This window comes from Strix uralensis, chromosome 3 (assembly GCF_047716275.1).
Source record: "Strix uralensis isolate ZFMK-TIS-50842 chromosome 3, bStrUra1, whole genome shotgun sequence".
NCBI lineage: Eukaryota > Metazoa > Chordata > Aves > Strigiformes > Strigidae > Strix > Strix uralensis.
In genome coordinates, this window is record NC_133974.1 from 111,524,652 (window position 1) to 111,668,830 (window position 144,179).

General features: G+C 41.9%; 2 protein-coding genes across 4 annotated transcripts; one reads left to right on the plus strand and one right to left on the minus strand.

The window, feature by feature from the left end:
* Window positions 1-3,575: 3,575 nt before the first annotated feature.
* Window positions 3,576-59,562, plus strand: MSH2 (mutS homolog 2). Of its 2 annotated transcripts, XM_074863934.1 has the most exons (16): window positions 3,576-3,831; window positions 6,496-6,650; window positions 7,061-7,339; window positions 7,673-7,819; window positions 8,937-9,086; window positions 11,479-11,612; window positions 31,352-31,551; window positions 36,635-36,744; window positions 42,346-42,469; window positions 43,511-43,661; window positions 46,615-46,712; window positions 48,568-48,813; window positions 50,309-50,513; window positions 50,904-51,151; window positions 55,168-55,340; window positions 59,155-59,562. In XM_074863934.1, exons 1-16 carry the CDS (start codon window positions 3,612-3,614, stop codon window positions 59,323-59,325), a joined length of 2,811 nt encoding a protein of 936 aa, XP_074720035.1. In that variant the 5' UTR covers window positions 3,576-3,611; the 3' UTR covers window positions 59,326-59,562. The 2 variants fall into 2 exon arrangements, with proteins under 2 accessions (XP_074720035.1, XP_074720036.1); XM_074863935.1 differs by lacking the exons at window positions 3,576-3,831; window positions 6,496-6,650; window positions 7,061-7,339; window positions 7,673-7,819 and adding an exon at window positions 7,889-8,092.
* Window positions 59,563-78,712: 19,150 nt separating this feature from the next.
* Window positions 78,713-108,912, minus strand: KCNK12 (potassium two pore domain channel subfamily K member 12). Of its 2 annotated transcripts, XM_074863936.1 has the most exons (3): window positions 108,561-108,912; window positions 89,300-90,191; window positions 78,713-85,722 (listed from the first exon to the last, which is right to left on the minus strand). In XM_074863936.1, the coding sequence occupies exons 1-3, from the start codon at window positions 108,910-108,912 to the stop codon at window positions 85,686-85,688; spliced, it is 1,281 nt and encodes a 426-aa protein (XP_074720037.1). In that variant the 3' UTR covers window positions 78,713-85,685. The 2 variants fall into 2 exon arrangements, with proteins under 2 accessions (XP_074720037.1, XP_074720038.1); XM_074863937.1 differs by having other exon boundaries at window positions 78,713-90,191.
* Between the last annotated feature and the right edge of the window lie 35,267 nt (window positions 108,913-144,179).

The window sequence follows — 144,179 nt, forward strand, 5'->3', positions numbered from 1 at the left end:
AAAGGTCCATTGCTGGGCATACAGGCAGTCAGGCACGCTATAGGGGTGGCTTGTATGTAAGGGATAGTCGGGCCCATCCATGCAGAATTTTATGAACTTTGCTAAAATCTTTTTCCTCCTTGTCTTAGCAGTGACATGCAATGGCAGACGTATGCAAGGGAGAGGGTGGTAGTTAAAAAGGAGGTGGTGTGTAATGTTAGAGGCAACACTTCCCCAGATCATAGCATGTAAAAACTTGATACAGGTAAGAAGTGTTTTTTCTCTAACAGCACAATCCTTGTGCATTCAGAAGTAAAGCATGGCTGTGCCAAATTGATCTGAGTGAAAAAAGTGCATACAAGAAAGTTAAAAGGTCCTTTACAAGCCAATAGCCACATTTTCTGATTTCAAACTTATATTAACTAAATATTCTTATCTTGTTAATATTATCTTAAGTCTCTGCTGCGTTATACACACAGACCAGTCTAATGCAAAATTTTCTGGGGGCATTCCCCAAAAGTGTTAGAGCTGCCACTGATCACACTTGAATGCTAAGTAAACTTTGGTGAAAAAGGATTTTTTCTTTTTTTTTTCCTGTAGAGTGGTTAAAGGACACCATTTTCTTAACTGAAAAGGCATTGCAACTTTTCTGTGTATGCTAGTTATCCATAAAAAGGCAACAAAATTAATTAAAGTCTAGATTAGCATCCACTTCCCGTCTGCCATGTGTGTAGCAATTACAGCCATCTTCTCATTCCAGACACTCCCGGTAGGCAAGGGAGACAGCCAGAAGTGCTCTTAGCAAGGGCATGGTGAAGCAACCAAGCCTGGCAACTGGGAGCTGGTCCCCACGCAGAGTTGGACCTGTGCGGATCAGCCGGGACACCGAGCTGCCCTGGAAGAACAGATGGGGGTGGGCAGAGAAAACGGCAGAAGCTCAGAGGAAAGGAGATCGATCCCGTGGTATTTTGTACAAGAGATGTCACAACATAAACGTTTTTTGTGGACTGTGGTTACCACGTTAAGAGTGGTGGTGGCTTTCTGTAAATGGGAGCCTGCAGCTCAGCAGAGCTGCCTTGAGCAAACTGCTGAGTGAAGAGGTGTAACCAGCCCGGAGGAGAGAGAAGGAAGCACTACAACATGCAGCAATTACAGCTTAGCAGGCCTTATTTTATTTCTTTTGAAGGTGGTAATGAGGTCCCTGGAGCCCACCTCTGCTGTAGCTGTTTGTACAGGACACTTTTTTCCTTTCCTATCCTTTGCCTTATCTGTAGTCATTGGTATGTACAAAGACAAGCACTCCCAGTTATTCATAATGTGTATTTTGGGCTCACCTGGTATTATCACCTCTTGGCAAGGTTGCCTGACATTATGAGTGCCTTCAGAAGGTTATGTATTTGCTAAAGGACAATTATTTAGGCTGGATTTTCCTACGTGAGTACTGCCACAAGCAAAGACTTTTGGTGGAGGGAAGTGTCAGACCAGATAGTTTAGCCACTTCCAAAAATAAAGTTAGGAAAAGTACACTTATTGATACTGAAAATAAGTCCAACTGCCCTGCTGATACAATTTTTACAACTGTTATGGAGGTAAGAGGAAGATTTGGGGTAGCTACAAAGCTGTCAAAGCTGTAATGACCTTATGCTTTGCTTCATCCTTACTAAGTCAAATGAAGGCAGGTTGGACTTTCTCTTCTCCGTGAGAACTGCCTGTGGTCCTTCAGCGAGCGTATTTGCAAAAGGGCTTTGAAGGCCTTTTCTGGAAAAGCTGTGTTACCTCAGGGGTACAGGACTGGGGTTTGGGTGGGGAAGGCTGAGGTGGGGACAGGCAGCCCAAGGTGACACTGGGCAGGAATAGGGCATAGGTGGGACACCAAAACATTCCCTGTGGAGGGACAGCCAGCACATGGCAAGGCCTTCAAACAGAGGTATCAGGGTGGCCCTAGTGGTAAAAGGATAGTTTAGTGTGAAAACCTGAAACAGTCCTTATGTGGGCCTCTGAGGGCCTTTTGGGAAGTACCTGCTGAGACCAAAAAATATTAAAGATGAACACATTGATTCACTGAGTGGAAAGAAGACAGAAGACAGGTGAGAAATCTAGGGAAGGAGATCCCAAAAGCTTTCCATAGCTGGAACTAGGGGTGGGCCAGGAGAAAGAAGGCAAGGGTGGGAGATGAGGTTGAAGAAGCTAAGAGAGAGAGCAATGGGATGCAGACAAGGGGATGTTCTGAAGCAGCAAGGTACACAAACCAGAAGAAGGGATAAGCATTTATGTAAGAAATGCTAAGGCATGTAAAATCTAAGATATGTTTTGTCTGTAGGTGATAGGGTGCAGGCAGCTGAACTGGGGTACAAGAATCATGATTTAGAACTGACTGGAAAAAAGAAAAATGGCATGAGACAAGAGAAGCTCCCAAGACGACTTGATTTAGCTGATGAAATCTGGGATTTCCCATTATACTTAAACAATAATCACTGAATGCAAGATTGTCAGCTATGCTGTTTCTATTCCTTTGCATCTTTACAGCAGAAGGAAAAACAAAAAAATGGAAAATGCTTAGGGCAGTGAAAGAAAAAATGACAAATCAAAAAACCGAAGCACTCTGAGCATGGGCAGCACCCTGTAACCAGGGCTCAGGATCCCTCTGAGCACTGCAGGGCAGTCAGTGTCCTTTCTGTCCCTGAGCTGGGTGACCCCAGTGTGTAAATGGGGATCAGCTCTTGATTTTTTTAGCCATTTGCCATGTGCTGCCTGGGAGGAGTGACCCCCCCCTTGTAAGGAGGATGAGAGCTGCTTTCTCTTTGCCCGAGGGAGCGCATGGGGTGTCTGGACACCATTCCCTCTGTAATCAGAGCAGGGCCCGTTACCCCACAGTCCTCTGCCTCCCGGCAGTCGGAGCACGGTGACAGGCCTGTACTCAGGCTGCGTTACAGCATTTGCCTTCTGGCAGCCTGTGAAGCTCCTCGGCACCCCGAGCCCGGCGGCCCTCCGTGCTCCTGGGCACACGCTGCGCCCTCTCCGCCTCATGGCGTTAAGTGCAGCGACCCCCTCAGCATGGCTGCCTGGGGCACCCTTCCCCTTCTGGGAAGCCCTTTGACGGCCGTGCTGTCTCTGTGAGCGGGCCCTGCGCGCCTCGGCTGCCCCGGGGGCTGTACACACACACACGCTATTACCATGGCCTGGAGCTCAGCGCTGAGGTTCGGGCAGCACCGAGCGCTGGCGCTGCGCCCCCGGGGAGCCCCTGCGGGCGGGGGGCAGCCCGGTGGGCCGCTCTGCGCGCAGGACTGTGCCTCCTGCCGGCCCCAGGCTCTGCCCGCCTCACCGGCGACCACCGGCTGCGAGCAGCGAGCGGCGCCGGGGCCCGCCGGCAGGCAGGAAGCAGCGGCGGCCCCCCCGCCCCGGCGTCGCCATGGCAGCGTACGGCGCGCGGAAAGGCCCAGCCCGCCCCGCTCCCGCAGCGCGGGAGGCCGCGCGCCGTGTAGGGGCGGGACGGGCGTGACGCGCCGCGCAGGCCCCGCGGCGATTGGGTGCCGCCTCTGGTGCGCGTGCGCCGTGGGCGGGCCGGTCGGTGCGCGCGCGCGCGCGCGCAGCTGTTGGCGGGAGGCGGCGGCAGCATCGTCCGCATCGTCAGCATGGCGGTGGAGCCGCCGCGGGAGGCCGTGTGGCCTGAGGGCGCGGGGGCCGAGGCGGGCTTCGTGCGCGCCGTGCTCTCGCTGCCCGAGAAGCCCGATACCACCGTGCGCTTCTTCGAGCGCGGCGACTACTACACGGCGCACGGGGCGGACGCGCGGCTGGCCGCCCGCGAGCTCTTCCGCACCCGCGCCGTCATCCGCCAGCTGGCGGGAGCACCGGGTGGGTGCGGCGGCGGCGGCGGTGGAGGCCGGGCCCGGCGGCCTGAGGGGCAGCGGGGGGGGCCCCGGCGGCGGGTTGGACTCGTGTCGTGTGTGTGTCTCCCCCGTCCCGGCCTGGGGCGGGCGGTGTCGGCCTGAGGGGGGAGCGGGGAAGGAGGGAGCGGGAGGGCCGCCCGCGGCGAGGCGGCGGCGGGTGCCGGCGGCAGCGGCTGCCCCTGGTCGCCGGTGCAGCAGCGAGGTGTGCTCAAGGGCGAAGTCGCCGAGGCGTGTTTTCGCGTCCAGTCGTGGTGTTTCGTGGCTGCCTTGGACTTAAGCTCTCCGTGGCGTCGTTTTTCAAAGAGCGGGACCTCGCCAGGGCGAGAGAGCGGGAGGGGCCGGTGCTTGCTGCCCGCGCTGGGTCAGGGCCTGGCTGCTGGCGGGCAGCGGGCTGCTGGAGCCTGCAGCACCCCGGGCGTTGCCGAGGGGGCAGCTCGTCTCGGTGCTGATGAATGTGGGAAGGGAGATACTAAGAGGTCTCTGGATTTTAATGCCCGCTCTGATTCATTGCGGCTTGGGAGCAAGCATAACTGAATGCAAATCTTTAGCCTCTCACAGCTTTGAAATGATAATTAGTAGCCGTTCTGAGTAGGATGTGTGTGACAGATGTAGGTGTACAAACGTAGGAAGGTATCTACAGCAGAAAGCACGGTTCTCAGTATATACTTCTCGTCACATAAGCTCATACTACAGGACTGTCGGATGTGGCTAGTTAATTGAACACAACACGTTGCATAGGCTAACAGCAGCTAATAACATTTTTCCAGTGCATTGGTAGATTTCCATTTGTGAAAATGACTGTATGATGTTTTCTGTGATAACTGAGGGTGGGAATCATACCGTTCTATAGTGCAGGTGATAGGTAAACAATGGTAACGTCATGCTTGATTAATGATGGCTGCAGAAGTAAATAACATATAATTATGTCTTGCATAAGATTTTCTCTTCCATCCACCCCATTGCTTTTTATTTATCTCTTGGTATAAGATGGTGGAGCTTGCAGACGTCAGATGCAAGAGCATTGAGATAAACTATCTTGTCAGAAGAGGCAAACCTTAGTATTATCCTTAATCTCGAGGAACATAAGGTTGCGAACTAATTGGCTCATACTTAGCAAAATAAACCTGTTTGTTATGAATTAATTTTTTGAGTGTGTGCAATGGCATTAAAAGAGAATGCCATTCTCATATACTTTTCACTTTCTATTGCAAGTGATGAGCTAATATGTAAAAAAACCCCCCAAAACCTCAACCCCTCCCTAAAACCACAAAAAACCCAACTCGTGGAAAAGTTCTAGAGCTTCATAGTTTCAAGTGTAGAATTTGATAGGTCTTCCAGACTAGAAACATGTGCATCAGTATTTTTGTGCCTATGACTGTCAGCTGTGGTTTTAATAAAGCCTTATCTAGCATATCCCACTAAAAGTAAGCATAAAACTACATTTTTTGCTTTCAGTGTGGTTTCAAAGCTCACATCAGCTTCAGCTGCTTCCCCCCCCCCCCCCCAGTGTATTATGTGTAGTCTCAGCTAAAAAAAGAAAAATTGTGTTTTGTTGAACTAGGAAAGAGAACCCAGTTATGTGGAATTAGGGTTTTTTACCTGCTTCCAAAAAAAGTCTTACTAGGGATTTGAGGAAAGAAGAGGCAAGAAAATGAGAAAATCATATTTAAAATAAACCCATAAGTTCTTATGGGTGTGGGAATTCGCTGTATAACATCTTTCATGTAATGGAAGAGCCTCAAATGTGACAAAGGCATACTACTGAAAAGACATCCCTATCTATTGCTTGTGCTTACTTTATATGTCATCTAGCTCTTATATATTTGAACCAGTCTGAGTTAATTCCACTTGCTGATCTGGCAGACGGCTTAATATACCCACCTGAAACCCCAATTTGTTTAGTAGTGGAATTTTCTTATTCTGTGAGTAGGCTGGTTCCAGAAGGTGGCATGGGAAGGGGGGAGGTAGAAGTGGTACTGCTCTTCTTGGCAGCTGTATGGATTTAAGTTTGTTCAACTGTGTCATTTGCCTTCACCGTTACAGGAACAGAAGCAAGAAGTTTGTCAGGCACTTTTAAAGTTAGGTTTTAATGTAAACTTTTAAAATTTTTTGAGAATATGTGTTTTTTACAGAATATATTGTGATAAAAGGGAAATGTCTTGGCATGTGTGTCTTGCCATCTTCTGAGTGTCAATAGGGTGACAGCCTGTTCTGTCAACAGAAGTGGCTTATCCAGGAAAGAAAAGATGTTATCCAGAAGGAAAAGCTGTCCCAGGCTTCCACCACCTATTAGTTTAAAATGTGTGAAACATTAATTAGAAAACCAAATCAAGACTATTGTTAAGGAGAGGGGAAAGGTGAGAGGAACAGATCTCTTTGTGTATATGTACGTATAGATTTAGTGAAATTTGGAAGTGAACATTGTTTTTATTTGGATATGGAGTATGCTTTTTTCATTCTTAATCAGTTGAATGTTGTGGTTTTGTGTTGTTTCATGGGTTTTAGATGTTTGCGTCTGATATTAGAATAATGTCTTTCCTGAAGGCTGTTTTTGGGGACTTTGATTCAGAAAATAAACTTTATGAAGAAATTCAGGTATCTCATAATTTTCTTTTTTCCTTTTTTGTAGGAACTCAAAAGCTTGAGAGTGTTGTGCTTAGTAAGATGAACTTCGAATCTTTTGTGAGAGATCTTCTTCTGGTTCGTCATTACAGAGTTGAAGTTTACAAGAACAAAGCAGGGAGTAAATCTACCAAAGAAAATGACTGGTATTTAGCATACAAGGTACAGTTTTCAACCTTTCTTTATAACTGTGAGATGAAAGAAAAAAAAACCCCATAACTCTTTCCTGAGCCCCTCAGCTTGATGTTTTGGGATTTGCAGGGACTAGCTTTGGTGGTATGATGGTATATTGTGCGGTCTGTTATGTATCCCTGTATTTTCTACTGCTCTGAGGCTGAAAGAGCTGCTTCTGTATCTTTTGGGTAGGTTGGGAAATAAAAAAAACCTGAAGTAGTTAACTTTGTGTAGATGATGTGTAAAAATTTAATGGTTAAAAAAAACAGAACAGCTGTATGTTTTATATTAATGGATTGTTTGGTACTTAGCTTTATCAGTTGTTGTCCTTTTTAAAAGAAATAAAAAGTATGTGTGTATATATGCACTCCTTAAAAGTATATTTCTTTTCTAAATAGGGTTCTCCAGGAAATCTTGCCCAGTTTGAGGAAGTGCTCTTTGCCAACAATGATATGTCAACAGCCATTGGGGTTGTGGGGGTTAAGCTGTCTACTACTGATGGACAAAGACTAGTAGGAGTGGGGTATGTCGACACTACACTGAGAAAACTGAGTGTCTGTGAGTTTCCAGATAATGATCAGTTCTCAAACCTTGAAGCTCTACTGGTTCAACTAGGACCAAAGGAGTGTGTGCTACCAGGAGGAGAGACTGCAGGAGAGATGGGAAAACTACGACAAGTAAGGGAACCATTGTGACTTAGTTACACAAAACTTTTCTCTAAAAAGCTGTATTCTGCCTTATTAGCTAGGTTCCATGATTTAAGGAAAAATGAAGGCGCAATATGTTAATTCGAAGAAGTTTTGATTTAGGCATCCAAAATATATTATTTGTCTGTTGACTAATTTACATTTTAATCCACAAAAGTTGTTCTAGGGGTAAAATCTTGTCTGTCATTCTCTCTGCAACCTAACAATAAACGAATATCTCTTCAGCGTTTGCTTCTGTGTGATGAACATCTGTCCCCTGAATACTGAAAGTAATTGATAACTGTGTGTGTTTATGGACAACAGGTCATTCAGAGGGGAGGAATCCTGATTACAGACAGGAAAAAGGCAGATTTCACAACAAAAGATATTGTTCAGGATCTCAATCGCTTGTTAAAATCAAAGAAAGAAGAACAAATGAATAGCGCAGCCTTGCCAGAGATGGAAAAGCAGGTGAGCACAGAGCGATGTTTAATATGCTTCTGTTTTTTAGAGGCAGAGTGGCGTGTGCAGCTGTTGTGAGCTGATGTCGTCTATCCTCACTGATCCTGTTTTATGCTGGATTCCCATACTTCTGGGAAAGTACATTGTACAACCCATGGTATATTAAGCTACATTCTTGCTGAAGTGTTTAGCAGTTCTGCTCAGCTTGAGTCTGTGTCACAGTTGGATTCCAGGGGTCCTGGAAAAAAAGAGAAAACCCTTCACTTAAAGTAGCAAACTCTGGTAAGCAAATAGACTGTGCACAAGAGGTCCTTCCTATTCATATTCTGTCTAGCCTAAGGACTGAAGTACAGTACTTTGATTATTTTGCATGACAGGAAAATTGATATTTGAAAACAAAGTAATGTTTATGATAATATTTTTGTGTTTTATATCATCTTATGGCTCAATCATATGATTTAGTGCCTGCATGTGAACTGGACATGTTTGTTCCTAGCTGCAAATGAGGTAATTTGTTGAAGATGAACACGTTTTAAAATGCCCTTCACTGCTGATGCTAACTGCAGGTGTAAGGTACAGAGTTATTCTCCTTTAATATGTGATTTCATAACAGGTCAAAATTGTTTGAAGTGTGTTGCAGCTGAACAAGTCAGTCGTGCTGCTGCCTCTTTTGTGCTGGTACTAGTGTTTGTAATGCCATACAGTGAGTCAGATCAGATCCTTGTTCTGGCTGAAAACTAACCCTGAAACCATGTCCTGAGATGATCCATGCTATCTCCTTTATCTGCAATAACTTGTTTGTGTTCCTGAGCCAGAAACATCCTGATAACAACTTTGGAAAGCTGGCGAGGCGTGCACTTCACATTTTGTTTATCAGATTATGCAAATGTTTAGTTCGTTGTTCTTACACCTACCTAGAAAGATGTGCAGTGCCATAGAATGTCCCTATGAAAATGAAGTCTTGTGAAAAAGTATGAGTCTCTCAGCCCTGCTGGAATTAACATGGCTCAAAGTCTTCCCTGATTGTGATTTTCTAGGGGCATTTATCAAATACTTCCTGATTCAGGAGTGTTTCTAACTAGAATGTGGTGGGTTTGTTTTTGGTTTTTTTTTTTTTAAACTTCAGGTTGCTGTTTCATCTTTGTCGGCCATTATCAAGTTTTTAGAGTTGTTGTCAGATGAGTCTAATTTTGGACAATTTGAGCTGACTACTTTTGATCTTAGTCAATATATGGTTCTAGATAATGCAGCTGTTGAAGCCCTCAACCTTTTTCAGGTAAGAAATGCACACTTGAATTGGTAAGTGTTTTGCAATATACTTATTCAGCTGCTTGATAAGTAGCCTGACTGCCCAGTCACAGCTCCCCAGATCCTGATTAATGGCAACTTCTACATTTTGGCTTTGTTTTCAGCTACTCCTGTACAGTCTATGTTTTAAACACTGTTAGCCACTGTTACCACCTTTTTTGCCTTTTTTTTTTTTTTGTTACCTTACTTTGAATGTAGAAGAGAAGATCATCAAGGAGGTAGGATACAGACACAAACAAGTGTCTATGTAGAATGCAGATATGGGAAGAGCCGTAGAAGTACCTCATGATTGTAGGTGCCGAGGAGTCTGGCTAAGCAGTGCGGGGAATGCTTTGTCTTTCCTTGGTTTTCATCAGAGAAGTTCACATGTCCAGTGGCAGGAGCAGAGTTGGAGTGTGAGAGGGGAGGAGAGTTTTGTAGTTTTGTGGTATGATAGGGAACTCCAAAGCACAGTTGCTTTATACAGTAGTGCCATTTTGGGGAAAGAGAATAGAAGCCTGAATTGGGTAGTATTAGGGGAACAGGAAGCATACGGCAGGAGCACTGCTGTTGGTGGTGAAAAGGGAGGGCTGCCTGCAGCAGGCAGGGTGGTAAACAGGACAGTACTTAAGAACATTCTGAAAGCACTGTGGCGTGCTACCTGGCCAGTGTTAATCTTACTTTTTACACCCATTTTCTACAAGCCGGTTACCAGTTTCCTCCATACATCCCACTGTGTCTGTTTTTCTGCTTTGCCCATTTTTATAGTTGTAGGAAAACATGGACTCAAAGTGGTGTGCTGTGTCAGCTTTTCTCTTTTGTTTTTGTGTTAGTAGACCCTGCTTAGTGATCTTTGCTTGGAGCTAATCCACTTAAGTTTCAGATTTATAGGAAGAAATCACAAATGTGGTCCCCTGTTTACCTTGGAGGGATTTCTGGAGGAAAAAAGAGCATATATTCAGCGTCTGAGCTGGGTAACCCTGGAGAGGGATGTTCTGGTGGTTTTTTCCCTTTATTTCCTGATTCTGTGCCATTGTCTAGGGAATGAAGCAAAAATTATATCTCCTCTTAGGCTTTATGGAGGTGTTCTAGGTAGTTCAACACTGTCTTACCTACATCCCTTTGTAAGTCCTTGCAGGTGTTAAGTGTTTTGTGATAGGAAATACACTGCCAAGTCTGCCTTTAGGGGCTATTGTAAGCTTTGGAACAAGGGGTTTGCCATGTAGCAGGGAGCTGTGTTGTTGCCTGTGTGGCGAGCTGTTGGTAGGGAGGTTTTTGGGCAGGCACTAAAGCAAAGGCAAAATATTTTGTAATTGGAGTTGCTCTGTGAGGTATGCAGGTAAAGTTCTTGTGGTGCAGCAGATGCAGTTGATTATATGAAATTGTAGCTTTCCAGTTTGGATGTGCTGAAACAGGTTGTTCATGTATAATACGTGTACTCTGTGACACTTTCTTGGATTCAGAAGTTTTTCATATGCAATACTGTCCAGAACACTGAAAATAGGCACATCCACTTTAGATATTAGATTTTTCAGGGGTTAAATGTGTCAGTCTGCCTTCTCACTGCATTCGTTTCTGGTTGTGGTGATGCTAGTTCTACATCCCAGTTGTTTACAGGCATCCAGACCCACTCCTGGTTGAATGCTTGCCTGCTGTTTTAATTGCAGGTGTTCTTGGATCGAGAGGGTTGAGATTTTCATTTCAAAGTTATGAGTTGAAACAAGCTTGTTTGCTGTTTTTCAATGTTAAACAGAATATTTGCTTCCTAGCTGTTTTTTGCAAAAAACAAACACAACTCCAAGAAAAATGTCCAAAAGGCTGTCTTGAGTCTAGTTAATATTAAACCTAAAGTATAGATAGTAAACTGTAATCTGAACAGAGTAAGTTTAGAGATGTTTATAGTGCTCCAAAGATGATCTGATGAAGCTTGAGAGAGTTTGGATAACTGTACTCTTTCCCATTGCCTCATTCTGTTGTGCACCCCTCAAAGATCAACCCAAAAACCCTTGAACCCAAGTCCTGGTTCTTGCTGCTTTTTTTTGATAGACAGGATCCCTATTTTTTGACCTTACAAAGGGCAAACTAGCCAATGTCTAGGTATATTTCCACTTCTATTCAAAGGACAAACTGCCCAGTGACTAGGTATGTTTCTAACTTTCCTGTTCAGTCAGGATTAGTTTCAAAATAGACGAACCTGTTCCTTGCTGCCATGTTCCAGGGACCAGACTGTAAGTGCTTTAATGCTGTGCTGTTTCATTTGTCTTTTTTGATGGGTGCCAAGTTGACTACAGAAAAAACACTGATCTGTTCCTAGATAGCAGAGTTGAGTGCCATTCAGTGGGTGTCAATAAACTTCACTAACTTTTTTTTTTTCCCCTCAGAGTTCTGTGGAAAATGCTAATACTGCACAGTCTCTAGCTGGTTTACTAAATAAATGCAGAACCCCTCAAGGACAAAGACTTGTTAATCAGTGGATCAAACAACCACTTATGGACAAGAATAGAATTGAAGAAAGGTAACAGTATGATGTGTTTGATAGACTTACACAAGTTAGTAACTATTTTACAGGAGGCTCTTTTTAAGCACAAAATACTACAGCCAATTAATAATGGTGGAGGTTTTTGCGTGCTATCCTGTAATACATTGTAGTTAAACAGAGCAGAAAATATTGTTTTCCTGAGATGCAAATTGGCAGGTTACGGTTAGATTAAATACTTTTTACCATTATGACATTTTAAAGAGGAGGTATGACATGTTTAAATGGTCAAATGATTCATGCTACAGGCTAAGGTAGTGTAGCAGCTGCTTCCTAACTACTATCCATACTGCAAATGCTCAGTTTGTATAATAATGTTTTGATGTCACTTCCAGTTTACCAGTTAAAAAAAAAAAATCTTCAACAGAATACCCAGACATATAAGCAGTAGTGACTTCTTCCCGTTTCCAGAAAAAAAACTACCTTTGGTTGCAGTGGGTCACTCTTAGCATATCTTGCCTAGATATTGTGCCCCAAATGTGAGTGGTCTTTTGCTTCCTTACTCTTTCATACTGCTGCCTGTCACCATGCATCTGCCCAACCAGTAGATAGCAGTATCAGTCGATACGAAGCCTTAGAGAATCTGGCAAGTCTCTGCTGAGAATGTACAGATAATTCTCAGTCCTTCAGAAGGGAAAACTGCAAAGGCCATGTTCCTACTGTGTGTATTTACCACTTGATTATGTTCACCATGCAAACAAAAGTTACACTTCTTTTAAACTCATGCTAAGTATAGCTATATTCTTATAATATAAAACTAAACTTCATGCAACTCAAGTTGAATGCATTGCAAAATGTATGTTAATGTGTATCTTGACAAGACAGAAGAGGCTAGAAAATGAAATTTAACTTTGTCTTCTCTCAGGCTCATATTTCACATATGGTGTTACAGGTATGTCTGTATATGCTGTTGGGCTTTAGCACAGATTACTACTACCAAAAAAGAAATTTTGGCTTGGGCATGCTGATATTTAAAGAAGTTATGCAAAGAATAGTTTTCTCTCGAGATTTCTGGAGACTGTTCTGGAGTTACTCTGCTTTTCTTCAACAAAATTTTTTACTTTTTCTAATCATTTGCAGAATGGTGCCTAGTAACTTGGTCAGAGTCCACTTAGAAATGTTATTAGTGTGACACTGAAATATTTGTCCCCAGGTTTATTGAATGCTGTATCCTACTCTTGTGTCTATTACAAGAGTTTTCATCATTAGTTTTTGATTATGTACTCAGGGTATTCTACTTCTGTCAGTTTTGATCCTAAGATCTGAGCCAAAGAAAGCTATTGCTCCCACTTGTAGTTTTCTTAAGGCATAGTAAACATTAGAAACTTCAACTTTTGTGTTAGACTTGCTTGCTAGTTACTGTGCATCAGAAGTCCTTCAAGTTTGGAAGAGAGATGGTCTTTTCTTTATAAAACCAGGGTTAAATTACAGGCAGAAAATTTAACTTGAATTGTTTTGTAGAGTTATGATCATCTCTGCATTTTGTGTTGCGATTCTGTATGGCTAATGTTGACTGTATTTGGGAAAAGCTGTATTTAAAGGAGCGAGTAATTAAATGGAGTTAAGCCGTTAGTGAAGCTGGTAAAGGTTGGTGTATCCAAGTGTTACAAAGTTGAAAGAGGTCCATTGATAACCTGTATGTTGCCCAGCCACAGAATCAATGGGGCTGCAATTTGTTAAAAGTAGTTTGTTTTGATGTGAACTTAGAGACACTGAAATACTCTAGTCATACTGTTTCAGTTTATTTTGCAGCATGGCTGAGCCTGTCGGAATGCAGCTTGCTTTCCAGTACTATGATAAATATAATTCTTTGGGATAAAAGCAATGTATTTTACTCATAAGCTGTTGGTGTGCCATCCTCCCAATCTTAATGCTTTTCAAAGTGTGTAGGACTGTTCTTTTTTTAATCTGAAGGAACAAGCATAATAAGAGAAGCTGTTAGCAGGACTGATGAGATGTATTGACAGATTCAAATATGTTTTGAAAGATACGCAGTCTCCCAGTTGTTTTCTATGTGCTTTACAGTATATTGTAGCTGTTTTAAGAATTACGAACTGTACTTTAGAACATATAGGTGGTTTGAGAAGGAAATACCTGGGCTGCTGTTCTTTTATGTTTCCTCTGTCGTCAACGGAAGTTACTGATTATTTCTTAGCTTGAAGTGTACCACATTAAAGGACCCCATTTAACACTAACCAGTGCAAAACTCTTATCAAACTAGGCTGAACTACCCAAGTTGAACTGATGTTAGGCGGCAGTGTTTTGAAGTAAGCCTGTTGTTTTGCTTATCCAGGAGGTATTTTGACTTTTATTCCAGTAGTGTAGAATTGGATGTCTGAAAGTTTATTTTAAAAAGTTAGACTCTTGTAACCCTCTGCTAAGACCTGTAGGTGGTGCAAGTCATCTTTTTGAGCTGAATGAATCAATTTCTTTCAGTAGTTTGTAAACTGCAACGTGTTGTTAACATTTATGGATAAATAGAACACAATGTTACATCACTAGTCCATATTAACCATGGATAGAAACACAAATGTACATAGGTAAAATAAAGTTTATCTACTGGAACAGCTCCTAATGAGGACTGAGAAAACATGGGTTCCTGATACTTGCCTGTCTTGAAAGACTTGGGGTTCTGCACGTCTGGCTGGTTTTCCATGATTAAAAAATAATTATCAGTCATAAGTATACAAGAGACAGCCCTACTTCTCCCATGTGGTGTGTTCAGAAGGCAAGTACATGAGGTTCTTGCTCCTTGCCTTATAGTCAGCATATTTCTAAAATTAAAATGTAGTTGCAGAGACAGGAAGTGCAAATACGTATATTAATTGTGTAACAGAATTGACTAATACAGTAAGCAACTTCAATATGTAATGTTTGTTCTTCAGATACTGGGAAGTCTGAGAAGTGTGGCACAGCGTAAAACAGTGCTTGTTCTGTTATGCCCTGAGAGGAGTGTTCATGCTGAATATATTTAATTTTTTTCTATTTTTTGGGGGAAACTCTATCTGACATTTAGATACAGCACAAGTACAAGATTCCAGCTCACCTTTTTAGTCTTCTATACATACTGTAGCTGAACCTCTTATATGTCTGTGTCCCATGATAGAAGAGATGTGGGAGTCTCAGAGGAGTTAAAGGCTGTACTCCAGCACTTGTTCTGATTCAAGCCTGTTTTGAACTTTTCTCCTCTGTTCCTAAATATCATGTTGCGTGGAGGCCACATTGTAGAAACGAGTCCTGTCTCTAGCATAGTCAGAATGTAATAGATTCAGGAAGCTTGAGGTGAATAAATGGCTAGCAGGGTAAAATTTCCAAGTTTGTAGAACATTCTCATGAATCAGTCTTGAATGACAATTAAAGTAGCAGCTTGTTTAAAAATGAAAAAAACCCAACTTGTTGCTAGCTAGTGTAGGCAGGCTTGCATGCCTTTACAGTGCTTTATTTAGCAGTAAGTTAACTAACATATGCTTTCTCTAGCAGATAAATGGAGGGACAGTGTGGGGTAATGCATATGGGATAGCTCAGAAGCCGTGTGACTGGGGGCTCATCTCAGGTGCACATGAATACACAACATGGATGAGAAACGGCCAGGTGAAATGAGAAGTCAGTGCATTGTAGGCCTGTGATCGCCCTTGGATTGCAGAAATGTGATCATGCAACTGGAGTTCTGTAGGGCCTGCTCTTTGAGAAGGCCAGGCAGGGAAGGTGGAGGGAGGGGTTGTGTTTCTGCAAAGGCATGGCTTGAATGTGCAGAGCTCTGCTGCGGAGGGGTCAGCGGGCCTACCATGAGCTTACAGGTCAGAATTAAGAGAAGGGACAGCAAAGCAGGGGGCATTACAGTGAGCATGTGCAGCACACCTGCCCCATCAACATGAGGAAGTGGACAAAGCCACCTTGAGACAACAAGAAGAGACATGATCATAGGCCCTGGCTCTCTTGGAGGACTTGAGCCACCCCAGCACCTGCTGGAGTGAAGCCTGATACTTGCATCTTTGCATATGCTGGCAGACGAGTCAGCTGAATGGGAGTCAGCAGTGTGCCCTTGCAGCAGCACGGGGTGATCATGTACTGGGCTCCGCTAGTAAGAGCATGTTCAGAAACATGATTGTTCAGATCCTCTTGGTAGCAGTGAGGCTGCATCTAGAGTACTGTATCTAGTGCGGGGCTTTGCAGTACAGATAGATGGACAAACAGGAGCCTGTCCAGCGGAAAGGCACTGAGCAGGATCGTGGGCTGCAGCACGATGTATGTGTATGAGGAGAGACTGAGGGAGCTGGGTTTGTAGCCTGGAGAATAGAAGACTTCAGGGGCAGAGCTAACTGCTGGTTTCAGCTGCCTAGTGGATGGGAGTTACAGAGAAGGTGAAGCCAGGTGCTTCTTGCAAGGGCACAGTGAAACACGAGATAAAACAGACACTGTCTTCACCAAAGGACCCTTCAGCTGGATATAAAGAAAAAAATCTTGCCATGAGAATGGTCAGCCTCTGGAATGTGTGTTCAGAGGGATGGAGGGATCTCTGTTCTTGTTCTGCATTCAGCTGAAATTAGCCCTGTTTTGAGCAAGATCTGGAACTAGAGGTCTTGAGTTCCTTTCCAACGTAAATTGTTCTGCATTAAGTTTTCACCATTTTTGTGTTCTTTTCCAACCTGCAGCTATCCCTGCAAAGCATTGCATATAGGCTTTGTTGCTTCTGTCATTGTGGTTAGCAGCTCTGGGAAGACCTTCAGTACTTTTCTGAGTACAGGTCAGTACTTCACAGCAACACACTGATTTCAGGCAGTTAAATTGGTAGGTGGTGGCCTGCGTCCTCAGTAAGGGAGGGGAAAATGGAACCAACTTGGAGGTTTGTCTAAATGGCTTAATTAAAATGCACTTTAAATGCTGGGAGTGCCCCTAATACCTGTAAAGAAGCTTCTGAAATACAGGTTGAATCTGAACTGGTTGGAAGACAGAAATGTGATTTGTTATTGTCATGTAGTTCATGATGCAATAAATATTTCGCATGAAAGAAGTTGTCATTCCAGTGACATGAAAATGGTGTTGGCTTCCCAATAAGCCTCTAGAAATGTTAGAGAAATGTCACCTTTGTCATTCCAAAAGTTATCATCTCTAGGTTCCCTAGAGAAATGTTTGGAGCTTGAAGCTCTCAATGCTTATTCTTTAACCCTCTCCCCTTCTTTCACCTGTGTTTACTGTTTTCAAAACTACTAGATCACCTGTATTTTCATTTGGGTTTGTAAAACTGAGGTTGACAGTGAGTGCTGTGTGGAAACAAACAAAAACTTTACTAGTCAACCACATATCAGACAGGCCATGTCTCTAGGAAGATATTTCCATCAAAATCCCAGGCGCTTGAAACCTATTAAAAAGCTTAGATTCTTGTGTTGCAGAAGACTTATTTTTAGTTTTCTTGTTTGAGGAGCGAACAGGAGGGTGTAAATAGGAGCTGAAAAGACTCCTTGACACCTTCAGGTGTGAGAAAGACAACGTTGCTGTTTGATCTGGAGAAGTGCCTAAAAGCTGTTTGTATTCTGCATGTTATCCAAATCATTTGTCTTCTAGGTCAAGGATCAGCAATCAGTGTTGCAAATCTGTAAATTATAGGTGGCATTCAGTGGTGCAGCACTGGAGCAGGTAGTCATAGTATCTCCTAGTTGATACTTCCAGCTCACCCACTTCATCCTGACAAGTCCTCACTTGGTGCAAAATAAATAGAATGATTAAGCTTTTAGTCAGTTTCTTTTGCGTCTGAATTTTGAGGCTCAAGGGAAATGAAAATTCAAGTAAAATTTGGTTGAAACGTCAAATTGGTTTCCAGATTTTTAAGAAATAATCAAATTGCTATTTATTTAGGGATATGTGAATCTGTAGCTGTCATACTGCTCTCAGCCTGCCAAAAGGACATGGATGGTAATTACTGTGGTAGTTAAATTTTACTTGGAATCTCTAATTATTCAGTTAATGAAGTTTCCAGTTAAAGAGTGTGACCGTATGAAAACTTTTACTATGTGTGTGTGCAAAGCTTTCTGGTTTGTCATAGTATCCTTGGTGGTCATTATTTTGAACACTGTATACAGGAATATGGTATATTCTCCATGAAAGAACAGTGAACATACTGTTTCTGCTCTGTTTAATTTATATCCAGAAACATTAGAAAGGTAACGTGTTAGGAAACTGCGGCAGAAGTTCTTGGCAAGAGAACTTGTAATTTGATTTCATTTATCATATATAGGGGTTGTGAAAGTCTTTATTTTGTTTATGTACAGTTTTGAGTTTCTTCTCTGTACAGAATGAATGCAAATTAAGAAATATTTGTTTTTTACAGCAAAGAAATAGAACCTGTTCAGTATGCTCTTAGTCTGCACAAGTTTAAGCAAATGCACAAGTTAGCAATTTAAAAGAGTATTAGTGTTGATGGAGTAGTGTAATAAACTTAACATCTTAATTTTAATAATGTATGGAAACTTGTAAGAAATAAAATGCTTACAAAAAAACCAATACTGGAAATACCTTTCCTCAGCTGTCTCTAGTCTTTGAAGACCATGCAGTAATATTATCACCGGATTCCAAAATGCAGTATTTAATTAAAAAGGAAGACTGGCACAAAACCTCCGCAGTGTAAGGCATTATGCTGGGAAGCAGCCTTAGCTGCTTTCCATCTTCAGTTTCTCTGGATGGTTTTGGGTGGGGCAGTTTCACTCTATGGAGTTTACAAACTTGCCTGTGACTATACAGTACTTGATGAGTTCTTGCTCTGTTGTCTTCATTGTTCTTTGTTATCATATAAGGAATGGAGGTTATTAGTAATTCTTAAAATATGGCCATTTGTTTTCCAGAAGCCTAAATACTATGTTGATGGAATGGCAATGTTCAAAAAAAGGTGAAACTGGTTGTTCTTGTCTTTATTTAAATTAGTATATTTTTGCCTTCATCTCCTTGACACTTGCTCACACCAGCTGTTCGGTATTTAGGATTTCCTTGGTCTTCAATGCTCAGAATTCAGTGTGAAGGTGTTTTGTTTGATTTTGACTCTTATGCATCATGCAGAAACCTGTGACACTGGGTTGTTCCATAGTTGGCTGACACTGTCTATAACCACTTTTAAATCAAAAGGTGTAGTCATGCTTTCCTGACCATGGATTTTCACCAGTTCCCTTGTTACTGGCACTAGTGTTCATGTAGCTGCTTGGTTCATCTTTTGATGGGGAATTTAGCATGCTAAAATAATCACGGGTGTAATGTCATATAGCATCTAATCCAGTAAAACTGGGCGGTTGCCAAAAGGAACAATCCCAGTTCCCCTTTCTGGCCTTCAGCTCCTGCTGCTCTGTTGGTTTTGGTCTCATAGCTGCAGAATTTGGTTTGGCTTGTTCACTTGATGAAAACTAACCCATGAAAAAGGGGAAAATTGCTATCTGAAATTAATCCTTTTGCTCCTTTGTAGCTGGTCCATGACCTGCTATCGTCATAAACATGGGAAGATTAACATCTTCTTAAATGCAGATCGAGCAATACTAAAAACCTGCGCTTCACATTTAATAATCTGACTTGTAAGTGTTTGCTTTCTGTTGGTATCTTCACTTTCTTAGAGTTTACGCTAATTAATTTATGTTGTGAGTTGGATTACCAACTTGTTCCAGGAGGATAAATGGAATATCTGCCTATCCTCGAACTGGGAAGTGTCTGAATCTGTGAAATGGAGCTATTCACTACCACTGCTCAAGAAACTGCTGCCTTTCTGACAAATTCACTGTGAAGATGCTACTTGAATATTTTTAGCTCCTATGGAAGACAGACTATGGAAATTTTACAAAAAATAATGTATGCATGGAAATAAATTAATAAATCAAGTCTTTAGTAACATTGGAAAGAGAGAAAACATGTCTCTGATTAAGTGTTTGGGAGATACTTAGAGAATCTTGTTTTATGAAATACCCTCTTATCACTTCTGTCTGTACAGTTCCTTGAAGATAAGAGACTGTTTAGTCCAGCAAGATTGTGCTGGGTTTTTGAGGTGAGAGAGGATTTGCTGTGTAAAACATCTTATATTCAAAATTCAGCCTTGCTGATGGATCTTCTATGTGTTTTTTCTTCTGTAAGCATGCATGTTTGAAAGTTGGGAACAGTGTTTATCGTTCCATAAAGTAGCAGGTTGCTCTAAGGTGAGAATTTTCCCTTTTTATCCCAGGTTCTCTTCTGTGGAGCTGTTTAATTCGTTAAGGGTAATAATTTTGTTATTTCTTAACTGAGAATGAGGAGGAGTGCAGAATCAAATCTAAATAGTGCTGTTACATAAAACTCTAGTCTGAATGCAGTTCTCAGTAATAATTAAAAATAAACTTTTATTTGAGAAACATAAGTAAAGGTTAATTTTTATTTTCTATAACTTGGATAGCTGACTGTTACTGTAAGTCATATACCCGGGCTGTGGAATGGGAAATAAAGACACTTGGTTTTGGTTTTAACTGTGACTGGGGTAATTGTGTATGTGTAGGTTGGATACACAGGTGTATGAAAGTTTCTTTAGACAGGAACAGTACTTTCTGATTTAAATGTTTTAATACTTTTAGGACCCAGGTCTTGTAGAGCAGGGCTGGTCTGCCATGGAGGTGTGGAGTAGTCCCAACTGCAAAGTAAACTATCAGCGGGAGATGCCTCTTTGGGCCCATGCTACGGGGCATAGGTGGCTTTCTGTCCTATCTGCAGAGAAACAGTGGGACCCTTAACAAGCTCTGGTCATCACCTGCTGGTAGAAACACACCTGAAGATCCCTCTCTTTATTGCTCTGAAACACAGCTTGCAGCCTGCAGCTCTTGGTCATGTGAAGAGATAGGTGTATGATGGTACCATCAGGAATGCTGCCAGACTTGCCATATAAATGAAGAAAAAATGTTTCCTTTCTGCTTCTCTTACTTTTTGTTGGGAATGTGTGTGCATGCCTCAGCCCTGCAGTTCTTCGCTTTTGACATGCTTTCTGGCTAGAGGAGGCGAAGCAGAGCTTTGCTTGTGTTCTGCTGCTTTATTTGCATATGCTTCAGAACGAATCCAGGCACTCCCTTCCCTCAGGGTCTAAAAATATTGCTGTTGCAGCAGTCTGCTTCAGGAGCAAGATCTTAATTGCATCAAGTGGTACCTTGCTGGCAAGGATAAGACCCAAGATTTTATTTTTCTGCTGAAGAATTGTTTTCTTCTTTACCTTGCCTGATCTGCTGGGGTTGGAAAATGTTAAACAGTTGTGCAAAAATAATGAATTATTGGTAACCTATTTCAGAATACTTAAGACTGCAATAAGTATCTTTGGGGGAAAAAAAACACATATTGGATTTAATAGTGCTTTTTCTGATAATAACATTTTGTTTTTTATTTGGAGCTCATTAGCTTGCAGCGTCACAGTCAATACATACAGCTTCCAAAGCTTTGCTTGGTTGGTTTAGAAAGTAGTTATTTTGTACCTAGTACCTCTGATACATTCGCAGGGCTTTAATTTACTATCTAGGCTTTGACATAATACTCAAATGGTATATGCAGGAATTCATGTAGAGTGGGAAAGAGTCTGTTGCTTCCCTGATATATATTAATTTTGTGTTAGATAAATGTAACTGATGTAGAGGAGTGAACTCTGATTATTTGGAAGAATGCATTTATTGAATTTAAAAATTTCTCTATAAGTGGACTGTTCTGAGGTTAGAAATATCCAGTATTGTTTTCATGGTAGGATGGTTTGGGGACTAATTAAGAAAATTAGAAAAGGCAGGAGTCTGATGTTTGGATATGGCTTTCTGTTAGGTTGCTTAATCTTTCAGGTTAAACAGCAGGGAGCCTGATGAGGAGCACTCTTGTCCCTCTGCTTAGTAGCACACTTTGTGTACCCAGTGCTCTGGAAGTGTGTGCCATGTGATTTCTGTGGCTCACCTGTTACCATAAATTTGGTCTCAAAAGAACCCTCTAAGACTTAGTTTGACGTTTTTAGAAGGCAGGCATTCTGTATTGCACTGCTGGATGCACGGGGGATCATTCCACCTAAGGTGCATGCTGAAAAACAAAAGCACACTTATTATATACAATAAAAGGAATGAATATTCATGTAATTTCTGAGAAGTACACACCTATTTCCAGAGGATCTAATGCATATATTAATATATTGCTGAAGTGTACTAAAATTTGGGGAAGGGTCTCTGAGGGGCTTCCATGGGGGTTTTCAGTGGTCTGTGGTGGACCCAAGTGGTTGTTGAAGAGTTGTCTCTTAGTGTCCTTTCCAAGAACTCTGTTCTTTGGTTTTTTTTTCATATAAGGACTCGTCTTGGCTCATTGCTTTGTCTGTAAAGTTTCTCAGCTTTCTTATCTTTGACTACCACAGGTGTCTGTTGGTTTCTCTACCCTCCCCGGGATGTACCCATCACAGTTGCAAAAATTATGTCCCTGGGTGCATTCTTGTCTGAGGCCCCTTACAGCAGTTAGCACCAGCTGCTTGCAGGCATCAGCTACAGGCATCACACCTAGGGTCTAAAGCTGCCCTTCAAACCTTGCACTCTGTATTGCAAGGGACCACTTCAACAGAGCTGCAAAAAATAGCCAGCATATTCATGGTTGCTTCAGGTTATACATTTGAGATTAAAATGCAGTAGTAGTGAGTTCAGTCCAAAGACCTGCCCTGTAATAGTGGAATGAAGGCCAATTTCTGGTACTAAATACATCCTGAGGGCATTGGATCACTTGATTTAGTTCACGTTTGACTTGAGGGAGAAAGTATGTCAGGGTGGAGGAGAGCTGCAGGTAGCAATACTACCTCACACTTTCTGTGGTGGCAGTGCTGGTTTCTGCTAGTTTAGAAGTGTTTGTGGGACTGTGGCTTGAGGGCATAATTTCCTAGCCAGTTTAAGCCAACATCAAGATACAACAGGGCTTGTCCACAGCTGGCAGGGCCACCCCAGAGCAAGAGAGTTCAGGGGAGCCTTACTGGTGGAAAGCTAATGCAGCCACAGGAAACGAAGATGTGTGTTTAAGGAGGGGGCTGCAACTGGGAGCATCACCTTCAGTGTCAGCCTGAGGTGCCTGCAGCTACCTTTACCAGACTACCAGTTTTTCTTCCTGATGCTGTGTGGAAGAGCCTGTGTAAAGAGCAGGACAGCTTTCAAGTAGTACTACTGAACCAGGTCATGTTTGGTCTCTGACTTCTTTGCTTCTGCAGAGGGGAAGTGTTGAAACTGTCTGTTGGGGTCTAGAACTGTGAATCATCACAAAGTCTTTTAAGCCTGGAAGATCATTAGAGTACAAGGATTGCTCTAATCTTACAGGGATGACAGCATTGCCTTTGTGAGAATACAGACATGACAGGTAAACTGTAAGATGCATCACCATGGGGCTGTTTGTTCCTGGTTTGCTGTTTCTGTTAATCTAATCTATTATACAGTATTTTTTAATTGCTAGAAGCCTGTAATTTCACATCCCCCGCATAAAACAGTAATGCACTTTAAATTCTGAATTGAGGATGTATGTATACTGTTGTACTCCTCACTGTCATCTTGAAAGTTTTGTTATGTAGGCAAGCTTTATCTTTTAGCTTTTTTTTTTTAGGTTGTAACAGTGGTTTTCAGAGGGAAGCTGTGAAGCCATTTGATATTACAGAAGCATTTATAGCATGTTCTTAACTGAAGAAACAAAACCAACTTTGTGCTAGCATGCTATGAAGAAATAATAACAGGTCACACAGTTTGGGCAAGAGCAGGTGGGAAGCAGAAGAACTTCTTGAGCTGTTTAGCATGGAGGGGAATACATGTGAAGGTGCAGGCTGCTTTTTTGGCAGACAGAGTAGGAAGAAGCCTTGCTTACCTGGCCACAAGCCTCTCACACAGGCCTGTTGGAATGGGCTGGGTTGTCTGCTATTGAACTACAGGCCATTGTGCATGCACATGTGTTTGGGAGAGCTGAAATAGAGCTTACTCAGATGAACAACCTGTGACACTCACTCAGACATAAGATTTTGGACCCCAATGATATTGTAGGGCCAAATTGTACCAATTTAATTAAAATAACAAAGATTTTTGACTCCTCGTTTGGGATATTCTCTCTCATATGTATGATGTGCTAGGGAGGTATGTGTACAACTCATCCAGAGAGCAATGTTCTGAGTTGTTGATGAAATGAAAACCTGGATTCAAATCTTGTGTCTTCAAAGTACTGGAAGAACTGGTGCTTATGGTGAGTCCCCTGCAAGGCTACTCCTGCTGCTCGGGTAAATATTGCCACCAGCTGGCTGGAGGCTTGCTGTCAGAAATCAGAGCAACTTCTGTCTCTGCATAGTCTCTGCTGTGAGCTGAGTGTGTAAGCCAAGTGGGGTATTAAGAAAATCAATTATACTAAGCCTATGGTGTATAAGCAAAATAAAATGGCTTTTGATGGTATTGGTGTCTCTAAAGCTGCTGGTTCCTTATTCCTCAGGTTTTGCGTTATTTTTCTTTCAAGTTGTTTACAAAGATTCCTCTAGTTGCATAACAAAATCTTTTGTGCATAACTAAGCACTTCAGAAGTACGTGTGGGTTGCCTAGACATTTTGCATTGTTACTTCTTTGTGCTTGTCTGAGAAATTTTGGATGTTATTTTTATAAATGCATGTAAGAACTTAAGTTGTATTGGCCAAAATGACCTGAGATGGTCAGTGTGATCTTCTTCTGCTCAGATGTGTGCTAGAGTAGTCTTTCTCAATATCAGGGTTCAGATATCAGATCTAGGCTCCTGTGAGCCCATCTTAGGTGTCTGAATACTTCAAAGGCTGTTAAGTATACTGGGGTTCTTTGTCACTAAAAGTGGTTTGCAAGTTTAAGGTGGTATTTACTGCTTACCTTAGGTGGTGACAACTGGACTCTGACTGAATTTTGTGAGAGAGAAGATGTTTGTCTAGGGAACGATTAGGTCACCAGGGAGAACTTTATATAAGGAGTTTAGGACAGTGCCTTGCTTACTTCTGGCTGGAAAACACAAATGCTGGTATTTAATCAACTACAGCAATTTGTTCTAGTGTGGACTTCCTCTAGGGTGTTAAAATCCCAAGTGCTTTGTGTGGAAAAGAAAACCCAATTAGAACAGGTAAGATAGTGGCTTGGCTTTGCCCTGCCCTCTTATTGAGGAGGCAGTGCCCGAGGCTGTAGTTAACTATGTTATTCTGGTAATTTCTGTAGGATTAGAAAAAATGACTTTATCGGTTTTACATGTCTGTGTTAAGTGAGTCCAGGGAGGGTTTACCTCAGCTACGTTGGATTAAGAAGAGATCTGAGTTTGAAAGAAACCCGAGGGAAACCAAAATAATGGTACATGAAGTGTTTTCCACTTCCTTTTGTATAAAGGAAATATGAAATTAAACTGGTATAACTGTGCATGTTCTGAAACTTTTGTGGTGAGACGAAAGTCTTAGCATATCTTAAAGCAGTCCTTAATATGCTGCTTTTGTAAGTGGCGATTCTCTGATAAAATTCTCTGTAATCAAGTTAAACAGTTGGACAGAAAAGTTGATCTTAATTCTGCAGTCATGGAATACCTTTAGCAGGCAGAGAATACAAATGTATGCTCTTCAGAAGGCTTGGCTGTTGTATAGCCAAGGGAGTTACTTTTAAGAAGATCTTAAAGGTTGTAAGTCAGCTTTTCCTGTAAAAGATTGCATCCTTAATTTGATTTCCTTGCCTCATGTGGAATTTTTAGTTAGTACAGTTTTTCCCCATGAAAATATCGACCAGAATTTGGGATTTCAAGTTACTACTTTGTAGTAGTAATTAAATATAATATATTGCTAACTATTAAATACATATATTACTGGTTATATATAGATCCAAGTTTCATAATATGATAAAAAAACCAGCCCTTTTTCTGAGCAGAGGTGCTCCGAGGAAGCATTCTCCTTCCTGCATGCATGGAGAGGTACAGAGCTGCCCAAGGTTTTGCAGGATGTTGGTGGAGGAGATTAAAACTGGAGTGCTTTAGAACTCAGCTGCTTGTACAGCTCACTGTTTGTTAGTGGGTTTTTTGTGCTGGCCAATCCTGGTCAGGCATTAAAAATATTCTAGTAATTCTAGCTCTGGTCTTTTATTTTAATCTGTTAATTATTATTTCTACAGACAGAATTATTTTCATATTTCTATGAAATCTGTATACAAATTAGGCTTGATCAATGTTTTCCCGTTAAATTAAACTCCTATATCTAGCTCTGTAAAAGCCCAGAAATATAATTAAACCCTCCTGACAACCTCTGTGCTGTGGCAGTATTGAGTGCAGCAACCTTAAAATTGTGATGAAAAATGCTGCATAGATGTAGCAAAGGAAGAAGCAATCTTCTCTGATGTCAAACGAGATTTAAATCTTGGTGGAATGGAAGTATTGTGGTGAGACTTGGGAAAGTGTGTGCCATTTACTAGATCAAAACCAGATTTTTGTGGTCTTTTTTTGGTGTGGAGGGTTAGTCTTTTGTCTGTTAACAGGAGGTCTGAGAGATGCCTCTTATCAAACAATAAAACACGGGAAAAGATGAAATGCTTTCAGTTGGGTTCCAGAATATCCAACAGACTTGGAGATAGGTGGTGTTTTTTATCCTCTCTCTCAAAGAGCACTCTAAGCCTGATGTTACTTGTTATTGCACAGAATTCAAAGCTGATAAATAGCCGTGATTTCGAATAGCAAGGGAAAAAATGGGGTTATAATTTCCAAGTTCAAGAAAAGTACTGTTGTTGGTTTTCAGTTATATTAGCTGAAATTTTGTTTGCTGCTTTTGTGGTTTAGTTTGCAAATTTAAATAACCCTCTTGAAACAGATTTCATTTATGTTCTAGTGTGGTTTCACTAGTTATTGTTTCTGTTATCTTGACTGTGCTGCCTTAGATCTGAGGTGGAAAGTTTTGTCTTATTTTCTTTCCCCTTTTGGCTGTGTGGCAGAAACAAGTTATCCAATCTTGTCAGCTGTTGTTTGATTACACTTTCTTAGATTTTTTGTTTTGTTTTGTATTTTCATTTTTTGTTTCCTCAGTCAAGCTTTGTACTAAAAACAACCTGTCACTTGATTTATTATTATTTGTGACCATTAGGCATGGCTTATAGTTGTATTATCTTAATGTAGCCCTTTCTATTCAGCAACTTTGTATGTATTGCTACCATACAGGAAATTGTTATGCAAAGTGTGGCATGAACACAAACCTGTCAGCCTTATATTCGTGGTTGGCAAATATAGGCAGGAGGGAAGGTAGAACAGTACTAGGAAGGTCATGAGATGTTAGTCTAATTAGCATGGTTTTGGCAGGGAAAAACTGTGTCATGTTGATCTGAGAAGTCTTTGAACTTGTCATTGTTGTGGACAAAGAAAAAAAAAAAGAATAAATTAGAGCTTTCAAAACACCTTTGACAAGTTCTTATCCAAGAGGCTGTTGAACAAGCTGAGGGAGTCGTGGGATGAAAGTGAAAGGTTGGTTTGTGTAAAAGGCACAAGCCAAAAAAAAAAAAAAGTTTTAATCTTGGCAAATGTAAGCTCAAGAATCCAGAAGCTGCGCTTGAGATATTCTCTAATGATCAAAATAGCAGCTGGCTAGTAAGGTACTGACACTTCTATAGGAGACACAAGTGAGGACCAAACTTTTAAGGAAAACCAAAACAGGCTGACTGATTAGAACAGGGATAGTTTGGATTTTAATGAGAGTAAATATAAAGCAATGTGTATAGAAAGAATTAATGTGATCTGCCTGTGCCTTACAGAGCTTTACGTGGAGTCAGAAAGGGTGTTGGGCATCTGTGTGTCAGGTTGAAGGCAAGTCTCTGTGCAGTTGGGTTTTAAAGATAAGGTACGGTGGCATTGTAGAAACTATTGCTGCTGGTCTTTTACAAGTGCAAAATTTAGTAAGTTTCAGGAAGTGATTCCATGTGTGTGTATATATACATATGCCAGTATTATTGATTGTGTAAGGACCTCTTGGAAGAGAAACTAAATGCTCTGGCTTTAAACACAAGCTATCAGAGGGCAAGGTGGGATCTAATATAGAGGACAAACTTGAATTTTGCACATTTTTGCATGTCTGAGATCGATCATCAGAATCAGAAAAAATAGTCTTATAATGGAAATTTTAATGTGGAAATCATGGAGTAGTCTGTAGCTTAAGCAGGTTGGATAAAACCACCAAAACCTGTTTTCCTACCCCAGGCAAGAGTAGTATTTTTCTAGATTAAAATTCACTTTTATAATTGGATAAAAACTCCAAATATGTCTTGCTTTCTTCCTAGTACTTCTTTTAAGTGAAGAAAGGGTATTTTAATCCAGAACTTCATGCAATATGGCAGGTAATAAAACTTGAAGGTATTTGCAACTACTGCCTCTTTATGGATTGATGTGTGGTGTTATTTTCATAATTGAGAAGTAATGAATAGGTTTACAAATCTTGCGTATCTCCTGGGAAGTGGGAGGACATAACATCAGAAGAGTACAACCTCATGTGTGTTTGACATGACCGTAACTGCTAAAGATCAAGGTAACAGTAAGAACACATGGGTAAGCTTTATGGACAAGTTTTCAGTGAATCCTGTCTTGTTTTAGCCAAAGGAATTGTTTCCAGATTACATGAATAAAAATGAAGTTACTTCGTTCCTCTGAAGAAGAACAAGTTGGCAGATACTGCCCCTAGTTTCAATAAGCTCTGGTAGAGGGAGAAGATACTTTGAGGGCAAGACCTGCAGATGGGACTTCTTCCTTCTGTAATCCCCTGGGGAAGGTAGGCAGACATCTGGTTAGTGGGCTTATATTTAGGATGTTAAGTAGTTGCATCAGGTATCTTTTTTGTTGTTGTTTTTTTACTATTAAAAAAATCTGGTCATTACAAAAATGTGTTTGGTCACCAGTTGCTGCTTGTGCTTTTGAGAAAACAGATTGTGATGTGAGTCATAAGTCAGGTCTGCTGGGTAGATTGTAGGGGTTTTTAATAAACATAGCAATGTATCTGTTGGGACAAGATAATGTAATTCTTGTTATTCCTCTGAACCATTTGACAGAAGCCTGAAAGCTAGAAACTGCACTCAGAAACACCATCAGGGATCAGAATTGGAAATTATTTGGCTATTATGACATTTATTACACAAATCTTGTTCTGTGTTCTTGCAGTGGGTATCTTTAAGTATATTCCTGTCTACTTCTCACAAGCTCTGTATGCATGCTAAAACTTTAATGTATCTTTTAGAGATTCTCCATGTTTCCTAACTTTCTTGGAAATAAAGCACCATTAGGCGTCAGTAATGTCAGTCTTTAAACTTATTTCAGGCAATAGTTGAATGGATAAATGTAGAGGTAGGATTATTCTCTTGTCTTTTTCATTGACTTTGTTAGGTATAATGCAGAAAGTTCACTGGAGTGGTGTGAACACTTTCTGCAACAGAAGGACATGCCTTCCAAATTTTTTATATACAGGGGTGTGTGTCTCTTGTGTTTCTTGAGTGACTGTCTTTACTAATTAGCTGAGGCAGTGTACCACGTTAACCTCTGCGTACCGTTTCCAGTGTCTAGCACTTTCTGCAGAACACTGTATGGTGTAATGTAAAAAATTTGTCATTTCTAATGCAGTTTGCAAATGCATATGTTCCTGTTATTGAACCTGATGCATTTTTCTGCCAGTAAGCAAAACAGTGGAAATAATGTGGTGAAAGCTGTCCTTTCTCTGCTTGCATGTCTCTAAATGAGATTAACTTCCCTGCTGAAGCCAGGCTATTGATAGATAGCACGTTAATGTGATTAACCAGAAATCAACACAGTATATCATGTGTGGAGGTTTCTGAAGGGGGCAGAGTTCTTCCTTCATATTTCTGAAGTGTGACCAAGGAACACTGACCTCTCTGGTGTTCCAAAATAAACAATACCTGACTTCTTTGTTAACTGTGAATGCAAAGTAATGCAAAATATGTAAAGATGGCGATGTTAACTGATGCAAAAAAGAAAGCAAGAAATGTATGAAAGTTTGCCTGCGTTCTAGTGGGGAAAATATGATTTAATGCTCTGTCACTTCTCATTGAGATTTATGCTTGCTTGCAGCACTTAAAAAAAAATATTTATTTCACTGTTAAAAAAACAAAACAAACCAAACAAATGTCAGGGAGGAGCAGCAACGACAGGCTGAAGGAAAGGCAAGCTGGGAGTCAGTGGTCATAACAAGGCAGGTAGAGACAGTTACCCTCATTGATAAGGGCATAGTCCCCCAGCACTTTGCCTGAGGCAAACAAGTTATATCTGGTGGCAGTAACCCGGTTTGGCCAACAGTCTGGGCCTCCAGGCAAGTCTATAGTGATGATCTGAGGTGAAGCAAGGAAGACAGTGGGCCACGGTCTGGATCAGTGGGGTGCATGGCCAGGCACAGGTATGGCTGTAGCATAGCTCAGGTGAGAAGCAAGGACAAATGCCTTAGTTTGAATGCAGCTCTTGAGTGAGGGTGAGGAGACCCCGACAAGACTTCTCACACCTCTTTTTTACACAACTCTTCACAATGGTCTTTACTGGTAAGATTTGCCTTCAGGAATCCCAAGCACCTGAAACCAGTGGCAAAGTCTGGAGCAAAGACACAACCTCATTAGAGGAGGACCAGATTAACAAACATTTAAACAAACTGAGCATTGTGGGATCAGTCTTGATTGTCTCAGAAAGGTCATGATGGTTGGAGGAGACTTCTGAAGGTAGGAGTGGCATTTGCTTTCTTGCAATCCTCAAGTAGGGCAAAAAGGACTATCCAGAGAATTACAGGATGGTCAGCCTCATCTTCATCCTTGGGAAGGTGATTGAGCAAATAGTACATTTAGCAATACTCTACAGGGCAGGATGGTGATTTGAAGTAGTTGGCATGGATTTACAAAGGGAAGATCATGCCTGACCAACCTGAAAGTCTTCTACAACAAATTGACTCAGTTGTTGGATAAGGGGAGAGCAGTGAATATTGTTTATCTTGACTTGAGCAAGCCTCTGTCACTGTCTTCCGTTACATCTGGTGAAGTATGGACTAGATAAGTAGACAGTGAGATGGGCTGAAAACTAGCTGAACTGCCATGCTCAAAGGATTGTGATCAGGGACATCAAATCCAGCTGGAGGCCAGCCACTAGTGATGTATCCCAGGGGTACTGAGGCCAGCCTTGGAGATACCCAAAATGTGACTGGACACAGTCCTGGACAGCTGGCTCTCGCTGATCCTACTTTGAGCAAAAGGGTTGGAGTAGTCAATGTCCAGAGGTGCCTTCCAACCTCAAGGATTCTGCTTCTGTGCTCCAGGGTTGCACAGCTGCACAGTGCCAGTATTGGCCTTGACCACAGGCAGCTGCCAAGAGTGGGTTTTTTCCTACAGTGTGAGTTTTAGTATCTGTTCTTTCATAGACTGCTGGATGACTTTTTGTATGGTGCAGGGAAAGGATTCATCTCAAAGTAGCTTCTGAGCTTCAGCATACCTACAGAGCAGATTTTAACATTTGTGTGAAAGTTTCAGTCCAATGCTGTTCACTGGATACTCCAACTGTTAAAAACTACCGAAGCATGGCATAGGCTAACTATCCTTGCTTTCTCAGCTCATGCATTGTCCTAGTTTAATTAGTTCTTTTATCAGAAAAGTTGACCAATGTATATAGCCATAGAGAAAGGGTAGATAGAACCTGTCAGATAAATATTTTCATTTTAAGTGACATAAAAGAATTATAGACCATGCCATGCTAATTATTGTTATGAACTTATTTAGGTTGAATTTGGTTGAAGCTTTTGTGGTGGATCCAGAACTACGTCAGTGCCTTCAGGAAGATCTCTTACGTCGCTTCCCCGATCTTAACCGGCTGGCAAAGAAATTTCAGAGACAAGCAGCAAACTTACAGGACTGTTACAGAATGTATCAGGCTATTAATCAACTGCCTAATGTTGTACAAGCACTAGAAAAACATGAAGGTAATGCTACCCCTGTCTGTTTTCAATGTTTTATAATACTCTGATGATACAAAGAAATAGTGTGTAGAATTCCTAAGATTACTTTTTTCCTCTATAGTTTTGTTGCAGGAATAAAGCTTAAAGACATTTGAATTTGAAATGAGCTGAAATGCTAATCAGATACTTAAACATAACCAAATCTTTACATGAAAAAGTGTTCCAATTAGTGTATAGTTGAAATACTTGAACTGTTGGGTGATGGTGTGGTAATCTTTGATGTTGACTTGTGTCTAAGAATTCTGGACCAATTGTGTGTGCATTAGGATCTTACAAACAAGACACCGTTCAGGACTGTTGTGTTCCTTTTGAAGACACTTTCCACTTTGGGTTGTAATTAAACACAAAAAAACCAGTTTAAGCATTATCAGTATAATTTGAATGGCTTGCTTTTTTTTTTAAATTGTAATGCTCCTGTATTTGATAAGAGTATCATGGCAGGGTCTCTTCTGATCTTCATTAGTAGGAAGCTTGATGCTATGACAGCCAAGTCTAGAAAATACAAAGGTTACTATTTCTTTTCCTTTTCTATGTGTTACTAAGAAAATGCAGAGTAAGATAGTGTCAGTGTAACAGGGGGGTGATTCAATACAGCAATAGCGGTCCTAGCCTGTCAGAAAACATATTTTTGTAGAAGCCCATTAATTTGTTTGAAAATCTCTTTGCATAATGCAAGTATGAAAGCCTTAAAGAGAAATATTTTCTTTCCTGTATTTGAGTAGACAGTAATATCACCCAGTATCTTATACTTCTCTGTACTGTAGTTTTAAGACTTTGAGTAATGAAACTTATCTTCTAAAATCTTAACACAGCCAGCAACCAAAAAATAATTTATTTTCAAAAGCAGTTAAACTCTAAAACTGGTAAGAAACTGGCAGATAAATTTTTTTAAGAGCTGTGCCATGCTTTAGCTAGCTCAGTCATGTCCTTTTGGCTTTTCCAAACAGACTCTGCTTGGTTTTGCCTTGTCATAGAGCTCTTGGATTTCCATCTTAAAATGAGGTATTAGTTCAGAATGCTTGCTTCCTGTCTTACTTCTTTTTCTATTAGTTGTCATTGGGATCAACAGAGTATCTCTGTCATAACATTGGGGTAGGAAAACAATTCCATTTTTAGAAGTTTTGAGGAGCAAGCTGTGTTAAGACGAACTGCTAAGCTCACCATATGGAAAAATTAATAGACTGCGAAAGGTTCTTGCTGTTTTCACATGAATTGGTTGGCCTTAGTAGGACATTCATCAGCAGTATATCTAAGATAATTTAAAACAGGTGAAATGTGTTATTTTTATTTTTCTTTGTACTTGTACACCCTTGTTTAAAGTACAGGAATGGTCTGGTAATTTTGAATGTATGTGACTGATTCAGACTGGATCTGATAATTTTCCTTTTTAAGACTGTACAAAATCTTTTAACTTGTCAAGAGATGGAAAGACAAAGTTTTTTGACAATTCTTACTATCTGCCAGTTTCAGAACTTTCTTTTCCCTGTGAATGGCTATGGGGAGATACAGCAACTACATTGCAAAATGATCAGCAGTGGTTGCCTTTCCCTTAGTATGAAGCATTGCTTTGAGATGCTTGTTTTTATGGATGATGAAAGCTGAAGAGGGGGGGTAATGAGTGAAGAAGACTTTTTATTTTTTTAAACATAAGAAATCTGCGTAAGATGGGAAAGGACTCTGAGTCATCAAATCATTTTGCTATAGTTGGCAAAAGGGAGCAGTTCATTACTCAAATTGCTGGGGCATAAAATCTAGGTACTTACAAGATGTCTGTCTTCAAGAAGCTGCTGAGGCATCTTCCTTCCCATCTCAGACTGACATTCTTTATTTTAAGCCTGTAAATATGCAGGATACAGGAATTGTGTGCTGGGTTCCAGGTGTATTTTTACCCTATTGTATACAGTGGCTTGAATAACACTCTTTACTGCTTTTGGAAATGCCTCTTATTGCATGTTCCAGTACTGGTCTTTCCATGACTGTTGCACTGGTGTGTTATAACCATGTTGTGATTGAATTTGTCGTTCTCCCATCCTTTGTCGTTTCCAGCTGATTATTCCCCTACTCATAGTGGAAATTTGTTTATCTATCAATGCATGATCTTACTCACTGTTAAATTTTACTTCATTTCAGTTAGTCCAGTTTTCAAGGTCAGTTAGTTGAGTTTCTGATTTATTTTGTTCCAATTTCATCTACTGATATCTTCCACATTGATTATATTAGTGAGTTTTATAAGCAGCCTTCTTTTGTACATCAATATTATTAATTCACCCATCTTAAAAAGATAAATGCTTGTATGAACCCTGGAGGAACTGTACTGCTGATGTCCTTACAGCTCATTCATCTTTTGCAAGTCAGTGATCTCCTCTTTATCAGTCTTCTGATCATTGTATCAATCATGAACATCTTACTATTGCATATGATACCATATTGAATGCTTTAGAAGAGCCCAGATCAGGCCTACAGATTTCCGTTTGCGTTAGACAGTCAGTTATCTCAGCAGATGTTGCGCTATACAGACATGATCTGCCTCTAGTAAACCTGTACTATATTTTATCCCAATTTCCATTTTGCTCCTTGTTCTTTCCTCATAATTTTTTCTAAGACACTTTATACCATCAAAGTCGCTGGTTTAAGTGCATTTAGTTGTCGAGTTGTGTCTGTTTTCCCTTGATAGAATAGTGTCAGTTTTCATACTTCTGGTTGCTGCCAAACTAACTATATAAATGTTTCAAGTTTGAAGATTAGTGCTTGATTTTTAATTTTTATACAACGGTTTAAACCATATTAATAGTAAAGTCTTTAATGCATATAATAAAGTGCTTATCTGCGCTTCAGGGTGGTTTAAATTAAAAATTAAATTAAAAACTGTACCTGGAAGCAGATAGGCTTTGTGATCAATATGCATCTCTGCTTTTGATGGTACATAGGTCTATTATTCTTTCTCTCAATGGTTAGCTTACATGCTGATAATGTTGAGTAGGTGCAGAATAGTTTTTTTACTATGCATCTTTTATGAGTTTGTGAATGCAGGTGCAAGACAAGTTGGAGTTTAATTTAGAATTTTTCAAGGGTGTTTCTTGATCATATTCTCTTTATGCCAAGTGTTACGCTTTCAAGAAAAGGATACACATGCAACTTTTATAAATCCTCAGTATTTACTGACTCCACTGTTTTACTTCCTTCAGGTGTTGGATACTGAATATGAAGTTGGATTGAAAGTGTAAATCAATTTTGTAATGTATCAATTTGAACCATATCATAAATATATGTAAATACATTAGTATTTTATTTACTTAACAAATTAATATTTTGTAATTCTTGAATGTGACATCTTCCTATGGTGTCTGAAGATGTACTGTTCAAAGTTAAACAATGAAATGGTGTCACGAAACTTTCCTACTCCTTTCAATAAAAAAAATTGTAATCACTACTTTAAGTTCAAGCACAATCATTTTTCATTAATTCAAGAATACTGAAGATCATTTCATTGTGTGCCATGCACTCTGTCAGCTGGTGCACTGGGAACTGCTAAGTTCACTCTGAAGAATGGATGTGAAACTTCTTTTCTGCTCTTCAGTCTCTTCCTTCTTTACTGTCTCCTTTTATTTTCTAGGTTAGTTTAGATGTGTCTTAAAGGAGGGGAAAAAAAAATGTGACAGAGCAAGCAAGAGATTTGGAATAAACTTATTTCAGATCTCTTAGTTTTGAAGATTTTTAGTTAGCCGAAGACTCCATTTTTACAAGTCCAATAATCTCTCAACAACACCTAATTTTTTTCTTTGTTAATAGATACTAATCAGTTAAGAGCTTTAACTTTAAAAGCTTGGGAGAGTGGGGAAGCAAAAAGGCACAGGAGGAAAAGGAAACAAACCAAACTTTTTCTTCTTGAGTTACAGGGCTGAGAAAAGAGATTCCCTTGGGTAATCATGTCCTCACTGTGTGACTTTGATAAATTTGTATGGAAGTTTTTTTTAAGAAAGATTCGGACTTTTTCCATAGTCTGGCAAGAAATTGGGAGGCTCTGGAATAGCCAGAGCTTAATTCTGTGTTTCTCTGTTAATGTGTAAAGTCTTGCCTGTAAACATTGGAGGCAAATATCATAATTCTGTACTTAATCCAACGATTTTATGCTCATAGCATGGGATTCTTTTTGAGGCATTTTGTGTAAATCAGTCAATAATGCTAATCTTTCTGAGATTAAATCATAACTTGAGGTGGCTGCAAATATGTAAACATTCATTTACTTGACAGCATTTTCACAGCTGGCTGCTGGGTAGGTGCTTTTTTGTAGGCCTGAAGAAAATACTTCTTTCACAAAATTGGCAATATCTGTGCATGCTAAGTTAACTGTGAACTGCGTTTTGTGTTTGATGCTTACAATGTTCTATGGACTTCCAAGCAATATGTGTGCTATGCAGTTATATTTGGTGCTACATAGTATCTGTGCTAACGAAATATGTTGGAAAAGACTAATTTAATTTTGATGACTTCTTGCTTAGTGGAAAGATCAATGACTATAAAGATCTGGTTAGAGTAGATGGTCTTTATTTTAAGGAAAACAAACCCAAAACCCATACACCTCAATTTCTATTTATGTCCATATTGTAGCCTACCAAACATTCCCAATTTTTTGTAATTTTGAATTAAGAAAAATTTAAAACTGAGTGTGGATGATGAGACTTCCACTTTGTATCTTTAAAATTGGTTGCTGTAGAATATCTGTTCTCGCACATAAAAGGTCGAAATGGCTTTAGTAAAAAGTGTAATGTTCAGACAGCAGGTTTGCTTTCTAACTGTTGGCTCTAGTTTTACTCATACTAGAAGGGAATTAATACCACCAAATATGAACAAAGATGACAGAATAGGTACAAGCTTAATCAGAATATAAATTGGATAATGCCATTTTTAGAAAAAGATATGCATGTGTCAGTAAGATAATCATAACCAATCTTAATAAAAATTAACCGGCTATATAGTCATACTGTTCATCTTGGAGAAGTAAAGTTGTGGGGTTTTGTGAATGATAATTCTTGTTTGTTCTTAACAGGAGCTCACCAGATGTTGTTGTTGGCAGTGTTTATAACACCTCTTAATGATATCTACTCTGATTTCTCAAAGTTTCTGGAGATGATAGAAACAACATTGGACATGGATAAGGTATGTGCTGGTGTGTGGGAGGGGGTTTACTTAGCAATTAAAGTTTCTTATTGAACTTTGCAATCTGCTCTACACTCACTAAATTTAATTGATCATCTATATTAAGTAGTTAGAGATAGTTTAGCTGTGGAATATATGAAGACTGTTATTAGTATAGCAGTTGAATATCAAGAGAATATTCACCCACTGTCTGAAATTGTCTAGCTAATGAAAAAATGCTTTGGGTACCTGGATGCTGTGGACCTGAAACTATTTTTTAAAAACCTCACCAGTATTAAAAGTGGGGAAGTTATTTTGTCACTCTTCTACTTCTTTGTATTTTCAAAATTATTGTGGTATATCTCAAATTTGGAATGTAGCTAGAATATGTTTATTACATATTTCTCTGCTTCTATCAAGTTCATTAGACTTGGTTCTATTTGGTGGGATTAAGTCTTCATAACTAGCAGTTTGCCTCTCTGAAAAATGATTGACTAAGGTATAAAGACTGACTTTACTTTCCAGTGTAAAGACACATTTCTCACTAGAGAGAAAGCTACTGCAATGATCTTAGCCTTTCGTCTACACTTGCTTATAAAATATTACTGGTGATAGAACTATGCTTGCAAGGGAAAACTGGCATTTTTTTTCAGAGGAAAAATTGGCCAAAGAAAGCTGGAAGAAACATTCATATTCCTTAAATCTGTAGTGGAAGTGAGAAGGGATGAGTATGAGTGAGTGATTTGTTGTTGTTTAACATTGGACACTTAGGATGCAGGCAAAAACGTGAACTGTTGCTTAACTGGTTGAGACGATGCCAAGGTTTTCAGTGAGTTTTTTCCTATTATATTTGTTAGAGAATTGGGGAGACTCATTTTGAAATGTACATGCTTGGTTAGAAGCATACTTAATGTTCCTTTCTCCATAAGATGTTTCAGTCATTTTGGAAAACTTGGGAGGCTTTTATGATTGTTGTGTCAGTCTATATGAGATCTACCTAACCACCTGCCAAGCATGGTAGTAAGGGCAAAAGGAACTTTTGAAACTGCGATGGCTTTAAAATTTTGAACGTGCATATTTTTCTGCAAAGGCAGAAGCACCGCATTTTATCTCTTTGTATTGTGTATGCATTCATCCACTGCATTTTACTGTTTAAGGAAAGTCTGTTTGATTGACATATTGCTGCAATTTATGATATATGCTAATGAAGAAATTTATAGCTTTATACTAGTTACAGACCATCTGTTGATGCAGTTTGTATGCCCTGGTACTCTGTTTTCTTTAAAGCTAACAGCTGTTCTAAGCATTCACCCTTCATAGTCCAGCTCCTCAAATTTCTTTTCAGCTTCTACTTTAAAAATGTTTTGTTGTCCTTCTAAACAGAATAACAAGTCAGTTATTTTTAATCAAGTCTCATAGAATCCAGTGTGTCAGATTTGGTTTTTTTACCTTCAAGATACTGGAAAATGGCTCTAGATAAGCCAACACTGGTTTTACCAGCAGAATAAATGTTGTCCATATGAATGCTAAAACTTGAACTTTGACTTGAAATTCCTCTTAGATTTTTAGGGCGTTCAAACAAAATACCCAGCTCTATTCTGAGTGTGGTTGAAGGACAGGTTGTCATAGCAACTAAATTATGTCAATAATCCATTCTAATATAAAAAGAAACATCTAAGTTCAGAAAGTGTGGGATGTGGTTATTCATTTACCTAGCTGTAATAAAAGTTGAGAAACTGTCACTTCCATTTCTGTCTTTCATGGAATCATAAGGGGCCTTCGAAAAACCATCTACTCCAACCTCCTCCTCAAGTAAGGGCAACTTCAAAGTTTGTTAGTGCTTTCAGTATATAGTATTTTGGTTTGAGTATTAAGAGCACAGCCCTTTACAGAAGGACTTGTTTTTCAGATTAGCTAGCTAGCTCAACATAGTCCCAGAGTCTGCAAATTATTTACTGTCACCTCATTCATTTGAGCACCTCTTGAAAATGTGACTCACTTGGGTCTTATTTCATGTAAGTAAACATATGCAGGTATGCAAGTGTTGTCAATGATGTGATGTTAGCCTGCTACTTACCACATTAAATATTTTATACTTTGAACATTCATTTCAGAGTAGATCTGAGCAAAAACTTACTCTAAAAAAAACGCAGTGTGTTTAGTAGAACAAAAGGGAATGTCTAGCTGCTGCTTATCCATATTGCATTAAAGGACTTGCTTTCGTGATAACCCTTTGCATGACTCCTGCCAGTTAAAGGTTATATATAGAGTGAAGGTGGTAGCAAGAGTGTTCAGACCAATATGTTGTGCATGTCTGTTGCATTCCTTAATTTCTGAGGCAAACTTAATGTTTGTATTTAAGGCAGTACTGAGTTGTAGTTTAGACTTAAGTGCATTTCAGTAATCAATATATCAGTGAAATATCACAATGGTGATGAGTGTTTTTATTCTTCTTTTGGGGAGATGAGAGGAGAGTGAGTTGGGTTCACTGGTATTTCCTTCCATTTTTCTGGTGAGGTGTAGTCTTACTGGACCATAACTGATGGTAGATTCATTAGGTACAAAGCACCAAGAACTCAAATACCACATTCCTGTTAATGCTTGTCCTGCCAGATTGTTGGCGCTGTGGAAGAGAAAAGTAAAAATTTTCTTTAAGTGACTTACCTAATTATATCTGAGATACTGCTGTAGGAGGAGCACAGCTTGAGAAGAACGTTAGAGGGTAATATAGTTGTGGGTGCCTGATGGTTTTTATATATTAATTAGTAGCACAAGTTTTTAATATTTTTAGTAAACCATAATCATTTTACTTCCTTAGCAGCTTAGCTGAACTTTTAATTAAATTTTAAAATGCTTTCTATTCACTTGATCACGCTTGGCTTTCACTTGGGAGAGTGTGGTTAGATGAAGCAGTTCTGTTTGTCACCTGCTAAGGGTTACTTCATGAGGCCTGAATGAGGAAGGAGCTGCCCTATAATAGTTGGGGTGGGTAATGCAATATATTAGAAGCTGTCTTCAAACCTGGATCTTACACATTTTTAAATGCAGATTTTCAGGCTGAGGTAATGGGATATAGACTGCTGGATGCCCTAAAGACTTGGTATCTACACCTGGAAAAGCCACTGGGTACTTACCCTGGGGCTGGAGTGCCTGGTCTGCTGCGAACTGCTTCTTGAACTGCTACAGTCCCTAGCCTAGCCTATTAATGTAAATAGAAGCTGAAGTAATTTTACTTTTAATGCTCCTGTCGTGAAACTTCACAGCAGTTTAAGTTTTATTTCTTGGGCACTAGCAGCTTCTGGGTTCATTTATCATCGCAAGTGTGTTGGAGCCGTAATGGAGTTAGCAATGAGCACAGGAAAATTAACTCCATCCCCGTGACTGCTGGACTGGGCGGTGGGTGGAGCAGTAGCATGACTTTTTTGCACATTATAAGCTCTAGCCACATATGGATCTTTGCTTGCAGTGAAATGGAAGCTTGCCTTCAGCAAGGAGGCCCTGAAGGGTGGAAGTGCCGGGCACAGCTTTGGTTCTGGTCAGCCTCTGACATGGCAGCCTGGGTGAAGGCTGGAACTGACAGCCAGGCTGGGTGGCCTTGCTGGGGCTGCCAGAGTGTTATGGGTCCTTGGGAATGATACCTTCCTTCTTCTGAGGTTATGGGATTTCTGCGGTTTATTCCAGGCTTCAAATAATTCTTTGAAGCTGTGAAACAAAATTACTTTTCATTTCAGTGTGAACCTTGGTCGTCTCATGAAACCAGTTGTGACAAGGGCTGGCATGCATGGCATTTGCATCCCAGCATTTTTGGTTTCTATATTAGATCCAGAATCTGCCCTACAAAACCAGCAATGGTCTTTTCTGCTGTATGCTGTCATAAATGTTCATTGCTGTTCTTTTAGCAGAATTATTAAGGGATTGGGAGGAACAGACCTATCAACAAGGACAGAACAGGGCATGAATTTGTTCGTATCCCTTTAACACCTCCAAGTTTCAAGATGGTCCTCTACAATCTCATAATCCATTATTTTGTGGAGTCTACATCTCTGGTAAAGCAAGAGAACTTTGCCACTGCAGTGTGTTTGCACGCAACATGACTGGAACCAAAATGGCAGGCTGAGTATAATGCCTTGCAGTGCTGGTAATCACACAGAGAGGATAAGCACCAATGGTTCAGTTTTCCATGATGCAACTTCTGTGGAAGATCAAATTATCTGTTGGGAGAAGATCATTCTCAGAATAAAGTAGCAATCCTTTGAATATACAGTATGCTATGCAGTTTCTTCATATGATAATTTACTTCTCCCTCCATTTCAAATTCGAAATGTATAAGCCCTGTGGCTTTCATGTCCAGATTGGATTCCCAGGTCTTTGTTCCAAGTTGCTGCAAAACCTGGGAGTCTTCAGTCTAATGCTTTTACAGTTGTTTTGATGCACAGCAGATTTGAAGTGCTTCTTGTGCTTAGTAGAACAAGATATATGTGGTGGTTCTTGCAGTTACAGTTCCTGTTGCTCAGTGCTTTCTGGAGTGACACTTTTGTTGTCTGGGAAGGAGTAAAGGAACTGTGAACCTCCCTTTCCTCTTCCTCCTCCTCCTCTTGCTAACATATACTTGTGGGTAAAAGTGAAATTATATGTAAACCACCATTTTGTTTCAGTGTGTTTTGCAGAGTATTTGCAAAGTTTTTGCAGCTGCTTTGTGTACATCTTTGCAGATAATTCCCAGCTGAGGGAAACTTCATGAAAGTCTTGTATTGGTTTGAGTTTTTGAAACTTAATTAGATTAAATATATTACTAATATGAAAGCCAGTGCTTATGTTCCATGTTGGACAACAGTGCTAATATTTTGTTGATTGTAAAAGTTTGTATATTAAAAGTTGAGTTTCTTTTATTTAGCAGTTACAAGTTGTGCTTGTGAATTCAACCGGAGGCTTGTAAGGTCATCAGAAACACACACCTGGCAGTGGAAGCATGGGAAGAAGAGAGGAAAAAGATGAAATACAATTTATTTCATCTGTGCCTCTGAAAATGTTTAGCTTGGAAGGAAATGTGTATGCTTTTCAACTCAAGATAACTGGGTTGACAATGGGTAGGATTTTTGGTGATATTGTGTAGGCTTCTTCTGTAGTCTCCTGAGTGAGCTTTGGGATGAATTACTGTTTCAGAAACTTCTGTTTCCAAAGATTTCTTGTTCTGAAGCTCCCCATCCTTTTACACTCTGTCTTGATTAGATGTATAAGTCCAGACTGACGTGCAGATTATGTACATAACAATTTTATTTCCTCTTGACTTCCTTTTTTTCCCTGCCTACTGCTCAGTTATTTGTGTGCAAATAAACGTGCAGACTCCATTTCAAAGTAAAGTCTATTAAATTGGCAGATTTTTGTATAAGTATCTTGTATAAAGTATCTTATTTGGGAAAACAGGTGTTTGAGATGTATTTGTTTTGTAGTTGGATCAGACACCAATTATCACAAACAGCATTGCATTACAAAATTATACATATTAAAAATAAATTGAATAAATGATTAAGTAAATTCATTTCACTGTCTATGATCAGGGAGGTGATTAGGTTTTTTTACTGCTTATGTTCATACGAATTTTTTCTTGTTATTCTTCCCTAGGTGGAGAATCATGAATTTCTTGTCAAGGCTTCTTTTGATCCTAATTTGACAGAATTAAGAGAGAAGATGAATGAACTGGAAGAAAAAATGCAGTCCTTCTTAAAGAGTGCAGCCAAAGAACTAGGTAGGATATGAAACTGCCTGTGATTCTTATCTCCTTTGAATATGTTTTGAGATCAAGTGATGAAAACTGGTATAGAGTAGTTAAGGGATATTTGTATTATTTAATTATTAGTTTGGGTGACTTTAATTGTCACAGTACAATCTGTTGAAAACTGAGTGATTTTTGGTTTACAACTTGGCCATTTTTTTTTTTTTAAGGATGACATTCCAGAAGTTATCGTGTATGTTGCAAGATGATACATAATTAATTTTGTAGAACTGTAACTCATCTAACTCTTGGCTAAGCCTAATTCTATTTCGTATTGTTTGAGGACATGCATTTGAAACTCTTTTCCCCTCTGTGCATTCTCCTGAGTGTCCATTCAGGGCATGCTAGTTTTCTTCTGAAGTTCTTTGCAAAATGTAATGTGTAAGCAAATGAGACATTTAAGGAATTGATTACCCTATGCAAAAAATTCCATGTGCAGCTGATGAATCGGGCATTCAAAGAGCAACTTTAAAAAAATTTAATGCAAATATGGCAAGGAAAACTGGCAACGCCATAGTTATTTGAGGTTATACCTTTAAGGGCTTGCATATTTTTTAGTCCTGATTTTTTTCAGGGTAAACAAGATACCTGGATGAAAAGAAGGAAAGACAAGATTGTGTAGGGATGGAATGAGAAATCTCACCAGCAGAAGTATGTGTTAGTAAAAGGATCACAGGACTACAGGTGCTGTGCTTACAGCAGGAATACAGAATGTCCTTGCAGTGTGCTATGAACATTTTTCACATTTCTGGAGAATATGTAGCAATACAATAATTGTGAACCTGATTTGAATATGCAGTTTGAGAGCATATCAAAGTAAGAGCAGAGAATGAATCAGTAAACTTCTGTTAGGTCTGGGCATTTCTCATACCTGTACAGAACCAAAGCGAGTATACAGAATAACATATCTAAGAGAGGCTACATCATGCAAACTGGGGATTAGTGAGCAGAAATAGTGCAGGCTGCAGGATTTTTGATAATACAGTTGTTTTCTTTTTTCTTTTCATCTAAAAGGTTTGGAAGCTGGCAAAAGTATCAAACTGGAGACAAATTCACAGTTTGGACATCATTTTCGAATAACTTGCAAGGAGGAAAAAGTTCTCCGAAACAATTCAAAATACGGAATAGTTGATACACAGAAAAATGGTGTGAAATTTACTAACAGGTATGAGATCATCTTTCAAGCCTATTATGAAAGAAACAATTGTTCCTTTCTTTATAATTATGGTGATAAACTGGTTTCCCTACATCTCGAATGGCTGAATTTTCACCTTTTTAATTGGCTCACAGATTGAGATATTGAACAAAACTGGCATGAGGGAGGAGTAATCATACAGTTTCTGTTAAAAGCTGCATTCTCCATTTACTTTGCCAACTGTTAGCTATTTTCGGTCCTTTGACATGGGCTAATTTCTCTGTTTTAGCTGCTGTTAGTAGCATAATTGCATTCACTGTGAATATTTATACAGACACTTTCACAAGCTGCAATAGGAAAAGAGCTATTTATGTTTATCACCAAATATGACATGTAGCAGTTTGGTTGTTACCTTTTTCTGCTTCAAATTGCACTGTAATTTCTGTTGATCCTATGTATTGGACTTCAATTCTGTGGGCCTATAGATAAAGCTTTTTAAAAATGTCAATCTTCAGACTTATTGCACTGATGCTGTTTCAGTGTCCTCTTGTCTGGAGGGCAGTCCTGGCATAGGTCCACCAAGCAAAAAGTCTATACTTTGGTTGAATTTTTAGCTCTTCTAGAGCATTATAGAAGGAGCAAGGGCTACCTCGGTCATCAGATGTCTCTCTTTCTGTACTTCATTTTTTTTACACAGAGCAAACAAAATAGAAAGGTGCATATTCAGAATCAGGTAATACCTTGGGTTGAAGGCAATCTCTTGAGGTTAACTGGTTGAACCTCCAAAAGGAGAGCCACCTTGAAAATTAGATCCTATCTCAGTTAGATGAGGTAGCTCACGGCCTTGCCCAGGTGCCCATCCTCCAAGCATCCTTAACAATCTGGTGGGACGCAAGTTCCAGTGCTGAACCACTCTGTCAAAACTTTCCTAATCAGGTCTAATGAGAATTTTCCTTGCAGAAGCTTGGGTTTTTAGTATCTCATTCTTTTGCTGTGCACCTCCAAGAAGAGTCTGGTGCCTCTCTTCCAGGCTGATTTCAGACTCAGCCTGGGCAGGCATCTCGCTCAGCCTGTCCTTGTATGCCAGGTGCTCCAGCTCCAAATCTTTTGGTGGCCATATGCTCCAGGTTCGATGTCTCTTACACTGGGAAGGCAAAACTGGAGACAGCACTGCAGATGTGGTCTCACGAGGGCTGAATAGAGGGAAAAATTACTTCTTTCGACATACTGGCTATGCTCTTGCTAGTGTAGCCAGTATGGACTTGGCCTGCTCTGCCTCAGGGGCACACTTCTGGCTCGTGTTCAGCATCCTGTCCACTGGGTCCCTCAACTCTTCTATGAATAGCTGTTTTATAGCCATTTGGACACCAGCCTGTGCTGTTGCTTGGAGTTGTTTCATGCCAGGTGGAGGACTTTGCATTTGCCTGTGTTGAAATTCTTGTCCACCTGTTTCTCTAGTCTGTAGATACCCCAGTGAATGGCAGCCCTGTCCTCTAGCATACTGACAGCTCAATGTGGTATTGTTCACAGCCTTGCTGAGAGTGCATTCAGTCCCATCGTTTAGGTTGTTGATCAAGGCATAAATAGTAGCAACCCCCGGTACCAACCCTGAGAAATGCTGCTAATAATCAGCTACTAATTGGTCTTCAATCTCCTGACAAGTTTGTCCTTGTCTGTCAGTGGCAGGTCAAGGAGAAAACTAGTCTTTAAGTCTCCTGCGTGTATTATATACAGAAAGGTGAAAACAGCAGAGATTAATAAATTGTACAGTCTGTTCAGACAAATCATGCTGCTATTGCTGTATGTATAACAGTTCCTGCTGGAGTTAGCGTCAGAGAAGTGAGTTTATTGAGAGAGAGATCTTCACTGACAAATATGTACAAGGAGCACTGCTTGCAGGGCAAGGTTGGTTTCAAGCCAGTGCTATTACTAGTAATGACTGTTTCTGTTAATCACTCACTTTCATAGTAATAAATCCTTCGCTTTGAAAAGGAGGGCAAACATATTGGTTCACGCCAACCAATATGTTGGTGTATTTTGCACCAATTTACTTAAATGAACAAAGTGTAAACCTTAATTGCATTTTGTTTTAACATTTAGTCAGAAGATATTTTTTCAAAACATCCCTGAAATTTAAAACAGCTTTTTTGGTTCTAAATATGTTATGAATCTAAACGTAATTATGAAGCTAGGCTTTTCTGTAACTGAGAAGATAATACTTAGAAACTCTACTGTAAGTGTCATCTGTTACTTTCCCTTCGGGAAGAAGACCATGGATCACTAATAAAACAGACTTCTCTGTGCTTAGTTAAGTTATAGTTGCTTCTAGAAGCATAAGGCTGACTTCTGCTTGGAGTGTGGGTGCCGTACTTGGGTGTGTTTCATATTCAGTCCTGTATACTCTGCTCTGTGTTCAGAGATGAGCTTGAGAAGAATAAACACTTGTTTAAAGTCTCTTGATTTCAACTCACTGTATTTTGAAGACTAGAACCTATTCTTAGTGTTAATAGTTCACTGAGGTTTTTACTAAATAAAAGAAGTCATGCCTTCAGCTCTGATAAGCCTGTTGTAGGACTCTGGGCTAATTACACAGTTGCTTAGCAGCAGTTCTCCTCTGTCAGTTCTATAATGTGCCACGTCTAGTTGCAAAATGGCCAGAAATTCAGTTTCAAGAGTAAGACCTTATCACATAGCATGTCTATAGCAAACAACTACTGTAAGATTTTTAAGAATGATGTGTTCAGAGATGTGAGAATTGCTGGTTCGGCCCTTGTGCGTGATCTTCGATTTGGAATTAATTTTACTAATATCGTGGTGTGGATGAATCATAGATTAGTTGCTTTGTGGTCCTTGTGCTGAACCTGAGTGTTAAAACAGGTGAGGACAACTGGTATTGACTTATAGATGAGGAGGCCAGAAGTTTGGCATTGTACCAGTGAAGACAGAACATCACAGCTTCTAAACATTGTGGTTTTCTTCACAGCAAACTGAGCTCCGTCAATGACGAATACATAAAGAACAGAGAAGAGTATGAAGAGGCTCAGGATGCAATTGTTAAGGAAATCATTAACATTGCTTCAGGTGAATATGTCAATTTTGATGTGTATCAGTCTAGAATGCTGGGAGGACTTGAAGTTACTTTGTAGGTCCTTCTATAGAGAAGAACCGTAACATTCCCCAAAGAATTAGTGTGAAAAATGAGGTTTGGCTTTTAGTTGTTGAAAGTTTGAAATATTTTGTCTTCCGTGGTCAGACCCTTTCCTGGCATGGCTACAAATGTGAAGTTAGGGGGTGTGTGCAAATGCTAATCCCATAAAACGAACAAAAATATGCCCATAAAGGCCACATCTATCTTCCACCTATCTCCCTGACTCTGGGCATCTCCACCCAAATGGCAGACTAAGTAGAAGGCAGAAGAGACAAAGGACAACAGAGAACTGAGGGAGTGGGACCTGACATCTTTGAAAGATGGTGAAGAAAGAACATTAGTATGCAATGTAAGATCAAGTTAGTCATTGCTTATATGGTACAATAAAAAACTACTGTTTTCCTAATTAATTTCAATATATTTTGCTCTTAGATTGTCTGCTTACAGGGCATTCTTTACTATCCTTCACCAAAAGGAGAAGAGACATTGGGGAATTTGGGCTGGAGGATTCTGTAAATATTGCCTCTCTGAAAGGCACTAGTTCCAGCAGAACGAATCTTAGTTCTTTCAAAGATAGGGGTGGAGAGTGAGAGCACTAATGAAAATTAAGCTAGGAGTAAATGTTTTAAAGATTTAAAACCCCCCCACTTTTTAAGCTGATGTATTGATATTTGAGTGTGTATTAAGTTATGGTGGAAATCTTCATAAGCTTTGACCTGTTGTCACAATAAGGAATTTGCTAGTATATTGCTTGTTAAATTTTTCTTTTTTGTATCTTGCTAATTTTCAAGTGGTGTTTTTTGTGTGTAGCATACTAAGGTTTATATATTTATGTGGAAAGCTAATTGGTTATTATATAGCAGGATTAGCTTCAATATGCCATCTAAAAATACCTAGTATGTTTAATAAAGTCTTTTGCTGCTGCTTAAAGCTTCTGTGGTGTGCATAGACTTACAAGTGTATATGTGTAGTTAAAAAGCATTTTTCTTCCCTAAATGGAGGCAATTTAATGAAGAAGACTGGATTATATGTGTAATTCTTGAATGAAAGTGACTTTAAATCCTCTTAATGATCTATACCTAGCCAGTTCAAGAGATGATGTTCGAACAGTTTATGTACTTTGTACAGGTAGGACTCTTTCTGCAGGTCACTGCTCACCTCTTCTGACACATGCATCCCATTAGCAGGCGTTTGATGCTTTACCTCTGTAAAGTCCTGTCCTTCATTCCTTTCACTGAAAAAACCCCTAACCCCCAAAACTTAAAAACCTGGTACTGGGGATGCTGGGCCATCTAGTCTAGTTGTCGGGTGTCACAGGCACTGCATCTTACAGACCCCTCCATACTATCATTCACATTAACATAAATGGTTGCTGTGTCTGAATTGTCAGTGCCGTGTCTCTATTGTCTTTGCCTGTGTGAGCATCAAGATGCAGTATATTATTGAGGAAGGAAACTTACTGGATTTCCAGCCATCTTGCCATTGTGAGACTTTGCCTTCCTGTACCAAGATAAACTGTTTCTCATCTAGTTAAGGTAGAACAATCAACATGGCCTCACCTCTTCCTTTTCTTAATCTGAAGAAGTCCCCTTTGTAGTCAAAGCATGGAAACTTTAGGATTACATCTTTGGACTCTCACAGAAGCTGATTGCTATCTTGAATAAAATCGACTTTTAATGCAGATGAATTAATTTTATGGGCTCGCTATAAGCTTTAAGATACCTTTTCAGCAAGAACAAAAAAATTTCTTACTGTTATGAATTTGTGTATCTCTCTAATCAAAAACAGGTTATGCAGAACCAATACAGACGATGAATGATGTGATAGCTCAGTTAGATGGAATTGTCAGTTTTGCTCACGTGTCAAACGGAGCACCAGTGCCGTACGTCCGTCCTGTCATTCTGGAAAAAGGACAAGGAAGGATTGTGCTGAAAGGTGCCAGGCATCCTTGCATTGAAGTGCAAGATGAGGTGGCCTTCATCCCCAATGACATTACATTTGAGAAGGGCAAGCAGATGTTCCACATTATTACTGGTAAATGTTCTCTTTTTTATTTGTTATTTACATTTTAAATGTCTCATGTATTTCCAATAATGATGTCTTTAAAAAACCAAACCAACAGCAAGCAGACAAACCAACAACCCAATACAACTCTGTATAAACAATTATTCTAATCAGCAAAGGGTGAGCAGCTAGTGAGTTACTAATTGTATGGGGGATAAGATTTAGCTCTGGTAAAGAAGGGAGGGTATTTGTAAGCTATTGTTTATTAAAAAAAGAAAGTGTTCACTCTGTTCTTGTGAAATGTTTCCTTTGATAGTGGATATTCTACATGTTTATGCACATACAGGCATATTTCTCATCTTCCAAACTAATAGTCATGGAATTAGTTGTTACAGTGCACTGTTTGGAAAAGGTGATCACTAATTTAGAAATAGTCATTTGGAAAGAAGAGGGAGGCTGTTAGGACAGTAGGAAGTAAGAAATCAGTTCTTCCTTAATGTATGCATTCTTTGCCTTAGTGAATGTAACTCCACAAGCCAGGCAGCTTCAGGAACTGGAGAACCCGGACTTGCTTAAGTGATTTGGAAAATTCCACTAGGCATCAGTTATACTGGTAGCCACGTAGGCACCTTCTGTGGGCAAGATTTTAAGCAGCCTCTATGTTAATGGTTTCTTTGTTTAGTATTAAAGTCAATTTTAGATGCAAAACATGTTTCAATGACTGTACCCTTTTTTCCTCCTATTCTCTGGTGTAATTAAGATAATTTTACTACACAGGAAAAAATATTTTTAGTGTTTATAGATTTAATTGAATTTTAATTTCCACTCAGATGTCCTTGACATACATTCTGAGTAGCAGAGATCTGAAATTAGAGAATTATTAATGAACACTTTTAACATAATCAAAAAGAAAAACTAAAAATCTGAATAAATGTGTGGGGTAACATGCTTGGTTTTCTGGTTAACAAAAGCATAAAATTGGTTTTAATGATCAGTTTTCTGGAAAATACTTTTTATTTCATTTGTACTTCAGTTAAAATGAACTTATCTGGTTCTGCTGATTCAGAATCCCTTCAGATTGTAATTTAAATCACCTGTTATCTTGTGCCCAGTCTGTAACTAAGCTATTTCATTTTTACAGACAGATTGTAATTGTTGTTTGAGGTGAAAGCAAATTATCTTCATTCTTAAGCAGCAATACTGATGACTTTAAATTAAAAGCTTATTAGTTTTAGGTATGTACATGTGTTTTAGCTGCTTATACTTCTGAAAGGTCCCAAAACTTATGAAGGCCCGTAATGCTCTCCAATCACATTTCTTTTGAAAAAGCAGCATTCAGTAAGATATACAAGCAAGCCTTGTTAGTAGTGGAGCTACTTGTTGCACCTCTTATGCAAGTCTGCTACTCTTTCTGGCAAGAGAGTAGTAAGTTTAAATTCTTTGTTTCAATTTAAAGCCTGTTCTCCTTTAAAAGAACTGTTGAATTGTAAAAGATGATGTTTAATCTGCAAAATTTCTTCTTTAGGCCCTAACATGGGGGGAAAATCAACCTACATCCGACAGACAGGGGTGATTGTTCTTATGGCCCAAATTGGGTGTTTTGTACCGTGCAACTCTGCAGAAATAACCATTGTGGATTGTATCCTGGCTCGGGTGGGAGCTGGAGACAGTCAGCTGAAAGGTGTGTCTACTTTCATGGCTGAAATGTTAGAAACTGCATCAATCCTTAGGTGAGTCCTGTGCTTATTTGATTTTGTTGGTTGGGGTTGATGGGAAATGAGGTGCCCTAAGAAAGATGCATTTAAAATTTCCTTTTATGTAGGATCTCGGTGGAGGATCTCAAGTCCTTTTTTGTTTTTTTTAGCAGGCTCCTAAGTTCTTGAAGTAGCCTTCTGTTTATTTCAGTGGTCATATAGAGCTGGTACCAGGAGGCCACAGTCTAAATAAGACAAAAGCTAATTTGGAATGATCTGTGTGACACTGTGTGCACTTTATTTGTATGTAGATAGGAAAGGTCTTTTGCCTCTTTTATGCTATGCCTCTACAACGTAACTTGTGGTACTCCAATATCCAGAGTTCATGCTGTTCTCAAACATTATTAAATGCTCTTGTGTTTTTAGGACAGCATCTGAAAACTCCTTGATAATCATTGATGAACTGGGAAGAGGAACTTCTACCTACGATGGATTTGGCTTAGCATGGGCTATTTCTGAATACATTGCCAGCAAAATCTGTGCTTTCTGTATGTTTGCTACACATTTTCATGAACTGACAGCTCTTGCTGACCAAGTGCCAACAGTGAATAACCTACATGTCACTGCTCTGACCAGTGATGACACACTGACGATGCTTTATCGTGTCAAGGAAGGTAAGACTGTGTAAATGGTGAAGAGGGTAAACTTTATTTCACCCTGAGAGAGGAAGAAATCAATACGAAAAAACCTTTTTAAAAAAATTAACGTTGTACTCCAGGCTTAGGGTTTATAATAGACATGTTCTTCTCTGTCCATAGAGAGTGTGTATGGCAGGAGCAGCGTCCATATGTGAACACAGTTGGTGATGTTGATGGTTATTTGTTAAGACTTCTAGATTATTTCTGTCACTCAAGTCGATGCTTTTGAGGTCGGTCCCTCTTTGTTTTTTAAAGAGCAGAAAGAAGGTTTCCAAAAGGTTATCTTCTGTTTTCTCAAATCAGCTATTTTAACCTGCTGATAGAAAAGACTTATGTTCTTTAAACTGTTCTTTTAAAAGAAATGAGTGCAACTTGAATGTGCTGACAGTTTTTAATAATGTCTATTTCACTGTAATAAGACTTAGTCATTGAAGAAGGATGTTGCCCAATTTATGCAGTAGTTTGATATAGGAAAAATAATCTGTTTAGTTTTTAGCAAATGGCATCATAGTAAAACAATAAGTAGCCTGTTTTGTAAGATAAGTCAGACGTATTTAATAAAAATCCTTTAGTGAATCCAGTTACTCCTTTTGGTATTAAATTAGACAATTTTTAATTAGGCATAAATTTAATCTGTTAACCACAATAAGCAGTTCCTCCTGCTTCTCTATATCCCCAATCATTTGTTCTTGCTCCTTTCAGCAAGAGTCTATTTATGCTAAATAAAGCAGGGCTGTGTAACCGTGACTTGCAAGGTATGGTCATTTATGTCTTTCTAATTTAGTTGTAAACTCTACAGTGATTTTGTTGTTCCCGTAAGAGCATTTCAGTCAGGTTGCCAACTTACGGAGTGAGATTCTGATTTAAAATATGGGCAGAGTAATGTTAAAAATACCTCTTAATTTTCCTTTTCCAAGTTCCACGATGAAGGAATGAGTCAGGTGACACTCAGATGGATAGAACATGGTTACTATAGAACCCTGTGGCTATACTGGATCTGATCAACAGCTTACCTTGTGGAATGTTTTTGTCTCAAATAAGGAATAACTGTTTGAGGAGTTAGGGTATTATATTTACTAAGTATCATCCATCCTTGTTCAGGTTAAGGAGCTAGTCCTTGTCTTGTATCTCAACTTCTGGAGACTGTTGTTTACTTATCTTTTTAGTTTAAGATTTAACCTTACAGGTACAATTGCTGAACTTCATTCCTCGTTTTAAAAGCTGTTTTGCCGTGTTGACACAATACTGAATACTTGCTTTTGCTTGCCTAGTTCATCCTAATAACTCCGCTTTTCGTGATCAGTGCATATTCAGTATGTGTTATCCTGGCGTGCTGTCCAATATTTCCCAATTTCTTTAGACAATTTAGGACTTTTCAGTTCATTCCTTCTGGCATATATTGTTCTGAAATGAATCTAATATTCTGTCCAATTACTAATTTTTACTGTTATGCTTTTAAAGGTAATTTTTATAATCTTCATAGGCTGTCACCATACCATTAAGTGTCTTTAGATAATTGGTAAATGTGTGTTTTACTGTATCCTGAGCTGAGCCTCACTGAAGTGGTACCAGGCTAGTTTTACTCCTATGATGTTACTAACCAACTATTTCTTACTCATTTCTTCTGGTTTTAAATCCATGACATTACTTTATTTCTTGCCCTTTGATTATTTGTATAACAACTTCTAATTTTGTAGTCCCCTATGGCTATAATCTTGCAATTAATACTTGCAAGTACTTTCCTGTAAAGCTAGGAGACTGCTCTGAACAAGGGGAATCAAAGCATGACCAGAAGTACTGCTCTCTGGCTTTACTGAGAGTCTGCTTAAAGCTGGTTAGACTATCTCCAGCTGCCACAGTCTTGTTTCTTTTAACTCTGTGTCCTTGTCTTTTGAGATCTTTAGTCCTTAGAAATGGCCTCTGTTCTCCTTTCTGTTCATATGCTTTTCCTAGGCAATGGCCAGGCTTTGCTTCTGAGTATTAGTCCAAAGTGCCATGGCCCTGGTACTCAGCCTGTTCCCATGGAGAGGCAGTGTCTATGGCTCTTTAGTAGTTTGCTGCTTCCCATCTTCTCCAGCACATGTTGAGCTCCTTCCACCAAGTGAAGGCTCAGAGCCCTCTGAATGCCTTGCTCAAATCAATGCTTAAAATATGACTTAGTGTGGCATGAGAACTGAAGACAAGTATAGTCATAAATTGCTGCAAGCGTACATTGAAACTATGAGTGTTTTCAATGCAGCGAGAGCTGGCAATGTACAGTATCTTCAAACAAGCCATCTTTTTTTAGGTGCCTTATTTTGAGTGCTTAGGTTGGGGAGGGAAGTAGTATACACTAAATCTTAAACCTTCTACCTTCTAAATGCTTTGGAATAGCAACTCATGATAAAAACCAATATTCACCAGATAGTTGAGTGAATTCTCTCTTTTCAAAACCCCCTTTCCCCCTCTTTTTTTTTTAGCCTGTATTAACTCACCTGTTCTGGTCCTGGTGAAAACTCTAGACGCCCAATATTGTATTCTTCTTCAATCAGTTTTGCTGGCTTAGTCATACACATTTTTAATTTGTACATGCATTTTCGATCCATTTTCTAGGAAGTGCTATTGAGCATAGAGGCACAATAGTTCATATCTATCTACTTAAGCCTCTGTCAGATGAGATACAACATTGTGAAATCATCTTAAAATACCTGGTCTCAAATTGTATGTCTTTCACATAAGTTTTTGCATTTACTGATGTGCTCTTTCCCTTTTGGAAGAACTGTGTTCAGGCAAGGATGGGAGTCTAAGCAGCTTGGATACAGCTGTGTTTTGAAACAAGTAACAGGTTTCATGTCATTTGAAATATATAACAATCTGAAATGCATGATAAGGAACTTTTATACAGTGTTCTCATCCCTGTCTTCATGCTTCAAGAGTGTGACAGAATCACGGGAAGAGAAGACACAAAGTACTGTTCTCAGGCCTCTGCTCAGGATTCTCTGAGCTGAGACCCAAGTTAGCTTTGTGTCTGGGAAGGTGTGTGTTTTAATATAAAATCAAGAAGACTAATTTCTGCTTTCAAATGTTAATTTCCTTTAGGAAACCTGAGATTACAAGGTTAATAAAACAAAAAATCTAAATGCTAAGTTTTCCTTTACCTGTTCTCCTGTTACCCAGTATTTAATAGATGATTAGTTAAGTATAGTTTTACATGTGTAATTCATTTATTCATAACTTCTTGCTGGAGACCAGAATTAAAAGGATGTAGTAATACATGTGGGTGGCCATTCGGAATTATGGTAATGTAAACAAATGGAGTTGACAGATTGTATCAGACGGCTTCTGATATTTAAGTGAAAATTATTTTATGTAACTGTGTATAATTGACATATTTTGAGCAATTATGAGAACTTCTCTTTCTCAACCAAATGTTATAAACAGTGTATTAATTGAAGCAACTGTAAAGTTAAAGTTGAAAGGTTTGATATAATTAAAGACAACTCCTGGAGACCGAGGAGTTGCATTGTACTGATGCAAAGGAGGAGGACGATGATTGAGGATGCAACATTTTTAATATTTTATATATATATATATATACACACACGCACATATATATGTATTCATGTAAATATAAAAAATGTGAGAGATACATTAAAAAAGTGAATTACTGTATTCTACAAACTGTGATGAAGTACTTTAGTACTCGAATGAAACTGAATAATAGTTTTTATTAGAGGGAAATTCTTTCTGCCTGAAGAGTTTTCCCTTTCTTCCTGAAGCTCTTTTGGAGCTCTGCAGTTACTGCTCTAAGACAGCTTAAATAAGAGCATATTCTTTAGTCTGTGTTATTGTATATAATTCAAAAGGTAAATTAAAAAATGTTGGGAGAACCAAATGACGTCACACACTTAATTCTTCAGAACAGAGAACTATTATGAGTTTATTCATATAATCTCTGTGTAGTCGTATTATCTCTTGAGAATTCTTTAATTTTTTTTTTCCTCTGCATTCAGGTGTTTGTGACCAGAGTTTTGGAATACATGTAGCAGAGTTGGCAGCTTTCCCAAAACATGTGATAGAAAGTGCAAGAGAGAAAGCACTGGAGCTGGAGGAGTTTCAAAATGTTGGCAAGTCCAAGGAATCTGAAGGAGAACCACCAGCCAAGAAATTCTACAGAGAAAGAGAGGTTTGCTATCAGGAGTGGTTTTCAAAATTTGTTTATCTGGAATAGCCCAAGCAAAATAATTTAAGGATACAGATTCTCCCAAAGCTTAATGATAATTAACTATAATCTCATTTTTCCATAACCAAATGTTTTAGCTATGAAGTTCATTAAGGAGTTGGAGATGTTCAAGGATAGTGGGGTTTGGTTTAGATTCAAGTAAAGAGGCAAGAATTTTATCTAAAAACATAGACATGACAATGAAACTAATTTTTTCTTAATAATGATTAGCAGTTAGTATGATTGACGTACAACTGGAGTCATACAAAGGGACCATGTCTCTAACTGTCCTTTGGGGTTTTCTTTATTTTCTGAACCAAGTCAGAATTTTGTGTTTCATCCCTTTTGTTGGCTACTTAATCTGTATGCAGTGTTTCTGGGGACTTAAGTTACAGCTTTTGTTTTAATTGTTGATTAGATTATTCTTTGCTCTGCAGGTAGGTTGCACCTGGTTTTGCTCTGCCTTATTTGAGGGCTCATCAGCGCTGATTTTTTTGAAGCTCAACATGAGCATGTTCAGATCTGTTCACAGTAGAGAAAAGCTGAGTACACAGCTTTCTCCTTTGTGCCCTTCCATGTCCCATCAGTACTGACGGAGTGTCACAAGCTGATCGTATCAAAGGACATGGCAATTTGGTCCTGGAATATCCAACTTACAGACGTCATAAAGTTCTCATTTCATATGTGAGAATTTTAGCTTGGTTGTCTACTCAACTGAGAAGTAAAATGCTCTTGGCTTTGCACAGGCTTCAAGCACAAGTTGAGGAAACCCACATCTCAGTGTAGATCTGGTCATGTCTACATTGCATAATACAGATGTGTAAAGCCATTGGAGTGAACTGTTTTTTCTCTTCTTCCTTCACTTTGTCTTAAAAAAAGTTTCATTAACAGGTAGTGTAAAGGAAAACAATAGCTTGCAGGAAGCTTTTTCAGAATAGCCTGTGTTGTCTTGTTGCTGGATTAAGAGTCCTTACAGTGACATCTGTTGCAGCCTCCTAGGAAATCCGTATGCTGCTTTATGACTTGCATTTTTTTTTTTGCCAGTAGTGAGGCCCTCCTTGTGGCATGCATATCAATCTGCTTACAGATCTTAGTTCTGTGTCTCAGCAGTTGGTCTGAAACTTCACAGCCTTGTAACTCATTTATCTTCTATATATCAGTGGCAATCTTGGCAATACTCCAGTATATCATAGAATCACAGAATAGTTTGGGTTGGAAGCAGCCTTAAAGATCATCTAGTTCCAACCCCCTGCCATGGGCGGGGACACCGTCCACTACACCAGGTTGCTCAAAGCCTCGTCCAACCTGGCCTTGAACACTGCCAGGGAGGGGGCAGCCACCACTGCTCTGGGCAACCTGTTCCAGTGTCTCACCACCCTCACAGGAAAGAATTTCTTCCTCATATCTAATCTAAATCTACCCTCTTCCAGTTTAAAACTGTTACCCCTCGTCCTATCACTATTCCCTGATAGAGTCCCTCCCCATCTTTACTGTAGGCCCCTTTAAGCACTGGAAGGTCACTATAAGAGTCTCTCCCTTGATCTGCTGGTCATGCTTCTCTTGATGCAGCCCAGGATACAGTTGTCTTTCTGGGCTGCGAGTGCACATTGCTGGCTCATAGTCAGTTTTCCATCCACTAATACCCCCAAGTCCTTCTCCACAGGGCTGCCCTCAATCCTCTCCTCGCCCAACCTGTATTTGTCCTTGGGATTGCCTCAACCCATGTGCAGAACCTTGCACTTGGCCTTGCTGAACTTCATGAGGTTTGCCCAGGCCCACCTCTCCAGCCTGTCCAGGTCCCTCTGGATGGCACATCCCTTCCCTCCAGCGTGTCGACCGCACCACACAGCTTGGTGTCGTCGGTGAACTTGCTGAGAGCGCGCTCAATCCCACTGTCCATGTCGCCAACAAAGATGTTAAACAGCACCAGTCCCAACACTGACCCCTGAGGAATGCCACTGGTCACTGCTCTCCACTTGGACATTGAGCTGTTGACCACAACTCTGAGTGCAACTGTCCAGACAATTCCTTATCCACCGAGTGGTCCATTTGTCAAATCCACATCTCTCCAATTTAGAGACAAGGACATCATGTAGGACAGTGTTAAATGCTTTGCACAAGTCCAGACAAATGATGTCAGTTGCTCTTCCCTTATCCACCAGTGCTGCAACCCCGTTGTAGGCCACCGAATTTGTCAGGCATGATTCTCCCTTAATGAAGCCATGTTGGTTGTCACCAATCACCTCCTTATTTTCCATGTGCTATAGCATAGTTTCCAGGAGGATCCACTCCATGATCTTGCCTGGCACAGAGGTGAGACTGGCTGGCCTGTAGTTCCCCAGGTCTTCCTTTTTTCACTTCTTAAAGATGGGGCTTACGTTTCCCCTTTTCCAGTCAGCAGGAACTTCACCAGACTGTCACGACTTCTCAGGTATGATGGACAGTGGCTTAGCCACTTCATCTGCCAGTTCCCTCAGGACCTGCAGATGCATCTCATCAGGTCCCATGGAGTTGTGCACCTTCAGAATCCTTAGATATGGAATATATATCTGGATATATGGAAGCCTTGAAGTGTTATTCTATATCCAAAGCACTTTCTACATTTAAAAAGTCTTTGCTCTAGACAGAGGCTGTTACCTGTTACTTTATTTTCAGTTTCAGAGGTCTACTGCATTTGTTCCTGGCTCAGTAAGTGGATCTGATGTTGTGGATGAACAATCTCTGGTTTGTCCTGCCTTTTAGTGCCAGGAGGTTCCCCCTCTGACTACCTCAGTTCCTCCACTGTTACCTTTCTTTTGCCAGCTTGCTAGGTATTGTGGTGAAGTATTTTTCAGATTAGTTGGATCTGGCTGTGTGGTCTTAATTTGCTGTAAATTAAATTAATGTGACAAACATTTCTGACAAATACAGCATCATGTTTTGTTCTTGGATATTTCAGTAATACATATTTCATAAACTCTCTAGGCAATAGAATGGCATAGCTTTTAGCCGTCTTGCCCGGGCAATTTGTCTGCCTTTAACATCATGTTTAGAGAGAAAAGCATGGTATTACATTTCCAAGTCCTTTGGAGACTTCTTCACTGAAAGCATCCTGCATTAGTCTTAAATGATAAAACTAAAAAAACTTTGTGGTAGAGCTCTAAAATGCAAAATGCAGAGGACTAGACAGAATTTTGTATTCTGTGCAAATTGGTTTTAATACAAGGATTCTGAATACTGTTCATTGAAATGTTTGTTCTTGCTATTCAATTCAGATTGTTTAGAAGTTCCACTTTGCCTGTTTGTGTAAAAGCATATGTGTAAAGCTTAATTATCATCTGTTCTCCTTGGTGACGGCCACTCTCCAGTTGCTTGGTTACAATTTGTTCTTTCTTTTTGCATATTGAAGCATTGGTTTTGATTTAAAATTCCTCCAAAAAGTAACTAGTTTGGGTAATATGGCCATTCTGATTGCTAGCAATCCTCACCTGATGTGGTTGCACACTGGACTTAAATGTCAACACATATAGGAGTTTTCAGTGTTAAATACTGTATTTTTGCTGATCAGCTGATGCTTTTTGCTCGTGGATTGAAAGGGGAAAGAACTCCTGATAGCGGTAAAACTGGGTTGTTCTGGTGTTGAGAACATGATAGCGAGTGCAAAAATAGCCATGGTTTTTGCCTGCAAAAAGTTTTGGGTGATGAATAATACTTTGTATCTTTGGGGAATTTAGAAAAATTCTGCTTGCAATCCAAACATCCTTTCTGATTTTTTTTTTTCCTTATCCCTCCATTTCAGGAAGGTGAAAAGATAATTCAGGATTTTCTTTGTCAAGTGAAAGCATTGCCCCTGACAGATATGTCAGAAGAAGACATCAAAATCAAGCTGAAACAGCTGAGAAATGATGTGTTGGCAAAGAACAACAGTTTTGTGAATGAAATCATTTCCCGAACGAAAGTTACATCATGAAAGGTGTGAGAACAGGATGCAGCTCCTGAAGCATGTTTTACATTACAAGAACTATCATTTTCTTGTCTTGTAGCTTTTATACTTTGATACTTGTACTGATTTATGCATTTTTTTTCTTGGTTTGTAATTATTTTGTAAAAAGTTCTGAGCACATTCTGTGCCAGATTCTGGCTTTAGTTGTGATTATTGTGTCCTTTTAGAAGTTTTCAATAAAATGCTTTTTCAGTATTGAGAGAATTACTGACTGTACACACAAAATGCGTAATATTTTACCAGTAAAGTATGCTAGAAAGTATCACAATCAAGATGGCATATAGCTACCACAGCCTTGAAAAGCAACAGCACATACACAGAATCTGCCTGTACCATGATTCTTTTTTGTATGATGCAATTATGTTAATTCAGGGAAGTTTTAGTAATGCTATATTAGCTCTCCATTAGAAAAAAGCATCTAATCCAAGCAATTTGTCATAAAATTTTTGCATGTGTACCTGCGTGGAGCTTGGTGGGGAGTGGGGGTGAGAGGACAGCAGTAGGATTTTTCTTTTGTTTGTTTGCTGTGTGGATGGTAATGCTCAAGTCAAATATACTATATACAAATATACGCCTGCTCTTTTGTGCCTGAGTGGTGATAACTTGCATATTTTGGTGGTTTTGTAATGTAAGCAGAGGCAGGGGTGAAGTTACAGTTTAACTGGAACTTCTGAGTTGGTTGTGGTTTGTGAGGTCTGTATACAAAGAAAGAACGCATTGATTGTTATCTAATGTACTTCTTGCACTGAGACAGTTTGAAAGCATCCAGATACAAGTTTGTATTCTCCTTGAAATTTAGCATTTTAAATTGTAGCTCAAGAACACTTTACCTATATTTAAAACTGTCAGTGTTGAAAGATTAATGGGAAGAGGTGTTTATCGCATGAGACTGTAGGAATAAAACCATGCTGAAGATGCCATGCAAACTCTTGCTGTGTTCAGAGATTGCATCAGTGGGTGTATGCTGGGGACAGCAGTGCTGCTGTTAAAGCTGTGCTATAGCTCGGCGTCAGGGATTAATGTGTTGCAGTGGTCTGCATTTTTAAACAGCAATAGTCATAAGAGGAGTGTTGTTCAACTTGCTGGTGGATAATGTTTGTTTGTAGTTAGACCCAAACTTGGGCATACTAGATATACTTCTCCACAGAAAAAGCTAAAGGCTTGTCCAAGAGGTTTGGGTTCTGCATAACACCTTTTTGGTCTTTAAATTAGAATGCATTCTACTTGTAAAGACAAAAATAGACTTGCATTTACGAACAGTACAGTTGATACATGTATTCAGTAGCTGTGTCTGGAAAAGTGTGTGAATGGAAAAATCTGTTACATAAAGTAATGAAAAATATAGCTGTTCTTGCAAATTCAATTGCTTCAAGCACAGGCTATCCAAAAATACAGAATTATACATAAAATAGACAATGAGAATCAATTTCGAGGATCAAATACTGCAATGACACACAACTTGTATTGGATCAAATTGCTTTAACTGTTGCTAGAAACAGGCAGTTTGTGTAAGGGACTGGAATGGCTGGTACTTACAGGCTCTTCCTACATATGCTGAGATATCTGTGGTCTGATCAAAGATGCCCCTTGCTCGGTCTCTTGTCCCTAACTGTGGGAACAGGCATAAAACCATTGGTAGTTTTCTCTTGCAGGAACTTCTCTGTTTTCTCCTGGACCCTGTGTGAACTTTCAGTGTCCGCAGCACTCTTAGCCAGGGAGTTCCTCAGCTGCCCACCTGCAAGAGGGACCACTTCTTTGTTGTGAACTTGATTCCTAGTTTCATTCAGTGCCTCTTACTTTTATTGCTTAAGTGTTCAGTCTTTTCACTCTGGATGTGGTGCCTCAGTACAGCATGTCTGCAGTATGCTGAGGAAAGGCTGCTTTTATTTTTGTATTGCAGTTGGAGGCTGATAGAGCTGCTCCTGTGTGACCAGGTTTGCCCATCTCTGAGGGTGAAAGCAGTACTTGTGGGCGTTAGTCGGGAGCCATGGGGTACCCTGACTGGACCAGCTCCAGGCAGCACCTTCTCTATGCTTCAGAAAGGGAGTCATGCGTCTGCAACAAAAAGGATTCAGTTCTTCTCATGCCCTTCAACACTCACAAGGAAGAAAGGTGCAAGTTAATGGGATTTTAAGACTCATACTTTCACCTATTTTCTCTTCTACACTACACTTCTCCCCCACCCCCCTGCCAAGTGTAGTGCTGCTGCTGGATATAGGCAAGAGAGGATCAGGCAGAGTTTAGTCTCCATATGTCAATGCTGCTTGCAAACTGGGTTACAGGTAGTGTGATTTCATGTGAGCAGGAGGATGGCTATTTTTGACAGTTCCAATTTAGCTTTTCGTTCAGAAACGTACCTATGAGACAGGAGCAATTCCAGAACTTCTCTTATTATTACAGAGCTGTGCCAGGGACGCAAAGATTATCAAAGCTTCAGAACAAAATAATGTAGCTATTGAGGAGCAGTGAGGCCACTTACTGTCAGCCTTGAATAAAGACACAAGTTTCTCTTTGCTCATTCACTTGAGAAAGCTTGGCGCTGAACGCTTACTGCGGGTGTGGTCTTTTTAGTCTGTGCTGTTACTGTTCATCTAGAAGGCTCTTTGAAGAAAACTTCATTAGATGGGGTAAAAGAAAAGGGTGGACATGATCAAACACTGAAGGAATTATTTTCCTTTGATCACTTTACCCTTTTAGTGATCAGTAGTTCAACCTATTTGTGTGCAGGAGCGCCTGGTAGCCACCCTGATGAGAAAATTCTGGGTTTACTTCTTGGGTTGTGGTCAAAAGCAGGTGACATGCTTGGTGGTCAGCAGGCTCCTGTTAGGGTTGGAGGACCTGGGGATCAAGCTCACAAATCCAGAAAGGACAGCCTGCCAGCTCTGGGACTGGGCTGTGCCTGTTCCTACTTGCAGCTGTGCAAGTTCATCTCAAATAATAACACAGCTAAGTGGCTCAGTGTCTCCTCAACTGGAGCCGAGGTAGTTTTGGAATGAGAAATGGCAGGAGCATGACTGAGGTGAGTCCTTGCCCACTGGGAGGTGCACTGAAGCTGGCTTGAGGAGACTTTCAGGCCTCTGAGAGAACTTCAGATACCTGCTCATGAGAAGCAGACCTGTTACTGGCCTGCGCTTTGCTGAACATAAAGACTTTGTGCTAGCTCTTAGTGGGTGCAGCTGTTCTGGCTTGATAACCACTCTAATCAGCTGGGACTGCTCATGATCTAATTTTTTCCAGATTTAGGGAAGACTGTGTGAGAGTTCATTGCTCTGCTGGAGGAGGTGCTGCCTTTGCAGCTCAGCTGAGGTCTGAGGTTGTGTGAGCAGTTTGATCTAATTTGGTGCAAGATTAGGATGACAGTTTTAACTGGTTTTCATGGCATTTAATGAGTTTTCAAATACATAGACAGTACATAGGCTGAGAGATTTCTATGGCTACAAACCAGTGTGACAATTGGCCTTACTATTCTACAGTGTGACAGATTTATTTGAAAAATCAAGGGAGAGCAGTTGCTGCTCTGTATCTGAAGTAGCGTGAGGTCGTGCATTGAATGCTTTGTATCTCGCTGACCTGAGAACAAGGAAAGCAAGTGGCATTAGGAGCCTGAAGCTTTAAAAGGTAGTGGGAGAGATGCTGTCATCTGTGAGAGATGGCTGCAACCCTTGCAAGTAGAACTTGCCTCTTCATGCTGCTTGTTTGCTGAAAAAGCCTTGTTTCCAGTTGTATCTCAGATGTTCCTGTTCCCCTCCCAGCCTTGCAGTCACCTTTCCCGCCCTGTTGCCTGTCCTTCTCCTATTCCTGCCATGTGTCTGCACTGTTGCTGTACCCAGGGGAGCACCTTGCATTGCTGCGATTTATGTAGGTGTGTCTCTCAGCTATCAGCGATGCTTGTTATCCTTTGCATGGGCTGGGACAGGGGTAGATATATCCCTGCATGTCCTGCTTTGCCAGTCAAGTTGAGAGGGAGCAACCTCTGCTGTTGAAGAGGGAAGTGGCAATTTTAATTATTCTCAGTGGCAGCCAGGACTTACCCTCCTGACACGGTGTCCCCTGCTGCCTGGACCAGCAGCGGTGGCTGTAGCTAAAGGAAACAATAAAGCGGATGGCAGATTATGTTTGTTCCAGCAGCTGAAGCAAGTGGCACTTTTCTAGAGGTGAGAAAATGTATTTGCTTTTTTGCTATCATGGAAAAAGGTGCCTTGGCACCTGGATTGAGCTGCTGGATGCTTGTGGCAGTTTCCATAAGGATGTAATTGTTCTGTCCTTGTAGGGACAGTTGGAAAGCTGAAAACAGCTGTGCTAAACAACGTAAGCTGATGGAAAAGCTGGGAGTAAATAGCCTGTGTTTATGAGAACATTTCCCCTGCTGATCCACCTGTTCCTGCTGCATACTGCAAAGTAATTGCTTGTCAGGGCAGTGCTCTCTCATGGAGGGCAGCTTCCATTTGCTCTTTTTTTTTTTTTTTTTTTCCAGAAAGGAGACAACTGTTCCTATGTGGGTCGCTGTGGGCTCTGGCAGCAGGCCTGACTGCCATGGCAAACAGCAGACCTTTAGCCTGAGCAGGGAGGGCTGTAGCAGATCACACTGGCAGTCTGGTCCCATCTCCAACCTGCTGCTGGACTGTGCCGTGGAGAAGGCAAGAATCTGGGCAGCACTCCCAAAGAGCGTCTGTGCCAGCCTGAAGTTGGTTTACACCCTGAGGGATGTGGATTTTTTTCATATTGAGATGTTGAAATAATATCTTAATCTTCTCCTGGCCTGTACCTTCCTATTTGTGCATAGAAATGTATAAAACTTCAGGAAAATATCCATAACCATGGGCTTTAGACCAGAGCTTGTTGGTCTTTTCAGCACGTGCGCTGGTTCCCCTTGCGTGGCTGTTCCCACACCACTGCGATGCTTCTGACTGCACAGTCCAAGCTTGTAAGCCTCTGCACCCACCCGACCCTATCCAAAGCTGCCCAGGGACCTGCTGTTTCTACACAAGTGCAGCTGGGCTGGCACTGCAGGGAGCTAGAGCCAGCCCAGCAAACCTGGCCGTGTGCTGTACCTCCTCCCCAGGGCCTGTGGTTTCAACAACAAAACACTCTCCAAAGGATCAAAAACGTAGCTGTTGTCACAACGTGGTCCCAAGCCTTGCAAGGAATGATGAGGTGTGTTACCATAGTGCAAGCCTTGCGCAGATTTTAGGTGATCATTGGAAATGCCCGTTAGAAGCAATTCTCTTCTCCCTGGATATTTCCAGTAACTCTCCCATGTATCTTTCTGCTGTAGGTTGTTGCTGACTTAAATGTCCCTTCCTTGGTTTTCAGGGTCCCAACGTAATAGCAAATAGTTTCCTTGCACTTTGAAGTGCTAATGAAGAAGGTAAAAATGAAAATCTAGCTTCATATTGATGTTCAACCTCAAAATTACCAGCAAGATGATTCTGATGCTGATTTTAGTGCAGATACTCTGGCTCTACAAAGTCTTTTTTTTGCTGTGACCTCAAAAGGCAGCACAGGAGTTTCAATTTCTATACCCACTGATTGCTTCTCTTTTCACCTTGGGCAGTAATAGATTTTTCAAGCTCATGCTCTCTTTCTGCTTGCAGTAGGTCACCTCTCGTATCTTCCTTCTGCTGTGGCATTCATCAGTCAATTCAGGAACACTGGCATGCAGTGTAACAATTCATTTGCATGTTAATAGCGATCAATGACATTAAAAGAAAAAAAGCCTGCTTACTTTGTGTCTGTGTGCTGTATAAAAGGATGTGTATTAAAGTGCAAAAGGCTAGTGACCTAGGTGTGGGAAAACCAGGAGGTGCACATGAGCTGTGGGAGATGCTCCCTATTTCTGTGGTCATGTGGCCACACTGAAACTCAAGCACCCCCTGGGTTTAAAAACAAAACCAGACCAGCTTCCTGACCCACCAGCTGTGCATGAGCTTGCTGAAGGTACCATTTTCACACAAGTCCCAGCCTTGGTGGCTTTGTAGCTTTGCCATGAGGGATGCTGGTGTCTCAGGATGCCAGATGTTGTGCACATCAGCCAGGGTGAGAGAGGGTTTGGGAGGGGGGTTGCAGTAGGTATCTTGTTACTCTACTTCCAGCCAGGAACCAAAGCACCTAGTTCCACCTCCCTCCATGCAGTAAGCATGGGAGATGCCAGCACGGTTACTTAATTTTATGTTGGCTGCTGTGACAGTACCCTGAGCACTGTAAAACCAAGTGACTGGAACAAATGGCACAGCAGGGCTTGGCTGCCAGGCAGCTCTGCGCTTCTCTGGGCTGGCACGAAAGCCCGAGCCTGCAAGAGTGGCTGCAGCAGCTGGGAGCAGCTACCCAGGGTAGCTCTGGTAGCACTGACTCCATGGCATTGCCTCCTTTGGTCCAATTCGAGGCACCCCAGTCAGTGGTCCCCGGCACAGTTCTCCTTTCTCTGCAAGGGCTCCTGAAGATGCTCTTTTAGCTCCTTTTGCCACTTTTGTTCTGGTTATTGTCTTAAACAAAGAGACCAAAACCACATGTTTGAGGTTTCCCCAGCAAATGAGTAGCTCTTATTAAGCACTATAAAACACTTGTGTGGCTGGGTAGCTTGCTTAAGGTATTTGATCTTCTGAGGGGGCAGTGTGGCCTCCCCAAAACGCTGCCGATGCTGAAGGCACTGGGCCAATGTGCTCTGCAGCTCCCGCAGGACCCCAGGTCGCACGTGCCTGCCCTGCAGCAGCGAAGCCAGCTCACAGTTCAGCAAAGCAGCAGCTAGAGCAGAGCTAAACTGGCTCTAGCACATCCAAGTCTTATTCCTAGTCATCTGACATACACTTTCACCTATAGTCGCGTTTTAATGGCATTATTTTTTCCCCCAGGAAGGAAATCAATTTGCAAAAGGGAGATCTTGCAGAAGCCCCTCTTTTTGTGCTGCAGGGTCTGGATTTCAAGCACAATATATTATGGTTATGAGAAAACCGCAGAGCTGTTTATTTTTGTGCTATAGAGACACAGGATTAGCTCTCTGTAATCTCTCTTGTAAGAGATGTGCTCATCTGGTGTGAAGTAAATGTTTTTTTTCCCTGAGGTTAGACTGGTTGTTGATTCGGCCCATGGATCCATGCTAATGCGACTGTGCTCTTAGTAGTTCTCAGTGGTTTAATCTCTCTCTCCCAAGTGTAGTTTTCCTGTAGATAAAAGTGTAATTTTCTTACAGGAAAACTTTGGAAGCTGGTGAACATCTTGCTCATTAGTATTACAAAATTCAGTTTTACTGATTTTTTTTTAAGAGATTCCAGCCATGCAGTGAGAACTGGCCACTGTCAGTGACTAGATGCTTATTTATTCTGTGCACATGACAGATAATAAAACCATCTGAGACTTTGCTGCACCTCCCACTCATCCTCAGGAATGTACTTCTTAGGATCTTCCTTTTCCTGTTTCCCCTGTCAAAGGAAATCAGGTAAGGCATCAGATGTTTTATGTGAACATTATGTGCACATTACCACTACAGTAATCTGACATTTGCAGATAAAGCCTAAAAACTTGCTCTTTGGCCCTTCCAGGAGGACAAGGTGGCATGTGAGGGGTACCTGGTATGAACCCCAGAGCTGCTGCACCTGCCCCAGGAGCTGCGGGCACAGCAACTGGCCAGTCTCCTTCCAGGGAAGATTTGGCCACCAATACATGGTGCAGTGGCCGCTGTGCTGCCTGGGGCTGGCCTGCTGGCAGGGAGGGTGAGCTGCGGCGTGGTTGCAGGCACACAGTGCATCACAGGGATGGAGCAAACCCATCCACCTGCTAAACCAGAGGGAACCAGGAATAACTGGTGCAGCTGCTGCTTTAGGGAACAGTAGGGTATCTTGTTTTTATTCTTTTAAATTCAGAGCTCGAAGGCAGTGTATGGTACTGTCCTTGGAGTCAGCCTGCTGTCAACTTCTCACAGAGCTGATCTTCAACCCAACAGAGATTTGGGCATGTCTTTTGGTTCAGGTGTGATGGGGGGGCTGTAGGTACAGGAGAACACAACATGTTCATATCAGGGTGGCTCTGAAGCTTCAGCCTGTACCACGTGTGCAAACAAAGTGGGGTGCTCTGTGGGGTGTGTGGAAGTAACTTAATTTCAGCCTTCAAAGTCATCATCCCAGAATGTCGAACTGCTGTGACCACATGGGAGTTACTCCTAGCTCCTGGCTGTGGTTTGGAGAGCTCTCAATGGACACTGCTTTTTGCTCTTGCTTCATTCTTGCGCAGTCCATTAGACAAGACCTTCTTGGGTAATTGAGAATAAGAAAGAAGAAAAGCAGTAATTAAATGAACGTATGAAGCGTGCACAGACATGGGCCTCTTGACTTCTTAAAAAAATCTTCTTTGTAATGTACTGTAGATAAGGCAATTAGACTGAATGGGGTGGAGAGCAGGAGGGAGCTCCTGGTACAGCACTTGCAAAGCAGATGTACATAGAGAGCTGGTCTCTCAGCAGCTCCTCATGGAGGCAATGCCAGCACAGAGAACCTGAAACCGTCTATCTTAATTAAATTACATATTGATCTCCTACTGGAATATAACAAATTCCACAGCTTCAAAGCTGTAAGCCAGAAGTGAACACCACAGCAGTGGCTCTGACAAACATACGGATGATCCGTTTCCCATCCCTTGCTGTTCTTCCTGGAGTCAGAGGAGGTGGCATGTTGTAGCAGTCACATAACTGAATGCCTGGTTACATGGAAATGAGTAACCTCTTGTGTCCTAGGGCTGTGGTGCTTCATCTAGATGTGTTGTGCAAGTGGCACAGACCAGCTCTGCATGCTGCACAATGCAAAGAAACCCTCTTCTTTTGCATTTGTTTCCTCAGGCTCGTAGGAGCTGGTTTTCACTCCTCTACCACCTATGATGGGCTGCATTGCTGGTGGGGGACGATGGGCATGGTTTTCTCCTGCCCAGGGTGTGCTCCTCCCTCCACACCCAGGAGACCCTGCTGCAGCAGAGCTCACTAGCCAAGGGGTTCGCCAGTGCTGGCCATGTTTTCTGCTGACCAGTTTCACTGCTTTCCAGCTTGGCTTCCCTGCTGGCACAGGGTTGCTGTGGTGGGGTTGAGCTCCCTGGAGGAAAATGAGGTTTTAGCTGCCAGTCCAGCTTGGGTCCCTAGCCTCAATGCGGTCGGGGCCTGAGTCAGGGAAGGCACCTCCTCACACCCCTTCGAACCAGCCCTGGACGCTCTCAGAAAGGCGTATTTTCTTACCTCTGAACATCTATCTCCCTATCACCAAACCAAGGATAACAGTGATCCCTGTTTCCAATTGCTTGGCTGCTGATCAGGTCCTAGAGCAATGAGCACAGCAAAAATAGACAAATAATGCTAAAAATAGCTTTTTTCCTCTGCAAAGGGAAGCTCAGCTCTAGCACAGCTGTTAACCTGCATGACTTTGGGATGGCCGACAGCAAACAACTGGGTCTCACTCTGCTGAGACGGTATAAATAGAAATCAGCTGCTTGTGGCTTTGACTGCAGAGTGAAACACACTTGTTAGTGCAGGAGATGGCTGCTAATCTTCTAAAAAAGTTGTAAAAATTATTTACTGGTCTTCAGAGCTTGTGTGTTTCTGCTTGATGTTCTGTTTGCCAGTTGAGTTGGCTCTATCTGCGGTTCATTATCCCCCACCTCTCCTTAAAAAAGACAGCGATCTCCCATTATGAGGTCTGCCTAAGTATGATTTTTATCCAAATGGGGAAATTCAGTCTGGAAAATGGATTGAAACACATCTGGTCTATAGGCAACAGGCAACCATTAATACATTTGACAGGGAGCTAAAAGAAACCTCCATAACCATCAGTCAGGGTGGTTTGGGAAACATTCCCATGGCTGTAGGGGTCAAGTGCCTTGCCTAGCTTTGAGATGGTACCTGATACCTTTGGATGCTCTTCTCTGCTTCTCCTGCAGTTAAGTGTATTCCCAACAGTGTGCTGCTTTGCACTGTATCAAGTACATGTGCAAATGGACAACCTAAATTCCTCTAGTTTTAGCACCGTGGAATCAGATAGAGAAACAGAGAGGAGAGGATGAGCTCATCTGAGAGGAGCATGTGCTTAAACTGCGATGGTATAAACGGAGAACCACAGGGTTTTCACTTCATATACCACAGTCTGCTCGGTTTTGCTGATACGGGAGTTAGTGACAAAACTTGCATTGATCTGAATAGAGCGGGACGAGGTCACTGCGCACCCGTGTGATGTTTTAATTCTCACTTCCTAGTGTACTGAAAACACAAGCCCTGAAGCCTTTGAGGCTGAATGGAGTCCTAAACCCAAAGGCTGAGGTGTGGGTCTGCAGCACCCCTGCCCAGGCTCTTGCTGCGGGGGACTGGCGGGTGGTCAGTGCAGAGATCACCACTGAAAGCATCTCAGTTAGACATCAGTCTTTAATTAGGCATCGGGAGAGCTGCTGTATACCAGACCCCTTTATATCCACTGTGCTCTCATCTCCCTGTTTCTCTTTGACTTCATGACTATCGCCTTTCTTCTCCATCTCATCATTACCTGTCTCTCATTATCTTCCCTTCCCCTGTGTGGTGATAGTGTAGGTGTTGGTTGGGAACGGAGGCCGGTGATGAGGGAAGTGTGTGCCATGTCTGAGCAGGGGGCAAATCCTCCGTGGGGAGGTGGAAGAGAGTGAAAGAGGCTGCGATTTTTAGATGCCCTTCACATGCTGATCTAAAAAGGCCAAACAACCGAAAAAAAAAAGGCTGTTTGCCCTTGGAAATAGCCCAATTTCTGCTTTTAAAAAAATGTCTATGCTAGCAAAGTCTTTCAATTGCAGCTAACGAGGAAAGTGGCTGCAAAGATTGATGCTCCTGAATGTGTGCAGGCAGAACACCTTTGGGATTTGGATGGCAGAAAGCCTGATACAATCAGGTTGTGTTGTGTCTGCTGAAAAATTCCCCTTTCTAGAAATGCAATCAGGGAAAATTTAGGCTTGCGATAATGTTTGGAATCGGTGACTTGAAGGCTGTGTTGGTACACAGAGGTTAGCCCATTTCTCAGATGCCTTCAAATTCCCTCCGTGGGTGGGTTAGAAAGGAAAGCCAGCAGGAAACCTTTGGTATTTTAGAAAATCACTTACAATCACCTGTTAAGATGTAATAGTAATATAGCCATGGCAGTATCCTGGGTGCTTATGTAAGCTTAGTATATGTGCCTCCTCATATTTAGCTTATCTTGATGCTCTTGACCAAGAGTTAGGAAACACTTGGAAAAATTAAGATATATTAAAAATATATAAAAATGTATTAAATTCATGTTTCTAGTGACAGCTTTCTGAAAATAATCTTTTTTCCCACCATTCTGTGCCCTCCTGTCAGATCATGCTAAAAACACACACGGGAATGGACAAGCTGTGATGAATAAGGATGAGCCCCTGTGGCAGAGCATGAGCTTGGCTGGGGTAAACCTACCTCTGCTTGTAGTGGTTTCAGAAATAACAATTCTCAGCTTCAGTGTACCCTGAAAGTCAGCAGCTCCCATTTTAAAATGGACTGAGCAGCCAAAAATGGTTACTGGAAAAACTATTTAGGTCTTTATCCAGTTCACAGTGGAAAAGCATATGAATCTGAACAGGCATTCTTGTTGCTGTCCTGAAAGGAGATGGGCTCTTCATTTCCCCCCAGAGCAGGACCAGTCATTGCTGTGGGTGATGGCACCTTTAAATAAGACCACTTGGGTGTCATACTTGCCCCTGTACTCAGCCCCTCTCTGGGGAGAGCAGCAGTTACTCTAACCAGTATTTTTAGTAGTTTGCAGCTCTATGCACTCTCCAGATAGAGGTGCCCATCAATAATATATTAGGATGTGAATGACTGAATTTGTTGAGCAGCAGGGGAAGAAAATCCATGTGGGGAGACCTGTCATTTTGCTCTCCCTGGGGCAGCTCCGCGGACCATGCCATTTAACTGCAGTGGAGAAAACCTTTGTGGTTTGAATTAAACACCACACCACTCAAAAGGTGAATATAGCGTACTCAGAGTCTCTCCTCACATCCTCAGCATCCACCTTGCAGGCACTTTAATAATGTTCACAACAAATTTCCTGCCCACATGAAAAAGCACTGAACCAGGATGAAGGATGATGCTGACTGGTAGCTCCCAGACTCCCAGAGCTGCAGACGTGGCATATTAAACATTAATGGGGTACTAGAACGATACCAGAGGGTATAAGGCTGATGCTAATAATGCCCAGCTGCAGTTTCTGGTGTTGTAAAAGATTTTAGAGCCAAGATGACTGACAGCACTGAATGATGCAGGGGACACATCCTCTCCTGACTATCTGAGGTCCTACTGGTGCTGCCTTTGGCATATCAAAATTGGCTCTGGGAAACCTTCCCCTGGCCCTGGGCATCTGTGGGTACCAGCAATGTCTTGGAGTGATTTGCTTTGTGGAGGTTATATCCCTCCCAGCAGGTCATGGAGACCCTCCATGTCATGGCACCAGATTTTCATCAACAGTGGGAGACGTGGGGACGGTGCCTGCTGCTGAACTGAAGGGCGAAGAGCTGCTGCGAGCAGCAGTGTCACCCTGAACAACAGGATCCTGCCAACGCACCAGCCCTCCTCGCCTCTTGTCGGGCAAAGACAATTACTTTAAAACCCTTTAATCAAATTACGTTCTTAAAAATATGGTTCCCGAGTCTCCTCTGCTGGAGTTGTTATGCATTTATTTGCTTGAAGGGCATCCAGGAGCACTTCTTTGGGCACCAGTGCCAAACCGTCTTCTGCTTGCAGATGGGATGGATGCCGGTGGTGCTCTGGATGCTGCCCCAGGGATGGCGATGGAGCTGAGCAGTCCTGCGGCTGGTCTGCAAAGCACTCAGGCTTTGCAGCCCCAAGAGCCACGCGTGCTCAGGGCCCTGCAGCGCTGCAGGTGATGCAGATGCTCAGGACCCAGCTCGTGGGGGAGACCTGGGCGTCATGGTGGCACTTGTTCCCCTGCTCAGGGGCCTGCAGGTCTGATCAAAGTGAAGGGCAGGAAGGGGAGAGATGGCTAAAACACCCCAGCCAATGCGCTGAGACCCCTGCAGCGCTCCTGTCTGTCCCTCTCTGCTGGCTCTGTGTGGGAGCAGCCCTGGGAGAAGGGGCTGCTGAGAGGGACCCTGGAGAGCCCCCAAATCCAGCCTAAATCCCCCCAGAGACACCCGGCTCTCCCCACATTTGGCTTAAGGGTGTCTAAGTATCAGGAGCTGCTCTGGCATGTGTGATGCCCAGGGAGGCTTTGGGCACCCGCCCCCCGCACATTGCAATGCACAGGGAACGTGTGTTATCCCACAGCTGCGGTAGCTGTTATCTCTGCCTGCGTTCAGCTGTACTTTCTGCTGTGGTGGTGCATGGAGTGCGTATGAGACCTCTGACTGTATCTGCTTCCTGCACCGGTCTTCAACATCCCTGTGGAAAAGAAAGCGAAAGCACCCATGACATGAGGCAGAATTTTGCACTGTTTTTTTTCACTTGCTTTGTAAAATAAACTGATGTGCTCTAGCAGGAGAGGGGTTATGGTATTTCTGGGGACTACCAGCAGTGTCTGTCCATGGTCCCAGATTTCTCTGTTGTCTCTGCTCTTTTGTAGGTGAAACCAGCCAAAAAAGAGTGAACAATCCCTCACAGTTGCTTTCACATGCACTTTTGAAGTAATATTTTTACAGCAAAACAGTGTAGATCAAAATGCATTTAGGTTGGGAGGTGATACCATCAAAAAACTTCTAAAAAGTTAGCTCATCGACTTTTCAATGCTTAGGTACAAAGCAAAAAATAAAGTCATTCTTAGGATAGCTTTTAAAATATCTGAGAGATGCATCTGTCTTCTCACAGGCAGTTTCAAAACCTAGAGCTGTGCTTTTTTTAGACTACTTTGATAAACGGATATTTTGTTAAAATCCCACTGAGCTGAGCTGCTTTCTGACTCCTGCTTCCTAATTCTGATACCTGCGTGATGGGAAGATTTGTTCCCGTCAGCTTTATACATGGCAACATCTGCTTTCAGCTCTTTCATTTGCCTTTAATAATACTCTCAAGTTTTCAGCGCTGTGGCCTGATGTCTGCTTTTACCAGCTTTGTGTGCACAAGGGAGCCACTTTGGTGAAAAATTCGGAAAATGTCGAATACTCTCTGTTCCTGTTGGAGCCAAGGTGCTCAAGATTTGTAGGGTTGGGACTCTCATCCTCGTCATCTTCAGGAGAAACCACATAGAAAAATTTGCTGCCTACAATACTGGTCTGGGGCTCAAGGTTCTGCTGTTAATTCCTGTGCAGATCTCCTGTGTTCTGATGGACAAGTCCTTGACTCTCCAGTGCCTGAGTTTCTGCATATAGAATCATAAAATCATTTATGTTGGAAAAGACCCTTAAGATCATCGAGTAGCATATATGAAATGAGGATGCCAAAAGCTTCTTGTTCAGATGCTTGAGGATGAACTTACAGCTGGTCATGAGACACTTGGAAGTCACGGGCAGTAGAAGTACCAGCGGCAGAAGGGAGCAAAGGCGGTGTACCTAATTCATCCACAGGCTCTTCATTGTTGAAAATGCTCTGAGGAATTAGAAAAAAGGTGATCGTACTTCAAATGGAAACAGTCACTAAAAAATTATTCTTGATGGTTCATTTTTTTCTCTAAAGGGCTGTGGATACAGCCTGTAACTGTCTATAATCCATTTTTAATATAAGGCAATTTCTGCTTAAATGATCTTGCAGTTCTCAAGGATATGCTAACATTTACCATCATCTATTAGATCTATATAGGAAAATTTCATCTCTTCTGTAATAGTACAGCTGATGCTCATGAGAGGTTGCTTAATTATACGTACATTTTGGAAGATGGAAGATAAAAATAAATATTGGTACAAATCAAGATTTTACTTGCAATCATGAAGAGCCAAGAGCAAAGATCCAGCATCATTATATGGGTATGAACAATCTCGTCCAATAACGGCTTGTTTCTAATTGCTGATGGGTTTTACCTGATTTGCAGAGATCTCAGGAGTGAGTGTTTCTCTCCCTGTATAGTTCAGATGAATTGGTTTGATTTTGCATCACCAATCCAGTTGATGTAATGAGACACGGACTGTGGCAGCTCCTGGCACGGACACATCTCTGGCCGGGAGTGCAGGAGAAGACTTCAGACCCTGCCTGACCAGGGTGGGAGTGAGCTGGGGAGAGCCCAAAGCATGTGGATAGAGCAAAGTGACCCCTTCACGTTAACCCAGAGGAGTCCCCCTGCGTTTGGTCCCTCCCTTAATTTCATCACTTATTTTGTCATGTCATTAAGCTGCTGTAGCGTGTCAGGCTAAACAGTTTTCCTTTCCTGGACATCACAAATTAGCAGAAATCCCTCATTTGAAAGACACTTACCACCAAATTCCTACATATTTCCTACTGAAAGAGCAGAGTCTTGGAGTCACTTGTTCCATACAGTTTCCCCAGGAAGAGGTAGGGGTGGCCACCAGTCCGTGGCTCAGCAAGGATGGAGGGTTTATCTCTGGAAGTAGACAGGACATCTGAGGTACAGCACAGAACTCATGGGCCAGAGGAACTGGCACGTTTTCACTGGTCTATCAGTATGCAAGTGCCTGCCCTCGATGTAATATGTAACAGGAGAACAAACCATACTGAAAGCAAAGAGATGCAATTAGATGGCTACTCTTACCAAAGCAAACCCAAGCACATCCATTACAGATGCATTAGATCCACTCCACTGGGTATCTTGTTACTCTTTTCTCTAGTTTACTGGGAACATAAGAAGGTCAGAATAATTTCCTTGGCCATATACACAGAATTTTGTCAACTGATTGACATTTGGGTGGTGATGGACTTAAGGACATCAAACTTTGAACAACATTATCCACCTGCAGTACCTGCAGCTATCGGGATGAGGGAAGGGAGCTGCCTCTCCTATTTCTGCAAACATGCTCAAAGAGAAAGTATCCCCAATCATTTGCCACTGCTCCAGGGCTGAATCACTCAGGAAGCCATTTCTCTATGTGTCAACATGATGTGTTGTGTCAGAGGCAATCAGAAGTTTTCACGCAGAAGATTGCATGGGAAATAAGATTCCCCTGCAAGCACATCTCTCCAGGAGAATGCAAATGTGTTGCTTCAGGTTCTGCCTGCTTAGTTTACAATTAAAACAGAGTAACACTATGGAGGAAAGCAGTTTTTAACTCTGGGGAGGCGAGACTTGTGTCCAACTCTTCTCAATTTTAATGGCACCTAACATCTTTTTTATAGGGTCTCTCACAAGTTCACTGGCCGTTTGGGGATGCAGCAGACGATGGCTCTCCTGGAAAGGGACCTCATGTCTGTGCAAGATCTCATGGGTTGCAGGAGGACCAGCAGCCTTCAAGTCAATGCAACAGTATAGCTGTGATTATAGACACTCAAATGTCAATAATTTCCTAAATAAAGGGTTTCATCACAGCATTAAAAACTTCCCACATGAACCGTTTTGAGTGACTGGAGGGTGACAATCTAAATATAAATCTAACTTTTTTTAAAAAACTGATTTCAGGCACATATGTACAGCTTCGGCTGACTTTCAGGAAGAGTCTGTGGGAACATCTGACAGCAAAATTAAGTTATATGTTTCTTGTGGGAGTTCATTTCCTATGAAAACTGTAAACGCCTTGTTTCCCTGGCACTCAGATTTTTAAACCTGTAATCCTAACAGGATATGAACTGGTTTTAATTACTCCCAATGACAAGTATTTCATCCTTTGAAGGAATTGCTTGGGGAGCGCAGCGGAACAGGAAGTTTTAGTGCAAACGCAAGGGCGTGATTTATTTTTAGAGCCACTGTGGCGATCAGCTGAGCCGTGGAGGTTTTGTCACTGATTTCAGCAGGTCACAAGTTCACACACCGCTTTTGAATTAGTTTGGAAGAGTAAAGCAGTGAAGCAGGAAACAGGAGACCTGGAAGCAGGCAGAGGAATAAATGGAGTAAGAGACCAATTAAACTGGATAAAAGCAAAGAGACAAACAGGGAGCATGGTGAGGGCTTTAATGACTTCTACAGCACATTTCAAGGGTATTTCAGGTGAGATCTCTTTTGGCTCACATTTAAATAGCCTCATTTCTACCAAAATAACTGGTTACATGACTAGGGTGAGCTGGATTTTAACCTTTATGTAATCTCCCTATATAAATGTAATAGTTGCACAAAACGCACTTTCTGGATAGGATATAGACTTGCGAAGGAGGCGACTGTGTGTTTCTCAGTGTGTGATCAAGATGCCCACAGGAGGTGGAAGGAGACTGAAGCTCAGACCCAGGAAAATGCAACAGCAGTCATCTTAATCCAATGAAGTTTGCAGCTCAGTGGCAGGAACCACTGAAAAACATAATACATCGTTATACCTCAAATCACACTGCACAAGGTCTAATGAATCATCTGTAACGGCCTTATCATGTACATATCAGCCCTCGTGCAGGGTTTTATCCAGCATGCTCACTTCTCTTGAAATTAAGGCCACGGTCTTCTGTTGCATCTCAGTGAACTGGGAGCAGGACAGGGGTGTCAAAAATGCAGGTGTGCCCGTTGTGGGGGACACTGGAAAGGAGGGGAGCCAACGCGGCACGGTAGTGATGTACCAGCAGACCGCCCAAACGCTGAGCTGGTACCAGTACGCATATGCAACAAGATCCCAGAAACATATTTGGGAGCCTGAGGTGACCCTATCATCCCTGTAATGTAAACACCTTGTAGTGTAGCATAATGTAAATGTAAATATAAATATAAATATAAATGCAGCCCTTATATGAGGGCTGGATCCTGCTGCAATAAATTGGATTAAGGGCTGTTTTTACACTACTGCCTCTGGAAAGGGTTCTGGGGGGCTGGAGGCAGATGCATGCCATGGCTGGGTACTGGCAGCCCTCTGTCCCCTCCTAGAGGGGTCATGGAGGGTCTGAGTGAGCCAGCCCAGGCTTACCAGAGGGCAGCATGGATGAGCTTTCCACCAGCAGCAGAAACAAGGGAAGTCATCTCCCAGCAAGCCAGTTGTCTTCTCCCACCTCCTGACAGGCACCAAGGATGGATGCTCTCACAGTGACCTTTCACCTATGCCAGGATGAGCCACTTGAAAGATCTCTGGAGCAGTTGTGGGGGCTGCTGGTGCTGCCCGTCCAGGTGAATTTTCTCTTCCTCTCATTTGCTTTGCTGCCTTCTTGGAGAGCAGAGCTCAGTACTGGGTTTTTCCCTTTAGGAAATGAACTGAGGTAGCTGGTGGTTCCTCAGGAAGGGATATATGTGCAAACCAGGAAGGAACCAGAAGAGTAACATCAAAATGGAGTGGTATAGAAAGTGTAACTGATATTTTTTTTTAAAAAAAAAGGAATTTTCTGTAAATATGAATACCTATCAGATTACCAGGGTTTTGCCCCCATACTTTGTGATGGAGAACTTCATGATTAGAATTCTGAAGAAACTGAAATAGTCTGAAAATCTTGACTTCTTTGAAGAATGGGAGACCCCCAAATACATCCCAGGGGAATTGGTACTCCCAATGTCAGCACATTTGAGGACACCTAGCATCAATGAAACCAGTGCTGAACAGCCAGCAGCTTCCCTCTTACCTTCGCTGCCTGGCCCAGCATAACTTCTGGTGGCTGCAACTCTTCAGCCTTCCCTTTCTGCTGGGAAAACAATTTGTGTGCATTTTGGCAAGCAGGAGCTGTCAGCCAGCCCTCACAGGCTGTGTGTCTGTCTGGGGCACTGCAGCAGTGGATGCCATCCAGAGCATGCGCCCAGCACCAGCTCTTGTTGGGGCTTGTTTTAATTAGCTAAGGAGATGGGGATAGCAAGATGGGTTTTGGCTGGTTTATAAACCAGAAAGGTTTGCACTTTGGGTCCATGTTATCTAGCAAGATTAGCAAGCCTTCACGTTTAGTGCAGTGATACTTCTCTGTTTGCAGTGTGATTGATTTTTTAAGTGCCTTTCTAGTCAATACCAAAATTTCCAGGATTTATCTTAATACCTTAGACAGATGGATCCTATTGATTTCAATGGAAGTTGGGGAGAGGGGATATATAGGAAGTTCCTTATAGGTGTTTGCAGAGCAAACAATTTCCATCTGCTCTCCATTTTACTGTAAAGCAAAGGATCAGTCAGCTGCAGACTTTAATAGATGATCATCATGTACATTAGAAGTATGTCACACTAGTTATTATCCTCCCTGGCTCTGCTCGACCACACATGGTTTAGTCAGTATTTGGGGGGTTGTGGGGTCTCCCCTTATGGCTCCGTGGTCTCTAAGCCATACGTTTCAGAGAGGATCTCTCAGCCAGGAGGTGCTTCTGCCTCACCTCCTGCTCCCCATCATGGTCAGTAAAGAAGAGTACTTGCATACACATCCCAGGCAACATTTTTTCTCCTGTTTATTTCAAAAGTCTTTGTAATAGCTTAATTGCAACAATCCAAATATCACCTGGAATTTGACATTCTCCCAGATGTACAGAATTCATACTTGGTCATGTATCACAGCATTAAAAACACACAGGAATGTTCCCCGAACACCATCAGTGGGTTATTCCACGGTCTCATTAATTACCAGCTCTACACATCCTCCACCAACGCCTCTGCACCGCTTTGCAATGCGGCTGCTCATCAGCCGTCTCTGCCTCCTAGGTCCGTAGCCATGCTTCTGTGAATGAAGGGGTGCCAAGCCCAAAATATCCATTTTTGTTTGCAAACTGTATATAACGTACCAGTAGAAATGGGATCTGTATTTAACTGGCTTTGTATATGGCTTTTAGTCCTCTTCATTCAAAGATCTTATAGGGGGAAATTCCTGAGCTGACATCAAAAACCAGGACTGGTTCAGTACGAGCACTCACAATTATGTTTGTGTTGGAGGCAAAGTTCCCGTCAACCCAGAATTAAAGCATTTTTAAAAACGCCACTTGTTTAAATAGATTTCAATGTTGAAATTTATTCCTGTTTAGTGTTTTGCTAGGAAGCATCATCTGAAAGAGAATAAAAATCTGTGTTTTCTAATCAGTGTTTTACAGGAATTTATACTTCGTTTACCTCTTGACACAACCGAAATTGTGCTGGAAAAGTACGTACAGCTCCTTTTGACTTCTAGCAGGCATTCAAAAGTCATCGCACCTATTTAATTAGGCTATTTACTACCTGCATTTCAACTAATTTACTCCAGATTCAGGCAAGAGCAGCATTTGGTTCCTAGAACCTATCAGCTCTTTTGGCTTATTTAGGTAATTTCTGTATTGTTCAACAGTTTGGGAATGTGTTGAGTGATGCCAGGCACTGGGACCTGCTGCAGCTGTTTCTGGCCAGAGAAATGTCATTTTTTCTGACCAATGCTCAGCTGAAATTCCTCCCGGTTGTTGTAATAATCCCTGGCTAATACCCATATTCACCGGTGACAGTAAAAAGCTTGTGTAAGACTTGCTGCCATCCTCTGATTTCAGTACTGGTGATGAAAAATGTCCCTAACAGTGTAGAAACAGCTGCAGATACTTGTTTGGAAAGTTCCATTGTTGGTGCTGCAGCTGTTCACAGGGCCATGTCCAGCACCCCAAACATCCAGCTGATGCTCTCCTGAACCCAGACTTCTCCCACTGGAGCCAGCAGCAGCTGGCTGCTACAGAGAGAGGCAGCTCTGCTCACAGCTTTTACATGTGAGATCATTACTGTCTCATTTAGGATTATTTTGCTTTTCTGATGTGCTGATATTGGGGGTTTGGGGTTTTTTTATATCTGAATATTTGAAGGTCAGCTGTCAAATGGACTGAATGATCAGCATAGGAAAACTGAAAATCATGGCATCTTGTGTGTAGGCTGTGAATAATGGGCAATAATTTTCTGAAGGTTTTAGCCCATTAAGAAGGCAGGGATATGACCGCATTGCTGATGATTTGCACCGCTTTCCTGGCAGTACATTTGCTGGCTACAGACCAGGGGGCTGGTTGGTGGGGTGGATCTCATGCCAGGGGAGTCTTGGCTGGAGGAGGCGGCTGCAGGTTGCCATAACATTCAGCTGCTGTCCAAAAATCAGACACCCCAAGGCAGGTCCATTTGCTGATGGGGACTGGACCAGTATTCATGGGCTTTGGACCATGGGCATGCCTAAATTTGGGGATGGAGACAACTCCATCCCTGCGTGCTACTCAGACTAAGGCATGTCCTCAAATACATTTTGCTTTCATACAGATGAAAAAAATATAAGCCTTGACTACCCCAGTGCTGTCAGCAACTGAGGCATTCCCTGGAGATGCAGGTGCATTGAGCATTAGAAATGAACACTGTGGTAATTTTGTGTTGCATGTCTGATCTTTGGGGCCCAACTGTGTATTTTAGCACTTTACTTTCTGTTCAGAGCACCACTTCTTTTGTTGCTTCACTGTACTTGTAGGATGGTAAAACATTTTTTCCCTTTTTTACTGATAAAGATGTCATAGCAAATATAACCAGACTTGGTAATTGATTCATCTTGTAATATTTATATATGCTGTCATCACACAGAAAGCATAAACAAATCTCTCTATCCTATTTGATGAGTAAAGTAGGATCACAGCATTACTGCTTTGCCATTGCAGAAGCTGAATGTAAAACGAATCGATAACTGCACCTGCCTCCCAAACGCTCCAGTCTTGGGAACAAACCAGGGTTCAAAGGTGGCCAGAAACAGTCTCGTGCAGGCTACAGCACTTTGCTCTCCTTCTCAACAGTGGCTCAATATAATGTTAGTCTTCTTTTTTCACTTTAAAATTTTTTCTTTTTTTTTTTTTTCTTTTTCCTTTCTCTATTTTTTTGTATCTTGATAATTCAAATAGCACAGTTGCTAGCCCTGATTCAAGGACAGGGGCAGGCACGTACAACACCTGAAGACAAACACTGTCCTTAGGAGCTGAGGCAGGCTGGGGGGATGGCAAACTGAGGCACAGTGAAAGGACTTGCCTGGTATCACCCAGCCGAGCTGCTTTAACCACCCGGGTGTAAACTCCCAGCACCAAACCAACCTACAAAGTAACATCTTTGTGCATCAAGTCAGTAAATTATTCTCGATGCTGTAGCTGTGTGGTTTTTTTTAATAAAAGTGGTAAATAGTGAGCGCTCACCTGAGCTTTGCCTGACTTAGAATTACATTAGCATGCTCTTAGTTTGCAATTGACAAATAGGTAAAAATATTCAAGTTCTGAAGATCTGTACATGCAATTGTGTTTGAAGTGATCATGTAGTCTTGATTTTAATCTCTTTAGAAGCTCTATTCATAGGAGTAAATGTACAACATAGGGCATTCTCCAAATAGGATTTACATCCTTCTGACGTTCTTTCAAAAATTTTAAACAAATTAGATAAAAAGGGCAAATAAAACAGGAAGGTCTTTTTACAAAAAAATGGGTCTTTAGCATCTTTCACTGAGTTCATGTCAAGGGTTTCTGTTGGTAGGAAAAATATTCAGTCTGCTGATTCTAACCATGACACATAATTTATACTCATAATTTGATTTTACAAAACAATTTTTAGAAGAAAAATATTCAGAAAAGTGTCCAATTTTGGTGTGTCTGGGAACATTTGCTGGATAATTTGTTGGTGTTAATATTTCAGCTGTTTGCAATCAATGCAAACAGAAAAATAATACCAACAAGAAACCAGCACAGAAATGGTCATTCCTTTTATAATTAGCAATTAATGAAACACAGAAGTAAGTAAATACCAAAACTAGTGGAATTAACTGCAGAAGTAAAATTCTTGACGTTTGTAATAGGAGATAATAATGCCAGCTCCATTAAAGATACCTACCAAGCTGTGCCCTTTTAAAAAAGAAATAAACTAAACAGGAATGCCTTTGAGCAGATACATTGTAATTCAAGTACTTTAAATTGGCTCGAAATTTGGGAATATTTTTGCAGAGTATTCAACAAGGTAGTATTCTGGTGAGCTAAAAAAGTGTCTGTCTGTATATGTAGAACAACAGCTTTTTTATTTTTGTAAATAAACAATGTCTACACACACACAACTCAAACCCCAAATCATTCTTCACATGTTGTGCTTTTGGATACTGAGGTTTTACAATAAAAGTCGAACTGAATTCTTGCACTACCTGTACAACCCATGGATGTTACTATAAGCACAAATCTTCTGGACATAATTTTACTTTCAGGGAATAAAACTGATTCACTAATACAAAACTTAGGAAATAATAGCCATTGAGAAAATATTTGAATTGCACATTGTTAGAAATATCAGTAATTTTTTTTCATTATGTTTATTGTATATTATTAAAAAAGCATTAATTTTGCACTGATTCACTGGCTTTAAAAAGTATTCTTTCAGTCTGTGAAGCACAAAGGGATTATGGGAACATCTTTGTATTTCTTAGATGGTCTGATAAAGCATCACCTGCTGGAGGGCCTAATCCTGAAAACACTTGGCACGATGGTGTTACACAATTTCAAATCCACCTACATCCTCATGCTGAGTCCAGGCTTGGGAGCTGGCTAGGACACACCCGGGCATGACATGACATGGCCCTGGCACTGGGGGGACAGGAGACGTGGGAATCTGCACCTACAACATACCCAAAATATTCTTCATCACTGTAATGGACCAGCGCGGCTGCTTTTCTGGTAGTAGGCTGGGTGATCGTCTTCCCCAAATCAGCCCTTGACAGTGTTCATTCACCTCCCGAGAGAAGTGCAGATGGTGAGTCTAAGTGTGGGGTCCCTCTCTCTTCCCCCCGTGTCTCACAAAATACTTCTCTCCATGCTCGAGAAGAGGTAGCTGAGCCTGTGATGCAAAAAGAGCCACTTGGGGCTGTGACAGTGTCTCACCATTTTGTGACTGGGTATAATGCATGTGCCTATGGAGAGCAATGCAAGTCTTTGGTTTTCTGCTGGATTTGCTGGAAAACACTTCTGAGCCTCTCCCTTTCTGCACACTTTTCATTCCTTGATGACAGTACACTTGCTGTACCTGGAGAAAAGCTTGCATTTTTTTTTCTCATGCTAAATTGCCAGATTATTTGGTAGTGTGCTATGAACTGTATCGATACTTACTCTTTGTGTTTCCAGGGAAGGACTACTAAACACAATAGATAGGAAGGCCGCAGGTTTGCATCCCCACTTCAAAGCAAAACTACACCATTTTTGTTCCTGAGAGCTGAAAGTTTGTTTTTGATCCTAGACCTCATTTTGGCTATGCAATATTTAGGGCAATTGCATCTTTCCTTTTTTTTTTTTTTTTTTTTTTCTGGTGGTTTACAGGTATATTGTAATTAAAGTGTGGATGTTACACATTTAATAAACAAAAAGAATGAGAAAAAAGGCATGCATCTTTATTGGTAGCTACATTCAATCTGTAGCCATGTAAACTGAAGTAGTCCTGTAGTCCCTCCTCTGTGCCATTGCTACACAACATATTTATAACACAGAATGAACCACCTCCTGTGCATACACTAATATGCATACCCTATGCATCAAATCTCAGTGGAACTGGCCATACCTTCCTGCATTTTCCACAATGTAATGCTTCTCTTTTCCTAGCGCGAGCATTCACGAAAGCAGAATATGAGTTCAAATATGGTCATATTCACAAAAAAGAAATTGCATATTGGTTGTACAATGTGCCATGCACACTTCATTAGTTATTTTGTGCGAATCAAGTATTAATATGCCCTAATTGAATGTATTATGTAACATAACATTTATTGTATAATTTAAATATAACATTGAAAATGTGTGTCGGTTTGGAGAGGCACATTAGTAATCCAATTAGAGCAGAAGCCATATCCATAGATTTGCTAGCAATCAGCAAAGTATTTTATTTAGATTAGCTCTGAACATTCATTGCAATAATTAGTCACCGAATATTTTTCAAGTTAAAGGTTAGAAAAACACAAAAAAGTGAGAACGGTCTCATTGCTACAGCTAATTTCCATATAATTATAAATTCATCCCACAGAGGCAATCAGGTTTATACTGAGCCCGCATGCCTGGCTATATGGCTTCCACTGCTGCTAAAGTCCTCCTTTCCGTAGCAAGTCAAGACATGACTTAAATACAGGTAAAGGCTCGTAGTATACCCAAATTTTCACCTGCAGAAAGCTGGGGAGGAGAAGAGACTAAGGGCCAGGGCTGGGACACTGGTGCTACACTGACAGGCGGCATCACATTGCGCCTCTGGGTAACCCGAGCATGACATGGGGCGGTCACCAAGAGCTTTAGTGTAGTTCTTATACCTCTCCTGTCTTCCACTAGTAATTTTTGCTGGAATTAGAGCTGGCAGTTGGGTTAGCAATTAGCATGTACATGTCAAAGAGGCACAAATATCCTTTAAAACAGACCTTCTTATTTCCATTTTTAGTTGCTCCTACTGCTGCATGGCCCCAACCACTGCCTAAAGTACCTCTGTATGTCTTGCTAGTGGTAATGGGAGTTACTTGTGCAACACTTCTTCCTTGGGGCCACAGGCAAACTACAGCCTTGTCCTTCAGAAACTTCCATCTGTGACTGAGGTCAATGAGATTACTTCTCTGAACATCTATATTGTCTGAACGACATCCTTCGCATTGCAAGGAAATAAAAAGCGATCTGAGTATTTTGCACAAAACGGTGTGTTTGCAGATGGAAAGAAACCAAAGAGTATCGGATGACATCTCAGTGTGACTCCAAACTTTGTCCAAGAAACAAGGAAGACAAACCCCAAGAAATAAATGCAGTGATTTGCCAAACACTACAGGTTTCACAAGAAACTGTTCCTTGTAACCATTCTGTCCTGAGCTCCAGGGGAAAGAGAAGATGTCACTTGAATGTGGCCATTTTGCTTTATTAATTTGCACTTGAATTTTAATTCTCATCTGCAAGGCATTAGCACACGGGCCAGATGAACATGGTATCTCCTCTCTTCTCACTGAAGTCCAAGCAGCCTATGTCTGTGCAATCATTGCTCTCACTAGGGGCTGGCTCACAGAGAAGTCCTAAGCCCTGTAGCTTTCTGCTGCTCCTGAATGCTCTTCTCAGCCTCAGACAGCAAAAGACCAATTTGGGCATGGGGTCTGAGCTCCTGCCTGTGCTGCCTGTACAGCTGCTCAGCAGGCAACTGGGATGTCTGTGTCTGTGCCAGGTAGGAGTCACTGCTGTTGCAGGGTGGTGCAGAGGGGGTTGTATCAGGGAAGATGAACTTTTAAATCCTAAGTTAATTGCATTCTTTCAAGGCTGTCCAAAAATAAAACGTGGGGAAAAAAAAATTTCAAAAATGTAATACAACTTCCAAGTTACCTGAAAAGAAAGTGCAATCTAGTGCAGTGTGCTTTCACTGTCCCACTCCGTTCCTTCAGTTTCCTCCTGATTTCTTGTGCTTCAGCCTGTGTCTGGGTATTGCAGGTATCTGCTTTGTCTGTGAAAATGAAATACCAGGAGGAATTGCACTTGGTGCAACTGGTGCATGTTTAGGGTTTAATTCACAAAAGAAGCAGGCTGCCCTGGGGAATCCTGACTTGGACCACGCACAATAAAAGAGAGGAGTTAGGTACCCAAGTCTGGCAAGTTTAAAGAGAAGTTGTCATAAAAAAAAAAAAAAAAAAAGCTAAAGAAAGACCAGGAAGGACTAGGGAAGACTGATCTCAAACCTCCTATGTCCTCTTGGCTCATGTACCCGTGCACACAGGTGATGGGTGTCCAGGTAGTGCTAGTAAGCAGAAAAGTAGAGATTTGGAGCTTGGTTTTCATGCGTCCTTGAAAAATATTTTGGCTACTGAATATGAGGGAACCATAATGTCACCCCTTGTCAGCTGCTCTCCAGTGAGACCCAGCTCAGTAACCGTGCTCTGAACCCTCTCATAAACTGGCCTTGCTGAGCCAGATGGGTTTGGGGATTTTTATGAAGCTTAGATATGAGCTGGGGGTCCCTGTGGTTGAGTTGTGTCAGCTTCTGGGGATATGTGTGCTGCAAGAAAGGGGCACTGGTAGACAACTAGGCATGTACTTTATACACCTATGAGGCTAAGGAGAAGCGTAATGGAGTTTATCAAGGATCCTGGGAGTAAAGGAACTTTAGACCTAAGTGCATAGAGTAGCAATCGGATGCCCAAATCCCCCAGGGAACTGAGCTCTAGGAGCTAATCCAACTCCCCTTGGAGTCGATAGGAACTACAAAGGGTCCTGCAATGGCACCACTGTGACCAATGGTACCAAAAAGACTCAAAAACATTTAAATCATATTATAACAGACTGCGTGTCTGCCTTTGACTGGACTCAGAAAAAGTACAGAAGTAGCAGAGGAGGTATGTACAATTTCATATTACTTCACTGTATTTTCCAGGCAGGAATAGGTAGTTTGAAAACAATTTACAAACATTTAAACAGGTCCCTAATCATAGTTATAATATTTATCCTTTAAAAACAAATTACTGAAAAAATAAACCCCCTTAATTTGCAAATTTGTTGTCATAAAAATATAGTTCTTGAACTCACAGAATGTTAATGCATTTGAACATGTTTTTATGAGCAAAATAACAAACCTAAGTAATTCTGCTGTGGCTTGGGGTCCTATCTATTCAAACTCCTAAATCCTTCGGGACAGAGTCTGTCTGCCTCAATTTATGCAGCACTTCATGCTGTGGGGTCTGTTCTAATGAGTAATAGTCCCTGTGATGGCAAGTGTACCAACCAAGATACAACCCTAAGAGAGGTCTAGTTGCAAAGAGATTAGCACTCTATACACACTCTTGATAAACAAACTCATAAATCATCATAGTTAAAGAGATTTACCCCTGGGGGTAATCCCGGGGGAAAAGAACATATTTTAATTCTTTTGGTTCCCTGCCTCTGCTGTTTCCAAAGATGTCCCCTGCGTCTCTGGAAGGTGCCTTCCTGAACTTGGTCTTTGCAGTCAGTCTTCGAGTCTTTCCCAGACCACAACCTGCCCCTACACAATCTGCTTAAATTTATCCTTCAAGGATCACCAAACACTCTGACCTCTGCCTGCTTCTTCCAAGGGCCACTCAAACGTAGCATCTGAGATAGAGTACAGAGACAGACACACGGACCTCAGGGGGTCTCTCTGACATCAGGGAAGCTCCTGCCAGATGAATGCCTCTTGAATGCGGTCTCTGCCATACCACGTACTCTTTGAGTCCGTATCAGGTAGATACAGAACATAAGTATTAAGTGTTTCTGGCCAAACGCATCTTGATAAAAGCTGTGACTGCGTTTATAGTATGATACAGATCCACAAGTGATTGTTTATTTGCTGCTCTGGTTCCTTCTCCTTCAGGCAAAAGATACAATCATTGCCGTACTTCAGCTGGCAGGTTCAAGTGTGCAAAACTTCAAATTAGAAGTTAGTTTTCTGAGGTTAAATTCCAAAACGTTTTGCACTACTACAAATTTAAAGGAAAGCAAACTGATGGATATCCAAACCCATGCAAAACAAAGTAAAGTAAATAAACAACAGAGTAAAATATGTATATAAAACTTCATGGAAATATTTTCAAACATTTCTAATATTCCTAGTTTGTTTTCATCAGCTTTTTCAATTTATTCAGCAATCAACCTAGTACTCATGTTCTTGCCTATAATTACCCAAGTTGTTTTCAAGAGCTGATCATTGTGGCTTCTCAAGACTTCAAGCTTAAGTTATATTCCTTGCTGGAATCAGCATAAGCCTTTTTATTAGCTTCACAGCCTTAAAGGAGTGGCACAGTATAGAGAATTTAGAGAAAGGATCCAGAGCTTTGCACATATTTCTGAGAGAGATTTGCAGGAATTCCTATGCACCCATTTGTCATGCTAAACTAGACACTTAGACCATGTTTGCTTGAAGATACTTCTGGTTCTTCAGTGGTTTGGGCTAGCACAGGTTAAATATGATTTAAGACAGTAGCAACAGCCTTAGCTCAATTTATGACATAGTACCAACATTTTGGGAGAAGCCAGCTTCTGGGGGAGCTTCAAAGCAATGATATTCTGTATAACCTTCACAATCAGATTTGTGGGAAACAAGTACAGGATTGGGGCCCCCAAAGAACTACAAAGAAATAATTTGCATGAATCTCTGAAACAATATTGCAGGAGTAAAATATGCAAATTTAGGACAACAGAGAGCCTACATTCATTTTAGCTACTTATTTTCATGTAAAAGTAATGAAATAAGCTTTTCAGTGGTGATGCAAACATTTGACACCAGAGGTACTGGCTTCTCTTGCACTGAATGAAGTCAGTACCAAAGTTGGCAATTGCCTGTTTTCAGTAATTCAGCGGGTAGGAATAGTTTTGCACTTTTTACTATGGTTCTTGATAATCCCCTGACTTTTAAGAATTAGGTAGCAGGTAGTGTTTCAGACCAAAATGGCTAAAAAACATCTATAGTCAGGGGAATTCAGCCCATCTGATCCTCTACCGCTGAAGTCAGTAGGATTATTCAAGTGAAGTACAGTCACCCTAAAACTGGTGTAACTGCAGTCACATACATGTATGTTATATACAGGCTTGCTATGAGGAATTACCAAAGACCATCGAGTACAAAGTTCAGGGCCAGATCCAGACTTCAATAAATGATGAGATACTGGTTTAGCCAAAACTTATCGACCCCAAGTTTGAATCTGGAGCCGAACTTGCCCATTATATGCATTTTAACCCAGAGTTTGGGTTCAGGCTACGTTCTGAAGAACATGTCGGTTTTCACACCGTTGTAACCATGCACACCATTCTTCTATAATTGCATCAGATTCTGCATCAAAGACATCCAAGCCTCTTCCAAAAAACCTCTTTGGGAAAAATTTAACATTACGGTAAAGATGTTACTGCATATTAGAGAAGACTTATAAAACCCCCAGAAACTAAAATGCTGAACACCCAATGAATACCAAGGCTGTCTCTGAATTTAAAACTTTCTGGTAGTTTACAGTGATAATTCCACCCTAATCACCATTTTATTTTTATTAAAGAAACAAAAGGAATTTCAAAAACTCTACCTAGAATCACTTGTTTCTGCCAAGCGGTTGTTCATGATGGCTAAAGCACCCACCCCTGCAGAGAAACCGTTTTGTCTCGTATTGATACAAACGTTCCTTGGGTAGCCGTTGGCTGTCTCGGACAACTGCTTTTGCAAAATGGCCAGGGAGACTTTATTTGATGCCGTCAGCTCCCTCATGGAGATCATCTCTCCAGAGAGCCTCCTCCCCTCGGTGTCGCTGTCATACTGTCCATCAGCGTCCATTGAGATATTATGTCGACGTAGGCGAGCTCCTGGGGTGATGGCATTGCGACGTCCAAGGCGGGTACTTGATTTATGGCACTTTGGGCAACATCTGCATTCGAATTTTTTCAACACCCAGTTCAAAACTTGCTTGATTACAATTGAGATGACATTAAAAAGGGAGTATATGCAACATACCCCCATTAATATAAATATGAAGTTTCCGAATCTGTATAATCCCTGGTTTTGGTATGCAGCATTTTGGCTGCTTACCAAATCTCCAAAGCCAATGGTGCTGAAGGTGACAAAGCAATAGTACAAGGAGTCAATGTAGTTCCATCCTTCCACCGCTGTGTACATCGCGGAGGCGCAGCAGGAAAGGGTAATAGCAAAAATTCCCAAAATCAGCATCACATGGTAAACAGATGGCTTCCACCCCACGAGGCTGCCCACCCCCGGCACAGCTGGCCCCCTTCGGAAGTTGGGAGGTAGGAGACCACTTCTTCGCAGCTGTCTCTCATGGCACGCCTTCATGATAAACGCCAGGAGAGAGATAATGCGCTCCAAGAAGAGGTTGAAGAAAAGGATAGTCCCAGCACACCCAAAAAGGCCATAAACGATGAGGAATACTTTTCCAGCCACAGTTGCTGGTGTCGTCATCCCAAAACCTAAAGTGTGGAGATAAATGAGTATCGTTAATGACATGGTTTTCCATGCGTAAGTTCAGGACACATGTAACTTAACAAAGGTGCCATCTCACTGGACGAAAGGAGTGCTACCTCTAAGTCAGCTTAGGCCAACATGAAACTGAGTTTTACAAAGAATTAAGAAGGCACCAGAAAGGTCAACGAGATGACCGAAACTCAAGAGGGAGCAAAACATCCTCGCAGAGATGAAAGACGGTATTAACAGAGAAACACCACTCTCTAAATGCAGGCGGATGCATTCCCTGCTCCCGTGCGTGTGAGCCAGCATGGCCTGATGGAAAGTTTAAGCTCTCTATTGACAGGCTGTAACCCAGCATAACACCGTTGTTATCGAGGGCTGATAATACCACTCCTGCTGAGAAGGTGGAAGGTTTCAGGTTGTATAATAGGAAAAAAAACCCCCATCTCCCAAAGACTGAATATTATTTTAAAAATAACAGCTCTTTAAAGTTTTAACCAAATCCCAACTGTGACTAGCCCACCTGATATAATCACAGAAGGAAGGAAAAGTCATAGCCCCGTTTTAAGCCACCTGGCAGACTGGGAGCACTAGGATCTTGCAGACCGATAATTACAGCAGGGAAAAACACCGCCACACAGATAAATAGAAAAATCGGAGCATACAAACTCTGGAAAGATCCAGCAGCAATATTAATTCACCTCTTCTTTACAGAATTGTCTTTTCACATTATTCATACACAGAATTTTATATAGAAGCAGTAATGCCTTGTATGTAGCTGCAGATGCTTAAATAACAGCAAAAGTGATCTTAAATTTGCATACAGTAAGTTTGCTCCATGTTATTTGCTGGTACCAGTTATTTTATGAAAAAGAATTTCATATATTTCACATATTATCTAAGGAAGATTGTTCTGAAGCTCAGTTCTGTAGGTATTGCCCTTGCTCTGCCACTCTTCCCTGTAAAAATGCTCGGTGGTTCAGTCAAAAAGTATACTGATGGAATTGAGGTGACTGCTCTTGTCCCATGAATAAATAACCACATATAATTTAAATGAATGGTTTGTCAAAAATCCACATGCTGAAATTTCTTTACCTTACTGTTCCACAAAAATGCTGAGCAAGTATCATATTCAGGGAGGTAAATATCAAGATCAGACCACATGAGTGAAAGGTTGCAAAGAAAAATGATGTACTTTTAGCACAGAGCATAATGAAATCATTAAATCCACTTTATTATCATGACTCACCTTTAAACAGCAACAGGAAAATATTTCCTACGTATAATGAGTTGAGATTGCTGCTTGAAATCTATTGATATATTTTTGCAATGGCTGTATTTTTCTAGGTAATTTATTTGTGCTACTTTTGTACTTCAATGATACAGAACTTTGCATTTGTTGATAAAAGAATGTAGATGCTTCTGACAAATAAACTTGGAAATATCTTTTCAATGACATGAAGGTGCAAGAGGAAAGAGGTGGTCTACTTTCACAACAGATTTGGCATGCTTGGAAACATCTGTGTGTCAGCAATTTGGACTATACTGCATCATTAGTATCTTCACAGTAGAAACAGTCTTTTCTGTAAAACACAGGGGAAAACTTGCAGAGTATTATCAGAAAATTAAAAAACTACTGAAGAGGTCATTAAATTTTGTTTTCTGGACCCACGGTCTCTCCATTTTGTCATGCTAAAAGAGCATCTTTGAGCTGATCTCACAAAGCCTGCCTTGGGGTCCCAGGATTAACATGAGTGACTGGGAAGCTCTTCTCAGTTCCTCTTCCTCTGTGGGGTGACACTGTTATCTGGGCTGGGCTGGCTGCTCGTGGGAGCCTTCTCATTTGATGATGAATATCCACTAGTGCCTGCTCCCCAGAAGAAGCTGGGGAGCCTGTTGTGGTTGCCAGCTAGCGATACATGGCCAGCTAGCTATGGAGAAGGCATCTGTTCGCCCATGCCTTGTCAGCAAAGCATTTAAACATGTGCTTCACACCAAGCACGTGAACATCACCATCAAAATAAATGGGTTTATTGTCACACATATGGCTAGACACATTTATTAATACAGCTTGGATCAAGTTGTAAATGTGCTGAAGCTTTTTAGTATTTTATGGTGATCATTCATGAGAGGTGGTGAAGTTTTATATTTTTGATGCCGTTTGTTTAAGCAAGATTTTCTGAAGCATAATGTTACCAAAACTCAGTATGTAGCTATGCAAGGTGAAAGGACCCATCACAGCAACAAGAGTGCTAAGAAACACAGGCAAAAAGACCAGGCAAACACAGTCATTTCAGGTAAACAGCTAGTACATAGAAGTACACTCATGTACTCTTCATACAGGGTCTTCCTTCATTAGCTGTGTTTGTCCCTTTGGCACCGCCTGGACCATGAGGGGTTAGTCCTGGCATGTTCTGTACAACATCTCTGAGCTCAGCCCCTGCTCAAGGCTAAGTACATCATGACGCCTGGATGAAACAAATTCATCCAGAACTGCCTGTGCTTTTCAAACAGTACAAGGAAAGAAGCACAACGGTGCTTTGCATTTTTCATGGCCATGACACATATTGTACAGGTACCTTGGGGTTGATTCTCTGTGGCTCAGACACCATATGCCAACCTCTCTCATGCTAATTCTGCCCCACTGTGATCCATCACTTCAGATATAAACTCTATGGCAGCTTTAATTTCAGCTGTTTGATACTTCTCAAACAAACAATTAGAGTTGAGTTGATAAAAACTCAGATAAGACTTATACTTCAGCAGTGTCTCATGGGTAAGTGCTGGCAATTAATGAGTCCCTCATCCTGACTTGCATAACAGGTTTTGTGGTTACTATTCTGCTCATCTGGATTTTTAATTTACTTAAACTGGTGATGGATTCAAGAGGTAGTGCAACTGGACAAACTTGTGATATGCTTCCTGTTTGCTTTTGCTTTCTTTTCTTTTACCCATTTTCTTATGGGTAAAAGAGATGGTTGATGCCAGAAGACAAAAAGGAATACCAGCTTTATTACCGGTGAGCTCTTCTCTCAGGCCAGTTGGTTTGGCAATTACCTTGTCTTATTATATTTTGAGATTAAAGGAGATGACAGTTTTCCAGTGAAGATGATTTTACCCAGAGATGGAAGAAAGTTTTGGTCACCTCGAAAACTGAACACAAGTCAGTCTTCCAGCCTTTATCATGGCATCATGTGTCCCTGCCTCTTTCAGCCAGCCCCTCAGTCCTTCTTATGCAGGTGCCCTGCCATGGGACTTGGTTCATACAACTAGTCAGCACAACTGAGCAAGTATTTTAAATCCCGCAGTGTAACAGCACTTAGATCATGAGAGTAGCATCACCTCTATACCATTATATAACTATAATGCAGTTATATTTAAAGGGATCAAGAGAAACTAAAATTGTTGAATATAACTTTTTAAACAAATAAAGAAATAAACAAAACCCCTTATAACTAGAATGCTGCTTCCAGAGGGAAAGAAGTTCTTGCAATGTAAAGACTAAGCTCTTACAGGACTGGTCCCCAGGAGATGGGAGTTACAGAACACAGACAGATAAACTAAGAGCAACCAATTTTGTTTTGTGTCTGTTCTACACTTGCTTTACTTCATGGCTTTCCAACAGTCTTGGTCGGTCTTTACTGACTAACACATATACTGTATCAAGGAACAAAATATCATATTCTGAATCCCATATTTGGGTTCCGGTGCTCCCTTCAACCCCTTTTCCACCTGTTAGCATTTCATCATTATTGCCCCTGATAGAGTCATACCTGTATATTTCACAACTACCTCTCATTTATTCTATAGCTCCTTACCACCTAACATCCAGAAACAGTTGCCTTGGATACAGGGTCACAGCTCAGAGCCGACAAAACTGCCGCAGATGGGAACCTTCTGCCGCATCCAGTGCTTTTACCCAAGGAGTGAGAACACTACGAGGCAGGTTTTCCACCTGGCTTTACATTTTCAGACTACAAGTTAAAAACTTGCTTTCACTTTAACATATCGGTCAGCCAGCTTTATTAAAATACTCCCCCCCACCCCCCCCCCCCTTGGGCTCAAACAGTAAATTTTTTTAGAGCTTTCCCATTACAAGAACCTTTAATATCAAAATTGCTGTACAATCACATTTGATCTTATTTAGATTACTATGTGGAAACAGAGCTCCTGAACAGTAGCAGTCTGTCCAGCACTCTGTGCATTAAGACACTTCAAGTTAGATCTATGCTACATCTGAAGACATGAGATACCACTGCAGTTTTTAGGGCTGGCCTAACCTGTATCATAGACAAGCTTGCAGTCCTTGGTGACCCATGTACTGGAGCAGACAGCCCACGGAGAAAATACTGAGTGACTATGCAACTAAGGACTAACTCCCATAACCAACCAACCAACCAACCAACCAACCAACCAACCAACCAACCAACCTATCTATCTATCTATCTATCTATCTATCTATCTATCTATCTATCTATCTATCCATCCATCCATCCATCCATCCTTGGTAATATATATACCACTTCCAGTTGAATAAGCAGGCTGTTTCTAGCATTTCCTAACTTTGTTGTTATTTTAACAACATTCTTCTAACATGGACTTGTTCTCCCCAAAGCCTACAGTAAATAGAAGTCCTGTAAATTTGCTTTGTGAACCAGGGTGGGCTCAACCAGGTCTTTTTTTTTTTTCCTAACTCCTATGACTGCTCAGTACATTAAAATGTGCATACATGCACCCAATCCACCAGAGACTGTGGGAAAAGATGTCCAGTCTATTCTGTGACATGAAAGAGCAACCATGATAAGCTCTATGAACATAGTTAAAAACAACCCAGGTCACCACTGTTGCTCCTTGTTACATCTCCACCAGTGAAATGTGAGTCAGGTGTTTGAGACAACTGCTACTCAAAAGGAGCCACGCTGGCAGAATAGAGCCAGGAGACGATTAATTGAACATTAAGGAATTGAACATCAAGGAGCTGAAGGCAATTATTAGAGGCTTTCCACAGTACCAATTTTAATCTGTTTACAGACAACTGTGATCAGGTTATTGGTTATTCAAAGTGCTGCTACACATAACATCAGGGAACACCAGAATTGATCAGCCTCAGCATTTCTCTGCTGGCTGTGATTTGAATCACAGCCTAAAATGTCATGGCCACATTTTAATTCCTTTTTAAAGTACACTGTTTTTTAAAAGAGTTAATAGAATTGTCAGCCTAAAATAATCTAAAGCTTCCTTGAAAAAAAAAGTGATTAAACTGGCAACCATGACATAAAATAACTAAAAGGTAAAGCTAATAAATAGTTGTTAGTTACCAGGTCCATGTGAAGGGTATAGACAGAGACTGAGAGGTAACAATATTTTCCTGTAGAGGTGAATGACAAATTATGTCCACTCGTGACTCAGGTGAGGATGAGACAGGGCTGGGCAGCAGCACCTTGTGTCTGGGGCTGGGAGGTGGCAGGGCAGCTCCATCAGGGCAGAGATGCTGGGACTCCTCAGCTCCTCTGGCAACCTCTGATTCCTGCTTGTGGGCGAGGGGTTTGCACTCCCACGGGCACCCCTGGAGAGCAGCAGGATGTCGTGAGGGGCTGCCCCACCGGAACAGGGCAAGAGGCACCTGCAGCAGGGAGCAGTGTGATGGAGAGGGGGCTGTGGAGGCAACCAGAGGCAGTGGTGGCTGTGATCCTGGGACTGAAGAGGGGACTCTGATGCTCTGGAGAGGAAATTGTGGAGGGCAGAAGGTGGTGAAGGATTTCCTCTGCTAAAAAGAGGACAGGTCAGACAGTCAGAGGCTAAGAAACTGCAAGGAAACCTCTGTCTTGTGAAATTCCCTGAAGATGGGAATATGAAGCCTGACCCTGGATGCAGAGTATTTGCACGTGCAGGCGCTGCCATGTGTGGCTGATACCTGTCCACGTCAGCAGGCAGGTGAGGAGGGGACCCCAAGCCCTACGGAGAAGGTGTCCTATGTGACAGAGCTGGAACAACGCAAATACGTGAAGGTGATATGCTGGGTGAAGGATATGCTGGACCTGAAAGGCGTAAGGGTGAGGTTTCTTCTCAGAAACCTCAAGTGTTACCACTTTGACAGGGGTCTAAGGCATTAGGGCTACCCCTTAAGATCCCCCAGGAAAGGGGAGAGGAATAACCTCCTCAAAACCTGGCTGCTCATGTATGTTTACCTTCTCCTCCTCGCAGCAGGTTTCCCAAGTGCATTTTTCTATGCTGACACCTTCTAGTTGAGCTTTCCAGGAAAGATCTTCAATTTCTAGTGAGTTCTTAGCAGGCATATTTATCAGCTCAAGTGGCCTATCTTTTTAGTAAATGACCCTTAAAAAGAGAAGTGCTGGGCCTTCAGCTTTACCAGGCAGCAGCAGTACTCTTGCTCTATTCATTTAGCAGAAGAAGACAAGCTCTTTTTCTGAGTTATAGCGCACGTTGCCCTTTCTGTGTACAGCGTGAGAAGAAGGTGCATACCAACGACTAACTGAACACTACTCACTACCAAATGCCCTTACCACAGAGACATAGCCCAATAAATACAGAAGGAGGCTGATCATCTGGTCTGGCCAAGCTGCTTTGGCGCAGAACCAAGCCAAGGAAGAAGAAGTGTCTGTAAATCATGTTTTATGGTACCCTGGCTGGAGTTGGCTGTTCTTCTATGCACCTTGTACAAGCAAATGGGGACAGACTTGTGCCAAGCTACCAGCATCACCAGCTGAGCAGCAGCTCTGGTCCGAGGTCTTTCTAAGCAGCCCCCCTGTAGAGGGAACACATGGGGAGCGTCACGGGCTTGAGGCTCAATATCTTTGGCAAGCTTATGTTTGGGTTTTCTGGTTAATCCAGAACACAGCTTCTAACGAGGGGCAGGGGCCCTCTCCTAAAAGGAGACGACAGAGAATGAAGCTCAGAGAAGGATGAAAATCGGAAGAGTATGAATGCAAACTATACAAAGAAAATAAAAGTCAAGACCTACAAGCTGGCATTGTTCTTGCTGACTCTCAAATGTAAAGGGGTGGAGGTGTCCTGTGGCACGATGATCTTCCTTCCCTATTAACATCTTGTTCATAAATAAACTTTCTTCCAATGATTCAGGTTTTATTGCTCTTATAAATAATACAGTCTTCTTCTCTGCTAAACTCTTGAGGCCAGACTGTGGTTTATAGTCATAAAAATCAAGACTGAAACTATTTTCTTCATTTTATGCTACCTTTCTTGGGCAAATCTTAAGCAAGATGATACTAAACCCCCTCTTGTTTTGTCATTTACTCTGTCCCTTGGCACAGCGGGGGTGCTCTAACGGCTTGTTAAAACAGAAAGAATATGGGTTAGTGTTGGCTAAATTAGTGCTAAACCACCTCACAAAGGAAGACTTCCAGAAAAAGGGGATGAAAGCAGGATGCTCCTTCTTTTGGTTGCAGCCTGTCCCCTTGTGAATTGACCTAAGCTAGTCCAGAGCTGAGTCTCGTGGCTGTCTCCACACCTGATGATTGCAGGGTCCTATCTCTGGTTTGTTTTCTTTCCTTATCCTAACAGCTGGGGGAAACCATTTTGCTACAATCCTTTCTGAAATCGTGGTAGTGTTAACGGAAAAATTGAGCCCACAGGCTCCTCAGTTGTTTAAGTGTAGGAGTCTGGGCCGCGCTGGGAGAAAGTTAGTGCAGACAGAAGAATGCAAGGACGAAGACAAGGCCAGCAAAATAAGGCTGGCAAAAACACACAAGATAGCAGATAAGTGAGAAACACCTGTGGTCAGCAAAAGCACATAAGTCTGAGCAAAACAGGGTATGAGATAAGGGAGTTTTGGCAAGTTTTGGGCTTTATGTGCTAATTGCAATTAACCAATGCAAATGCTTGTAGAGGCGCGTGAACAGCGCGTGTAGATGACCTGTAGCCTATTAGAAGATAGATGAGTGCGTGTACGGAACTTAGTAGAATATAAATGTAACCAGAAAAGGAAAAATAAAAAAGATGGACGACCTGATCATCACACTGGTGTTGCGTCGTTTCTGTTCCCGCATGGAGAAATAAGGACCCCGGCTAATGGTGACCCCAACATTTAAGTATATTACTGTGGAAGAACTCTTCTTTACACTAGAGGCTAAGGGTCTTCAAAATCTTCCATTAACAGCTGTCGGGGCCATACCAAACCCCTGCTCACATTCCAGGTTGCGTGCAGAAGCATCTGCCTTGGCTTACTGCACTGCCTCAGCTAAAATACAGAAGTTTCTGAGACACTATCAGACAGAGGAAACATCCCTGAATTTAGAGTATTTTCAAAAATCTGCAGAAAACAAAAGCATGATAACCAAGAAATACATAAGGTCCGTTTCAGTAACTACAGAGATACACGAAGGTATAGCTCATGGACCCCAACAGTGGCCAATTCCTCTCTCTCTTGAGATGGGTTCAATATCTGAAGTCATACACTGCCACCTCCTCTGACCTTCCTTCCTACAGTCTTCATGTAGCTGATGATATTACTCCATGTGAACAGTGTTTTCAAAAGTCGATTTCTCTTGCAATCTTAATTTTTCATCCTTTAAAACTGCTTCCACTCTTATTTTCCTATGGTTTTGAGAATGTTTTTTTATGTGGATAATTGTGTATCTAAGCAACACCCTAACAGGAAAAAGCTTATGCCCTGTCATTTCAAATGAAGTGTTTCAAACATTAGCGTTCACACCTGCTTTTGCTGTTTATTGAAACTTGTAGTTGCATTTCAGATGCCTGAGTAGACCCAAGGTTGTGCAAAAATTTTTTTTCTGAACTGCAAGAAAAAAAGAATAATAGCATCCAAATTTTGTTATATTCTTGAGATATTATGGGCTTCAGAAGAATACCTGCACATGTACTGCCACTCCAGTGCCAGTACATCTCACAATACTTCTCCTTTCAGGCTAAGAAATAGCGTTATCTGAATTTCACAAATGATCTTGGGCATATGTCATACTTCCCCACATGGCAAGTCTGACAAAACAAGATGTCGCTTCTGGGCTTTCTAAGCCTTACAGATGGGAAAGGCTGTCAAATGGTTAAATCACTGACTTATCTTTAGACTGGATTAAACAATAGACTTGCAGCATATTTTTCTGCTGCCACTGTTTTTTGTGTAGGTAGGTATTCAGAGAACATCTATTTCTTGATAGCTGTCTCAGCTCTTCTGCTTTACAAAGAGTTAGCCTATAAGGATAAAAAGACCCTAAACATACAAACATCTTTTCCACCATTTGGCCAGGTTTTTTCCAAATCTCTGTACAAATGTCTACAGTTACAATTTAATGAAAAAACTCTGATAAACCTCAACTTCTCAATGGTTTAAGTATGCCTTCATGAGTCCCTTATTTCAAGAAGTTCCAGCTGAAAGCAAAGAAGTAAATTCTCAAGCATCTTTTTGCTTGGGCAGCTCTTTTAATTCATTCACAAAGGCACAAAGACCTAATTTTAAGTAACTGTAATAGAAATAGAGGGTGACAGGACTGCTGACTAACCAGTTATTTCTCATTTTCTACTTCTGCATTTAACTCTTCCTTCCTTAGTATGCATTTCCCTTGACTACTTTTAAATTTAATGATACTGAACAACTTTGCCACTTTATCAAGGTCATTTTGAGCTTCTGATTTTATCTGAAATTTTCCTGGTCCTCACAGTTCTGCCAGTAGCAGTTTTTGTAAATGGACATAATTTTATCAAACAGTTTCTTTCTGTCCCTCTCATTAAAATCACGATTTGGATTTAGGATCTTTACACCACAGTCATTTCCAGCCCCAAAGGGTTTAAAGTAGACTTGACTCCATACACGTTGAGCACGAATGAGACTGTATTTTTTTGTTTATCCTCTGGAGATATACTGCTTGCACAATACTTAGTCTGAGCAAAGAGATGATGGAATATTCAATAATGAACAACCAAAAGGATTTTATCTGTTTTTCTTTTTAGTTGAAATTTACTTAATTAGTTTCTCACCCAGTTCTAACGTGGGCAAATTCCCCCTAGTTGCTGTTTCTGCCGTGATTAAATTTGCTTGCATAACACTTGGGAATGAATGTGAACATTTAGCCCATCATTTCTAAAGGGGAAGAAGCTGCAGTGGTACAAGCTCAAAAAGGTTAAAATTCATTGAGGAATCACTGTGAGGCTACAATTGTTATGAAGGTATTAATGCTTTTTTCATCAAATAGTAAGGAGCACTTACTATGGATTTTTAAACACGAACAATAGCAGTGTCTCACCCATATAAGTAATCCCATACGTTAACATCAAATTGTTCAATTTCTTATCTTATTCCACACCAAAGTTTTAATTACTTGAAAAGGCTGCTAATGCTTTGCCTCATCAAATGCAATTAGATTTAATTTTCATTCTACTTCTCATTTGATTCAAGAGAGATTGCATTGAAACCTTCTGATGTCTATAGCTAGGTGTACCACCCATTGCAATCAACAGCCCCACTGAGCTCAGGGAGATCTGTTACTTAAGTAATGGCAAGTGCTGGCAACATCAGACCTACATTTGTTTTATAAACCTAGCGTGCCAATAAAATGAGTAACATGGGATTTCCTAAAGCTCTGTAGACTGGTCTATTACTGACTTCAGCAGAAGCAGGCTATTGAGGAGAATTAAAATTAAACATATTTGATTTGTCTGGATTGCTATGCAATTGCCCCTTACATTATAATTCTGTTTGTTACTTAAGTGTTTCTATTCACGAAAGGTTTTATTATCACTTCTGAGATTTATTGCACTCAGGAGGACTTTCATGTTTCAAATGTTCACCAGTACGAACCCTAATTTTTTGTCCTCACCCGTTTTCTCCCAAAATGCACTCAGATATGCGCTTGGTGCTGACACACTATGAAAACTGTTCCTTTTGATAAAGGTAAGCAAGACTCATACGGATCATGGGTACAGGCTATGTTTCCAATAATGGCAAGCTGTTTTCACAACAAAAATTGTAGATGAAATGTTCCAAGTTGGTTTTCTGTTGTTCTAACCCTGACGCTACTATGGCAAGAGGTAAAATTCTGATTGACTTCAACAGCCGCAAAGGTAAGGTAATACTGCATTCATTAAAATAAAAGAAATGACGTTGTATTTTCCAGCACAGCACCAGGAGTGGATATTGTTACATTAACTGCCAACAGATCTATCCTATAATGGTTTTCCTCCTCTCTCCACCGTGAAGAGCAATTAAAGTTTGCACAGAAGCAAGACGGCGTGCTTGCAAAGATGACCCATCACTAGAAGTGAGAAAAAATGATGAAGTATGTATGGTCTGTGTCAAATTGAAGACTATCAGAGAAGTAAGAAATAGTTAGACTGAAAAAAGAAATGAGGGTCAATAGCAGGATTAACACTAGGGAAGAGGGACAGGTGCGATGATGAACAGAAAGAAACTGTAAAGCTTTACTTTTGACTTCTCTGGTAGTTATTAACTTGAAAGACTGCAAAGACATCAAACAAATATTCAAAATTTAATCAAGCAAACAAACCATCAGTAGAGGAGGGCATGCTAATTGGGAGGCAGGCAGCAGAAGCTGGAGAAATTAAGAGTGCCCAGGAAAGGTAGGTGACCAGGGAGCATTAGATAAGCTGTAAGAGAAGGAAAGGGGGAATATCCCCAGGACAGCAAAGGGGGAGGGCAGAGGCCAGGGCCTGGCCAGGCTCCATGGGAACACAGGATTTCAGGTAGGATGTGGATTTATGAGCCTGCAGCAAAGAGGGCAGCTGGTAAGCCCAGCAATTACAATCTCTCACTGCTATTGCAGGGGCGGTAACTGGTTTACGGGGAGGTTGCTTAGTAATAAAGACCGACTGGCTGGAGACATGTGTGTCACCCCCACGGATGGAGAGCTGTCCAAGCGGTATTCTGGCCCACCAGCATTTGGTTTGCAATCACATCTCCAAGCTCTTGTAAATGCACAGGGAACCGAAACACGGGTATTTGCTGCCCAGCAGGACTATCACTGAAGACCAAACTGAATGTCATGCTAAGCAGGATTCTGCTCAGTAACCCACTAAGTAGACATTGCTGCTTCAGTTACTCGAGTTAGAGGGACCCTGAAGGTGCAAAAATGGAGAATCCTTGATTACAAACTCCAGTTTGTCTTTGTTTCAAACCTGAACTATCACACAGTAAGTCAATATAAAACTTCCCCTGACTTCTGAGATGTGGGACCATATCTCATGTGATGCTGGGCAAATTCTTTATTCCCTGATGTTACAGACAGGCTTTGTTCTATGGGTGACTGCTCTGAGATGCTGTGGTGCTTGACATTCAGTTCGGAGATGCCAGGTTTCGGTGCTCCAGCTGAGCACCCCGAACTCCACAGCCACAGCAAAAAGAAGTGCAATTCTGTTGTCCTTGACTTAACTCCGCCAGCTGTAAAACAACAATTAGATCTCCTTTGTGCTGATGTTAAGTGTTTTGAAACATCTGGTTTCATAGCTAGGGTTTAATATTTAAGAAACCTCTGAAACTCTTAGATTAAGTAATCTGAGATGATGTGTTCTGTAGAAATCACGCAGTATAGATGACTGAAGCACAGTAATAGCTTCATTTTCTGGGTCTAGTATAACCCTACAGGGGCAGGTAAACCCTAAGCAGTACTGGGGCTGATTAAAATATTATTTTCAGAAAACTTTTTTCTTTTTAAAAGGGCTTTATTTAAAGCACCGGGGTTCTTCCCTCCCACCTTCTAGGATAAAAAAACCAACAAATGTAGGATCAAAATTATTTCATCACAACCCTTCAGTGGGGCCACCTCAAGTCACCTGAGTAATTACATGGATGTACTCCAAGTAAAGCTTCCTGTAGTTGCTCTCAACTGCAAGAAGACAAGCTGTGATTTAGATTACTTCTCTGCTCAGAGAACACAACCTATGCCCACACATTTAGGAAATTCCTATCAGTGGTACCCGAAGAATTTAATACGTGCAGCTATGGCAAGTAGAAAACATTGCTGTGGTGCCAGGTCTTCATCTGAGGAAAACCACTGTAGGATCCCTTCTCTCCACAGATATATGCTGACCGCTGACCTGCTGACCTCTGAGCCTCTTGCTCTCCATTCTTTATCGAGACTACTCAAGTGAGAAAATAGCTGTCGGAAATCCACCAGCACAGTGATCAAAACATCACACACACCTAAGGAGTCAGATCTGGCCACAGCACCAAGCTGAAACACGCCCCCATGCTGGCTGCAGACCGTGTATAGGATGGCAAAGACAAATAACCTGACACTGCAGCTTAGTAATACTGTTTGGTCTTCCAACTGCTTTCTGATTTGGTTTTTGTTTGGTTACTTTTTAACTTCAGGAAAGACAATTCTGGAGGTAACTGTCCCCTAATTCGAACCCTCTGCAAAAGCTGCCTGTACAAGCCTCAGAGAATTGCAGAGCCCTGAGAAAGCATAACACTGATGCTAATCAGGTGCACACTCTGGTTTGACTGTCGCCCTTTGGTTTGTGTTGGCCATGTAGACAGTGAAATTGCAATCATGGAGAGCAGAGAGCCAGAACCTTCCCCAGCTGCAGCAAATATTCATATCCTGAAATACAGCGCTGAAGAAGACAGGACAAATACATTTCCCCCTCAAAGCCTTCAGACCATCTCCGTTATTTGTGGAATTTCTTGCCAAATTACCATGTGAAGTGCCTGCTCTCGGCAGGCTCGCTCCCTGGCTTCCAGCAGTGCAGTCCAACATCTGACCATGCACTTGCTGAGCTGTCCAACGGTCTTTTGCACATCACTTCCACTGAATTATTGCCTTTGGCACATCTGGACCTCCAGATTTTCTCAAAAGACTATGACACAGAGCCAGAGGATATTTTAGAATGAGTGGTTATGGTGGCTAGGTTGTGGAGCACAAGCAGAAATGATGTGCTGGGTATGCTGGGACCCTACAGAGGACCCAGAGAGGGTCTAACCCAGGCAACATCCTACGCAAGGAGAGAGCAGTGACCGGGAACTAGTTAGCTGGCAGAAAATACCAAATGTTATGTCTCTCACTACGTTGCCTTTCTTCATGTGGTTTCAAAGTCCCGTCTCTCACCGCACAGCAGGGCTGTGCCTTATCTCTTTGAGATAAGAGCAGAGCATGCCCCATCTCTTTGGGTGGAGCTGCCAGCCCACATGAATATTGAGACATTTAACAGGATAGTCAGGGATAAGGAAGGGATGAACAGTCCCACTCACACTTACACACTGTGCCCTAAACACCTGTAACCCTCTCACAGCTGTACAGAGGGAAGATCTTTGCACCTTTTCTTCCCAGGGGCCCTTCTCAAGCACCTGTAAGTAACCCAGACATGTTCCATCCCAACACAATCCACCCAGAGTAAGGGTGCTTTTTAAAAATATTATGTTGAAAAATCACTTTTACATACTGGAGTACTTCTTTTGACCTCATTTTTTAACGTCTGGTATGGATTTCTATAAAGCAATTGTATCACTTGATTTTTGAAACATGTACTTACATTAAGAAGCTTAAAATCCAAATTTAGTAAGTCAATGTCTCAATATGTTTTACTAGATAGGCACCTAGTGTTTATTCTAACATTTAATGTAGGAAAAATACCTGGGTACAAAGTCTAGACTCATGGACTGAGTCAGAAAACCAGAGCTTCGGGCATCCCAGAGATGCCTTATGTGCTAGGCAGAATGAATCTGTGCTCCTAGAATATGGAGAAAGCTATGACCAATTATGCTGTACTCTGCAACATTTTACCAGGAAAAAAACTGGTCTGAGTTATGCTTTGCTTTCAGTCTCGAACAAAGTGCCGAGAACTATTTGTGATTTGCATTTGGGGAAGGAAGGAAGGAACTCAACTGAAAAACAAAGTCTACTGCCAGTTAGACCAATGAATCAAGAGTAAATTTCACCTAGTTGCTCCTTAAAGAAATATGAACAATAATTGCCTACAAAAAAGTACCTTTTGGAGTGCAAAATAATGACTGAATAAACGGTGTAGACTGACAGCAAACAATCAGAAACTAAACTGAAGAATTTTCTTACATAGCTCTGAAAATTGTGGTGACTAATGAAAAATAGACTCAGCGTTTCATTATTCAACCACAAACAATGCAATAAAAAAAATGAATGCCCAGAGTGCTATCAAGAGACTGTTTTATGGACTGTAAGCCACTCGCTTTGTGGGCTATTCAGGAAAATGCTTTAAGATTAGGCTTAACATGTCATTTTGACTCTCTCCCATTTCTTAAAGACCCCACTAACGTGTTTCTCGCTCAGAGGGTTTGATTGCGTCCCTGTGTAATTAGGGAAGATGCAGAACTGCAGCCGGGAAAGTACAGCAAAGCCCCTAACAGAGGAGCTGCTCAGCTCTGCTAAGGCCCTGCTTAAGGAGGGTGGATGGAGCAGTTTTCTCCAAGCCTGACTGTGCCTAACCCTTGTGTTCATAGAAGGATGCTCCCTCCCTCTGTCCAGCTCACACAAACCCCAGGAAAACGTGCAGCCCTGTCCCTGGGTGACTGTATTTCCTTGCCTACATATGAAGGATTTAGTAGTTTTATTAAAACCAGTGAGAGCAGAGTGAGGACTTGAAAAGACCCAGCGTGTTTTCTGTCAGTTGGAATCCTCTACAGATAAAAGTCTGAGTAACCTGTGGGGGATTTACCCTTGACAGACATGGCACCTACTTGCTGTTTGTTAGGCAGTGAGTAAGAAAGCTTTCCGATGCGTCGCTAGGATAGGAGTGTGTTTAGCTGGAGTAATAAAGTTGCTTTGACACATGTAACTGCCAAAGTTGTTGAGGAAGGCAAGCTGTTTTGACTCTAGATGTCTGGTAGCTCTTGGCGCAGTTGAGTAAAGACAGCATTCTCCTTGTCAATTAAGTGTGACGTGAAGGCAAGTGAAATTGCTCTGAACCAGGACAATATGGTATGTGAGCTGAGAGTGGAATCAAAGGTACTCCAGCTAGGCAGGTATATAAATGAGCTGCCTGGGAGGGAACAAAGGGACCGTGAAAGAAGGGCTCTGGAACTGCTCCCCCAGGTGACATTTTTGATGCCTACCATTTGGTTTCTCCCATGCTGTGACTGTGATGCTGTGACAGCTTTGTGTATGTTTCATTAAGAGTACTGCTTCTGGCTTTTAGCGGGACAGCTAGGTAATTCACTGGGGTTTTTTTTGCTTTTGCGGGGCAATCACAGCCACCAATAATAACTGAATACAACTGTGCAGCAGAAGAAGCCTTGCCCATGGAGAAGCAGCTGAGCTCACCGTGGGCTTTGCCCCTCTACAAGCTGCAGCATCTTGAAGAGGCGAGTGAGAAGCGCTGAGGTGGGGGGAGCAGTTCCTCTTCATCTGCAGGAGCTGTACGCGTAGCTGGTAAAAGCTATGCCAGGATGGGGTGCTACAGCCTTGGGATGTCGGTACTCCAGGAGACACGACTCCTGCCGGGGCTGTGCAGCTCGGCTCCCCCCGCACAGCCGCTCTGCCATGGCCTTCGCGGTGCCCAAAGGCACAACGTAGCTTCGCTTCGAGCCACCTCCTGCTGCATCTCCTCACTCAGAGCACGACCTTGCTCTACAGCAGGCTCGCTGAGCTCACGCAAAGTACTTCACGTAATCCAGGAGTAAGTACTAGCAGGCAGTATGCCAAGAGAAGGTACTACTCAGGGGACAGAATCCAGCCTTTGTTGTGGCTCGGGGAGAAACAATCTTCAGCCTCCATCTCACATGTGGGAGATGCAGACATTATTGGCTATAAAGAGAGAGTGGTGCCCTGGGTTGCACTACAGGAATATGAGAAACACAATTCTTGGTTCAGCCTTGGTTTACACCTGTCAAAATTGCCAAAAAACTCTACCGAGTATCTCCTTCCCTCCGCCCGGGAGCAAATACAGTGGAGATGCAAACAAACGTTTGCAAATGAAGTGGAAACATTTTATATTTTAATAACCACAGAGACGAGAAGCCAGGGTTGGTGGAGAAGTGAATTAATCTGCATTTACACATCACCTGGTAATTTCTCTGTTTGCTACAGCAGGTATCAGGAAAGAGTGGGTTTGTTAATACACTGACTTTTTTTGTCCGTCCATTCAGGTCAGTCATAACGATCTCTTAAAAACATATGCTCCTGTGACGAAGAAGGCCTAACGCTTAATTAAAATGGTGTTTTAATGACTGGACTATTGAATGTACTTGAAAAGTTAACTGAATTATTCAACGCACAAAGTAACAGTACTCGACAACATTGCTGTAGTCACCATCACGACTCTATTATACAGATTAGTCACTATTGATAAAACATTTTCCAAACCTAATGAATGTAAGCGCAATAATGAGCTGTGCATTTCTTCCCCTCTAATAAAGGGAAAACATGACATTTGTGCTCAGAAGCCCCAAGACAACTGGCTTGTTACAAAACTTAAAAAACTGGCAGAGAGAGAAAATCGGTAAGATCTTGCGTCCGCAGGGACGGGATTTCTCAAACAATACTCTGAGAGCAGCAGATAGGCACAGCTTTACTTCACGTAAATCTCCCACACGACAGTTCTCAATGGTGCGCTCAGAGTAAAAAATTTTTAGAGTAAAAAATGGTAGGTTTAGAGTAAAAAAAATTCCTCCCCCCAAAACTCCCCGTTTGCTTATGAAGTGCTGCTCTTCCTAAACACCTATCGTATGCGTATGAATAACTGCAGTCAGCTGTAGTGCGAATGTATGTTACGGCACAGCCAGAAGACATACGGCTTCGTGCACCTGATGTCTTTATTCACACACGCATCTTAACTTTTCCACCAGTTAAAACCAGTATCAAGTTCAGCGGTCAGGCACCGCGAAAGCCTGGCTATCGCTCAGCATCGTCAGTAGCGCGCTGCCTATCGGCCCCTGCGCCGTCTCTGCCGGTAACGAGCCCTTCGGCCCTCGGGCGCACCCCGCCGCGGGCAGGGGAGCGGGCAGGGGGGCGGGCAGGGCTGCTCGGAGGGCGATCAGCCCCGCTGGCTCCTTCGGGCCGCATGAAGCCCAACAGTGCAGCCGGCACCGAAAGTTTGCTGGGGAGGAACGGGGCTCCCGCCGCCGCCGGCCCGGGCCACCGGCCGCCGCGACGGTCATCGGGCCCGCGGCCCCCGCAGCGCTGCCGGGCGAAGCCCAGCGCCGGTCCCCGGCTGCCTGCGCCGGGCCGGGCGCGGCCGCAGGGCGAGCGGTGGGGCCGCCACCCGCCGGGGCGGGAGGGGAGGGGGACAGCGGGCCCGACGCGCACCCCCCGCAGGCTGCAAGGCGCCCGGTTGCCACAGCAACGCGGCGGCGCCTCTCCCCAAAGTTTGGTCGCTATAACGACCGGCCCGGGGCCGCGGCATCCCCCGGGCGGGCGGCCCGGCGGCGGGGCCGTCGGGGCGGCGCTCACCTATGGTGGAGACGACGGTGCCCACGAAGTAGAAGGCGCCGGGGAAGTCCCAGCGCGGCCGCAGGGCGTCGACGCGGATGCCCGCGGCCATGGCCGCCTCGTAGCTCCGCAGGAAGGCGCGCAGCTCCGGCAGGCTGATGTTGAAGATGCGGCTGAAGTTGTGGAGGGTCCGGTTCCAGCGGAGCTGCGCCGCCGCCTCCGACGGGCTCTCGAGGGCCGAGAAGACGGTGGCGCCGGCGCTCAGGTACGCCGCGATGAGGGCGGCCAGCAGCAGGAACCGCCCGTTGTCCTCGTTGAGGGGCGCCAGGCGCCGCCGGCGGCAGGAGCCCGCCGCTCCCCGCGGGGGCATCATCCGGTGCGCGGCGCGGCGGGCGCGGCGGGCGGCGGGCGGCCCCCGGCGCGGGGCGCGGGCATGGGGCGGCGCGGCGCGGAGCCCGGCGCGGCGGCGGCTTCGCTGCAGGGGCCGCGGCTCTGAGTCATCCCCCGGCGGGGCTGCCCGCCCGGCTGGCGGCGGCGCCCCGGGGCCGCCGGCCTCGCCCGCCCGCCCTCAGCCCGACGCCCCGCGGCCCCGGGGGCTGCTGCGGCGCGGCCCCGCCGGCTCGCTCTGGCCATGCGGGGCGGCGGCGGCGGCGGCGGCGGCGGCGGCCCCGCCGCGGGGGAGACCGCCGCGGGGAGGCGGAGGCGGAGGCTCCGCGCGGCGCCCGGTCGACGGCGGGCGGAGGGCGGGAGCGTGCGGCGCGGCCCCCGGGGAGCCGCATCCCCGGCGGGAAGGCTCCCCCGGCCCCGCTGCCGCCGCCGCCCGCCCGCCCGGGCCGGGGCGCCGCCGCCGCTGCCGCGCCCCCGGGGTACCGCCGCGCCCGGCCCGGGGGAGGGACGGGGCGGGGCGGGGCGGCCCTGCCTTGCCCTGCCCGGCCCTGCCCGCCGTTCCCGGGGTCTCGGCTCCCCGGTCTCCGCTCCGCACCGCGGCACCGGCCGGCGGCCGGCCCCCGCCGGGGAGCGGGGACACGGCAGAGGCGGCTGCCCCTCGTCATGTGTGCGGGGCCCGTGCCCTTGCGGAGGTTTGCCAGCTTTAAAACCACCTCTCTATGCCCGGTGCCGGGAGAGCTGGCTTTGAGGGAGCTGGTGGTGGTCGGTGGAGCACTAATTAATTAATTTCAGACACTTCTAGGTGCACGCATCGTTGTTTCTGCTCTGACTCCAGCTTCTGGGCTGCCCAAAGTTAGATCCAAGAAAATGATACATTTTGGGTTCGATGCCAAATGCCCATTCAATCTTAGCTAGCGTCTGAAAGGTGATTTCCCCCCCCCCCCCCCCCAAAGCCAGTGGATTCTTTCTTTGCTGTTTGGCTTGGAACAGACACTAAAGCCTTTCTTATCCGTCGGGCTGCAGTAAGAACTGCAGTCTTACAGACTTGTAGTAAATAATGTCATTCGTGGTTTTTTTTTTAAAAAAAGAGAATTCACACTGATAAAGTATTGCAAAGAGGATGGAAGCGAGGCCAGTCCTGCAGACGTGTACAGGGGACAACAGTACGTGTAGGAAAGGTCTGGGCTTGCAAGAGCAAATAGTTCTCACAGTTTGCAACCGCCAATGTCAGTCTCACCTGGATGGGAGTTTGTTCCCTTGTTTATGGTTGGTTTTTGTGGTTTGCTTTTTTTTTTTTTTTTTAACCTAGATTTTATATTTTTTATACAGGAAAATCTTTGCTGCCTCTAGGTAGCTACATGCTGCCTTTTAGCGAATGGATATTTACCATTCCTAGGACTTCTCCATAGCTGTTCTTCACACATTTATTTCTTATTTTGGATCTGAGAGATTTTGCTCTGCCCTGAGATTTCATGTTACTGACAGTTATCTTCTGGCCACATCCATAATAAGGGAGAATTTCCTCCCTTCCTAACAGACTGTTCATATTCTCCAGGTGAAGAAAATGGCTTGGCTTTGCACCTATGCTTCCTAAGAAAAGACCACAGATAAAATGCAACAACTTCGTTCACGAAGTTTTGATAGCCACGTTTAAACTTTGCTTTTTGCCATTACTGCTTTTGTGCTAAAGCATTTTATTCAGTAGAGGTGGAAGGAAAGTGTCCAGAAGTATCAAAGATTTCCGATCTCCCATTGTGCTCAAGGCGACCAGTACCACGTGCAACCCTTAAGAAAGAAAGTGGCTCCTATTTCAAAGTGTCAGTAGTGTCCCATTGTAAATACTAAAACCAAATAAAAATAAAATAATTAAACCGATAAATCACAAACCCAATAGGTGTGGGAAGTAAGACCAGGTCTCAGGACAGAAAAAAAAAGGGAAAGTATATCAGACCTAATCAAAAGCCCATCAAAACAAGTGGGAAGTCTCCCATGGATAGCCAAGGGCTTAATGTAATGGGTCAGACATGGACCATTTAGTCCCAGTGGCTATAGTTAGAAATAATTTCCACTCCGGTAATCCAAGAATGATTACATGCAAGCCACTGTGTCAGATGCTGTAAATCTAAGCCAATTTACTTGAATACACAGGACTTATGTTGCTGCAGCTGGATATTGGGGTTTCGATTCCTGGTATCTTTGTGTTTGCAGGGGAAATGAGACTGTTCCTTTTTTTTTTTTTTTTTTTTTTTTCTTTTTCTTTTTCTGTTGAAAACATTAAAAAATGAGGGTCCAATATTCAGGAGTGCTCAGCAATTTCCCCTACTGTGAAAGGCCAATGATGTTTTTAGTGGGAAGACAGTTACAAAAGTTTGTGTAATTCATATTCTCACCATGCCATGTATTGTCCCCTCTTGGATGGATGATGGTTGGGCCATAGATGGAGACTGAAAAAATGGCTATTTCCTTGGGTGACAGGACTGAATCTTTTCCAAGCAGTAGAAGCTGACTGACTCTGGAGTCAGTGGTGACCTTTCTGGAGATGTCCTGCCTATGAAAGGATGACGCAAGTGGGATGCTGATTAGCTTGAAGAATCACATAATAGATATGAAAGCATACCAGTAACTTTCCACAAAGAAAAAAAGCTAAGCTGAAGCAGCAAGGAATGTGGTTTAGCTGCTTCAGCATGGACAAGACAATATTTCAAGCATCACCGAATCATGGTTTCTAAGAATTAGAGCTGTTGACAGATTTTCAAAATGTTTTGACAACTCATTTCACTAAGTTTTTTTTTACTTACAGTCTTGAAAATTTGTCACCGTTTTGCAAAAATGCTCCATTTTTTTGGTTATAAAGCTAGAGGGGAAAAAAAAGAAATGTCCATCTATTTTTTTTTCATTAAAGTCTTGCTGAAAATGTATGGTCCTTTCCAAAGTAACTAACTCTTGCCAAAACTCCATTAGCTAGATACAAATCCTCCACAGCTCCAGGACTTTGGCTTAAAGGAAGGTCATGGTTTTGGTTAGTCTGATGCAGATACCAGAGTTTGTTTGGGGAAACGTCCTGAAGCTGCTGCTGCGTCTCTGCTTGGGAAAAACTTCTAAAGGCAGTCGTTTGGTTAAATGAATGATGTTTTTATAAATTTTGTGAAAATATCACCGTCTTTAAAGCCATTTGCCTAAGATTTTTTTTAAAAGCTGATGGTCAATGGTAGATCAGATTTTATGCTAAAATTGGGCCCCTGCACTGTGGGTGCATTGTATGCATGGCACCAGCCATTTTGTTTGCCAGGAAGCCAGTGTTTGTGAAAGCAATTATTTTAATAATCAAACAGTGATGTTTACATTATTAGCTTGGTTGTTTAGAGTGAAGCTCGTGCAAAGAAATGAGATGCATTCATTAAATGTTTAATTAAACTATTGTCTGAAAATAGGTCGTAACACTAAACATCACATCTCATTATTAAAGAATAAAGTTTAATTTGATATTTTAAAACTTAAACAGCCCCATTCCTGTTATTCCTTTCAAGGGAACAGTTCTTTTTTTTTCTTTTGTGAGTAAAATTCTTAAATTCTCAACCACGGTTTGGCTGTGTCACTTACAAGCACCTTAGCAAGACCACTTCTTTTGACTTCAGGGATAAGCAAGACCTCCACAGCTGGATTCTTGGTTTCAGTACAAGCTTCACTCGTACATGTCCCCATTTCTCAGCAGTGAATATCTGCTGAGAAAAAATATCAAGTATGTAATTTAGGAGCTTTTTTCCACAATACTGGCATGGAAATGTCTCAAGTAATTACCTGGAAGTGTCTCACACAATTTGAACCTAAACATGCCATACAGCCCCTGACCTGAAATGTACAGCTGGTTTGGAGTAGCTGGACATATTTTCTACCTTGACAGTCACTGAAGACAAATGGATTTGTAAGCATTACTGCAGCTGGGATTAACGTGCAAATGTTTTTATGCTGCTCTTTATACAGCCCAATATGGTTTAGTCTTTGATCTGTAACGCATGCCAAGGAAATTACTTTTCAAGGAGTGGCCTTATGCTTAGTCTGGATGCTCAACAAACTGCACAGGCAATGAGATGGTCCTCTTCCTCACTTGTACCTCCTACTGGATTTAAGGGGACAGTCTGTGATGTGGTATTACTTTGTAATTAAAAGAAACGATGAGGTAATTGGTAGTCTATGCAATCAGAGCATTGGTAGCATTGTAAGCAAGGGCTTCAGTCAGAATGCGTAACCTAAGTGAACATGCCAGTTTTCTAAGTCTGGATACGCTGGGATGGAGGGTGAGTTCTTCCTGGTACCCAAGTTAACGCGATGACAGATTGAGACAGTTGAAAAGTAGACTAACTACAAAGTATTAGGGGAAAAGTTTGTGTTTCAATGGAGCCTTGGATGTTACTAATGTCTCCTCACCCTCTCAGAGTACTTTTGTGGGTTTTGAAGCAAAAGACCAGCCTAGCGACCAAAATGACCATTTACACTCTCCTGTCTTTATCGGCGTGACCTCTTGGAGAGGGGAGAGAGAAACTAGGCAGGCTTGTAGCTGGTCTTGAAGCCACGAGTTGCCTGCAGCAGCCAGCTGGGTTGAAAACCAAGTCATTTCATGGATTGGCTAAGAGGTGATCTCTCTTGAGTCTTGGGCTGAAACTGTTATCAGGTAGCTGGGCTGTGTAAGCCCTAGTTACTCTGTCAGTAGCACTCTGGCTTTCATGAGAGCAGAGCAGAAGCAGCTGGGATAAAGTTGGGAATCCTTTGGGAACCCGTTCTTGTACTCCCAAACTCAAAATCAAGTCAGGGTGAGAATCAGCCATGTGCAAGTTTTGACTTGGTAGGTCTAACTGCTAAGGGATGCTAAACTGTATTGAAAGAGGAGTGCTGTTAACTAAAAAGGTGGTTTTACTAGAAGAATATTTCAATGGGTTTAAGAGAAACAGAAAAAAATTGCTGTTTAAATCAAGAGATTCCTACATTCTTCCTGCTAATTTATGAACAGTTATGCAATGGCCTTTTTTTTTTTTAATTTTTCCTGAGGCCCGGTGATAATCTAACTACGCTTTCTCACTTTCACTGTTCTCACTGAGAGAGAGAGAGAATAATCTAATTAGCTATTCAGCCCTGACAATTACATTCCATTTAAATGTGATGAATAGCCAATTTCAGAAGGCCTGATCCTGTATAGTGCTCTGAGCATCCTGAGCACATTAATGTGTTCTCACTTGCTGGTAACATCAATGGAAGCTGAAGGCACCCAGCATCCTGTGCAGTTTGTTCTGTATTCCGATGACTTATTTTCATCTCCGTCTTTGGTGGTATGAAATTTCACATTTTATGGGCAAACCTTCCACTCTGGTGAGTTATGTTCTTCCTGCATTAGTTCTGCTAATTTGTTTTCTATTATTGCTTTGCGCAGGGAAATCTCAGTCAGTGTCTCAGTAGGGAAAGAATTTTTAATACATTTTAATAATGGAAAGATAGTTTTCTACAACTCAGAGAGAAGCAGCTCTGTGATATTTCTGAGACCCTACAAAGGATAATTTCTGAATACACGACCCACTGTAGAGTCCACATAGACTATTAGGCAATAAACCAGTCAGCTTCTTGGGTTTTTTTGGATCTTACCTTGTTCAGCACCACTAGGGCCAGGCCTTTCAGAAGAGATCAGCATCCTTCAGCTCTCCAAGTGAATGGCTGAATTTTTGAAAGGCCTGAATGGCCAATTAGGAAGCAAAAGCATTCCGCAGCCTGCCATTTCTCTTGACAATAATTTGGAGGAAAGAGGAAAAGTTCTTTGTAAATTCTTCTATTAAGGTGAGAGAGGTGGCACCTGTGTTCAAAGAGGATTTGAGGTTCACAGTGCTGCAGAGGGGAGGGGTGGACAGACAGATGCACAGATGGATGGATGCAGGAACCTGCAGAATGGGATTGGTGCAGCTCCTGCATCCTCCAAATCCATGCTTGCCTGTGTACCAAAGAGCTGCAGGGAGCTTGCCAGGAAGGGAAGTAATTTTAGAGTGTGATTTGGAAAATTATTCAGTTTAAAAATTGCTATTTTTGAAGGGATACTTTCAGCTGGGATCCAGTCCCCAGCATGTTCCCAGAAGCACTCGCCTTGCTGCAGCAGAGTGTGGTGGAGAGGGGAGGAGACATGTCTGCCTGGGACCCCTGAACCTCGCGCTGCTGCCGCCGAGAAAACAATTCATGGGAAAGGGTCCTTCTCTTGTTTCGTGTCCCATCCTGTGTTTGGCAGGTGAGTGCTTCAATCTAGCTGTCTTGGTGGACACAGCAAAGGTAACTCTGCCCACCCTCCCTAGGGGTTCACTGTGCTCAAGGGAAGGAGCAGGCACGTATGTCTGGAAATGGGGCTGCTGGGCAGACAAAGTTTCGAGACAGGAAAGCCTACTTTATCCTGTTGACATAAAAGCCACGGACAGCTCTAGGAATTTATCAAGAAAAGTTATGAAATGGCAAACAAACACCGTTTTCATGCCATCTGAAGATGTACTGTATGTATTTTACAGACCCTGCGGCTGCATCTCTTACAAATCTCTCCAGCCAGTGGCATTGAAATGAAACCTGCTAAGCCGACACTCACTCCATCAGACTGAGGCTTTACAGGAGTGCAGGACAGGCAGCATTTGGTCACAGCACTGAAGGAAATGTTGGCAACCCCTTTGGCCTGCCAGATTTGCTTTCTAGTGTGAGAAGCTGCAGATAGCAATCCTGTGCCGATTACACCTGTCGGTTATCAACAAACAGGTTAAAATGTCCCTTCCACTCTGGATTTGTCCGTCTTGTTTTGTTCAGGTAGGTGCTTGGTGATAGTTCTGTGAGGCCATTTACCTGCTAAGCTTTTCATAAACAGGTTCCACTTGTGACTAAGCAACTTCATACAGTTTGGTTTCTTCTTGAGGACATGTGGAGTTGAAGTGTATGGCTGAAGACTATGCTCTGGTTCCCATGCAGGTATCAGTACTGCTCGCTGGTGATGGTTTTGGAAACATTAGCACTTAGCACAATGGTGCCTGACCCAAAGCTCCTGGGAGTGACTGGCTAGTGGGTTTCCCAGGCAGTGGACCAAGCCTAGCAGAGATGTGTGTATGCGTGTGCATGGGTATGCATGCAGATACAAAAAAACAGTAATAATTTCCCCTTGAATGAAAGAAAAAGGCTGAGACTACGGTTGGTTGATCATCAGTGTACCCATTCAATGTAGGGCATTGTTGTGTTAAGTGACCAACTTTATACAAAGTCTCATTTTCGTCCCCACCTCTCGCTTTTGTCAAACCTTGCTAAGAAGTGGAAGCGTGGATCATTTTCCGAGTTGATGCCCTGCTCCTGTTCACCTTCTGACATGCAGCAGATGAGCAGCCCAGTGTCAGGCTGTTGGGGAAGGCTCTGAGATCTAGCAAGCAGGTCCCTGAGGCAGCAAATGGGGGACAGCCCCTCGCTGGCTCACTTTGCATCTATCAGAGAGAGTGTCAACTGTTCCACTGTGTTAGAGGGGAAGAAATGATGGTGAAAGGAGGCGTATCGTTGTGCTGCTTAGTTAGTATTTAATTTTTTTGTCTGTGAAGAGACATTATAGTATATTCTCTGTCTGGGGGGATGAGGAACATGTAGGTAAGGAAACATACCTAGGAAGCAGAAGGTGAAGAAAGAATGTGATGGTGAGGAGGGCTCCCTTTTGCAGCTGTCCACTCTTGCTTTGAACATGGTAAGCAAATAGGGGAATGTATCAGGCTTTAAGAAAAAAAAATTCCAGTTTGCTATGTAGAGGGTTTCAAAGGACCTTTCTTTCCAGATTCAGATTTTCTGTTATTTATAGCCACATAAAAGATGTTTTATGTGCAATACATTCTTTGTACATGTAGTGAAAGAAAGACAACTGCTGTGCCACTGAGCATGCAAAAATGTGTCAGGGAAAACAGACAAAACGGCATTCATTTTCATCTCTGGTCTTCCTTTGCCTGGACATGAACTTCAGCCTCCCCAGTATTCCTATTTTTAGACTTGCTCACTGCCCATATTCACCTGGGCACTAGGGGGAAATTGAATGAAGCTGTTTGACAGCATTTTGCAGTCATTTTACAAATGAGCAGTCAAAGCGGTGGAAAGGGAAAGCGATTAAACTTCTTACAGTGGATTTAATCCATTGTAGGTGTACTGTGACCAGTGCTGTCACTTTGGTTTTAGAGCACTGGGGTATGATTTAGCCTTTAACAAGCACTTATCTGGTGAAAATGCATCGGTGGCAACATAAAAAATAAAAATGCACAATGGAGAACATACAATATTGAAACCTAGCTGTATGGTGTGCTTCAGGTAAGAAAGACCTTAGGTAAGGAATGAGGTGAATGTGAAGGAATAGTGGGACAAAAGACGCCTAAAAGTGGGCACTTCAGAAGTGGAGGAAATAATGGTAACTCTGAGGGCGCATTGTGCCTGAGAGATCACCTCTCTAGCTCTGCATCTGTGAGAAGCACGGGAGGCAGGGAGGGAGAATAGAAAGGAGCACAGACTTTCTTTAAAAGATTTCTGAAAGCTCCATCAGTCTTACAGTCTTCTCGAAAGATTTCCGCCCAGCTGCACAGTCTCTGTGCTAGCCCTTTGGGCTGGTTAACTTCCAGTTAAATGAAATAGTCAGCATGGTCTAGTGCAGAGGTTGGAAAGTTTTCAAGCATCGCTTGCCGAACTCTATATTTTCTTTTTCTAAATCAGAGGTTCCGTGGGCTAATAGACAACATTCTGGAGATACGAGGTTTGTCCCTTGTGAAAGCAAGCTGCCGCTGAGCAGGTGAGTGCCATGCTTCCCCAGCAGACAGGGGCTGCTGGCTTCTCTTGTATCCTCAGCTGCATCTCAAGACACAACTGTTCCCATTTTGCAGTGCCTCAGTGTCAGGCTCAGCCCATGTGCCATCCACTGCCAGCCTGCTGTCAGCTACCGACTCCTGGTCTAACAGCCACGTCGTCTGGTTCAGGTTGAGAAAACACAAGTTTTCTCACCAGTTCTGTGCTGATATATTACATCACCTTGATCCACTAATTTCTCTTCCATTTGCCTTACTTACCCTTCTGATCTTGGTTCTGTTTTTGTCCTTGGGCTGAGAAATATTCCAGAATAAAGTTCCTTTTATTTTAATGTGTTATCAGAGCTCCACTGGAGATGCAGTGAAATCACAGCTGGGATTATGGCAAGCTTCCCACCATCCACGAAGGAAATAGACCATCCTGCTGGTGTGAGAACCATTGTACTGGGGAGACTTTGTCATGCTGATAATGATATAAGGGTAAAAAACTCTGCTATGAAAAAGATGTGTGTTCTAGCAAGCAGGCATCATGTCTGTCCAAATGCCAGTGTGGCTTATTATTTTCTAATGAAAAGAAATATATTTGTGCTCTCTGAAGTAGGCTGTGTTGATTTAATTTGTGTTTTATGATCAAGATTCTAAATTTCATATCTTTTATGTTTTATAAGTAGTGAGCAGGGATTTAGCTGCATGAGAGCCATTAATATCAATACAGCTAACTCCCCATGCACTTCTTTAAAGACTATTTTATACATAACAACATGGAATTTCACCTCTCTCTATTTCTCTCAGTCTCTGCAGGATAAAACAGTGATAGCTAATCTGAAGGCAAGCACACTTTTTATTATTGCTCTCAAAGCAATAAGCATTTTTCGTACTCTGAATTTTTCCTGCTGACAAACAACAGGCAGTGTATAACGTAGAAATCAAATAGCTGCTTTTTTGTGGGCTGGGTTGGGGAAAGTAACAGAACAATCTCAGGCAAGAAATCACAGATTATTATTTATTTTATGTGATTTCAGTGTGCTGCCTTTAGAGTTTTTTGCTTTAGAGAATTGGTATGCACTCACAGTTAGGGAGATACTTCTCTGGTGTGAAATATTATTAGAAAAGAACGTTCACTTTTTTAGATTAAATTTTCTGGGCTTGCTTCCTTCTTCACATATGAATAAAAATGATCCAACTACTGTTGACAATGAGAATAGGGAAAAACCCCATGTTTTCCAATAAAAAAATGTGAATTTTATTCTTTCATTGTCCTTACAAACCATGTATTCTGACTTTCATCTCAACCATTAAAATTGTCTCTCTGTGCCTCCCGCTACTAAAAGACAAAATTCACATCTTAAACACTCCTTCATCTTGTCACTGTCCAGGAGAATGGAATTGTCTGGGGATGATCCTGCATGATTTGGAGTATGTTCCAGCAGAAGAAAAGACCTGTCAGCATCACCTGAGGACTGTGGATGGGTCTTGGACATGACAAGATGTGCTATTTGAGCTCAGCCTGGTGAGAACTCCTGCCAGAACAAGCTCTGTGCTGCGGGATGAACCAGCTGGCTGAACCTGCAGCATGCTGTGCCTTTCGTAGGGTGTGTCCGTGGGTTCACACCTGTATTGTGCTTACCCTCAAGTAAGGAAACATTACGTTTGTCAAAGTTTAGTCTTCCTAAAATTTGGGCTTTTCTGATTCAACTCACAATTCAGAGAAACAAAATGCAGGTTATTCTGATGGTACTTCACAAGGGTTGGACTCATGGTGGCCCAGTCACAGTTTTCTCTGGGTTGGGATTAAAAAAGCATTCCTTTAGCTCTGAATTGAAATGAGTGGGTACTTCCCATTTGGCAAGTACAAAGTGTCTCCAGACCTGTGCTTTTTTGGTCATGAAGAAGATGGTGCACTACACCAGTCATTGATACGGTGTGTATTAATCCTGCGAAGCAAATTGTCCCATCTGTGATCAAGTGCTGAAGTGTAAAGGGGCCAGTGCACTCCAACAGAGCAGAAATCATCATCTTAACTGCAGTATGGGGAAACTGGTATCATGGGCTTCAACCTAACAACAAAACAGAGCTACAAATAGAGAGGTAATCAGCTGGAAATGACCAAGGAGACAATTGTCTGGGTTTTATCAGTTGAGTATTGAATAACTACGAACTGTCAGTGTGGATGCCCAGGTCACACACACACTGGAAGTGTATAGCTGATAGAGATGTTCATTATTTGATAGCTGTGGGAGTTATGAATCCCAGGGACTGCCTGACCTTAGGATGCTACTTCTAGGCTGCATCATATTTAAGTAGGTGAGACTGGATTCCTTAGGACTGGTATCTACACATGAATCAGAGCTATAAAGATCAGGGAAAGAAAAGGTACATTTAAGCTAAAGAATAGCATTGACCCAAGAGCAGATGAGTGTATATTGCCTATGAATGCATTGAGAATGAATGTTTTAAAAGGTTCCTAGCTATTAAAGTGATCAACTTTCTATACAGTCTTCCAGTAGGAATAATTAGAGCAAAAAGCTGGACTGCCTGTAGGGTGGAGTCTGAAGTGTGTTATATAAAACGGTCTACAATAACAGAAAACTGCATTTAATGGCTAAAGTGCTCCTAAACATTGTCAGATATGTTAAGGTGGATTAACATACAGACCTCAGTCATATATGGTCTTTCTTCCTGATCACTGCTAAAATGGGTGTCCCATTTCTATGTTCTTTTCACTGCAATAAATGTTGACTTTTGGAAGTCAAATAACTATTGTAGGCTGTCTGGGGAATACATTTAGGAAGAAAGGCTTAGCACGATTTTGCTAGAAGATCCTTATCAGTGGAAACAAAAAGAAAAAAGAAATACATCTGTTATATTTTACCAACATGAAGGCTCCTCAAGGTCTCTGCCATTCAGAACCCAGCAGGAATTTTCCAACTGAGGAGAAGAAAGAGAAATGTTTACTAAAAGACAGATTGCAAACATCAAGCTGCCTGTTCTTTAATTGATCTTTTACACTGGGAATATTCAGGAGATCTATACTCATGGTTAGACTGTTATTTGGAAAGCCAGTAAAATATGTTCTGCTGAGAACTGCTTCATATTAAGCCTGCAACCTGGGGATCTTTTAAAACACAGCAATTGTCTTGAACGTTCATTTCAAGGCAGACACTGCTCTGTACATTTAAAACAATGATTTGTCTTTCAGACCCACTGTTTTGTGGTTTTCTTCTGCTTGATTAAGAAACATAAGAAATAACACAAAGGAGAAAAAATGGATATTAGATAGGTTTTTGTTAAATGCAACACTCTAGCTCCTTCCTGAACAAGAAAGGCAAAAAAAAGAAAAAAAGGGCCAGATCTGGCACCTCTGTGCTTGGAAGTCTGGAAGGTAAGTACAAGCGTTCTCGAGTAGGGAAGCTGTTGCATTCAGTCCGTGGGGCTGCACCCAGTTCGGTGAAACACGATGGGAAAGTCCAGAAATGGGGGAATGATGGTCAAATGCTATAGCTGTTAACCATACAGCCGTATTGCCATTTTTAGGAGACGCACTTCTACGCTTAGTCATATTGACCTTTTGTTTCTTATCGCTGCAGATTAATCTCCTCTTTTGTGCTTTTTTCCCAACCTCTTCGATCAGTATCTTCTTGATGGGAAGATGGCTAGTAATTAAAAGATTAATTTCTGCTAGGAAGAAGTTTGAGTCTTTATCAGTTACCCTTTGAATTACTGCTGCTAGGAGATACAGACACAGTAAACAGATTTAATGTTTACTGCTTTCTGTCTGGTAACATGAAACTATGTCCACATCTCCTCGGTTCCTATCTAGTATGCACAAACCTGTCTTCTTCTGTGTAGCAGCAAAGCTCTGCTAGAAAAGCAAAGAGGATGAACAACCCTATGGCATCTCAGTCCTTCCTCCAGCACTTGAAGTACCATGCTGCATTCAGCCCGTTCCATCACTTCTGTAAGTCTCAAATCCTCTGCAATAAAGCACCTTTCACAATCATTTCCCAACAGAGGTGTGATAGCTATAAGCTGTCTCCTTGTCTCTGATATTAAATTCCCCGGTACTAATGGATTATGGCCTTCAGCACTGTCGGTATTATATACTATTATGTTGGAAACTCAATCAACCCTCACCTTTTACATTAATTTTTAAAGGGTTTTTCCCTTGGCAGCCTAAAAGAAAGAAAATATCCTGAGTCCATGAAAACATCTCAGACATAAAAGACACCAAGTAATGATTGTTTTCCCTTCACCCTCAAAGGAAAGCAGATAATTAGAAAATAAAAAAATACACTGGTGGAAGGAAAGGGGATATATATGGTGCCATAGGTCCTTCATAAGAAATTCTGCCTGCTTGCATCTGCACAGTGGACTAGCAGCTCAGCTATTTCTCAAAGGCAAGTGGGTTGCTTTCACAGCAGTTTTTGATGCAGCTTTTGGGGGACCTGGGGCTAAGGCCTGTCCAGCTGTGAGTTGTATTTCTGCTTCCCAATGCATTTCTGACTGTTTCCGCACAGGCAGTGAAAACTACTGTACCTTCTCCTCTTTTGAGCACAGCTAGCTGGAGGCAAGGATCCCTGGCGAATTCTAAAGCAAAATCTTGTTCCTGTTTTATGATGTCAGTTAACTTTGAATTAAAAAAAAAAAAAATTATAACAACCCAAAATGGTACTGGCTTTCTGGACTAAAATTGCAGGGTTGAATAATTAGAACTTTGATATCATCCTATGTATGTGTTTATGAAGCAATATTGCCCCAAATGGCTAATGATGCAGTGCTTTCTCAGTCCTGCTGAATGTAGGAATAAATCTATTTTAAGTTAATTCCCAGTAAAAGAGTTTGAAAAGCTACTCTTGCAGTTGCATTGTTTATTTGCAACATTAGAAGTCTGCCAAATTTTAGGCTTTGTCCTGAAAATACTGAGAAGTCAGTCCCTTATCCAGCAAAGCCCTTCATCATGGGCTTAATTTTGAAACACATGAACAGTTCCTAGTGACATCTGCAGACTAAGTCATCTTCAACAGCTTCAGTTAAGCATGCGCATCCTCCTGGACCAGAGTGATTTGTTTGTTGTTCAGAGCACAACACTTTAAAAAACTGTTCATCGATAGAAGGTATCTGAGGAGTTGTTGACCGTGGTGCTCCACGGAGGTGAGAGGGGCAGGGAGAGGGGACCACCTCTAGCAGGCAGTGGCATTTGGGAGGGACAGAAGGCTCGTCTTCATGCCTTAAAATTTCTATTCTGCTTCATCCCTGAGATTTGGTTACCTTGGTCTGGGAGTGGATTCAGGCCAAACACAATATCAGGCTCCCACAGGCTTTGGGGGTTTCTGCTTGGTTTTGGGGGAGAGGTGGGTCCACTGCAGACTTCTGCCCAGTGGGTGAAACACTGCAGAGGTGGAGGATGGAATGGCACAGCGTTGCTCAGCCCTCAGAGGTGTAAATGGGTGCTGGTGAAGGAGAGGGTCCTCTGCTACAGACTAAAACCTGGCCCAGACATCACTCTGCTGCACTGAGTGCTTTTAATCTGATGGAGCTTTCTTTTTTTCAAACGGTGTCACTCTTAACTGACATCAGGAGTGAGAATAGATCCTCTTGAATAGAAATGTTTCTGTCCTTAATTGTAACTGGATTTTAGTAACTTCCCCTCTCTACTGCTTTGGCCATGCAATGTTTTCTTTCATTTTTACGCCTGTTTGGGAAGAAAGCCTGGTGGATCATCTCCTGCAGGCATCGATTCTTCTGTAAAAGGGAGAGTTTATGAGGGCAGGTACACAGGAGACAAATGGATAGTATGTCCTTTTGTTGACAGGAACTGTTACTGGCATGGAAAAGGTTTCATTTCAATATCACTCTAAAACATGAAGCCAATAGCTTTGTGGATAGCAAAATACATACCAAACACACTCATCTGATCCTTACTAACATGAAGAGGACTGACTCAGATGGGTTGAAGGCAGGTGAAACCATCTTGCTCACAGCAAACGAAGCGGTGACTGACAGGTAGGTGGATAGCTTATTTCAGACCAGTGAATGTGGTGGTATGCACAAGATACGCTCTGGTTGTAGGAATGCAATAAGGGGCTGGAGGGTGGAAATCAGCTTTGTGCAGCTGAAAGCCTTAATGTTCAGGAGCTTAGAATGTGGCTCACCAGGAATGTTCTGTAATAATCTAAAATATGATGGGGTTTTTTGCTTTGTTTTGTTTTATGAGAGCTTACTTCTGCTTTTAGTGGCCTTCCAGAGGTGAGCTTTCAGCTAACGTGGAGTGCATTTACAAGTGCTGGCAGTATGAAGTGCTCTCTGACAGAACAAGCTTTCTGCAGCTCCAGTTTCTGCATTTGTCTGGGTTTAAACAAATGGGAAGGAAATAGTTCATGATTAAACTTAACAGATAATGCTGTTTACAGCTACTGAACACATTAAAACTGGTCTTCTGTGTACAGCACCTTTGTGCCTCTGAGGATTGTGCTTGTGTACAGAAAACAACAGTCATTTTACTCCCAGCTACAGGCAGAAACACAGAAGTCCAATATTTGTCCAAACCCTGGCCTTGAAATCTTACTTCTATTCTTTCTCAGCATTGCTTGTCCAACAAAGTTATTCAGACTGGAAAGATATCCTTAACCTGTGTGCATGGAAAGCATGAAAGCCACAGAGCAAGGTCTGTCAGTTAAATAAACTAGTATAATAAACTAAATAATGCCAGGGGAGAATTAGCCACAAAGCCTCACCCAGAATTTTGTGCTGCTTTTGCCGTTCAGAAAGTTGGCCACTTCAGCCCCTGACATCTGAAATACCACCTTTGGGTCAAATATTTTTAATGCAGGTTTTTCGCTTCTGCATGCTGTGAGGTACTTGTGAACTGTCAGAGCAGTCAAAAAACTGTGAAATGCTCCTTCAAATGAATTCAAAGTGGTCATTTTGGAAGATACATTGCAAAAGGCTTGTTATTCTAAGGCGTTGGGTACCCTCTCGTAAGGTGTTGAGCATCCTTGTGCTCATTATCATTAGTAGGACAGGAGGAGATTGATGGGATGTAGGACCAGGCACAGGACTGGTTGTGGAGTCTGCAATTTCCTTCCCCTTCCATCTTCTGACATGAACCAGAAAAGTGACCCTTTATTTTAAAAATGTGATGACCCTCTGAATCATTGTCATGGACATTGAAGCTGATTACTTGCTCTCCTGAACCTTGCCTTGACAACTTCTGTCTAAATCTATGGAAAATGTTATTACTGCCATTTGTTCAGAGAAAGAATTGCTCCCAACAGAGAAGAATAGAGAAACTGTTCAATTGAATTCTATTGTTCTTTGCCACTACATGGCAATCTCAGCTCCTGAATATTTAGTTTGTAATGAAATGCAAACTAGAGTGTCATGGTTAAGGAATCATGCCCTGTAATACATCTTTAAATTGAGGTTTTAACATGTATAAATTGCAGAAGTTTTAATATATATTTTGCACTATATGTTTAATAAATATTTAGCACTATATATTTTTATTACTGTGAATGAGCTCTAGAGCCATTATTTATGAGGAATCAAGTGAGATTTTATGGTGGGAGCCTTAAAGGGCCTCCTGTCGCTTAATTAACTAAAAGCAACTCCACCAAAATCAGTGAAATGATGTGACAGTACACAGGCTCAGAGCTTTCTCCTCCATCTGTACTGAGCACATCTGACTTCCTGCACAATCTGGTAGTTAACAGAAGACTAATGGCTCCTGAGTGTCTGCCTGTTACACCAAGTCTTAAAATATGGTCAGGTTTTTATGCTTAACAGAAAACCCAAGGCTTCTCAGTACCCGAGAATACAACATGGAGTCTTGAATAACTATTATTTTTTTCAGAAAGAATAACAGAAGTTCTTATCTGCCTGGAAGATATCTGATCATCTAAGAATTCCCTCTAGTTTGGGGAATATTTTAAGGACAGAAGACTTGTGTTGACCTTTCAGAAGCAGAATACACATGTTCCTAATGAATAATGACTGCTTTAGAGGAAAGAATTTAATGATAAACGTTGATAACAGAACTAATCAACTAGACTGGCTTCAGTTGATTTGTAAACTGACCTGCTTGTGCAGAACATGGGAAATAAAATGATGGGAATTTCATTTGACTTAGTTTTAGAGGGGACCCAGAAAATAGCCATTACTGAGTGAAAACTGCCTTTTGTGCACTGTAAAGAGTAGTAAGCCCCAGTGTAACAAGAAGACCATTAAAATGTCGTGAGATACAAAGAAAAAAGCCTGTGTCAGTGATTCTGCAGAATGTTTTGAGCAGCTACAGAATTTTGCTAGAGAATGCTTGCAGAATGAACTGGAAACACTTTTTCCAATGATCAATATGGAGTATAAAATTCACATGATTTTCTCTCATCCCAAAGGACTGGAAGTTCAGAATCTCAGTCAAAACTTTTTTCTCATTTAGAGCAGTACTCATGGCCCTGAGGAAGACTGATATTCAAACACAGTTTGGACAACTTTGTGAAAGAAGATATACTGCCTGCTATAGGAGGAACCCAGGTCCTAAAAAAGTCAACATGCAGCTGGCAGAAAAGGCAAGCAAAACCCCTGATGGTTTAATATAAACCATCAAATGATAAAGTTAAGTTGTTTAATATAAACCATGAAATGTTAAAGTTGTCTTGATGAAAGCTCTGTTCTATCTGACTCTTGATTAATGGAGACACTGTTTCTTAGGACCACAGGAGACAGTCTGACCAGCAGGTCAAAGTAGAATTTAGTCCCATTATTTTTCTGGGGAGTCCAAGACATTGTGTCTAACTCAAGCATGTCTTTCAGAAAGATATCTAGTCTTGATTTCAATACTTCGGTAAGTTTCAGTGATTAATCATGCTTGAGATTTTAAAATGTGCATCTAGTTTCTAATTTGGATTTGCCTGGCTTTAGTTTCCAGACATTAGTTCTTGTTTCATACTATTTGACTCCTTGTTTAATACTATTTACTCTTTGTGAAAGTGTTTATTATCCAAACACTTCTTGTTTTTCCCTTTTGGATATGACAGCATATTTATCCTCCTATTTAGAGTAGTCCTCAGCCTGCTTGAGCTAAGTCTCACACTGGAGTCCTCCATACTGTGACTTTACATTTGTAGAATGAAGTTCTTCCCAAGTTCAGTCTAGACCTGTGTCTAAGAAATAAGGAAAGGAAATAGGGTGAAATAAAGAGAGGAAACGGGATGCACACGGAGAGATGTCAGAAGCACAAAATCCATGCTTCTGGATCATGTCCTGTGCCAAATGCTTGCTGGGCTGTCCGTGGTAGGGCTGAGGCAAAGACATGGCTTCATACCTCAAACCGGAGCAGAGTTTTTAGAAGGCAGCAGAGGGCCCACCAGGGATTACAAGGAAGTCATGGAAAATCTTTAGAAAATCCTCTGGGTGACCCTGTTTTCCTAGTGCTAAATCATTCCCGTGTTTTTTCCCCTGCCTCCTCTTCAAGAGAGGGAATGTAAGATGAATTTCAGAATTACAGCATCCATTCTGCTGGTGATTTGGATCCTGGTTAAAAGCCAGCAGCAGGTACAATAATACATTCTGACTCTGTCAAATACTGGAAGGAAAAAAAAAATATAAATCACATGGCAAACACAGAAAAGCCTGTTTTATAAATAAGGAAACAGGGGAGAAGGGAAACTGTTTTGTGCCTTGCAGTCCAATATATATAAATTGCTGCATGTAAGATACTTAAACTGCAAGAAGGAATAAAAGACACTGAAAAATGAGGGAGAAAGCCAAGAGACAACCTAAGGACACAGAGCGGCAAACTGGTCTCAGCTTACATGGTGATCTGCGACCATTCAGAAATGAAACAAGAAATTGTTGTTAAAGCATCTGTTGGGTGGTGCAGCAGCAAAGGTGGTTGTGGAGCTCCCCTTGCAGCAGTCTCCTGGAGGGGATGGTGGGTGGCCCTATTCCTACTGCACATGTGACAATGGTCACAGACCTGCAGGAACTTTGCGTACTTGGAAACTCTGTCTCTCTGTTAAGTGTTGCTGAGGGAGGGAGCTCTGCATGGCTCTCTTTAAGCAAAGTGCCTGACTGCAGCTCCAAGGGGGTTGTGTGAACCTTGAAGGGACCTTCAGACTGAATGCATATTGACTGTAGTATTTTGGATGCTAATAACCTAATGAAACCTGTCTGGTTTTCACAAGGTTCGCAGCAGGCACTTTTTCTCACCAGTGCCATCCTGTGCCCTGTTCCATATTTCTCTCGCAGAGCATTGGGATAGGGGAAAGGAGAGCTGTTCACAGGAAAAGCCTTTGAAATTTAAAAATGGAAACAAAACGGTTTTCCCAGTCTCTTATTCTTGGAAATACCTGAAGCAATGTGAAATGGAAGGGTGTAAGGTTGCTGGTTTCCTTAGATGCTCGTTGTGATAGGCTTTGTGAACCCCACCTTAGACCCAGCTCTCTGCCTCCAGTACAAAACCAAGGTGGTGGTGTGCTCAGTGCAGCAGCATGGAGACAGCTCTGGGGTGTCCATCTCCAGGGTGGTGCCTGGAACTCCACTCCATGTAGCTGCTCCCCCCTGGGCATGCTGTTTTGAGTCAAGGTGGTTACGTGTCCTCTGGGCCTCAGCCCCTACCACCTTGCAGTGCTGCACGGTGCAAGGTGGATGTAGTAGGTTGGGCTGGGGCTTGGAGGGCACCTCTGCAGTGCAGTCCATGGTGGGGAGGCGTGTCCCTTGTCCACAACTCTGAGGAGCTATTGGTAGGAGCTATTTCTGCTTCCTTGTTGGACATAATGTGTTCACAGAGCGGTGACTGGATTTTTGTGCTTCAGGGAAATGTCTCAAGCAGTGGGACAGCACAGAAATTCGCTGATAGTGCCTTCTCAGTCCTGTAGCTTTTTTGTCAAGGTTAAAAAATCATTTGGAAATTAAGCCTGGAATCAATTTATTTCAACCCTTCCTCCTTTCTCCTCTCCTACCCTTCTTCCTTGCAGAAAAAAAAATCACCACACAACTCAAGGGGGACAGTCCTGAAGAAGGAGCTAGGAATTAATCTTGTCGCTGAAATGAAGAATGGAAAAGTTCTTCAAAACTTTGCCATCTATTTATAAAATACAAGACTTATGATTGATTTTCCCCCCCCTTCTGTATTAATCTTTGCCATCTTCAGACATTCAAGAAATGTAATTCAGCCCCCCCTGATTCATTAAGGGGAATAAAAAGGTTTCCTTTCTCTGCCTCCTTTTTCTGAGCATTGTGGGATTGCATTTTGCTGATGTTTCTCTGCAACATAAACAAATTGAAACGTACTTAGAAAACAAAATAGCGCCTTAAAAGGAATATCAGCATTCACTACATTTGTGATAAAACTGTATGATTTAGTTTCTAGGTATAGCGTAAGAAAATGGAAACACTTGTATCTTTATTTAAAGGATGTGTCCTTCAGGAGTAAGGAGCCACTGGTAGCACTTGCTTTGAACATGCTCACAGAAGTCATCTTCTTGGCCTGCCAGCATGCACCCACATCTAAAGGTCATAGCAGGACGCAGGGTCTCACGGCATTGCAATGGCACTCGTGTAACTCCAGGATTTTACACTTCACTCCAAGTTACTGACTCCCAGCCTCACTCAATGAATGACAGACAGATGGGCAGAAAGTGGGAAAGATGACACAGTAGGAAAAAGCAGCTTGGCTGCCATTAGTTGATGGTGAAAAGCTACTCATATGATTTCCTCCAGCACAAATGAAGATGAAAAATTTTGTTTCTGCTCAACAAGCCTATGGCTAAGATATGGAGAGTTAGGATTAAAATGTGCTGGGAGAGTCAGGAGTATGTTTTGGAGCTGAGGATGGAGGAATTGCACATCAGCGGTTGTACTGACAGGGGGAAGGCTTCCCAGGCTCCCAGTGTCATGCTGGGATTGTAGATGGCTGGGTATGAATTTCTTCCTCTTTTTGAGCATCAACTGAAAAAACAATTTCTACAGCTTTATTAAATGGACCTGACTGTGAAAGTGGGTGCTATGTATTTGTATACGAATAATATTCATGTAGATATGTTACAGTAAATTTCTAATACATTTTCCTTTCATTGTCTTCTTTTCCCTCAGCTCCAGGCTAATATATTTTTGAGGTGGTGTTTAGAGGGGGTGAAGGATTGCTAGGTCTCTGGGCTGCATTTCCCTTCACGGCAGTGCTGTTTCTTGCAGCTGTGATGTGTATGATGGGCCACCAAGCTCTCGCTAAGGACCTGCTTGCCTTGGAAGTCGCATGCACTTGAGAAGAGGCTTGGTGCTTTGTGAATGCTATTATTTGAATTTGTTGTAGTGAGAGGCTGCCTCTCCAGTTGGAGAGGAAGTAAAAACTAAAATAATTAATCTAAGACATTAAAAATGTACTGTTTAGTGCAACTAAGGGTATGCTTACACAGATAGTAGGGGTCAGCTGTAACCCTCCATCTGCAGCCCCAGATCAGTGACCCTCTGCAGCTCCGCTCCCAGTGGATACTTCACTTCATCTGCAAATGGTACTGATGCTAGGGCCTGAAATTGCTCTGTATCTGCTCATTTTGATATATTTGAAACCGAGTAAGGCCTCAGACCTGGGTATTTCAATGTCAATAAATCTTCCCAATAGCCAAAGGTTTCCTTTTAAGTTTTATCCATTTGCCTCTATTTTTTATCTTCTTTCCTTTCTCACCCAAAACTACCTTGAATAATTTGGCATTTTGAAAATTTACATCTTAGACAATTTAGAATTATTTGTAAGTAGTTATCATGTTCCCTTCTATACTGCTATTAACTTGCCAAGCTGATGTGTGTACAGTCTTGTGTGGACAATTTGTGGGCAGGATTGCTTCTCCTCTATACTTGAAGCCGCTTTTGATACAGCTTTCTGTAATTTCTCTCTCTGTTTCAATGAATTTAGGACACTCCCACCTCTCCAATATATTTCAGTCTTTACTTGTTTTTGGAATTTTCTTGCTGATCTTTAACTCATTAGTGAAGATGATAGGAAGTGGGTCATATAAAGCTTTTAATCCCACTGTTACAAATCTATGTGCTGTAGGTGATTAATACTAGCTATGTATCAGCCTCAAGGTGAAGGTAATAAATCTTGCTTGTCCTTGGGACACTTTGCCGAGTGACTGGTTAAAAGCAGTCTTCATGGAAATCATTCTCTCTTCAACTGGCCCATGAAAACACAAGCATATTCCCGTTTTCATAGTTACTCTGGTACCTTTAGTAGAAGAAAACTGTCAGTTCTCTGAGAAGACTTGAATATCCTGTTTTTAAACTTCTAGCACTATTCCTCACCCTGGCCACTATACTCTGCAGGTATTCGGTTCTGCTGAACACCTGGGCTGCCAAAGAAGGCAGAGAATTAATATGATTTTTTCTCAATGTGATTAGGCTCCAGGTCTCTGTCTGCGGACAGTGTTTCTGGAGAAGATACATCGTCTCCCAGGAGCAAAAGCTGGAGCAAGGCTGCCAGCAAAAGTGCTTTGTGGAGACAGACGGATGGCTGATTGGCAGTGTTGTGGGGGCAAGGGCGTATTTGGGGAGGAAAGAAGGTAAGAAAATAGAGAAGAGGCAAAATTAGGATGGGAATGAGGGTGATAAGATACTGCTTAAAAAATTGTGTGGTTTTAAAAAGACATTATTTTGCTGTCAAGTGAATTATAGAGGAGAAAGGGAGATTATTCATTAGATACATCATAGAGACAGGACATAAAGGATTAGAAATGCTGTTTGAGCCATAAAGCTTTCACCAAGCAGGGAAAGAGTAATGATCTTGTTTTTATTGTGCTGTCTTCAGGCTGATAAACTTCTAATTTTGTTCCAAAAATAAAGTTATGAGCCAAATATAAAGGGCTCTTAAATCGTGTGTTTGCTTCTGTGATGATGTTGACTGTGCATAAGACAGTTTGATAACTATCTGTCAGAGATGCAGAGAAACCTTGTGCTTTATGGGGCCCAAATAATCCTCAAAATAAATGCAGATAAAATTTCTTCCTATTGATTAGCTTTCAGACTGTTTTTATTTGCTACTGCAGCATCCTCCATTAGTGTAGGATGAATACCCAGTGACTTGCAAGAAATAGCAGTCTGACCATAGCTTCTTACGGAAGGAGGGCTACATTTGCTGTGTCTAAACTGGGTCTGGGTCCTTCAGCCCAGAGTCATGAGATGTCGCTCCAAAAAGAGTCTCATCTGCCTCTTGCCCCCACTCTTCTGAGTTACATGTGTACAAAATCATCCAGCGTCTATCAGCTGCAGATTGGGGGAACGTGCTGCTGCCACCTCTTGTGGCTGCTGATAGCCCAGCATCACTGACCCCATCCAGCCAAAAATATCCGGCTTGCCTTTCACACAAACTGCCAAACCTAGTAAAAAGAGATGAAGGACCCGTATCAAGCTGGAGAATTGATCTGACAGAGGAATACCAAGTGCTTCAATTCTATTACTTCATATTTATTATGACTTGAACAGCCCCTTGACTGGCTGTGGGGGCAACTTTAAAAATAAATTCCAGTTCATTTTATTTACTAGAACAGCAAGTACTGCTTTCTTACAACACACAGAACAAGGTAGCTGGTGAGGAATGTAATAAATACACTCAAATCCCTTCTGTAAGCAAAATTCAAAACTCAGAGGAGCGCTCTTAACCCTTCAAGCTCACAGCAACTAAAAGCGTTTTACCCTCAGCTTATAGAAAGCTCTGAATGTGGTGCCCTGCACTTTATTGAGCCATTCACTCTTTTGAATCACTCTTACATGATTCACATAGGCTAAGTGAAAATTTACACCTGATCTGCTAGCCACTCTCTTTTCTTTTTTTTTTTTCCTTCCACCTTTTCCCATTTTTCTTAATTCTCTCCCTTCAGTTGCTTAACAGTATATTTATCTCAATTTCCAAACTGAAGTTCACAAAGGGAAACATGTACCCAACCAATATATAAAGGTTGTGACACACGAATGAAACACCGAAAAGATAATGAGATATTAAAAAAAAGTTATTCTGATGTATAAGCCTCGGAGAGTCACATTTTCATACATTCTAAGCAATCTGAAGGCTAGAAATATGATTAAAAGAAACTTCACAGAGGTAGCTTATGCTTGTTCATTGATGCTTTTGTAATGTTCATGTCTTTCTCTTTTTCATGAGTTCCAGCAGATGATGACCTTAAAGCAGAACATTTTGTTAGCAGTTCCCAAGTGTATTACCTTCCTCTTTGGGCCACACTGTACAATTAAACTAATTTCTTAGACTGTATATCTCAAAATTATCTGTTTCTTCCTGTAGCATAGTCTGATTCTTGTCAGGCACTGAAGCAAGTTCTTCCTCACCAGCATTTTTTTTTTTTTGAGCCATAGTATTGCATAAAAACAAAATATGAAATAAATATTTCTAAGCTTGAGCCGTAAGAAACTTCAGCAGATCCTTTCTCCACCCCCAAAGTTTCTCTTTAGCCCAGTCTGCTAACATTTACTCTCTAAGTAGGTTCCCTCTCTAAGAGAAGTCTCATGTTGAGCCTCCTCTTCTCTACCTTAACAAATATTTTTCCATTAAGCTCTTCATCAAACACACAAAGATGAGATGTTGTGCATCAATGGTTCAGAAAAAAACCCTTCTCTAGGAAAGAGACCACGTTTATCTTTAGTAATTTTATTCTATACTTCATTCCTCTTTCCTTTGTGTCTAAGTTTGTGCTTATTCTCACAATTCACTTTTGTTCTCACTCTTTCATATTGTTAAAATCCAATTAATTAAATGTCTTGGTCACTTCTCTCCACTATCTTAAATGTGGGTAATCCAGGGAAAGGTCAGCTGCGAACTTAAGCTGTGCTTTTAACACTGAATGGAGCCAGCTGTAAAACAAAGCCCAGAGAAAATCAAACCAAATCTGGAAGGACTGAGCTGAAAAGCAAGATTGTTTGGCTGTGCTTAACATCTGCCTAACAGAACTACAAAAGTCCTTAATTTAGCCCTGAAAACAAAACTGAAAGCATTATTGGCAAGGACTTGATGAAAGAAAGACTGTTGATAATAATGATCATACTTGGCACTTTTTTTCTGCAGAAAATGCTTTACAAACATTAACTAATTAACCAAAATACAGCGTGTTTCACACCCTGTGGCTCTTCTCTAGTACAGCTTTTAAGCTTTGCTGCTTCTGTGATAGCCAGCCAAAGACTAACCATTGTTAATGCTCTGTGTTTAGAAGTATAGTAAAGCTTGTTCTGATAGAGAAAATGGACCTGGTTTAGTCTAGTGGCTTGTCTTAGTGTATGCTACTGTATGGTGCTTTATCAACCAGCAGTCAACACTTCTTAATGGAGATGCATCTTTTCTTGTCTAGTTGGGCACTAAATAGGGAGAAAACACTGTATTCACTTGTAGTCCTTGAGTGGAAGGGTTGTGGAGGATAAGGCTAGGTGCTGGCAGGGAGCTGCCAGGCCAGGGCAGTTCATAGCTTCCTGGCTGGTGAGGCTGCATAGATTGTAGGTTGCAGGTGATAATATCATGTACTTTGCTTGGGTTTTTTTAATAAAATCTCCTTGGGGGCTGTCCCTTACTCCATATCTGTAGTGGCATCTAGAGGACCCATCTAATGTCTAACCACTGTTGCAAACCACAACACAAGGACTAGGAGGACTGTTACTGTCCCTGCAGTCTTCACTCCTTCACTAAGTGAGTCTCTGCAGTGGTGACCATGAGATTGGCCTACAGAAGTTCCAGTTATACAGTTTCAGTTACTAACAGTGAATAGTAACAATTAAATAACCATTATCTTTGCCTACAGTGGAACCTGACTGCATAGCTAGAAGCAGAGGAAGTCTCAGTTTTGGTTTCTGTCTCCATCTCTCATACTCACTGTGCAGCACAGCAGGCATTTAACATGAAAAGCAGCGGCCAGTCCTTCTTTATAATGGATGAAACGCCAAGCCTTATAGGATTCAAAATACTTTGTAGCACACAGACTATCCTCATCATGCTCTTACGCATCAGGGATGATGTTATTTTTCTAGTTTGCTCACTGGGGTCTATCTTGCGTCTCCAGTTTTTCTCTTCTTGGCATTTCCAGAGATTTTAAATGAAAAGAGGGATGTATTTGTAAGTGACAACAGCCATTTTCTTTGCACTGATAAGTAAAATCGACCCTTCTTTTTAGCAAGAAGAAAATTGCTGTGCCATTTGTATGTTATTGGCCTGTCTTTTATAAAATGTTATGCCATTCAAAGCTCCGGCAATCTGCTACAAATACAGTTGTAGTGCAGTATATTTTACAAACAGCATGTCATGACAGAAATAAACCCAGCCCTAGCATTAGAGAGAAAAATATTTTGGTGCTGATTAGCCATTTACATCTGTGCAAGCTGACTATGAAAAGCGGTGGGAGAGGTTGTGAGCCATCCCTCTTCACCCTGCAGGCTTCATATCAACATCTCCACAGAGCTCAGCGCTGCAAGGTGCGAGTCATGTTGATGTCAAGAAGTTAAAAATTTGCAAAATTGGACAACCATGACAAGTCTGCTCTAAGATCATGACAACGAGAATAAATAGTTCTTAAAATTAATTTCTGCAAGTACATTCCTTAAAAGTAACTATTGTTCAAGCAGGGACTGCAACAGGACATAATGTCACCAAAATGGGATAAAAGAACTTATCGACACCAATGTGATGTAGATAAGCAGATGCTCCTTTATTAATGGCTGGGTGCGTAGGGGAGTCATCTCACCAACAACGCACACCTAACTCGTGTAGCATGCTGATTATACAGGACACAGTAATACACATTAATCAAGTTCTCATACATAAACATGATAATTCCCGTAACTCATTTTCTTATTCCCACCTCTTCCCGGTCATGCGCACTTGAGTCCTGAAATGAGTTGGGGGCTGCTTTTGCAACCACCACGGACTACTGACCTAAAAGAAAGACCCTCCAACACCCTTGACTCAAGGACTTTGGCTCACATTGCAATTTTAACATGCTTTGAGGTCCTTTCACAATACAGCTTTTAAAACACCTGGTCTACAGGGCAATAAATCATCCTCACCAAACAGTCTAACAATGGTACCTCGCCTAGCAGCTGAACTGGTTGTATGGTTACTTTAAACTAAATACAACATCTCTATGACTACTTAAAACATTACACCACCGTCTTTTATAAAAACCAATTATTTCTGTGAGATTCCATTTAATTGATTAGTCCTAATCATTCCTTTTCAAAATCACCAAAAATCATCAACTGCTCTGCAGCATGGTCTTGCCCTGCTGTTGTGCCAGGAGCAGCCTCAGTGGTGGCACTGCCCTGGTGCGGTGGCAGCAACCACAGCCTCTTTGTTCTTTGAGCATTGAACACCTCAAAAGCTGGCAAAGTCGTGTTTTTAATGAAGACTATGAGAAGAAGAGAGAAGGCAAGAGTTTCATCTGGTGCAAGTTTTCTCCATGGCTATTGCAAGTAATTCCTGTTTACTGCATCTTGAGGGGTCTCAGACAAGAGTCATGTTTTGGCACCTGCAGCCCTGCATCATCCCTGCAAAACAAAAAAAGCAGGAGCGAGGTGTGGGACCTCTGGAGATTTGTGCAACCAAGCTGGGTGGACCAGTGTCACTGAGGGAAGGGGAAGGGAGAAGAAACTGATCCCATTTTGAGTAGAAGTCTGCCCAACTGCTAGTGCATTTGTTTTCCAGCCTCTGATAAAACCCATCTGTATTCAGAGAGAAACTGGAGTCACTGCTGGACTCCCAACTGCCCTACCACTAAATTGAGAGTGATTTGGTGTGGATTAACAGTTGGCCTAACTGTGATTTTGGGTGGAGAGGGATCCTGCTGGAATGGTAGCTCCTGCCTGTGCCAGTGTGAAGGCAATGTGGGAATTCAAGCACAAAACATCAGGTGCAGCTGATACTGTGCCTTGGTTGTCACAATCCATTCATTTTCAAGCATTTTTTCTTTAGCATAGTTTATTAGAAGCAGAAGGTGATTAACTTCAGATGATGCTACTCAGTTTTAAATGTCCTTTCAAAGGGAAAGGCTGTTTCCCAATGTGTGGTTTTCCAAGTTCCACTACAACTTAAAATATTGTCAGCATAATAATAAAGCTAGAAAAGATATGGAGAAGGCCAGCTGAATGATTAAAGATATGTAACGGTGTCCCAGCCAGGAGAGATTAAACAGTCTATGGCTTCTCAGCATCAGTAAGGTCAGTAAGATGGGGAAGGTTTATTTGCTCATCCTCATACAGCAGTGTTATGAGGCACCCCACAAAATTGCTGGGTGGCAGGTTTAAAATGAAAATAATGAAGTATTACTTCATATGGTTCGTAATTCAACTGCAGAACTCATTGCTGCCAGCCACCGGAGACCCATCATTCAAATGGCTTCAAGAGAAAATTAGCTCATTCAGGGAACGGAGGTTTGCCAGGATCTGTTAACCCAGAGGTGTTCACACACAGACATGTTCAGGAGCCACAGAACTGGTGTTTTGGTGAAAGTATTGCAGTACGTGCTTCTGGTTATTATTCCATCTTCTAAAGCACTTTGCCACCAACTGCTACCAGAGAGATCTTTGGTCTGATCCAGTGTAGCTATTACGGTGTAAGAAGTTCTCAACTGATGTCAGGAAGTTAACACTAAGCACTACATGTACCTGTACAAATAATCAGTCTACATTACATGTGCAGAACAGGGCTGGATGTTGCAAGAATATGGAAATTGAGATAAAGCACTTAATGAACCTACCCAAAACTATGTATCAGCAAAAGAGGGGGACTAAGGGCTTCCCTGGTCTGTCTTGTGATTCACATGGTGGTAAATGGCTTTTAAAATAACAATGGAGGATGTAGCCTTTCATCAAAGAGAGACATTAAATAGCCTAGAAGTCTGGTATTTTCAAGATGAGATGTAGATGCCTTAGATAGGCATCTTGGGGACAATGACATCTGTCCCTCTGACATTTGGACCATATCCCTTCCACAGCATGTATCGTCAAACCTGGTGATGAATGACCAGTTGTTTTCAGATGAGAAGGCAGATGAATTCCCATTGGTTTAGAGATGACATGGGGCAGTTCCTTTTGTAATGGACAACATTTTTTTAGGACCCATCACAACCACAGCTGTTGAAAGTAAATGCAGAAGAACAAGGTTGCTAGAGGATTTTCAGAACCTTAGCGACTCCCTTGTGTTTTGCAATCCAGCATCCTCATTTCAGAAAGGTGGGTCAGCTTGGTGGGTATTCCTGAGTAAAGCCTTTAGCAACTTTCCTCCCAGCAAGAGACATTTGCATCATTGTCATGCAAATAATATTATTATGGTTCTCCTGAGCACTATAGTAAGAGCACTTCTCAATATAAAAGGACTTCATATAAAAGGAAGTCCTCTGCTGAGTATATGTGTGGGCTGTAAGGTAGTAGATTAAGATCCTGGATTTTCTAGCATTACACATTGCACAGTGTTGTCACTCACAAAGTTGGTGCAAAGTACCTGTATGATGCCAGAACAGGAAAATCAATTTTATAATAATTATGATTCACAGAGGAAAAAAAAAAATGCCTTTTAACACAGAATAATAGAAATATATTCAGTATTTATAATGATCCCTCCAATCTGAACAGGAACTGAATTTTATATTTTGGAAGAGAGGGAGTGATCAACCATGCTTCCAGTGCAGCTGCAGACAATACTATTTTGTGGCTGATTATCCATCCATAATTCAGGACAGTGAATTCTTCCTTCCTTTTCAGTTTTGCATGGTCCATTTGTTTCCAAGCTACTTAGGTTTTCAACCATATTTTAAGTGGTAGCAATCATGCCAGAAGGCAATGTCTGCAGTCTACCCAGGTGTATGTTTGGTAGTATCAGTGCCTGCCCCAGGGTACCAGAGTAGTGGTGAGAGCTCCAGCCCAGGAGCTGGGAGAGCAGGGTTCAGCTGGCTCCTCATCTTGCTGCGGAGGTACAATTCTTTTCTGTTGTTGAAGCCTCTCTTGCATGCAGGAAAAACAATCCCCCTTTATTATGCTGTAGGGAAAATACCAGCTGGAGAGTCTGTGTAGCCTTGTTTTGAGGTTTGTGTTTGGGTTGCCCTGAGAGTACTGCAGCATTTGGGTTTAAAAAGAAAGTGGTGGCCCCACTGCTGGTTTTGAGGTGACAGACCCCTGGGCTATGTGATTTACATATGATTTGCAAATCCTGGTATAGGGGTACACATAGACTGAGCTACTGTGATTCTTTTCCACGTCCTGGGTATAGCTGGTAACTAGACCAGTGCTAGACATAGTCAGGGTGACCTGCAGATGGTCTTACTTTGCCTCTGCAGAAAAAGTTTTCTAATGATGCACAAGTCCTGGTGACGCAGCGTCTGATTTTTACACATTTTTTTCAGAATAAATAACAGCATTTTTCCAACCATTTGGCCTCATCCTCCCTCCTGGCCTTGAAAAATCTGTGAATCTGAAACTCAGAAGCTGAAGAAGGATTTCTGCTTGTGTCAGGAAAACCCTTTTATTTTTCAATATTAATATTTCTAATTTAGATTTACTGCTTTCCAAGTTTGGGAGTTTAAAAATCAGGAGGAACTGCAACTATGAACCCTCCTTCCACATATTTGGGGACAGCTGAAATTCAGGACTAACAAGCAGCTATTTATAGCTTTTGATTTGCACTTGGAGGAAGAATCATAAATATTCCTCACTTGAGCAGGAAAAAAGTTCCAGCAGTATAAAAAAGAGCCTCAGTTCATAGGAATGGTGTAGGATTCTCACTGCGTTGATTATGCTGTTTCAGTTAAGATTTATCTATTTTAAATTTTTGAGACTGGTACAGTCTTATCTTGATTTAAAGGTAGCACAGCCCCACAGGCTCAGTCATTAATCTTTGCATCATTAACAGAACGGTGTGCAATAAATGCTCTGTGGAAACAACTTAATTTCTTGGCTTTATGCTCCTGCATATTCTAGGAGGAGATCAGCACCACTGATGTGAAAATGTGCAATGTATACTAGCTCTTTGGGGGACATGATAATCATCTGTGTTACCACACCTTTTAACAAGTCATCTGCTATGAGGAGAGAGGGATAGGGCTGTAATTGTTCTGTGTGTCTGTATAAGGATTCTTTCAATATGAAATTGATAAAATACAGTACCTCATGGTCATGTGTAATTTTACAATGTTAAAAAATAGTTATCAGAATATACCTTTCAATAGCTTTTTACAGTTTTCTAGTTTAACATACCTGGGTAGGTGCTTCATACATGGCTTGTTGATGTAGTGGTTTTGATGGCTCCGAGCAGGATGTGAAAGGGCTCTTCCCTGGTCAGAATTTCTAAATCCATTTATTCATATAGTGCACCTATTCTCGGTATTTATATTACATGCAGTTCCAGTGGAAATAAACATTCTTCATTCCAGCCAACTGAAATGCAAGTAGTATTTTAAATTAGATATAGTTACTAATTTTTAAATGGTTACTCTTGTCCTTTTTATTAGCGCTGTTAATTTCCTTAAACATCTTTCATTTCAACACAAGGTCAGTAAATGAAGAGCAGTATAACTCAAACAACCAGAGCTGGAGCTAATAGTGGAAGGGACAAGTCTGCCAGATGTAGCTCCCATGGTCCTAAGCATTGCCACTTATCCCCCACATTCCCCTTAGGCTGTGTGGAACCCCTGACCAGAGAAGTATCCAGTCCTGCAGCTCGGTGCCTGCTGCTGCGGAGCCATACCCAGTCCTCTCTGCGGATCTTCTCATCATCTCCAAATATTTGCTTTTGCACTACTTGTTTTCTGCATTGATGTGCATCAGCTCTATTGCGTTTTATGGGTTTCCACCCTGAGCTACAGTGCTGCGAAGTGCTTTGAGAGCCCAAACAGAATGATGCCACACACCCTGTCTGATTCTCCAGAGCCCTGTACCCCTGGGCATAGTTAACTCCTGGTAAATGCTAAGCAGCAGCAAGTCAGGATGTTCCACAAGCCTTTGCAGATTTAAATAAGACCCAAGGCAGCTGAACAAAACTTTTTTTTTTATTGCAAATAGTCATAGCGATTATGATATTAAAATCAATGTTGTGAACTGTCAGTTACGGACTGCATTAGCTCTGCTCTGCCATGAACTCGCTCCCCTTCACCACACAAATCTCCTGAAACTGCAAGGGAACAAACATTTCTCACCAAGCCTGAGAGCCTTCTGCTCTAAATTTGAATATATTTGGTTTTCTCACTGAATCTGCCAACATCCATTAGAGTCACCATTAAGGGACCATAATGGGATTTGAACTAATTGTTACAATTTACAAAATCGTTCTGAGCACAAAAACTGTTAGAAGCAGCTGAGCAGTGAATGCATGCTCAGGGGACAAGAAGAGTTTTTCTAGCAAACTTGCTGGTGGTGGAGGAGGAAGGCAGTTTGAAAGAGGAGCAAGGAATCTAGCTCACACCCTGCCTAGTAAGAAAGGCATATTTTGGTCTGCAATAGATGAAGGAGCAGCCTGAGGTGCTTTGTACCTTCTCAATAAGCAGCGGAGGCAGAGGAAGGTGTAAAGGGAAGACAGCCAGGCATCTGCCCAGCACCCAGAATTGCTTTAATTGCTAAGGGCACAGAAGAATTGGGAAGGCAGTTCCCTGGTGCAAAGTCAGAGTGTGTCAGATTCACCCCTCTTTCATTTCCCTCTCCAAGTGCTGCATCACACTAAGTTATGCTTTGAACACCCACATGCCCACTGATGATTTAGAGTGATACTGGATCAACCGCAGTGTGCAATGTCATGGTAATTTGGTATTTTAACAACAGCCAGGAGCCCCATTTCAGCTGTCCGTGAGTACATATTATTCAGTTCCTACTTTTTAAGATGGAAGAGTCAACCCTTGAGACAGGAGGCTATGGCAGACCTTCTTGGCCAGCCAGTCTGCCCGAGTGCAGGGTTGCCAGAGGAGCTTCTGGAGCTGGCGCAGCTGCAAGTAGATCTCTTGCCAAATCCCAAGACCAGGTTTGAAGAATACACCAGTTATACAGCTCTCTCAAGCTTACATTTTGTTTTGAATCCCAAACCAGTACCTAGTTGTGGCCAAGTCTGACTTTTGTTTTTTTAATCCCATTTCTAGATATGTGAAGAACTGGGAAACATATCCCTGAGTTTTGGGTTAAGCCAGACTGATCTTGTATTGGGAGCAAACTGAAGTGCCACTTCATACTTGTTTTGGGGACCTGTTGAAATTAGAAAAAAATACAAAATAATGTGTGCAGCCTACACACACTATTTTGCAATTTTTTCTCATTTAGAAGACTTATACAAGGAACCACCAAAGCTGTGTTGAAGAGAAGTGTAGAGAATGTAAACCCAGTGAGAATATGTGGGTCATCAGGCTGTGTATTTTTGAGTAGTAAGTGCTTGGAAGAGGTGAAGCACTTACTTGCCTTGGAAGCTCAGAGCTGGTACAGTGACTACACTAGAAATCTTTGTGCTAAAATTAGAAAATTACAAGTAGCTTTCTGTCATTTGTTCTTTGCCCCAGAGCAAAACCAAGTCTTTCAAGGAATTATAGCTGGAAGGACTACCCATGAGGCACAGATGTTGCTAGACATGTTCTTAGGGCAGTGATGCAGTATTTATTGGAAAGAACATAATCTTCTTCTGGCATGTAATGGGCCCTGCTAACCAAATGCTCAGTGCTAATCACACGAGCCAGTTTTACAGTTAGCTATACTGGTGACTTTGACACTGTTTTTCAGCTTGACAGCATAATAGCTCCATTGCTGTATACCATATACCACTATACAACTTAGATCACTGTCACAGACATTTTTAGTGTTTTTACTCAAGATGGTTTGAAAGGTTTTACGCTTTTCGAGGTGATGTTTGGACACATATGGGTTGCTGTAGAAAAGGAAGTCAAACAGACAGTAATGAGTCCAGGAGGTCAAGGTCTTTCTGCCCATCACTGGTCCACTTAAAACTGGGTTTGGATTTCAGTATGGTGTTGAGGATAGCCTCAACAAGGAAAAATCACCTAGCTTGCTCTCTCAATGTGTAGATCTTGCCAGCTTTCATGCCACTTCTCCTAAGGACCCTATAAAATGTATGGCTATGCATGGAAAGCAAAAACACACTGATGAGAGGATCTTTTAAAAGCCTATTGGAAATCATTGCTCCTTCTATACAGATCAGCCAGAGAACTTGGCTTGAATGTCATTCAAGTCTCACACTAAACTGGGACAAAACCATACAGGTACGTGATGGATCTGCATTACCCATGCAGGTTCCAGCCAGTAAATGGTTCTGTAAATTCCGAGAGTTCTGTAAATGACAGCCTTTGAAACCTTACCCCATGTCTCTACTGACAGAGATGACTTTGAGGGGACCTCTGACCTCTGCATGCTGGAAACCTCTCATCCTGCCCGTGGAGAGGTCTGCTGGCATCTCCAGCTGTTTGGAAACCATCTGCTTCCTTGCTGTCTTGCTGCTTCCTAGCTTCAACCCCATGGTGCCCTGGCAGGGATGGCATGCCTTGAAGGGATCCAGCTGCTTCCTACCGCTTTGGCACAGTGTCTGCTGGATGCTGTTCTGAGACAGCTGGGGCAACCATCCCAGGGGTCAATAGTGGCTGGCACAGGGGAAGGACAGCTTGCATGAACCAGGGCAAATGAGTTTCAGGCCCAAATTCCACTTTGGGTGATAAGATTCTGATGAAAACCCAAGGAGGCAATGTCCTGAGATCTGTCTCTGGAGAGAGGAGCAGACAGCCCTGAGCTGACAGCAGAGCACCAAGAAACAGGCAAGGAGGCTGACATGAGTCATTAATAACCAACAAGTGATTCTTCTAACAAAGGCAGGGAGAAGTTTTGTCTCTACCGCTTAGGAGGAAAATGGACTGAGAGAAAGAGAGAGATGATGTGAAATTTCCCCTAATTTTAAAATAATTCAGAGAGGGACCTCAAAGCTGTCCTCACATATCATGTCACTAGTAGTGGGCTTTCCCGGGAGCTGGGCTGGGCTGTGTGCTTGTGCATCGCTCTGGCTGTGAGAGCAGAAGGAGAAAATTAGTAATCTAAGTTTCATTCAGCTGAAGCAGTTCCTCATTTGAAGTTGCCCAGCCGTGATATTAGCTCAGAAAGCTTATCTGCCTGAAACGGAGGAACCACAAAGGGAATGCGAAAAAGTGAATGAGGAGAGAAGACAAGGCAGAAGGTCATTGGTTTCACACCCCGTATAAAAAGAGAGACAGAGCAGGGTGTTGTGTCAGCAGTGTGACTAGCTCATACAAAGAGTGAACAAAGTCGAAGAGAGCTGCTGAAGAAACTTGCTCCTGAAGTCAGGTTGCACAGCATGCTGAGATCAGTGGCGGTGGAACGCCTCCTGCCCCGCGGAGGGCTCGCATGAGCAGTGGCGTGGCATGGAGGTGCTTTCGAGCACCGAGGGGTTATGTAGAAAGAGGCAGAGAAGTCC

What these genes read in the sequence shown, in the direction of transcription:
- MSH2 (XM_074863934.1), top strand. Translation starts at nt 3,612, where the DNA reads ATGGCGGTGGAGCCGCCGCGGGAGGCCGTGTGGCCTGAGGGCGCGGGG. An exon ending in AAGAATAGAATTGAAGAAAG is followed by an intron (nt 11,613 to 31,351) that starts GTAACAGTATGA and finishes GAACTTATTTAG; the next exon opens with GTTGAATTTGGTTGAAGCTT. An exon ending in CAACATTGGACATGGATAAG is followed by an intron (nt 36,745 to 42,345) that starts GTATGTGCTGGT and finishes ATTCTTCCCTAG; the next exon opens with GTGGAGAATCATGAATTTCT.
- KCNK12 (XM_074863936.1), bottom strand. Translation starts at nt 108,912, where the DNA reads ATGATGCCCCCGCGGGGAGCGGCGGGCTCCTGCCGCCGGCGGCGCCTG. An exon ending in CACCGTCGTCTCCACCATAG is followed by an intron (nt 90,192 to 108,560) that starts GTGAGCGCCGCC and finishes TCCACACTTTAG; the next exon opens with GTTTTGGGATGACGACACCA. An exon ending in GCAGAAACAAGTGATTCTAG is followed by an intron (nt 85,723 to 89,299) that starts GTAGAGTTTTTG and finishes TCATTTTCACAG; the next exon opens with ACAAAGCAGATACCTGCAAT.